The sequence below is a fragment of the Carassius carassius genome, chromosome 46, assembly GCF_963082965.1.
Source record: "Carassius carassius chromosome 46, fCarCar2.1, whole genome shotgun sequence".
In the NCBI taxonomy this organism is placed as follows: Eukaryota; Metazoa; Chordata; class Actinopteri; order Cypriniformes; family Cyprinidae; genus Carassius; species Carassius carassius.
Genome location: NC_081800.1, coordinates 5097812 through 5241990, shown reverse-complemented (window position 1 = coordinate 5241990; position 144179 = coordinate 5097812). Strand labels below are relative to the sequence as shown.

Sequence of the window (144179 nt, the reverse complement as noted above, 5' to 3'; positions counted from 1 at the left end):
CCCAAGCACTCTTTCTCATGTGTTGAGTACAGTCTTTCCGCTTTGTGCAACGTCCTGCTCGCGAAAGCTACCACCACATCTCGCCCCACGTCATCCTTCTGCATCAAGGCCGCACCAAGGCCCAAGTCACAAGCATCAGTGTGGATGAAGAATGGACGTGAAAAATCCGGGAGGCACAGAATGGGTTCAGACGTAAGGCAGTTTTTCAAGTAATCCATCGAAGCCTGACAACCGTCGTCCCAGTTGAACGGAATTTCCTTTCTGGTGAGTTTAAAAAGCGACTCAGCTTTTTATGCATAACTCGCAATGAATCGCCTGTAGTAGCTTGTGAGGCCAAGAAATCCTCTCACTTGTTTCACATCCGTCGGTGTCCTGAACTCTGTGACCGCTTCCACCTTTCCTGGATCAGGAGAAATACCATCCGGCGTGACCCTGTATCCCAGAAAGATGAGTTCACTCAAGCAGAACTGACACTTATCTAGCTTGAGAGTAAGACCAGCTGACTCAAGCCTAGAAAGGACTTCCCGGAGGTCTTCCAAGTGTTGCTCAAAGGTTGGGGATACAACGACAATATCATCCAAGTACACTGCACAGCACTTGTAAACCAATCCAGCAAGGACATTGTTCATTACTCTCTGAAACGTGGCCGGGGCGTTACTAAGCCCAAAAGGAAGGACTTTGAATTGGAAAAGGCCACAGTGTGATGCGAATGCTGTCTTTGGCCTTGACTTTTTCTCTACCGACACCTGCCAGTACCCCCGAGCCAAATCCAAAGTAGTAAGAAATTTTCCACAAGCCAGGAAATCCAATGATTCATCGACTCTGGGAAGTGGGTATGAATCCTTAAGTGTCAGGTGATTAAGGCCTCTGTAGTCAACACAAAACCTGTGGTCTCCACATGGCTTCTTGACAATTACCACGGGTGCAGCCCATGGACTGGAAGATGGTTCGATGATGTCTTCATCCAGCATCATCTGAATCTGATCTTCAATTTTTTTTTTCTTGGCTGGTGAGCTCCGGTATGGCGGAAGGTGAACTGGTTTTGCTTCACCAGTGTTGATTACGTGCTCCCCCAATGAAGTGTGCCCCAGGTGTCCATCAAACAGGCTCCAAAAGTATTTTAGAAGGTCCAACAATTTCCCTTTTTCTTCCCTTTTCAGACAAGCTCTCTCAACTTTCTCATCCAAGGCAGACTGGCGGACATTTAAAAACATTAAGCTTCCAAGTTCAGGTGCCTCCAACCACTCACTCAAAACCTCTTGGGGTGTAGATTCACCCAGGGTCACCGTCCTTGATGGGATGTGAATGCTGACTGAAGCTCGCAGCATAAAATCCATCCCTAAGATGAGCGGAGAGGAAAGATCAGGGATAATGACAAATCGATGGTAGAAATTTTTTCCCTGGAGGCCAATGTTTAACCAGACAACACCAGTCGGAGTGCAAGCAGCACTGTTGGCAAGCTGAATTGGGGGAAAAATCCAAGGTTGAACCTTCTGAGAATGTCGCAAGACATCCGAAATCATATTTGTACGAACTGCTGAAAGTGAGGCACCGGTGTCCAGCGCTGCGTTGATGGCCTTATGACAGAAATTGCAGAAAACGCTCTTGGTTATCCGCTGGAAGAAACACAGTCTTGAACAGGGTGCAGAACTGTGTCCAGGATGTGACATGTGAACTCAGTACCGTAAACCACTTCCTGGGCTCTTTAGCTAAGAAACGTGGTAATTCAAGCAAAATCTGAGCATCGCTGACACCCAAAGAAGTTCTATAGGCATCCACAAGAATAAGCCAGTCATCAGGTTGAATTTTTCCATCATTTCCAAACACTGGGGGTTCCAGTCTCGACTGATGCAAGACGGAGGCCAAAGTTTTGGTTGCATTATTCAAATCAAGTGAACTTTCAGCCAGTCCAAGCGCATTTTCGGTTCTGGCATTCATTTCCACTTTAAAGGACCGAGCCCCCTTTATTTGATTAGTTGGTGCTTGAGCATGTGGAGTGGACGAAGCAACAGGCCTGACCTGAGAAGGCAATTGGTATGAAGCAGGTACTTGAAAGTTTTCTGTGCAACGGTCAATAATACCTCTTTGTAGATCAAGAGACTCTCCCAGGCACCTCCGCAGCATTTCCACTTCCTCCTTCAACGACTCAACCTGTTTCTCCAGGCGCTCGCCCGACTCCGACACTCTCCGTCTGGGAGGACACTCAAAGCATGTAGATTGGTCAAATAAATCAGTCTCGTCATCAACACGTCTGGCCATAGTATCAAAATCAGTTTGTCAATATGAAATTCAAAACAATGAATTGGCACAATATAATTTAACAAACAATTCCACTTGCACTAATTTACTGTATAATCAAGCAAAACAAATGGAATAAACAATTGGATAACCTTTGAAAAGAAAAAAAAGTTAACCATATAACAATAAATTCGGTATTTGTACAATAATTTTTTTTTTTTTTTTTTTTTTTTTTTACAATACCAGTGACAAGTTCAATATCACCAAACCACAATCACAGAGTCCATTGTTTTCTTATGTCGGTCTTTTTTTTTTCTCGTGGCAACACAGTGCGAGCGTCGAGTAGTTATTACCTAGTAGAAGTTCAGGAAAAATCCTCAAGTTCAATTCAACCATTCAACATTCAGTTCCAGCAAATGAACACAAATGAACGTAGCAACCAGGCCAGAATCCCTGAAACCGTCAAAGTTCACTAACAGTTGATCAGATTCACGAAGATTGCATCTATGACGACTTAAATCCACCTGAATGTGAACAAATATCCTCTGCGTCAGCAACGCAAAATGGCCGCTACAGCGTCGTCAGGCGACTCGGGCCGTTCACCCTACACGCAGTGAAATTAGCCTCGTGTAAACTCTAGGGCTGCAACTAACGATTATTTTGATAATCGATTAATCTGCCGATTATTTTTATGATTAATCGGTTAATCGGTTTATGTACTTATATTTTATTTTTTTTTATTTTTTCCCCCAAGTAAATTATTAATAAAGGGTCTTTATCATTCAGCATAGATTTTTAAGATATTTTAACCATTTTGCATTGTCATATCCTCATCAAAAAATATACCTGGAGTTGTTTTATTATGTGTTAGTGACCCTTTGTCGAACTCTTCTGCAATCAAAACACTGACCCATACTCTAGCAAATTTCACAAGGAGATTTCAAATAATGTTTTCACCATGGCAGTCCTTAGAGCTCCTAAAGTAGTTTAACATCCCGGAAAAAGCTTATTAAGGAATCTTTCAGAACATATTTTCACAAAGAATAAGGATAAAACAGAATAAGATTGCAGTGCGTTGTATTTTATTATTTACTGGGAAACAGCTTTATAGCTTTTGCTGTGAAATTGTAAACAATCCTTCGAATAAAGTGCCAATGGCCTGAAACCTGAATGGAACTCACAATTTAAAGTAAAATCCATCAGAAGGTTGTCCAGAAAAAAAAATTGGACACACAAAAAAACCTGCTTTGTGAAAAAGAGCAGTGAAAAAAAAGTGCATTTTAAATATCTTTAAACATTTACCTCTCTCATTCAGTCATAATTAGGCTGCATGACTGAATTATGAACTGGTAAACGACAAACTGATCACAGAACATGTTTGTAAAGCTTTAAATGTTAACTGTTAAAAAGCAATGTTATCAGCTTTTAAGACTAAACATTTGCAAACAACATTGTACTGGAGAATCTGCACAAATAAAATTCTTCGGGGCCGTTCACATATCGCGCCTAAAAACGTGTGGAAAACGCTAGGTGCATCGCTTTCTCCTCCTTTCCAAAGCGCTCGTGCAGTTGCGCCCCTGAGGCGTCTGCCTTTGCTAAGCAACCATGACGTGCTCTCTCCTTGAAGACGCGGAAATTTCAGCAAAATGGATTTGCAGCTCTAAAAATCGCTTGTAGCTCTGCTACTAAATTTATTTCAAAATGGAAATCCATATACAGCTATGATCAGCTGTTCCTTCATCTTGGCTGAGCTTTTAACGTTGTTATGGGAAAGGATGAAGCTGATTATTTAGTTCTTGTCACATGACCTGCGGTGCGCTTGCCGCATTCTGAAAAGTTGAAATGTTTTTAACTCTTTTTTGAAGGCTCAAAGTAAAGTACTCCCACATCCCGCTGACTGCTGCAGAGACGCTGTTCGGGAAGCACGTGACATAAAACGAGGCCAGCTATTGGCTATTCGCTACTTCTCCTGTTGTACTGGCTGAGTAAAACCTCCGGTGGCTCATTACTGCCACACTTTGGTCACCGCAGATTTGAAATATGCACGAAATGAGCCGCTTACGGCAAATAAGTTATTTAGCAACGAATCGATGACTAAATTAGTTGACAACTATTTTAATAATCGATTTTAATCGATTAAATCGATTCGTTGTTTCAGCTCTAGTAAACTCCCACATGTCCGCCTGGAGGATCAAAACATTCCAGCGTCGTCCTTCACAAACCGCCTCATCATCCGTGTAAAACCTCGCTTTAGATCCAAGGGCAGAGATAAAATGTTCGGGCGCCACTTGTAACACGTTGTGTCAGGAGGAGGAAAAAAAATATGGATAGCTCACAAAGTTATTAGGCCAGACAGACTCACGGAGGCAATTGACATTTAACAAAGACTTGCGTTTTATTTCTCCAATCGAGCTCGGGCAACTGTCCGTCCCATGTTCCACCGTCCACAGCGTTACCAAAACAAACAAACAAGATTAAAACAAAATGATTTCCAAACAGAAATTACCCGCATACATGGGGGATTCGAGTCGTGGTTGTATATATTATCATACAGAGTGCAGACTGTTTTACAGGGAGCGCGCAGCTCTTAAAGGGGCCACACTTATTTCCACTCGTTACAGTGTCAATAGCAGGAAATATCTTTTTTAAAGCTTCACAGGATAGAAAAGATGAAGTAATTTGTAAGATACATCCTTAATCTTATTGGTTATTAAGTATTTAGATGACAAAGTCTACATAAATTAATTAATAATTATTTATTACCGTCGACTGTGAGTGGCGTCACTTCCCAATGCAAACACGCCCAATAAAATGGCCCCACCCCTGTCACTTGATTGACAGGTTTCCGTGTAGACGTTGGAAATTCAAATGCAAAAGGTATTGCGATTCCATTTGAGTTTTGGCAGTTTACATGCACAGTGCAGAGAGAGTGAAAAGGCAAATGTGGTAATTAATATTGCTATTTAAATATGACAGGCTCATAGCTCGTAAGATATGGTAAACACAATTGCAAACGGACTTTGCATTTCCATTTTAAATTTGGCAGACACTGTGCGTTCGCTTAATCGAAAATGAAAACGGTAATGTGCGATTTGCATTTGCGTTTGGATTGTCACATTTTATGCGTCCACAAATTGAAAACGCAATTGCAAATACAATTTGCAATTCCTTTTGAATAAAGTCCGCAATATCATTCCATATCACACACCTTTACAGTAACAATCCCATTCTCCCCAATTCATCCAGTCATTTATTCCCATGCCTCGTTTCTACTCATCCAAGTCGATCCCTGCTGCTGCTCTGTTCTCCATCTCCACAGGCTTAACTGTCTAAACTAAGTGTGTTGATGTGAGAGCTTCTGTTAGAAAGCATGTATTGATCTGAACAGCTGTGACGGATCATTCAGGGCTCGGGCAGGTGTCTCCTGAGGGTAGTGCAGCAGCGGTTTATAGGAGGGATCGAAATCAACTCAGTAGGGGATTTACCTGAGATCCACCCTTAAAAGAGTGTGTAATTTAGTGCTACAATACTTTCTCCTATCCCTGTTTAATTTAGAGTGTTCTGGAAACCTTGTTGACCCGCTTCACATCTAATACAAGCCATTTATTACATATGTAAACACAAATACACAATCTATTTACCCTTTTATAACAATAAACAAAATACAATATATAGCAGTCTGTCTACACTGAAATCAACCATTGTGAAAAAAAAATCTATACAATAGCAGGATCAGATTTGATTTGGTATTAAATGATTAACTGGTTTTTACATGGTATTCCCAGTATTCCCATATTGTATTTTCATACAATCATGATATTACCACATCCAAATAAGCATGTTTTTTTTTGTTAGCACAGGAAAACACACAGAGATTTCTGCCAACTGTGGCCAGATCTGCACTGAAATATGTCTGTGCACTATAAACACCAGCGTCCAATATTTGTAGCCACCCACAGTATAAGAGAGAGGTTAGGCTGAGGTAAAAGCAAAGCTGCTCTGTGGTATTGTGGCATGAAACCTCAGCTGATTTCACGCAGAGCTTAACTGCTTTGGTCATCTAATAGAGTGAAGAAAAGAACAAAATAATCCTTCTCCCCCTCTCCCCGTCCCTTTTGACCAACCATCACTCTTCCTCTCGGAGCAATCACATACTCTAAACAAGCAGGCTAAGACCATGTCTTGCTGGCTTTTGTGCAGTGCTTAATTTGTAAATTGCCGGAACAAAGCGGGGTAACGGATCCGGCATGGGATTACAGGAGGGAGAGGTAACGGAACATTCGCGCAATCACATTGCTGGACCAGTTTAAGTGATTTTAAGAGCGTGCATCAGTTGCATTTAGGGTCTGTAAGGTCATGAAAATGCCATGCGATTTTAAAACAACAATTTCCAGGCCTAAAAACGTTTTGAAAAAGTTGTGGAATTTTATTTTTCAAATCTCTGTGTAATAGTTATATTTAATCAGGTCCTACATTTCTGTGGTTTTAATAATTCTCGCAGCTTTCAAGTTTATAATGAGGTAAATCCCTGCATTTATTCAACATAGCTTGTAGGTTTGAATAATAATATAAATCCACACAAACAAGATTCAATCAGTCATTCGAAATCATAAACTCTCTCGGAGCGCTTCACATCAAGTGCATCAGTGACCTGCTGCAAGCTGCGACACAAGACTCAGTCGCATTTCGATCGGGACAGCTGACAGAACTGTCACTTGACTTGAATAATCGGGTAATTATTGCATTGTCACAAAAATGTATAATTTGCACACCTTTTAAGTATTTTAAGCCATTTGGTACTCACACGCTCCACATGCTGTATTAGGCTATGTGCCACTCTCAGTCACATCCAGCTCGTGCGTATAAAGCTGCCTCGTATAAATACACACAATATGATGTCTGATGGTTGTTGACAAATAAAACAATTTCATGGCACACTCTACTAAAATACATATTAATACATATTAAACAACACTGTGTCGTCAGTGTTTGTGTTGTATCAGACACGTGCAATGAACATCAGGCTATATGAAAAACAAGCTCAAATGGAGTTAACAAGGGCGAATGAGGAGATCTGTGTTTTGTCCGCATCTGAGGCAAGTCCCAGACAGCGAGCAGTTTCGGCCCATATCTGGCCCACATTTGGCCCGCATGGATTTCACGTGGGCCGGTTCCGGGCCGAAACTGCTCGCTGTCTGGGGTGCAGCGCAATATATGCTATCATCACCTTTTACAGGCTATATATAGTTTTTCTTGTTGTTTAGTAAACTTGGCCAATGTCTCATGATATAAACGATAAAGCGCTTATGCACAGGATATTCAAAACGTACAAAAGTATATTGGCTAGATGGCAAAAAACTTACTTCTCCAGTCTTCAAACACACAAAGACATTAGACTTTACAGACATAGTGTTTGAGTAAAGAAAATGCTTTACTATTCAAACAGTTATTTGTTTACCCTTGCTTTGCGAATAAGCAGAGATCTGTCTCCTCCAGGCTGTGCGCGCACGTCAATCTGAGTGGAGGCGGGGGAAGTGACGAGGTTTCGCTGAGAGCTAGAGGATCCAATTGCGTAATGAAGTTTTACTGACAAGTTCTTTTAAATACTTATCATTGGTTAAATATTTGTAAAACCCTCTGATTTAAAATAATAATAACGAATTATAATAGAGATATGAATTTTGGTTAATTTTTCACGGCACATGTCTGTCTGCCATACGGAAACGCCACCCCTGGACAAGGGGGATCCGGCAAAATGAGGCGCCAGATCCAATTTCGGAGGTGTCAGTTACGGATCCAGCTTGTTCCGGCACAAATTAAGCCCTAGTTTTGTGGTATCTTAATGCACCTCAAGGACAAAATGTTTCAGACATCACATATTAGGAATTTAAAGGCAGGGTAGGTAAAAAAATGTATAAAAAACTTTTTTTCCAAATTTGTTTAAACTTTATTTATATATCAATACATAATTAAAATGTAAGTACTCTGAAAAAGAAAGTATAAAAATCGAGTGACTGTAGACCTCTCACGGCTGTTTTAAAGACAGCTCATTATTTCCATTCACTCCACCCCCTCCCTTCTGGGCTCCTTCCAAAGCCTCTACTGTGGCTCGCTAAGTAATGTTATGTTAGCTATATTACGCAGCTACGTGTGCTAATGACACATGCTTCATGAAAAAATAAACAAAAAAATATGTATGATCAAAATACAAAAAGAAAGACTTACCTGTCCAGCAGAAATAAAGCCATCAAGGAGTCACTTTAAGCCCCTTGAGTTCCCTCAGTTCTCGCCATCGCTGGAAAGCCACGCCGATATTAACTCGCATTTTATTTCTTTGTTTATCCAAAGACTTTTTGTTCATTGCCTTTTCTTGTACTGTTACTGTCTTCCTTTTTTTGCCTGGTTTGCCTTCACTAACTGCATAGGCTGGTACTGTGAATTTTGCTTGCTGTTTCTCTGCCATTGTTTTGGTATTCATAGGATCCGTGCCTCTTGAATTCCTCAAATCAAACGTGCACGCGCAAGTGGGCGGGTCATGTGTGGCAAAAGGGTGTTTGCCATGGTTGCGAGAGAGTGACAGTCGCCTAAGCCAATCCTATGTTTCGTCCCGAAATGGAAATAATGAGCTGTGTTTAATACAGATTAAACGGTCTAGAGTCACTCGATTTTTATACTCTTTTTATCAGAGTACTTACATTTTAATTATGCATTGATATATATAGAAAGTTTAAACAAATTTGGAAGAAAGTTGTTTATACATTTATTACCTACCCTGCCTTTAAGTTTCTCTGACAATTAGGACATGATTTATAGCAGTAATTACAAAATGGCATGTAAGCCCTTATGCATTTCTACCTCATAAACTAACTGGTTTTGGATAATAATTGCTCAGTATTTATTATTTGTAAGCGTAATATACCATTCTTAATTATTTATTTTATTAATTTTATCTTTGATAGAGTACCATAATGAAAGAAAAAATATATTATTATTATAAATAAATTAGGCACTTGTCAGCAACTCGATCAGAGACACTAGCTGGCTGAAAAGCTAAACTAGCTAAACACCACCTTAATCCAGTCAGCCTACTAGCTTAAACAAGCCTAAAGTTATGTTCTGGACTCTGAACCTGACCAAACTAGATAAGCTCTGGTCTGTTTTAATGATTTGAAAGAGTTTCAAGGTACCAGACTGGCTATTGGCTCATTTCCAGTGAGCAGTATGGTACAGTACAGTAGGGAATGCAGTTATTTCCGTTTCCATTGTCAGAATGGTACCAAAATAGCAAACCATACCGTACCACTTTTTGGGACCCTTCCGTTGGGGTTCCTTACACAGTAGTTTGGTTTCTAAAGGGTGGAGCTAGATTCACTGCAGAATGCTGATTGGCTGACAGAGAATCCTCACTTGCACATGCTATGGGGTGAAGTGTCTCCATGTTTACATTAGAGTGCCCAAACAAACATATAACAGTGTATTTTTGAATTTGATATTTTCACACATGTGCACACAGATAATCTTGCACTTTCTTCTTCTTTGCACCAGAATGTCGTCGATCAGTAATTTCTGGCATACTCCACACATATCTAATAAGGGTACTGTCGGAGGTAGAAACGCAAGCCAGATTAGGGTGTACTGTTCCGAATCATATTATACACTACTGTACCACGCTTTAGAGACCACATAAACCAGCAAAACACCAGACTGGAAGACCTGCTAGACCAACTTAAGACTTGAACCAGGACCCCCTTGGCTGGTTTAAGCATTTCATTTAATTTAATTTTGACTATAATGTATATTTTGCATTTGAGCACTGGCTTAATTAATTAATGGCAGTTGTGGCCTAATGTTTAGAGAGTCTGACTTGTAATCAAAGGTCATGGGTTTGAGTCTCAGTACCTGCAGGGATTGTAGGCGAGGGGAGTGAATGACCAGCACTCTCTTCCACCTTCACATGACTCTGAACCCCCAACAGCTCCACAGGTGCTGCAGTACATGGCTGCCCGCTGTTCTGGGTGTGTGTGTTCACTACTCACTTTGTGTGTGTGCACTTAGGTGGGTGAAATGCAGGGCACTAATTGCGAGTATGGGACATCATACTTGGCTACACATCACGTCACTCACTTAAATTGCTACCTTCGTTAAAAGTGAAAATATTGCAATATTAATGGAATTCTGTTTATTCAAACCAACCGGCAGTAAGAACCCTGCTGTGTAACATATCCTTATCTCCAAGCATGTTTTCATCTCACATGTTCATCAACTACACACACATACAGTACACACTCTTGCTCCCTAGTTCTAGCCTTATTAAGATCAGCAATGAAGGGTAAAATTAGGTGAAGGAGGGGTGCAGGTTATGTTGTTTATCAGGACCTGAGCAGCATGAGAAGGTTATTTCTACTTGATAAAGTATCAAAACTCCTCTGTAAAATTATTCTGAAATCTTTGGAAACACGTCCATCTGTTATAATCAGTGAACTTGAGTTTATTATTGACCCAATGTTGTTTGTTCTCAGGAAGAAGCATATGGATGTCTAAGTGGGTATCTTATATATGTTATGTTATGTGTTATTTTCACTCATAAACCACCATGCTGTTAAGCTGCTTTATTGTACTAAGGGTTTATTGTTATTGGTTTAGCGTGCCCTCTACTGGCAACTTCTGATTGCCTGTTCAAGAAGCAGCATGGGTCATATTAGACATACAGGGGGCGCACAAGTATTGTTTTTGACTGTAATTTGATTTCAGTTCAAGCACCATGGTAAGAATGATCAAAGAGCCACCACAAAGTCAGTTATGTTATAACCTTAAGAGCTTATCTGAGTATCATTATAGAGTGGATAAGCATACAAATAAATGTATCCCAGTAAGAATATTGAATTCATACTTTGTCGCAGTACACTACATCATTTGAAAGTAGCTGTTGCTGCATAAGCTAATTAGACTACATGTTCCAAGCCAAATAGTGCAGCTGCCTCCCAATTTATGAACCCATCATGCACTAAAGCCTATGAATCACATACAAACAACGTGTAAAATTTTAGGGAAAAGACATTCCAGAGAGGTCAAAAACGTTTCCGGAGCACAACAAAATTAGATGTAAATTCTCAATAAACCCAGGCTAATTTACTGCTACCCAGGAGACCAGCAAAGCTTGTTTGACATAAACCGGCAGGAATGAGGGAGGCTCCCCTGGAATGGTGACCAAAGAAAATGAAGCCTGCTTTCCACACATCAGTCCAGAAAGAGAGAGAGAAACGGACAGCTGAGGAAATGGGGTTCACTTTCGCACAGCTGGGTGAGAAAGAGGAGAGAGACAAGGAGGGCAGTGGTGGTTTTCTAGGGGTTAGGAAGAACTTGGGAGAGAGTTTAGAAAGAGAGACTGCGGTAAGAGTGCTGACGCACAAGTGGAACATGAGTGATCTACGCAGTCAAAAACTCACTGAAGTACACACGCATATTTAACAGCAACTACCATGTCAAACACAGTGTGACTAACAATATTGCCAATGCCCAGTTCAAGCAAACTTACTGTACAAGAGCATTGATCCTGAAGGTATAGAGTGGAGTTAAAGCTTGGGTTCAAACAAGTTGTTGCACACACATCACATAACTATTTTTGTATGGATCTCACTTTGTTTCACAGGGACACTGTCATGCTGAGAATGACCCAGCAGTGCATGACTGCATGCTCTGGCATTATAACTCCCCATTGGAGTTATGGTATCTTGTCCAGCACTTAAAAAAACAACCCCAGACTGTTATTCCTGCTCCACTAAACTTCACATGTGGCACCATGCAATTCAGGGAGGTAATGGTCTCCTAGCAGGCATGGAAACCAGAAGGTTGCTGGTTCAAGGCCTTGAAAGACGTAAGCCTTGAGCTTTCACAATTGTGCCAAGACTTAACCATATCAAACTAAGAAAACTTTGAATAAAGCAACTGCTAAAAAGAATTCTTAAGCTACTTAACTAGAACACATTGGTAGGTGATGTTAACTGGGGACTGTTTACCTCTCACTTGTGTTTCTTTAGTATTTGCAAAGAAAAGGATGCTCTGACTTCATTAGAGGTGAGAAGGAGCTTATAGGTCTTATAGGAAAGCTCAACAAGAGAAGAAATGAAAGAACTGGTATATCATTGCTGACACTTTAAAATCTCTTTTGATTTACTGCTTTTCTGAATATTTGAATCTTTACCTAAAAGCAATGGATGTGGCTACATTAAGAATACTAAATGGTGGGGTACCATATATTTTTAGCCATGAAGTTGATATTTCAGATTTTTTTTTCACCTCAAAAATGACCCATAACTACAGTACTTCACTCATGGCTCGTGACATCATAACAGCCCCTGGCCAAAACATGAGTGAAATATCTGTGGTGTCTAAGACTTGATTATTGCGGTAAGAATCTTTGGGTTCTTCAAACTTTTATTGCACAATAATTCTGCCACCACAGACATGCATTTCATTTTATTAGCGCAATAAATACACTCTGTGGAACCCGCCTTTGTAAGGAAGACAGAACAAGCAAGACATTGAGAAAATACTCATCTTTTCTACTGTTTCCAACCATAGGAACCAGCAAGGCGTTGCTTGTATAGATAAGACACAAAAGAATATGTTGTTGTTGCAATGAGTCAGACGCTCTCCTCTGCATGTTAAAGGGAGTTTCCGTCATAAAAGTCAGATCGAATTAATTCCTACATATTATTCATTGGTGAAGTATTGTTTGAAATGTCCCAAGCTGAGTGCAAAAGCATTGTAGCCGAAATATGGTAGTGATTAATCTAGCCAGTTTGTGTTACTTTCGTGCTGTTATGGCACTCTATCAAACATCAGAAAGATTACAAACTCCATATGCACAGCCAAAGCAAGACTTAGCCCATGCTAATATTGCTGCACAGCACATTTAAATAATGGGTGTTTATAAGGATAGGTGCCATATTACACACAACTGAAATGCTCCAGTAACCCACCTCTACCCATAATTTTCTATGTCTCCAACATTAAAAAGACCACACTGTTATTGTAAAACAAATGTGTCACAAATTAAATTAGTCGACTCAATAAATGCTTCAAAGCCCTCTGTTATACCATATAAGTTTCCACACACCAAACTGCTTGTGTGTTTTTACACTCTTGCTGATTCACACCCTCATTTGTAGTACATCTAAAATTGGCCGCAAACCCCAAAAGCTCCTTGACACTGAGACTAATGTCTTGTCCAATAACAGGAACAAGGGAGCCATGTTGGGTTAAGCCCTGCGACCTGTGAAGGCTGAGAGCGAAAGAACTCACACACATGCACACAAACACACACAAAGACGGGGGCAGATGGCCAGCTTCCATTCTCATTGTTTCAGGAACGGAAAGAAAGGCAGTGAGAGCTTCCCCTGTTTTCCTCGGCCAGTCCGACGTGAGGATGGAAGTGTTTCTTAACAAAATGGTGTTGGCGAAAATAGTAGCTTTCTTCCAAAGCCCAGTAATCTCTCATGCTGCTTACTGTCTCTATAGGCAGCTGATTTCTAAAGCCAAAAGTATACTTGAGTTTTGACATGAATGATTAATTTTTATAGGTACAACTGAGCACATAGTCTTTCAAAGTATTCTCTATTGGCCCAGCTAACGTCAACGTTCTCACATCTTTCTCTAACATTTTTGAAAGTTATATAAATGTTAGGACAATGTTGTTACATTCTCATTAAATAGAGAGTACATATTCTGAGATCAAAATAGCTTAATAATCATGACAAGAAAACTGGACATTTAAATTTTTTAGAAACATTTTAAAACAACATTCCCACAATGTTTTTATAGCCTGATTTTTTTACCTGAGAGAGAGGAATGCATGCACTCGGCTCATGGATACTAGAAGGATTCATCCTTATCCAGTGCCGGCGCTATTTCTATCCAGAAGTTATAATCAAATAAGTTATGATCAAAAGTTCGAAGTTATGATCAAATGTCTCTGTACTCATTTAAACTGGAGTTGCAGATATATTTGAAGCCCTGCAATCGTTGTTCCATTTGTATTTCCACAGAATGAAGGTAAGGTCGTACGAATTTATGATTGAACTGCTCATTTTAAAATCTTCTCTTGTCTTACATTTGTTATGACATCTGTTTTGAACATTACAATGCTCATGGTAACTTGTGTTAACTCTACAATAAGCAAATCCACTTCACCAACTAATTACCCTTCAACCATGTTGCTATAGAGCTACTTCAAAATGAAAGTTCAAAGACAAAATTCTGAAGATTGCTGTTCAATTGTTTCTCTGATACATATGTTCTCTAGTATGTGCGGAATATACCGATGATGACTTTTACGTCACAAGCACTGTACGCATACATACCCATAAAAACCAAGTCATCTAGTATGATTTGACTTAAATTATACTGCTCACCTTCACCTTCTTCTGAAACAGCCTTCCCGTCAGGAGTTTGCCAATGATGCCTTAAAATGCAGCCTATGCAGACAGCACACTAGGTTTTGGAACAGAGCAAGTGTGTATTTTTGTGCATGCATGCATTTCATGCATTTAACCCTGGATGTATATGCTGCGAAAAGTATCCAAGCAGCTCCACATAGTTTCTCCAGATGTACTGTACATGGATATGTAATTGTGTGTCTATGTGCATGGATTGTGTATGTACTGTATGTGAGTTTTATACTGTGCACTCTGGGGCCACTCTATAGCTGGTATTTATAACCGTGCAGTCAGGCCCTGGCTGCAGTTGGACCGTGGGAATGTGGCAAAGTCTTTTTGTGGTATTTTTAATGTTTGTTATTAAATATTCCCACACGGGACCATGACCAAACCATCGCCCCCTCCCTCTCTTTCTCCTACACTTTGTCTCCCTCTGTCTCTCTCTCTCTCTCTCCTGCTTCTCACTGCATTCTTCTTTCCCGAGGAGGAAAGCCAAGTGGGATCCGATAACAGCCAGGCTCTGGTTTCTGTGGAGATCCGGGAAGAGCGGCAAACAACTGTTACTGCAGCTGGATTTCAACACCGTAAGCCACGGTCAACAGGAAGATGTGTGTGTGTGGGGTTGTGAGCGTGAGTGATCAAGCTTGGGTGTGGGTGTGTGTATGTGTTGTGCTTTGCTAATCTGTGTTTGTGTGGTCTTTGGGATTGTTTGGGTGTACACACATGCACAATAGTAGGTGAGTTAGTAAACCATTGTACACACAACAGCCACTCATAGTGTCAAAAAGAGGAAGTCTAATTCACAGCACACCCAAAAGTATTTGCACACAACCACAGGCACTTAGAGTGAAATGTAGGCAGAGATGTAGAGGAACAGGTGATCTGTGTGTATGTGTGTGAATGGGCGGAGAACCGCCAGATGAGATTTTACGGGTGTCAGCTCGGGGCGGCACATTGCAGTGAAAGTATTTCCTCTCCTTGGCTTTGTTTTTGTGGATCTTCGCTGCAGCCAGGCGGATAAAGCCTTCAGAGAAAGGAAAGGGTTATCGCGCACACACAGTGTTCACAGAGAGGCCGTCATGGAAACGCCCTGGTCACAAGTCTCCAGTTTCAGAGTCTGATTAATCTCTTCCAAGTAATTTGTCTCGCATAGACTGAATCTATGTGGGAGGAATCATTTTACCATTTTAGAGTCATGATTCACACATACACATAATTTCCAATTTCATGTTTGAGAAACAAGTCTTTGCAAAATTCCCAATAATAGTTTGCGGCAGCACCCGTTATTCCATATCTGTGAGTAAACTTGAGAGAGTTTCTTGTGGCATGAGCAATTCGTTTTAAGATGCCTGGGTTCAGTTCCATTGCTTTATGTTCTTTCTGGCTGTTTGAAAGGAAAAGTGACTCTGGTCAGAATCCACGTAGAGACTATTTGGATTTTCAAAGCCTAGGAAATGGTTCCTGTTCCTGGAGGGCCACTTCTCTGCGGAGTTTAGATCCAACACTGTGCAGACTGATCGTGTATGACATCAAAGTACCGCAAGAGCGATTCGAAAGCACAAGGAGCCTCATTTCAAGGTTAACACACGTCAGAATTACTAGAAACTTTCAGGCAGGTGTTTTGGAGCTGGTTGGAGCTACACTCTGCAGGACAGTGGCCCTCCAGTACCACAGTTTGACACATGTGGCCTAGGATATCGGCTCCTGCAACTACCTGAAACAACCATGTTACAGAGTTTACTGCACTAATTCCCCTTGAATACACTATCAATTATTACTCTGTTTTTATCCCACTGTATCAGTTTTACTCACCTGCTACGTGTGAGGTGCCTAGAAACAGTAATGGTAGGTCAAGACTTGAGCACTACGTTGATTGATTGGGTTCGGGTGGCCGTGAGGTCGTTGTATGTGTAGTAACCTTTGGCTAAATGACAAAAGCTCTGGTCCATGATATGTCACTAAACTAGCAAACTTGTGATCCTTGTATCACCCTGTTACCTTATGAGGATGATTTGTTTCCTTGTGGAAAGAAAAAAACCCTGTGTGCCCTTACTACAGGATGTTGCATAAAGCCAGCCAATCAGATTAGAGATTGCCAGATCAAGACAGTGATTTCCAGTTTAGTGTGTTGTCTGAGGCTGAGGCTGGCTGAGTTCTTAAGCACTTTTGAACCAAAGCCATATCTGCAAAATCCTAATCTTCCTATTCTTGCAGTATGTCATTATTGTGGTATCCAGCCAAATGCTAAAAACTGTTTATGACTGACTACATGGTTCAACTGAAACAATATTAGGGCCTAAAGTGTTTATCATACGTTTGCATATTGTTGGCACTAACATTTTTTACAGATCTCTTTCTTTTGTTGAGTGTTCCATCATTTTCCCTTACTGTTTCCAAAGTCTTGCATTTTTAGTATGCATGCAAGAGTGCAATCACACAGACATTTGGTGAAAGGCAAGAGGAGAAAAAAGAAACTGAAAAAAATGCTTTCCGCACAAAGAGCCAGATATATCCTTGTGGTTTTCCATGTGTTTATTTAGATTTTCTAGTGGGACGACATATCTTAAGACAAAACCATAAAGACTCAGTGCTGGTGCTTTCCCTCCGGGGAGCGCCTTTCTGATAAAAAATAGTGAGCTCTTTTTTTGGAAGGCTTCATGAAGCTTGGAGTGTGCGTCACCAGGGCTTCGCGTGGATTAGCATTGCTTTTGCATATGGAGGGCCTCTTTTCCATCCGGACGGAGCTGCTATGGATGTATGTTGACGCTGTAACTTCATCTCGGCTTGACTTTTGAAACAATAGAAGGGCCACTGCTGGGATTGGCACCGGCTTGTTGTTTTGTTTTGATTCACGTAAACATAATTGTCACATTGGCAAAGGATGTATTCTTTTTGCTTTTTTTTTTTTTTTTAGTTTCTCACGACCAGATTAATTTGCACTCTGTGATGTTGTATTTGTTTACCAAACTTGCTTCTATTGTAATGCAGTTCTTTCTTTTTTTCCCCTCCTGCTCTGTCATTCCTTTCGTTGATAGAGGACTCAAGAACTGGGGCTGAAGGAAGTTTGTGGGTGGGTAGGAATTGTGGAGCTGGAAAAAGCTCTTGAGTTTGACTTCTGGATTTAACCTTGCTCGGTTTAAAGGTCTGGCACTGTTACATGCTACACTCAGCTGAATGCTTCTCATTCTCTGGTCAACATGTTTCTCAAGTTGTGATTAAGTATCATAAACTCCCTAAACTCTGAGACATCAGAATCTTGTTCGTTATGTAGTTGATAAATGACTCTTGATTTAATTTAGGATGACTCATTAGGGGAAATTCACTAATATTCTCAAAGGGAAAGTTTAAATATGGTATAAATAACTTTAATCTTAATTTGGTATGTGCCATGAAGACGTGCAACCTTAGAAGAAATAATGCATACAAAAACTTTGTATTTACTCACAAAGGGGGCATATTGGTACCTTATGGTACATATTAGTCCCTTAAATGTACATATTAGAACCTAAACGACACGTTTTTGAAAGGGTACTGCCCTAGTGGCAGCTTTTGTATGCTTTCTTCTGAGAGTATGTTATAACTAGAGAAAGCTATCCATTAGCATTATCTGCCACAAACCCCCAGAGGTTAATAGTTTTAGATCTTCTTTGCTCATGGGACTACACAACCTTTGGAATTTTTTTTTTCCCAAAACCTTGACTATCCAGAGCTGAACGTCAAAGGCCCATGTGTAGATAGTCTGGATAAGAGTGCCAGTTGTGATAAAATACTAAGACCAAGTCAAAACTGAAATTTAAACAATTACGTTAAATTATTATTATTATTAAAAATGTCCAAAAATTATGTAACCAGCTATGACCCCTAACCCAATTTAACGGCTATGGGGATTTGGCATGTTTATGACAGTGGTTTAAATTAGAGAGATTACTCATGATAAATGATTGTTTGGGTCATGACTAATGAATGATCTGTTTCTTTATTTCTTATGTCAGCTACCAAATTTCGTTTTGGGTAACATAAATTAAATCAATGAGTACAAAAAAAAAAATTCAGCCAGTTAATATTAATGAAACATTTTGACTTTGCTTAGAAGGAAGACACAGTGCCAGTAGACAAAACAACGTCTGTCCATTTAATTGTTCCCACATTCCCTGCAAGGCTAATATTTAGTTCAGCTATAAGACATTCCAAATCCCAAGCCACATCCTCTTACTTTGATAGTGATGGTATGAGTTAAAGGGAAGCTGTCTGCTCTACAGCCAGATTTAGCCTTTTACACAAAACAACTTAATTGCAACTGTGCGGTTAAGTAGCTATATGTGTAAATTCTGTGTTGTCTATTTACAGCATTAAATCGTAGACATAAAAAAAAACTAAATGAACTAAAAACTAAACTTAAAAACTATAAATATATTTTAACATTTACTATACAAAGTCCAGAGCTCCAGTGAATATGAAACACACCTGTAATTTTCAAGTATTACTGAAGACTTTGGTTATTTTCAGTTGTGTGTATAGGCCTACACTTACAAAACATATGCATTTCGCAGTGTCCATTATTCTTTGAGTCTGCATGGACCTGATCAAGACTGGTTCTGTTTGTCCCTTCATTCTTAATTAACTCTCTCTCTCTCTCTCTCTCTCTCTCTCTCTCTCTATATATATATATATATATATATAAATATATTTCTCTCTCAGGGTGTGACAGATTGAAGCTGTAACTAATAAGAAACACCAAATGGAGGAGGCACAAACAATGGCTTGTCTGTGCCTGGTCAAAGATGGGGTTTGCCCCTGATGATTGCTAGCAGGAGGAAATCATTTCCCCTATTGGTACTGCATTGAGACGTTCATGTCATGAGTGCTGTGAGTGTGTGTGTTATCAAATAATCTCATACTGATTTTGAACTTTAAATGCATGTCCATATGCTTTTCTTAAGCTGGGGAAGCAGAACTCCTACCACTTGAAGTTGAATATCGTGGCATTCAAATGATCTGCTACAAGAAATTTTCTCTTACAGTACGATGGTAGTGATTTTATTAAACAGTAATATTATGATTCTTCAATGTAAACCATAGTATTATTGATTACAATATTTGTAAATACTGGTATTTACATCACAGAACTCCAAATTTGGACTAATGGAATGAAGGCCCATTCATGCCAAGGATGATTTCTATAATGATAAAGATATGATATTTTAAAATTGTTCTAAATGTAAAGGAATAACAGATTTCACACCACAACTATAATGCTAATGGCACATAGGAATAGATATCATTAAAATCACTTACATAATTATAATTTTTGTCCAACTGATGAAAGATAAATCAATTGACAATCAATCAGAATTTATAGCACTCAAGCATTGAAAGGGGTCATATGATGTGATTTCATGTTTTCCTTAGTCTTTGGATAGTTAAAAGCTGTTCGTGCATACAGAAGATCCATAAAATTGTAAAGATTAAAGTCTCAAACCCAAAGAGATATAATCAGAGATATAAGTCAAGTCAAGTCACCTTTATTTATATAGCACTTTAAACAAAATACATTGCGTCAAAGCAACTGAACAACATTCATTAGGAAAACAGTGTGTCAATAATGCAAAATGACAGTTAAAGGCAGTTCATCATTGAATTCAGTGATGTCATCTCTGTTCAGTTAAATAGTGTCTGTGCATTTATTTGCAATCAAGTCAATGATATCGCTGTAGATGAAGTGTCCCCAACTAAGCAAGCCAGAGGCGACAGCGGCAAGGAACCGAAACTCCATCGGTGACAGAATGGAGAAAAAAACCTTGGGAGAAACCAGGCTCAGTTGGGGGGCCAGTTCTCCTCTGACCAGACGAAACCAGCAGTTCAATTCCAGGCTGTAGCAAAGTCAGATTGTGCAGAAGAATCATCTGTTTCCTGTGGTCTTGTCCTGGTGCTCCTCTGAGACAAGGTCTTTACAGGGGATCTGTATCTGGGGCTCTAGTTGTCCTGGTCTCCGCTGTCTTTCAGGGCAGTAGAGGTCCTTTCTTGGTGCTGATCCACCATCTGGTCTGGATACGTACTGGATCCGGGTGACTGCAGTGACCCTCTGATCTGGATACAGACTGGATCTGGTGGCTACGGTGACCTCGGAACAAGAGAGAAACAGACTAATATTAGCGTAGATGCCATTCTTCTAATGATGTAGCAAGTACATAGGGTGTTATGGGAAGTGTTTCCGGTTCCGATTTACCTATTTAATGCTGCCTAAAAATCCTTTAACGGATTTGGATATTAAAAGCATATTAGTGTGTTATGTGTAAAGCAGGTTAAAGAGATGGGTCTTTAATCTAGATTTAAACTGCAAGAGTGTGTCTGCCTCCTGAATAATGTTATTATCACCGGAGCGTTATTTTTGCACAAGGCACTACATCGTTTTAATTATTTTGGTGTTAACAGAATACATAACACTTTAAAATTAAACTTACCAAAATAATTGAGTAAAAATTTAATAAAAGCCAATGTCATGTATGTATTTGTGGTGGTATGGAATACTATTTTATAAAGGTTTCGAGGAAATAAAAAAAGTTAAATTACTTAAATAGTTAATTTATAAATATTGTTATTTTTAAAGTTTAATGTTAACTTATTTCTAGTCAGTTTTATTTATTAATGTAATAGATGCAGTTACTCAGATTTACTACATTTTTTAGAGTGTATCCTCCATCTGTTTGCATCTGTAGATTTTTTCTAAATTCACCAATTTAGATTTCTAAATTTCAGGGGGAAAGACTCTTGATGTAAGTCAATAACTGGGGACGTTCTGTATGCAAATTAGGCGTCAACTAGTTAAAATGCGCACATTTGCATCTAATTGACAGGGAAATGCAGGTAAATAGGATAAACAAAATAACTAAAGCATATCACCTGGTGGTGATATATGCTTATTTTATTAACTTATTTTATTACATGGCTTGGTTGAATTCCAATGTAGAATGCGGTCTGTTATAACCAACAGAACGCTGTGCGGAGTATAACAGACCGTTGCCATGAAAAACAGAGCGTTGCTATGGACTCACAGGATTCTAACCGTAGATACGGAGCGGACTATTTTCTTTAGCGGAAGCAATACAATCGGGTTTAACAATCGGGGGAGAGGGAGAGGGAGCGCTTCAGAACTCCTGACCTGATATTTAGATATATTAATATAAATATATTTGTTTGACAGGGAAGCTGTGTGCAAACAGAAATATATATTATTTTTCAAAAATAAAAAAAGCATCCCAGAAAAAAGGGCACTTTCTCTCCAGGAATAAAAAGGGCAGGGCCCCCTTTCATGTCTATGTGTGCACGTGCCTGCTGCTGACTCCTTGCAGTATGCGATCTCGGATGCAGCGCTTGTTCCTTCCGCTTTGTGGGTGACGTAAACGCGTTGTTACATTTAAAAAAATCATTGCGAAAGAACCTGACGTGAGGCTTCGAGGCAGAGGAATTTGCCTCGATCATTTTTTGTAATCGAGTTACTTGAGGAATCGTTTCAGCCCTAAAGTCAGTGACTACGTTTACAAGCTGTTAAAATTCGGGTTATGGTCGGGTTAAGGTCAATATTCGGGTTTCTGAAACATTCGGGATAACCCGTTTACATGCGTGAGCAGAAAGAGTTACTCCTGTATACATGGAATGTGTAATCAGTCGCCAATATCCCGATGTAAACGGCGACGCACGGTTAGCGTCTGGACGTACGGACAACAAGACGCAATATGCGTCATTTCCTCGCTCGTCCTCGTATGGATCGGATCAGCAAAAAAAACCAAAAGGCCAAGACAAAAAAACATATGTTTTGTCTTTTTTTTTATTAACAATAAATTATTAAATTAAAATATATGAAATCAACTTAAAGTGCACATAATATCTTCTTTTTAACATAATAGCCGGACTTCTCATCTCCCAGTGTGCTGTGATGAAGTGAGCAGTTATCGTCACAGAGCTCTCCGTCCCCCTGGACGTCCACCCGTCTGTCGTGAGCGCAACAGAGGATGCTCGGGATAGTTCATCCACAACTTTTTTATTCACCTGTTCATAAAGATCTGGCACAATCTTTTCACTCTAAACTCTCTTTCCTTCATCATTATATCTGACAGGGAATCCAAAATGCGTGGGGCGTTCAAGCTCCTCCGTTCCTCCGTTCGCCATGACCACTGAGTGTGGACTGAACATGCGCAACTTTTTTTTTTTTTTCATAAATCAATCCGTGGGTCACGTGTGTGCCGAACCGAAGATATTGATCCGAACGGATCACGGATCAGTGATGATCCGTTGCACCACTACTATAGTGTGTCATTTGAAAACATTGCAGTTGCGTTTTAAAATACAACAACGAGCACCACGAAACCATTTAAAGAGGCGCGTTCAGCAGTCTCCTTGACGGGAAACAGTCAAGAAAGTAAAATGATCTCCAATTGTCCAAAGTAATTTAACGATACCATTCACAGCGTTATTCAAACGGACCTTTTCACTGACGTAATGACGCAATTACGTGCACTTGCTAGCCTGTTCCATTTACGTGTTCTCCGAATGCTAAAGAGGAGTCTCGCCTAGCCTCTGAAGGAAGTGACTTGGAAGGACCAGTCCTGCCAAGGAAGTATCCTTGACATTGAGAAATGCTTAAGGATATCGGCCGATGCCGATATATTAAAAAATGACAAATATCGGCCAACAAAGTGTTCAAGTCTATGCTAAAGAATGTTGTGGTCAATTGTGTCAAACGCAGCACTAAGATCCAATAGAACTAATAGAGAGATACAACCACGATCAGATGATAAGAGCAGGTCATTTGTAACTCTAAGGAGAGCAATCTCAGTACTATGATACGGTCTAAATCCTGACTGGAAATCTTCACATATACCATTTTTCTCTAAGAAGGAATATAATTATGAGGATACCACCTTTTCTAGTATCTTGGATAGAAAAGGGAGATTCGAGATTGGTCTACAATTAACAAGTTCTTTGGGGTCAAGTTGTGGTTTTTTGATGAGATGCTTAATAACAGCCAGTTTGAAATTTATGAAGGAATAATTGATATCTTAATAAAAGTTGTCCACTCCCTTCAAAAACGGCTTGTTCAAACACACTCCCAAATGTCTACGTCAATGTGCGGGAAGATTTGCATAACACCAACCAAATGTATAATGCACAAAATAATGTTTATTTATCAATGCCCTATGACACCTTTAAAGCGGCAGACGACAAATCTGCTGCATGTGCTTATAATAAACAATATTATTGTCCATAGGTGTGGACACTATAGTTATCATTCTTGGTGTGATCAGGCCTTAATGTGATCAGGCCTTAAAGCTCACTTAGAATATCACCCACAACACTTGAAACAATTGAAAATAAATAAATAAATATTTTCCATGGGCAAGTATATAAATCAAAATCCACAAGATTTAGTAGTTTACTGCCAATATTAGGTGTTGATCTTGGTTTTGATGGTTTGAGACCAACGTCTATCGCTGTTTCAAAATATCTAAAAAAAAAAAATTATTAAAAAATAAACTATTGCTTTAAGGGTCTGCTGGATGTGTGTACGTTTGTGTACTTTTGTTTTTATGCATGTTTGGCTCATGGTCTAAAGCTGTTGAAATAGGCAGAGGACTACACAATGTTTTGCTGTTCTTCCACTTCATTTTTTTCCCTTTCCCCTGCTGCTCTCTCTCTCTCTCTTTTCATAGTGCTGTATTTATTTTTGCCTGCCTGCGAGAGTTAAAAATGGTGTGTTTTGGCAACATAAATGGTTTCCTGTTTTGATGACTGTGTCCTCTTTACCAGTTCACACAGACACATGTACGCACACATGAACACAGTAAAAATACAGTCAAGGTTCAAGCCATTTTACTAGCATAGAAAAAAGCTTTACGTTGTCAAATTGTAGATTTTATCAACCTGTATGTTTTATATGCACATAATAAGAATAATAAAAAAACGGTTACTTATAGGCCTTGTATTTGATTTTCCAAGCTGTTATTCTGATCAACTACAACTGAAAGTTATTCTTTATTGGATGTATTATAAGTTAATTTGTTGTTCTGTTTCTTAATTATAAACAGTATATGCAGAGTATTGGGAATATCACCTTTAAGCCATTAATCATAACACTGGATGCCTCCAAGGTTCTGTGTTGGGACTATTTTTGTTCTCACTTTTTACCCATGACTGTATGGACACCTATGTAAACAATTCCATCATCATATTTGCTGATCAACCACCATCATAGTCCTCATTAGTGGTGACGATAAGACAAAGTACAGGAACGTGGTGGTCAGCCCAGTGAAATTTAAATTTATGTTGAACATATAAAAAGAACATCTAATTTCTTGAGGTTAAGGACTTGAGTATTTGGGTGGTATTAAATATACATGACGAGAAAGCACAGCAGTGATGCACATATGACAATAAATTTGGTAAACTAAATTTAACTAAACCAAACAGAGTGGGTGGTGAAGTGTGTCTGTGGGCTGGGGAAGTCCATGAATTTCCCCATAACAATGTTTTAGTTTTAATTTAGTAAAGTTAAAATGTAGTATATAGGTCCTGTGTCTGGTCCTTTATCACCCTGCACTTTTGCTAGGTCATTTTAAATTGTACTGTATTGTGACAAATCAAAAAGCACAAATATTTCGAATTTATGATGCCAGAAAACTGTATGCATAATTTTTATTGAGTTACAGAATTAGTAAAATGTTTAAGTTCATTTATAACAATAATAAATATCATAATGATAATAAATAAGAATTAAATACAATTATTTAACAATATGTTATTTTTATATAATATAAAATAAACATTCTTTTCTATAACATTACTTGTTTATTTATTTGAAAATGTTTCTAAGCATATTGTAATTCTATCTTATTTTCTGTTTGGTGATCCTGTGCCATTGCTTGCATATAGTCAATTGACATACAAACTTATCTTGTTTTGGTCTTTTCCCTTATCTCTCTCTGTCTTGTGTCAAAATATGCTTTTACTCTTGTTGTGTGTCTGTATGGGAAATCATTTATAGCCAGAGACATTTTTCAGTCCTTAACTCAACAAACCCCACAGCACTCATCAAAGACAGATACGAATCAATTGAAAATACATTTCCTGTGTGGATGCCGTGCTCTTGAATACATATCACAGGTTACCATGTGAGTTTCACAGAAAAAAAAGACAAGAAAAGAAAGTAAAACCTGTGTAGGAGTTTGTGAAGAACTTTCCCACAGACGGTGAAAGAGAAAGGAGAGAGAGAGGGAGGGGTGCTGTAATATTTGTTGTGAGGTGGTCTCAAAGACAGCTGTGGTTTCCGGCTGAGTGCAGGTGTGTGACAGCATCTACCTACACCCCACCCTGCCTCTGTCTCTCCTCTCATCTGCACTCGTTCACTCTACCACAAGATAGAAAGATTACCTTCACCACACTGCACGCTATAGGGAGACAGCAGGAGCGCACAAGTGTGTGTGTGTGTGTGTGTGTGTGAGTGTGAGTGTGTATCTAGCTGTTGCATGTATAAGTGGATCTTGTGTTGCAGGTGGTTCACTCACACTTTCACACTTTCAAGTTAGCGAACTACTTTTATCATTTGTAACACAACAGACACATTGAATCTCTGTTACACAACTTTGTTAATGTTACAGCGCATTTTTAAAGATGCTATCTGTGTGTGTGTGTGTGTGTGTGTGTGTGTGTAAGCGGTTTGTATATACAGGTGTGCTGCATTGCTTTCTGCTGTTTGCAGGCAACATGAAAGTGTATACGATCACTTTGACAAACAGCCAAAAAGAGTCTTTGTGCAAATCATACATTAAATATACACAGACAGCAGTTGTTTCAAAGGTTTTTTTTTTGTTTTTTTTTTTTTGTTTTTTTACTGCTGTTCAAGTTATTGATTTTTTTTTTCCATTGAAACAATATAAAAGTTATTTTTCATAGTGAAACACAAAGTAAGTTGATCCACATATGAGAGCCTCTTGGTCAATACTAATCTTATATACAGGCACTGGACTAAAAATACATCCATCAGTCATTGCTTCTAACATAAATTAAATGGTTCATTTTGTTAATGCTATAAATAAATTACAAAAATAAAAGAAAATTTCCTCATGAACAAGAACATGAACCACAATATCACATTAAACCAAAGAAATTTCAAAATGACATTTCCTTTACATTCAACTTCCAAAAGTGTATTCACCTTTCCCATGATGTTACATTCATTTAGTTGACTAGTGCTATATGCTGTATTAACAAAAGCATTAATGACATTAATAAAAAGACTTACACTGACAAGCTACACAATATCGCATTCATAATAGAATGCGACTCATCAGCAAATAATGAACGGGATATTACATAACTTGTCAGTGTTCTACGACCCTGTGTATTAAATGCCGCTCCATCTGAAAGCAGGTGATGGAGATTTATCACAGAACTAGCTTTAATGTTGAGTTGAGCATGGCAATAACATGTTGATTTATCGTGCAGCCCTAAATTTGTTTGTTGATCACAAAGTACAAAGTAGATTAGGAAAACTATGATGCCGGGCATATTCAAAGCACCGCCATTACTGTTTAGAGTGTGTGGAATGGTGTGCTGTGATTGGTTGTTACTGTCTAGAGTGGGTGGAATGGTGTGCTGTGATTGGTTGTTACTGTGTAGAGTGGGTGGAATGGTGTGTTGTGATTGGTTGTTACTGTTTAGAGTGTGTGGAATGGTGTGCTGTGATTGGTTGTTACTGTCTAGAGTGGGTGGAATGGTGTGCTGTGATTGGTTGTTACTGTGTAGAGTGAGTGGAATGGTGTGCTGTGATTGGTTGTTACTGTTTAGAGTGTGTGGAATGGTGTGCTGTGATTGGTTGTTACTGTCTAGAGTGGGTGGAATGGTGTGCTGTGATTGGTTGTTACTGTTTAGAGTGTGTGGAATGGTGTGCTGTGATTGGTTGTTACTGTCTAGAGTGGGTGCAATGGTGTGCTGTGATTGGTTGTTACTGTTTAGAGTGTGTGGAATGGTGTGCTGTGATTGGTTGTTACTGTGTAGAGTGGGTGGAATGGTGTGCTGTGATTGGTTTTTACTGTTTAGAGTGTGTGGAATGGTGTGCTGTGATTGGTTGTTACTGTCTAGAGTGGGTGGAATGGTGTGCTGTGATTGGTTGTTACTGTCTAGAGTGTGTGGAATGGTGTGCTGTGATTGGTTGTTACTGTCTAGAGTGTGTGGAATGGTGTGCTGTGATTGGTTGTTACTGTCTAGAGTGTGTGGAATGGTGTGCTGTGATTGGTTGTTACTGTCTAGAGTGTGTGGAATGGTGTGCTGTGATTGGTTGTTACTGTCTAGAGTGTGTGGAATGGTGTGCTGTGATTGGTTGTTACTGTTTAGAGTGGGTGGAAGGGTGTGCTGTGATTGGTTGTTACTGTCTAGAGTGGGTGGAATGGTGTGCTGTGATTGGTTGTTACTGTCTAGAGTGGGTGGTATGGTGTGCTGTGATTGGTTGTTACTGTCTAGAGTGGGTGGTATGGTGTACTGTGATTGGTTTAGATATATTGCATTCTGCAAAAAAGGAGACTGCCATTTGTCACAGTTTGGGAAAAAAGGGAGAAAACATGACCTAATAACTCAGCAGCTATTGTTTTTTGCATAGAATTAAAAATTAACTTTTCAATACCGACTAGATATTATACTGATTTTGACGGAAACTCAATAAAAAATAAACAAAAAAGGCGTTTATCACATTTTGGAACCAATCTCTTCATATATAGAATTGGTTTATGTCTATGTCGGATTGGGAACTTTTTGAAAAGTCTTTCTACCCAGTTGTCAGACAATAATAAATATTCTATAGTTTACAAACCTAAACATGTTTGCGTTTAGATGGTGTCAGTGTCTTAGTATTATATGTTTCACTGTATACATCTGTATGGGCCGCTAACCAGATGATTACACAATGTGCTAAATGTTTTACTTGTCCTTTTGGTTAAGAACAGGTGTGAGGCTTCGGGTTATTTTTAGACTAGAGTCTTCTGTCTTTATTTATAAGGATGGAGGGCAATTGTCAAAGTGCATATGTGCTTGTCTCTCATGTGTTTGGGACAGATGAGACTAAAAATAGAGAGGGATAAAAAAGTTGAACAAAACAAGTGCCCCAGAGAGGAAAGGGACAAATGTTGTGAGAGGGAGAAAGAAATCATGTGCGTGTTTGAAGGCGGGAATGTGTTACTGGACACAGCTGTTGTGTGTCCAGGTTCTGACACGAGAGGGAAAGTGGAGCTCTTATTATTGCATCGCAACTCTGATTCTACAGCTGGAGCACAAACAGTTTTACTGGATGCTGTGAGTGGTTGATTTTAACTCAATGCACTGGGCTCCAACAGCATGGGAACACTTGTGAAAATGCTTCTGTGCTGCATTTTATTTAATGTAATTTATTACAAATGTTATTATCAGCATAACATTCCTAAATTAAAAATAAAAATGTAACTGAATGTCTTAGTATTTGGTATGTCTTTTGTTTTAACACATACTCCACAAAATTATGTGTAAAATATGATGATCATGATTTGAAAGTGGAAGAAAAAACATTTAAACATCTGTACAGAGTCTCATGATCAGTCTCACAAACTGACTGCTTGTGACCTACAAATATAATGCATTTTAATTCTTCATGTTACATCATAATGCTTCTTTGTTTTCAATTCTTTAAAAATCCCTTTGTTTATTTCCAAGTTTAAATTCGATTTTGAATCCCAGATGTTCATTATGGTCTAATTGAAACGTTTAAACAATGTCATCAACAATTTAAATGTAAGCAACTTTCCATTAGTTTGCAGATCTTTGGGCCTCTTTGAGTTTCAGAAAAGTTTCTGGGTTGTGTTTCATCAAAGGAAGGGTGAGAAAAATGAACAAATTTGCAGAATGAATACTCACCTTCTGGTCATCCAGATATAGATGAGTTAGTTTTTTCCTGGAAACAGATTTGGAGAAATGTAGCTTTACTTGCTCTTCAATGGATGCTCTGCAGTGAATGGGTGCCGTCAGAATGAGAGTCCAGACAGGTGATTAAAACATCACAATAATCCACAACACTCCAGTCCATCAGTTAACATCTTGTGAAGTGAAAAGCTGCTTGTTTGTAGGACACAATCTATTATTAAGATGTTAAAAACTTCAAACTGTTGTTTCTGGCCAAAATATGAATCCATAATGCTTTTTTTTAATACAAGCTACATAAATAGTGTGTTTATAATAATAATTATAATAATAAAATATAGCTCCAAGCAGCAATTACAGGGCCAAGCACTATAGAAACAAGCCAACTGCAACTGAGTGCAAATTTGGACAAGTGGTGGCGCTAGAGAGTTTGAGTTAGAGACTCCAGATTTGCTATGGTGACTTATCTCATTGTCCTCTATCAGTGTGCCAAATTTCACAACTTTCCTGCAAGCGGTTCTATAGGCAGCCATAGACTTAAAGAAGGAGATGAAGAAGAAGAAAATCACGCTAACGGATACAATAGGTGCCTAAGCACCTTCAGAGCTTGGCCCCTAATGAATTCAATAAACTTGATGGAATTGTCAAAATTCAATATTTATAACACTAAAACAACAAACACGTATAAAGATTTTCACTGACATGAATGATAACATCAAAGTACAAAAGAGAGATACAGTAGTTGGCGGACAGTCAGTGTATAAAAATGTTTGGATTCTTTGTCAGTAATTATGAGGGTATCTCTCTCAAACACACACATGCTATCTTATTAACACTACACGCCCTCACAGATGAATAGAGGAGTAGAAAGAAAAGCAAACAAGTGGAGAGAGTGAGTGAAAAGAGGCACGGAAGAAAGAGCGAGAGAGACTTGAGATTTGAGAGGAATTTAAGAACATGAGTAAGAGAAACAGATGCAGCACTCTGACAGGAAGAGAGCGAGTGTGTGTGTGTGTGTGTGTGTGTGTGTGTGTGTGTTTGTGTGTGTTCATTTAAGTGAGGGAGAGTTTGAGTGTGTACTGAGGACCTTCCTCAAGAAGATGTGTGTGTGTGTGTGTCTAAAAGAGGACAGCATGTGGTGTAGTTTAGTTGTACTCAGAGGAGAATAAGTCAACATGACCTGTGTGCTGCTCTGCTCCTGCTGAGGTCAAAGTCAGTACTCGACCTCTGAGAGTGGCCTATAAAGATCCATTCATCAGAGACAGACAGAGTGACCCTGAGAGAGACAGAGAAAGAGACGAAAAAATCATTTACATGGCTTTTTATGGTTAAAAGTTCCCAAAACAGAACAAATACTATTTTAGATCTTGGAACAGTTCCATATAGCCTACTCGAAGTGTGATATGCTGTTTTTTTAAAAGAAATCACTTAAAAAATTAACATTCAAAGATAATCCAAAATGACTTTCTTTATTCAATGAAAGACAAGCAGAAGGTGAGTAAATGTGAAAATCTGCTGAAAATGTAAATTTTTGCGTGAACTATTCCTTTCATTAGATGTGTGGTAGTTTTCAGTCTCAGACTGAACCCATTGAGCTGAAAGAGTGAGAATCAGTACATCTCCAAAATGAGGTCTTCAGTGTCCTCCAGAGCTAAAATTATAGTCACAAAACAGCTCTTGAAAATATCATCAGAGGGCACCATTTCCATTCAGTCATCCATATTAACCAGGGAAATATTTAGTGAACTTACAGCTCTAGTAAACATCCTGAAGCAATAAGTACCTGGAGAGTAATGAGGAAATGAAGGTATGTGAGGTTTCCAGCTGAAACCTGTGACTCAGACTCATGTCTGAAGCCGAGCGTGTGAATTAGAAACACTCTCACCACTTCCTCTGCTAGTTAGCCTCTAATTAGTCCCCTTATTGCAAATGACTGAGCATGTTTACTTACCATAGTCAAATGAGCTCATTTGCATTGGTGAGGGTTAAACACTAGAGCAGCTCTGATTGGCTGCTCTTCTGCAGTTCTTCTGATTGAATGTGTTCAGAATGTAATTCTGTCATACTGCACAGTATGTGAAAAATCCTATACAATTTAGTGCAATAGTCAAGAAGTAAAAATCCCATTCATTTTCTCCATAGGGAAATCCATTATTTATCCATTAATTTGATTAAATCATATGCCATGCTTTATGGGATTGTAGTTCTTTCCCTCATTAAAGCCATTAAAGCCAAGTACATCTGTCTTTTTTCTGATTTTCAATTTTCACTTTTTTTTTCCTTCTCACAACATTGTAATTCAACGATTGGTGTCCACATTTCTCTGCAATAATTAAAAATGTTATTTTGCATTTTTAATCCAAGAGTAGTCCAGTTGTATCATTCATCACGTTGGAAATGGAAGGCAAAGTCAGGTGCATTGCATTCTGGGATACAGTATTCCCTATTATATCCTGCTATATTTTGAAAAATGTTGTACTTTAGGTCATCTGGGTATGCTATACTGCCCTACAAAGCAAAAAGGCAGTTACTGCATTTTTGGTCAAAAATTAGTTATTGTCATTTTCATGACATTCAAGGCATCCTTTGTTATGTGACAAAACATCTTATCTGAAATGTGTGTCGTTTTGAAGAAAAATTTCGTTGTTTGTACAGTAACTACTTAGGCTGGATGACAGGATAACTTTTAAGTCATTTTTCTCAGTTCTGCACTCTGCGTAGTTACTGCCTTTTTGCTTTGTAGGGCAGTATAGAATAAAAAAGTGCATACTCTTCATATTAAATAGTACACTATTGTATATATACAATATGAGGTTAAAAATCATTTGAAGGGGTCATAAAATGCAGTTTCAGATTTTTATATATGTTTCTCAAGGTTAGTTTATAAAGTTTGCCAAGAATTTTGTACCAAAAAATGAAGTAAACAACCACTGCTGTGATTGGCTAACTTCATGGCACCATATCCATTTTGATATTTATGATGACAAGAGTTGTATATAAACTCTCATATGTGTAAATATCAAGAACATTTTGATTCTCTATTTCAAGGACCGTATTTTAAGAAGCACCTTTTAGAAACAGCAATGCACAAAATAAAAATAACAAACACCCAGCTGTCGGAAAGCGATGGATTGGATGGGATGGACGCTGATAACCAGAGGCAGTAGTTCAGTCACATTGCACATTTTGCCGCTCATAAGTGACATCTGGGCTTCTGTGCACTCTTGTATCAATAGAGGGAAAGAAAAACAAAACCAGTGTTATCCCTGTAAGTGCGTATCACAGATTTACGCCATTTCTCTGGTGCTCTCTGCGAGAAAACACATCAGAATGCAACCAAAGGTGTGTCTCTATCTAAAATAGGTCACAATGAAGTGTTTCCGAGCATTTCTGTGAAGACCATGATGTAACGGTGACCTACAAAAAAAACGACTTGTGTAACTTGGGGCCCTCAATGAGCTGCATGTTCCCTTCAGACGCCCACTGGCCTGCAAACTCACACTGTCAAAGATTTGCTGCTTTTCTTCACTTTATTTATTTTTGCTCCATCGTCCTGCCAAAACTGGGTGGAGATGGGTTCACCATATACTCCCAATCTGCAAGACATTTAGAAGATGATATAAAAATGTGTGACCAATCCTAAAATTAAGTTAGCCGGACAAAGGTGCTGTTGAAGATACCCAAGATTTGTGTGGAGTTATTCAGATTATTTTGATCATCAACAGTTGTTTTAGCACTGGAAGGGAATGTGATTTAGACTAGTGGAGCTCTTTGTGGGACTCCGCAAGTTAACCGAACTGTGCAGCACAATAGAAGGAATTCACAAAGCATGAATTGAATTAATTTTATTATATGAGATTAACTGTGATTAAATAGTGATGGAACAAAAGTTTGTCGTACTGAACACCATTTATTTAGCTAATCAGAATATCATGTCCAGCACTAAATCCTTTAGGGAGGATGTTTCCCTGATGGTCAGTCATGTAGGAAAGCATCTGCACCAGCATCTCTGTCCTCCCCTGAGAGACAGCCGAGCATCTGTTTGCGTGTCTCTCATTGTGCCTGTGTGTTTGGTTGAAGCATTTTGTTACAGTTGTTTTAGATCTGCCATTCAGAGTCAGTTGCTTGTCAGAACTGCTCCAAAAACCAGACCACACAGACAGAGAGGTGTCTTAGGTCTTGGTATTTCACCCCTACTTCTAGACTTTTTGCTCTTTCTTGCTCCTATATGCATTTGCAGCTTTGCGTCCCCTACCAAATCATACCTTGGTAAACATTTTCACCACAATCTTACGGTTACTACACAAATTGTTACTGCTGGAAAAGTATGTTTTTTTTTTTTTTTTTTTTTACATATTCTGATGAAAATGTGAGTGTTGCGTGCCTGTGATAACCTGTAACCTGACTAGGTATTTTTCCAGACCCTGCGGTATATGGCAAATGTTTATAAGGGATGTGGTCTCACTCTCTGATGCTGTGTATGCATTGCATTGTTTTCTTCTATTCCTGACTGTCTGTCCATCTCTGTCCTCTCATTGTTTAAAGTGCTTGGATGAATTGTCGGAAAAGGAAGCATCTGATTATATACAAACAAAACAAAATGGGTATAAAATTGTTGGTCGTAGGATGTTCATCGACCAAGAAAAAGCCCCGGTATTGTTTGCACGCTAATGCACTATTTTAACCTCTTGGCCATGTGCCTAAAAAAGTTAAAGGGATAATTCACGAAAAAAGATGAATTAGGTATGATATATGCATTCATTACAGACATTACAGACACTTATGGTGATATATTTTTTTCCTTCATTTTTTCTAAATCACACAGATCTTTTCAATATGTGATGGTTTATATTGAACTTTACTCATTACAGTGAATGGGTGCCGTCAGAATGAGAGTCCAAAAAGCCTTAATAACACTTCCTCCACTGAAAAAGACCATTCTCTGTTGTTCTCACACATCAAAATCCACCAACATATTTTTTGCTGTATAAATGGTCTGCATAAATATGTGCATAATTGTCTCCTGATTCAAACGAGATGACTTTTGCATTGGAGGAAGCAATATTATGGATTTTAGCCAGAAGCAAGTGTTTAAAGTTAAGATGTCTTATTGATGGATTTGTTTCTTACAAACACACAGCTTTTCTCTTCACAGGACATTAGCTGATGGACTGGAATGGTGGATTACTTGTGGATTATTGTGATGTCTTTATCAGCTGTTTGGACTCTCATTCTGACGGCACCCATCCACTGCAGAGGATGCATTAGTGAACAAGTGATGCAATGCTACATTTCTCCAAATCTGTTCTGATGAAGAAACAAATTAATCTACATCTTTGCCCAATATACATTTTTGGCTATTTTTATGTTTTATTTTTGGGTGAACTGTTCCTTTAATTGCAGTTTCTTTGTAATTATTTGTGACATTTACAGCAATTTCGGAGTGAAAAATGATTCAAAGTAAATCCAACACCATTTTTTTTTCAATGTAGGCACCATATCTGATTTTTGAGGGTGTGTAAATGACAGAATTGCCTTTTGGGTGAACTCTTACATTAAATGGGTCATTATGGTTTTGGTTTGGCTTGAATGTTAAATATGTTTGTCAGCAGTGAGCTTAGGGAATGCAACCAAGATTTGAGTTGTTTAGGATAGTTAGAAACAATTAGCACAAATGTAAAACAGTCATAGTTTTTTTCCAGTTTGAAATATCAGAAGTTGTTTGAAATGTGGCCTAGCGGTTAGTACGCATGCTTCAGACACATTGAGCTACCTGTAAGTATGATGCTAATGCAGGAGATACAGGTTCAAATCCACACAGTCACATGTCTGATCTTATTCTAAACCTTCTCTTTTCCCTATTTTTCCATTATTTATTCCACTTTCGCTACCAATAAAACAGCAAACAACTCTCAAATGTAAAAGCAGGGGAAAGTTTTGCCTGCAATATGTTTTGCTTCAGAACATCAGATGCATTTAGAGGATAACCTAATTGCAAGCGTAATTAAATAGCACATGAAAATGTGTTATATAAAAGCATTGTAATGGGAAAAGGTTTTGTAGAAGTGATTTCAGACTGTGATAAGGATGTTTTTCATTGATCTAACTTCGTAACATTGTGATCAATGCAGTGTGTATGATATTAAGTCAAAGCAAGTCTCTCTAATACACTTAAAGGAAGCATCTAAAGAATTTTCCTCTCAAAGTGTGTGTCTGTGTGTGTGTGTGTGTGTGTGTGTGTGTGTGTGTGTGTGTGTGTCCGTTCTCTTTCCGTAGCTTCATGTGAGTGTATGTGTGTATCCTGGCCTCTGGACAACACTCATCTGTGTGTTTAGTCATTTTAATGATAACCACATTCTCTCTGCTCACCATGCCATTCATAATGACGCATGTTGTTGTTTTCAATGACTGAAATGAAACTCATATGCTTTCTGAGGCCCCCCTTGCATTTATGCAATATTTAACAGCTGTGGCTTCAGATAAACCCTCTTTTGAAACTCCTCATGGGCTTGTGTGTGTTGACATGACTATTAATCTTGTTATTACAATGTAATAAATGCACTTATAACAACACATAGAAGAATTGTGTCTATATAATAATGATTATAGAATAACTGTCATAAAACCTGCCAATCAGTGCTACAAGATAAATATGTCAATACATGTAGTTCATATTACAGTAAGATGATCAAAGGTTCACAGTTGTCTCTGTGATGGTCTGTGACTAATGGTTGGGTCAAATATCACAACATTTTTAGTAAAAGCAGAGGTATCTGTGTTATTAAAAGCTCAAAATTTACCTAATAATAAATATAAATTCTTGGTATTAAAAAAAACTTATTTATAAGCCTAGACTGTAAAGCAGAAGTTAGTACTGCAGATTATGGCAAGTTAACTAGGCTAGATAAGTTAAACAGATTGTATTAACTAGTAATGAAAATGAAACCTAAAGGATCATATGGCATTCATTAGCAAAGCCTTAATAAATGTGGCAGAACTTAAAAAAAAAACTTGCAAAATTAACTTTGCATTACAGTGACATTTTCTAATCATTTATGATTATTTTTTCAGCTCTGTGAAAGCATCAGTCCCAGTGTCTTTGCTCAGAAACTGAATTAAAAGTGGTGAAATTTGTCTCGATGTGTGTGCAAGTGACCCAAAAACCTTGTTACAGGGAAGTAAGGTTTTATTGTGTGTGTGTGTGTGTGTGTGTGTGTGTGTGTGTGTGTGTGCACAGAAACACACACAGATACAAAGAAGTGAACAGACAGACATGCAAATTCACTGTGGTTAAAATTTCTGTCATTTCTAGCTCACATCTCATTTTGTGAAGTAAATCCAACCAACATAACCTGAGCTAAGCTTGTGCTCTACAATAACTTTTTGCTGGACTAATGACCTACAGACACCAGAGCCAAAGGGATTACATTGTACAAGTACGTTTTCAGTTTTTGCACACACAAAAACTTAGTTTGACAAAAAATATTAAGTTTGATGTCAAAATGACATCTCTATAAAAAAAAATACAAATAAAAAAAGAAGAAGACAAAGGAATTGTTTGCCATGTAAAGCAAACTGAATATCATCACAAAACACAAATTACTGGTTTGGATTTTTTTTTTTGGGTTGATTAACATGATCACCATAAAATATACAAGCTTTCTCCTTTTATGTTCCAAAAAATACATACAGTCACAGGTTTGGAAGGAGATAAGGTTGAAAAAATTTGACCGATTTTTTATTTTAATGTGACTTTTCTTAATGTCTAAATCTTCCAAAAGAAGTGCAAAAACAACATTTGTTCTGTTGTTATTTCATTCCTTGTTGTTGTTATTAGCACTTTCTAATAACTGGACTGTTGTTTTTTAGCGTCTGATGTTCGTTTTCCTGCTATTGTCTGGCATAGATGGCCCCGGCCTCCTTAGAGCGCGTCCCTCCCACCTCCCTGAATCCCCCAGCCCTCCCTTCAGCACCAAACACACACACACTCTCTCTTTCCTCTCCTTTTCTTCCTCCGCTTGCAGCTTCAGACATTTGGGGAATCCTGAAACAAGTTGTTCCCACAAAGAGCCATTGCCGACTTAGTGTAAGTAGACTCTGAATGAACAGAGGACACATAAACTTTTCACTAAGAGCCTTGATATTCCTGCCCTTCTGTGTGCGCTCCTTCATGTCTTTCGCTGTGGACACTGACTGCGCTTGCTGAACACCGTGAGACTCAAGATTATGGACATAGAGATGCTGTAGAGTCCGATACGCTGCATGTACCCTTGACTTGCTGGTGAGTGTCTTGATATAAGATCCCTCTCAACAGCTATCATTTGATTTGACAGGAAGCATCATCAAGAGCTCGCTTCAACTTTTCCTTCAAGTTTCGTCTAGTTTCCACTGAGTTTTGTGACATCTCGGTCCTGTCCAAGTCATTCCTGTCAGGCTTTCTCAGGCTGTCTTTCCTCCCCCGCTGCCTGGGATCATTCGGAGCGCCTCGACTCAGATTACTGGCTTCCTCCTGTTGTTTGCGGCTGCAGGTTTTCTCCTCCGTGCTCTGGCTCCACGCTCCCACGCTCTAGCGCAGAGGGGAAGGAAAGCGCTGATAAGAGTTTAGGAGTCCCAGGCAGAGTGGCTTTCGTTAGCTGCCTCGATGTGCGTGTGTGCGTCTTAAAAGGAGGGGAACTTTTAGCAGCATGTTTTCTTCACTTGTTGTGTTGTTTTTGGAGGTAACGTTTCTTTTTGTGGGTGGAGGGGTGCGGAAATTGGAAACAGACCCAGCCTGAGTTGAAATGAGTCAGTCTGCATATGTGCATCGTTGTCAGTCTGGGACAAATAACAGTCCCATGACCTAGAAAAGGGAAAATGAGAGATGTCTCGAGATGATAGACACTGATAGATGAGATGATGGAACTCTCAGGAGGTTTTAAATGGCTTGGATGTAATTTGTAATATTTTGGGTTTGAACAGCGGAAAGGGAGGATAAAGAGATGGTGAGGGATGGTGCATGTGTGTTCTTGGTTGGTGGAATAAGATTTAATATCGCTGTACGCTCTAAAAATAAAGGTTCTTGAACAAAGGTCCATTATCAAGTGTTCTTGAATTGGCTATAATGTTTATTATAGGTTCTTCAGATGGGTGTGTTGGTTTTGGGGTTCTTTAATGCAGGAGTAGATGTTTTCTAAAGAATTAGATCTAAAAAACTGTCATAAGGCTGTAAAGGGACCGGAACTGGAATGAGTAATAATTTACCGTAGTTTTGTCTCGTCATGGACATACATAACAAGAAGTTTCTTTATTGAAACTGAAAGATGCATTCATTGAGAGTTTTCTCAAGGATTTGATCATTTTGTGGACATGGCAAAGCTAATGGTGGAGATTTGAGAGGAAATGCCCTCTTCTCACATCCATGAGGAAGTGGCCTTGTGGCCAGCCTTGTGATGCATTCATCCCTCAGACTGATGTAGACGCCTGTTTCCCCAAAATCTCATGGCTGCTTGCTTTTGTCTATGTGATATGCCCATTTTAACATCGAAATTGGGAAGTAAACATGTAATCTGTTGAAGTCTTTAGTTTTGAACTTTAAAGAGAGAAGCTCTGGTTATGTGTGCTGCCAGTTTCTGCTGAAGTAGTCAATGGATAGCATGTCTTAATCCAACGTGATCTGATGATAATTCATATGTATTCGTAAAATGTGGTTCTATAAAATGTACATTTACTTAAGTTTTTTAAAAGGCACTAAGACATATTTTCAGCATTTAAACATACAAAACTAATGTATTGGCGACACCTAAAAATGAATCCTTATGAAATTGCTGCATTAATTTTATTGTTATTGTTTTTTTAGTTGTCATATCAATGCCCTTGTTATTAATTTCATTATTAACTTTTTTACTTCTTTACTTAATATGAAAGGATAAAAGTTTGTTCGGTTCTGTGTGATTTCTTCTGCTAGCTCATTTCCAAGAATAGGCCTACATAATATTAAACAAGACTTCACTTTAAACCCTTAAAAAAAATGTAAAAAAATTAATCCGCAATCAAAATTTCTCCGACATGCTGTGACTGACAATAGAATTCACCAAAAACGCAACATAGCTACGAAATGAAACCAGTATTATTTGTGCACTGTAATCCAAATCTTACGAATCCATATGACTGTGAGGAGCAGACCCAAATCCAAGCCTTTACTGTGCGATCTTCATCCCGAGCAGCAAGTCCAGTGACTGTAAACAGCAAAGCTTACGCGGACTGACGCACACTTTTATACTGTTGCCACTTCAAACGACATAAGGATAATCAAACGCTCATTGGCTCTCGCCTGCATTCATCACAGATTGCAAAATGCTGTGTTTCTGGTGGGGTGTGTTTGATTGATGCAGGCGCGTAAATGATAAATAATAAGTAAATTGTATACGTTTTTTTAGCTAAAAAATACGTAGCAATTTGTATGTTTTAAACTTTGAAATACGCGTAAATTGTACGTTTTAGCATCAATAAAAACTTACAGAAATGTACGTTCCATGCTTGTAAATGAAACCAAGCTGCATAATCCCTGAAGACCATACCCTGAAAATTGTAAATGATTGCAAGACATCCGGTAGCTTCTGAACTAATATGAAGTTCAAGTCAGATTTGCTCTTTGTACGGTCAGTGTTTTCAGAGCGATTAAGCTTCTTTCAAGTGGCCTGACATTCCCAATTTTCAAAGGGTGTTCATTTACACACATTTTTAAAGCATCTTCCTCTCATTATCTGCTCTCTGATGTACCCTTGTCTCTCAGGAGCGCCTGTGTTATTAGTGATAAGATTAAGTAGTGGTAGCTTTTCCTGTCCTGAGCAGGAAGAGTTACTCTCTGTTCAGCTGCTGGCTTGTCCTGTATCCATCCTCTCATCCACCGGGAATATCACTGTAGTGTTGAGGGCAGCCCTCATCCAGCTGTTGGCAACCGTACTGATCTGCCAGTCCATCTGGATGGCCACATGCTGCAAACTGATATCGCTCTCATTATTTAGGTAGCAAAGATAAAATCAGCTTAGACGTTTACAGCCCATTACTTTAAAAAACTTGAAAGTGTAATATAAAATATGTGTCTTGAGAAAAAACTCTTTAAACAGCAGTATAGAATCTGACACGTTAGCCAATTAGAAAGCTTGGAGGCCATGGAATAAGTCTGTGGCAGGACTACCTTTGTGTGCAAACAATGCTAAACAAATATGCTGATAATGCATTCTGGGTGAGTATTAATGTGTTGCTGAATGGTGGTTAAGGTGTTCATGTTGTTAACTTGTTGATTGACTGTTCTAGATGCTTGCTAGGTGTTCTGGGTGGTTGTCAGGGTGTTGCTAGGTGTTCTGGGTGGATGTGAGGGTTTTGTTCAGCGGTTGCTAAGTGTTCTGGATGGTTGCTAGGAGTTGTATGTGGAAGTTAGTAAGTTGTAAGCTGGTTGCTTGACTCTGCTAGATGCTGGTATTCTGGGTGTTTGTTTTAGGTGTTGTTAAATAGATACAAGGTGTTCTGGGTGGATGTTAAGATGTTGCTGGGCATTTTGCGTGGGTGTTAGGATGTTTCTGGGCCATCTGAGTGAATGTTAGGATGTTGCTGGGCCTTCTGAGTGAGTGTTAGGATGTTGCTGGGCGTTCTGAGTGAGTGTTAGGATGTTGCTGGGTGTTCTGAGTGAGTGTTAGGATGTGGCTGGGCGTTCTGAGTGAGTGTTAAGATGTTGCTGGGCATTCTGAGTGAGTGTTAGGATGTGGCTGGGTGTTCTGAGTGAGTGTTAGGATGTTGCTGGGCGTTCTGAGTGAGTGTTAGGATGTTGCTGGGCGTTCTGAGTGAGTGTTAGGATGTTGCTGGGCGTTCTGAGTGAGTGTTAGAATGTGGCTGGGCGTTCTGAGTGAGTGTTAGGACGTTGCTGGGCATTCTGAGTAAATTTTTGGATGTTGCTGGGTGTTCTGAGTGAGTGTTAAGATGTTACTGGGCGTTCTGAGTGAGTGTTAGGATGTTGCTGGGCATTCTGAGTGAGTGTTAGAATGGTGCTGGGTCTTCTGAGTGAGTGTTAAGATGTTGCTGGGCGTTCTGAGTGAGTGTTAGGATGTTGCTGGGCGTTCTGAGTGAGTGTTAGGATGTGGCTGGGCGTTCTGAGTGAGTGTTAGGACGTTGCTGGGCATTCTAAGTGAATGTTAAGATGTTGCTGGGCATTCTGAGTGAATGTTAGGACATTGCTGGGCGTTCTTAGTGAGTGTTAGGACGTTGCTGGGCGTTCTGAGTGATTTTTAGGACGTTGCTGGGCGTTCTGAGTGATTTTTAGGACGTTGCTGGGCATTCTGAGTAAGTGAGTGTTAGGATATTGTTGGGTGTTCTGAGTTAATGTTAGGACGTTGCTGGGCTTTCTGAGTGAATGTTAGGACGTTGCTGGGTGTTCTGAGTGAGTGTTAAGATGTTGCTGGGAGTTCTGAGTGAGTGTTAGGATGTTGCTGGCCATTATGAGTGAATGTTAGGATGTTGCTGGGCGTTCTGAGTGAATGTTAGGACGTTGCTGGGCGTTCTGAGTGAGTGTTAAGAGGTTGCTGGGCGTTCTGAGTGAGTGTTAGGATGTTACTGAGCGTCCTGAGTGAGTGTTAGGATGTTGCTGGCCGTTATGAGTGAATGTTAGGATGTTGCTGGACGTTCTGAGTGAATGTTAGGATGTTGCTTGGCATTCTGAGTGAATGTTAGGACGTTGCTGGGCGTACTGAGTGAGTGTTAAGAGGTTGCTGGGCGTTCTGAGTGAGTGTTAGGATGTTGCTGGGCGTTCTGAGTGAGTGTTAGGATGTTGCCGGGCGTTCTGGGTGAATGTTAGGACGTTGCTGGGCATTCTGAGTGAATGTTAGGATGTTGCTTGGCATTCTGAGTGAATGTTAGGACGTTGCTGGGCGTTCTGAGTGAGTGTTAAGAGGTTGCTGGGCGTTCTGAGTGAGTGTTAGGATGTTGCTGGGCGTTCTGAGTGAGTGTTAGGATGTTGCTGGGCGTTCTGGGTGAATGTTAGGACATTGTTGGGCGTTCTGAGTGAGTTTTAGGATGTGGCTGGGCGTTCTGAGTGAGTGTTAGGATGTTGCTGGGCATTCTGAGTGAATGTTAGGATGTGGCTGGGCGTTCTGAGTGAGTGTTAGGATGTGGCTGGGCGTTCTGAGTGAGTGTTAGGATGTTGCTGGGCGTTCTGAGTGGATGTTAGGATGTTGCTGGTGTTCTGACTGAGTGTTAGGTTGTTGCTAGGCGTTCTGAGTGAGTGTTAGTATGTTGCTAGGTGTTCTTAGGATGTTGCTGGGTGTTCTGAGTGCATGTTAGGATGTTGCTGGTGTTCTGACTGAGTGTTAGGTTGTTGCTAGGCGTTCTGAGTGAGTGTTAGTATGTTGCTAGGTGTTCTTAGGATGTTGCTGGGTGTTCTGAGTGCATGTTAGGATGTTGCTGGTGTTCTGACTGAGTGTTAGGTTGTTGCTGGGCGTTCTGATTGAGTGTTAGGATGTTGCTGGGCATTCTGAGTGAGTGTTAGGATGTTGCTAGGCATTCTTAGGATGTTGCTGGACGTTCTGGGTGAATGTTAGGATGCTGGGTGTTCTGAGTGGATGTTAGGATGTTGCTGGGCGTTCTGAGTAAGTTTTAGGATGTTGCTGGGGGTTCTGAGTGAGTATCAGGACGTTGCTGGGGGTTCTGAGTAAGTTTTAGGATGTTGCTGGGGGTTCTGAGTGAGTATCAGGACGTTGCTGGGGGTTCTGAGTGAGTGTTAGGATGTTGCTGGGGGTTCTGAGTGAGTATCAGGACGTTGCTGGGGGTTCTGAGTGAGTGTTAGGATGTTGCTGGGTGTTATGAGTGAATGTTAGGATGTTGCTGGGCGTTCTGAGTAAGTTTTAGGATGTTGCTGGGGGTTCTGAGTGAGTATCAGGACGTTGCTGGGCGTTCTGAGTGAGTGTTAGGATGTTGCTGGGTGTTCTGAGTGAATGTTAGGACATTGCTGGGCGTTCTGAGTGGGTGTTAGGACATTGCTGGGCGTTCTGAGTGGGTGTTAGGATGTTGCTGGGCGTTCTGAGTGAGCTTTAGGACATTGCTGGGTGTTCTGAGTGAATGTTAGGAGATTGCTGGGCGTTCTGAGTGAATGTTAGGAGATTGCTGGGCGTTCTGAGTGGGTGTTAGGATGTTGCTAGGTGTTCTGAGTGGGTGTTAGGATGTTGCTAGGTGTTCTGAGTGGGTGTTAGGATGTTGCTAGGTGTTCTGAGTGAGTGTTAGGATGTTGCTAGGTGTTCTGAGTGGGTGTTAGGATGTTGCTAGGTGTTCTGGGTGGATGTTAAGGTGTTCTTAAGTGCTTACTAGGGTGATTTGGGTAATTGCTTACTGGCCTGTTCTAAAATATTATCTTTATGACACACTTTCACCCATTTTTTCAACATTCATGACAAAATTAAGTCTGAAATGTAAAAGAAACTCTATAATCAATAGTTTTAGTGATGATTACCTTAGCAGCACCACAAAATAATATGGTCAGCCCTGGAAATGGGTGACAGGATATCTGATATCCAGCCAGCACTCATCAACATCCAGCTTACATGAAGACCAAGGGTCAAGGGGGGGGGGGGAGGTGACCTGACTGCACATCCTTTTAGACAAAGATCGATGCTTAAAGCCCTCCATTTCCAGACACGTGTCCACATCAATAGCCTAAAAGAGCCCATCTGCACAATTTTATAAGTAATAAACAAATCTTTGAAGTGATATGAAGTGGAGTGATACTGTTTTCCTGTTATTTCAGATGAAACTTTATTTCACCATTTTGACAAAATGGAATGGAAAGGCATCAGTAGGTGGCACAAACACTTTCTAACCTTTCAGAGAACTTGGAATCCATCAGCTGTAATCACTCACACAAGCTGCCTGGACATATTTGCTGGAGACGCAGAGAAATATTTTCTTTGCATGGCATGATAGTGTAGCTCCATACTGGGCAGGATATGAGAAAACTATATTTGTCCTTAACAATTTTGGGATTGTCCAGTGTGGTTTGTTTGTAAAGTCGTAGGGAAGGTTCCTCTCAGATCTGGTCATGTGTTTGATGCCCTCCTCTGGTGACTTCAGTGAACTGAATAAATAGGAAATGTCTATAAATAAGAGCATGGAAAAGCCTCTAGCCTCTGTTATGCTTTCAAACCACAAAATGAGACACTGAGTTTACGTGAAATACTTGACAAACATGTGGTGGTTTGCCTCCGATCAATTTCCTGTTGAGCATTAGGTGATTGTTTCCGCCTTTCAGCATAGGTTGAGTTACACAGGAAGTAAATGCTGAGTAATTTTGTGCATTATGATTGTCATTTTATCCAGTGACCTGGTGACCTTTTGTGATGCAGCAGTGCTGGTTTATTCTTTATTTTGTGTGCACCAAATATCACTGTATGTGTTATATTGTATGTATTTCTCATCTAGTGTCCAAGATACCAAAATCTCAATATGAATATACTGTATGAATATGAATAATTTCTAATCAGATTCTTAGAAAACCAAAGTCAAATCAGCCCAAATAATTTCGAAGCACTGTAATTAATCTACGTTAAAACTATTATTTAATCTCACTTGATATTTTGGTCACACATTAGTTTGCTGCTTTAATATTAGTAAGGTAGTTGTTAAGTTTAGATATGGGGTCAGATTAAGGATCTACAATATGGTTATGCAGAATAAGACATTAATATGTGCTTTATAAGCACTAATATACAGACAATATGCTAGTAATATATATGCTAATAAGCAGCAAGTTAATAGTGAGAATTTATCCCGAAACTAAAGTATTACCAATATTTTCCTTATCAGTTTTGGAGGAACAACTTTACATTAGGCAATTTCCTCTGAGATGTATACTGGACGTAATTACATTTCTCATAGGTTAAATTTGTCATAAGTGCAAACTTGTTTGCCCAGTAACCATCTCAATGTCAACACCATCTCAAGCTTTTTCTCTAAATTAGAGGATATTATTATGTTTTGCGCTTCCTTATCAGACACTAAACAAATGTTAAGTACAGTAGGGAAAAACCTGCTGATGGCAGGCCAAACCTTTCCTGGAAAAACACACATGAAAGGCCAATTATTAATAAATTATTTCCAGGGAAATTATTACTATAGCACTCTGATTCATGATGAAAATGCTGTGAAATCATAACAAATAATGTTTTTATTGTACGGATAGACTTGCAACTTTAATATTAATCTTTCAGACCAGACATGGGTTAGTTTATCACGCATAACCCCAGGTCTGTTTTGTATGGATGTCCATTTCCTCTACAGAAATAAAAAATACAATTAGTAACTGCACCTTTTTATCTCACTGTTTTTTCTTGCAATTCTGAGTTTATATCTCACAAATCAACCTTTTTTCTTGCAATTCCAAAAAAAAAAAAAAAAAATCTAATTGTGAAATTGGTTGACACAAACATTTAGTTCTTAGAAGCGAATTCTGTTTTTTTTTGAGAAATAAACGTGCAAGTGCAAAAAATAAATAAATAAAATATTCTAAGAACAGATTGCAAAAAGTTGCAATTGTATTTTTATTTTTACCTTTTAAGTAAAAAAAAAAAAAAAAATTTTTTGGAGTATCTTCCACTTTAAAAAAGTAGTTTTCAAAACAGAAATTATAAGTCAATTTTTTTTTCTTAGAATTTTGAGAAAAGTCCAACTTTTAAAAGTAATGTGTGTGTGTGTGTATTCATTTTTTTGGGTTAATAAAAATGACATTATAATTATAAATATTTGACATATATTTTTATATATTTCAACATTAGGGGCAGACACTGGATGAGGGAATAAAAAGGAAGTGAATGATCTGGATTTGGTATTAATGGACCTCTATCTCCTGCCTCTGTCTCTTTCTTCTCTTTCGGTCTACAGGTGGCATTTTTTTCTGACCTGTCTACACTTTTACCACTTTTTCTTTTTCTTTTCCCCACTTTGCGCCTGTGCTGGAGGGCTGACTGTTTCCTGGACGTGACTCAGAGCATGACAGGAACTCGCATGCGTTACTCATGCTCTTGAGGCTCTCCATGTATCATCACCGCACCGCTGTCTTGCGTGACATGACTACTGAAACTGACGCGTAAAGCCATCCAGGATTCCATTGTGTCACTCTCTTGACCATGTCTTCCACTCTGGTCATCCACGTCTCGATTTCATGTGCAAAGACATAGAAAACTATTTCAAGTTGGACGAATGTTCAGTACTGGACTGAAAGTGCCTGACTTATTTTTGTAAACATTTTTGAAGCATGAAGAGGTTTCATATGCCTACTGTTAAACTGTGGAGCGCTACACACGTCAAGGGATAACTTGCAGTCGATATTTTCTTTCTGAATACATGATTTTTTTCTGGCACAGTTCATCAGTACACATGATACTTTTTGTATGACGTCACCTGACCAATAGACAAATAATTGCTATACTTCTGTGGGAGATCCAACATTTATAAAACTTTGCCAGTAGTTAAAATTAGAAAAATTTGCAATTAGGATGTGTCGAGATGTGCTCAGTTCTTTTTCACTTGAATAAATGTCACATTTTAGAAGTAAAATAAGTTACATATATATATTAAAACAATGAAGGCTGTAGTTACAACAACACAAAAGGTTTTTACAAGTTGCAGTAGATACTGTTATTCTCTAATTAAAAACCATCTCTACAAGCCAAAAACGGTTTACATGTATACATGAATTTATCTAAAGTGACATTTTCAGAGAGAAGTAATTATTACAAGAAACAAATAAAATAAAATAAAAATAATAATATTGACTAAAAAAAAATATATACATATATATATATATATAATATTAATATTAATATTAAAGGCAACATTTTACAGTATCTCATTAAATAAAATACAATGAAATAAACTAAAACCAAAACTTTATAAAATGAAGAAATATAATAAATACATAAATAATAATAAAACAGAAAATATAGAAAATTAAATGTAAATAATAATGATAATATTTCAGTGATATATTATCAGTGATATAAAAGTGCTTCAGAAGATGTTAAGTTTATAGCTGTAATGTAAGTGTGACCTTTCACTGATCTGTTGTTTGGCTTGACCAACGATTTCAAGCTCAGTCTTTCAATACGGCAGCTTTTAGGTGTTTTTCCTGTCTGTGACAGATCTCAGAACTAAAATACGGTAAGGACGACTTCAGTTTAACCACTGAAAGGAGCTGATGAGCGTTAGCAAGAGAGGACGAGAAAGAGCGAAGACGAGTAGAGACACAGCCCGGGGTTATTTTTAGCCTTTCTTTCCACCTCTTCCACCCACCTTTTCAGGATTGTTGTTGTTGAAAAAGGTGGGCCCGCTGTGGAATGATGTCAAATGTTGTCAGTGGAGGTACAGCACGTCCACCTCAGAGCTTCCTGGGAATTACCCTGCGTCGTCTCGAGCTCTTTCGCCATCCATATCGCTCCGCAAACTGAAATCTCACAACAGTTTCCACTCGGGAAAGTCTGCATCTCATAAAGCCATATGAATGCATTTATGGTGGCTTTTTCCATCATACTTGCTTCTATTTGACCGGTTTTATTAGTGCAAAAAAGTGACTAATATCTGTGTCTTCTTTCACTGTGTTTTCTAATTCTAATGATTAATGGCCTCTTTTTTGCTGTTAATCCATTTACCACACTTTCAAAACAAAACAGTTGTTTCCCTGAATTTAGTCTTTTTGTGGAGTTCCTCATTCTAACCTAGAGGTTCCCATATTTATATCTGTCTTGAAGCATCCTGTAAATCTGTCTAGAGATGATTTTTGGGAATTTAAGAAAGAAAAGCACAATACTTCTTACTTCCTAAAAAAACCCATCTGACATTTAAAGGAAAATGAACATTTGCTGAATATTTATTCACCCTCAGGTCATCCAGATGTAGATGAGTGTTTCTTCATGGAACCAGATTTATAGAAATGTAGCATTACATCACTTGTTCACCAATGGATGCTCTGCAGTGAATCCAAAGTCCAAAGTACACACACACACACACACACACACATATATATATAAATATATACACTACCAGTCAAAATGTTTTTTTTTCAAACCACAATTATTTATTTATTTATTTTTTAGAGCAGCAAATAAGAATGATTTCTGAAGATCATGTGACACTGAAGACTGGAGGAATGATACTGAAAATACAGCTTTGATCACAGGAATAAATTACATTTTAACAATATGTATTCAAATAGAAAACAGTTATTTTACACTGTAAAAATATTTCACAATATTACTGCTTTTGCTGTATTTTGATATCAAATAAATGCAGGCTTTGGTGAGCAGAAGAGAATTAGGTTAGGGATTCTTTAAACAACATAAAAAATCTTACTGTTAAATTGTTTTTGACTGGTTACATATATATATATATATATATATATATATATATATATATATGTATGTATGTATATATATATATATATATATATATATATATATATATATATATGTATATGTATGTATGTATGTATTTATGGACTGTTTGAGTGTTTTTCTTGAAAAGCCCCTCAGTTCGCCCGGTCTATGTTTCCTCCGTGCTGTAATGCAGCACAGACTGGTCTAATGATGTGCTGGTGGTCTCTGATGTAGGTGAACTTCAGAAGTGAAACAGTTTCCAGCAGCAGTAACTGAACTCTGAGCACCGCAGTGATACGCTTTGAGCTGCCCACACTTACCCACACACCCCAAAACACTGGAAGGAGAGCGTGGAAACACTTCAGATATGTCTCTCCTCACACCTCTTTTTTTTCTATATGCATTGTGCTTTATTGACTATTAAAAAAGAGAGCAAGAGATTGTTGGCCACCGTTTCCAGTAGCAGAAACCCAGTGCAGTGACCTGTGTGTCACTGAAAATGAGTGCATGTGCGTGGTTAAGTGTACACTGTGTTGTGCAACTGTACTCATTAGCTTCAGTATTTGAGTTAAAGGCTCATAATGTGATAATGGCTTGTTTGAGGATCATTAGAGTAATAGCAGCCACAGAATGACCTCTGACCTTCATACAGTGTTAGCACTTTAATAATAATGATTAACCTAGCAAAAATGTTCATTGTTGTACTAAATCACTAAAAGTAATTACACACTGTGTGATATATAGAGAACGAGACGGGTAGGCTGTAAAACAGTAACATTGTGAAATATTATTACAATATAAAATAACTGCTTTCTGTTTAAAGATACTCTTAAAATGTAATTTAATCCTGTGATTAAAGCTGTATGTTCAGCATCATTCCTCGATCATTCTTCAGTGTCACATGATCTTCAGACATTTTTCTCATAGGACGATTCACTGCCCAAGAAACATTTCTCTGAATAAAATTAAGTTGTTTTATTAAAATAAAAACAAATGCTAAAACAAATGTTTTTATCAAATCTTTAATTAGCATTTCATTACAATAATATTCATATTTTATATAAATAAATGCATCATTTATATGCATATCAATAATAATAACAATTTAGAAAACAAACAGGATTTGTGACTTATGAGAGAAAAAAAAATCAATCTGAGCCAAAAACTGAGCCAAATCAAACCATTATGAAGCTTTTAAAGAGTCGGTTCACCAAAATTGACAGCTTAATGCAATGATGCAGTTTTTATTATTATTATTATTCTTTCTTTCTTTCTTTTTTGTTCGCTGAACATCTTATTCATGCTTCCGCTGTGATCTCTAAGTGTCACTGTATGGAAAAGAGCGGTGTGAAGATATGCCTCCTTTTGTGTAAAAGGAGAAAGACAGTCATACGGGTTTGAAATGACACTAGAGTGAGTAAATGATGGCAGATGTTTCATGTTACTGTCGTGTGCATTTTCTGTTCGAAAAAAGACTCTGAATTAGGTATAAATCTATTGACAGAACCACAAAGATTTTCATTTGTGTAAAATGCACACGACAGCGGTAAAACCGCGTCACGTGGCATTCATGTGAGTCACCGCTGCAGTCATTATGAATGAAAAGATTCCCCAACACTGTGCTTAACCTTTACCACTTCTCCCATGCATGCTTTTTTCCTTTTCTTTTTCTTTTTCAGGGCTTGCAAAGAAAAGAAAAAAAGAAGAAGAAAAAAAGGTTTCAGGTTTCACATTTTCACATGAAAAAAACCAACAAAGCAGAAATAACTGAACTGAAATCAGTTCCAAATCCCAAAATTCCAAGATCTTGAATCCCTTCCAAGATTCTTGGAATTCTGCACCTCCCACGAGGCTTTTGTACATTTTTAAACTCCTGACATGGGATTTTTAATTAGCGACTGGAGGCCAGTCTCAGCCTGAAGCCAAAGTAAACTGTCAGACACAGTGGTGCTGTAGTTTGTGTTTGCTTTGCCTTGCTTTAGTCATGTTTGAGTCACGTTATCTGAAGTGTAACGCCGCTCCGCACCCCACCCTCAAATACTCCTCCCTAATAATCCCCATTCCCATCACACACACACACACACAATCCTTCTTCTTCACACTCTTTTCTCTCCACACCCTCTCTTTTCTCTTTTGCTTGCACTCCATCTCTTTTCCTTAAGTTCCATCTGTTTTTTTCTCTGTGTTTTTCGTGCCTCTCCCACTTGTAGCTCTCTGGCCCCGTTGCCCTCTCTCTCTCTCTCTCTCTCTCTCTCTCTCTGTCATTCTTCAGATTCCTGCAGGGTTCTTAAGGGACAGACGCTACAGCATTTATTAGTCTTAGTTAATGTTAATTTCAACATTTATTAAAAGTTGTATTAATGCACTGTGACCTTACATGAACAAACATATCTTTATTAACTAACATTTACAATGAAAATTCAATGTTATAAACATCATATTTAATATTAACATATGAGAAGTTATTGTAAAGTGTTAACGTAAACGACCACAACGGTTTCTCTAAATAAATAAATTAATAAATAAGAAAGCATTTTTGCAACTGCAAGTTCAGGTTCGATTCCCAGGGAATACACAGACTAAAAAAATGCAACCATAGTTGAATGTAGCTTGTTACTATGGAAGCTTCATTCCACCACAGGATTAATAAAATAATAATACAAATAAAATATAAAAAGTTGTTGCAACTGTCAGGTTCATGTTATGTTCAGTGGTGTCATCATCGTCTCCTGGTTCCTGAGTGGTTTGTTAAAGTATTCTGTGTTTGAATCACACTCATATTCTTGTTTATTTGTCAGAATTCTGACTTTTTTCTTTCAAGTGAAAATTGCAAGATATAAACTCAGAATTGATATATAATAGTTGACTGCCAAGGGATTTGTTTCACATGGAGAGATGGGGTAATTATTACCAGAGCTTCTCAGTGATTTTAACCTGTACTGAAAGTATGAATCCAATCAGAATGTTATTGATTGAATTAATAAATCGTTTGACCAGACCTAACTAAACTTATAAGCAAGTATTATTATAAACATATAAGCAACGTAGTACACACGTAACAACAGGGAAGTGACCAGTGCATGAATGAAGTTATGCCACCCACTTCTGGAAGTTTTACTGGGATTTCTTATCCTGTGCGGATTGGCCATTAATATTACAGACTGAACGGTGAAGTGGTCCAAGAAAAAAAGTCCAAATGTGAGGTGTAAAATCTAAATCAAGAACAAAAAAGGTCAAAACTGTGGGATGTAAACTTTTGGGAGATAAATAGCTGCAATTACCTTTTTAAGCTTCCATACATTATGGATAAAAGTGTCAGCCAAATGCACAGATGTAAATCTACATTGATGTCATCAGTAAAGGGTGAAGCGAGGCTGAGAGCTGAACTGCTGGGGTCTGTGCATGACTCTCTGTTACTGTCTGAGAATCCGATTAAAGCTTATCAATGGCTGCTATTATAACAGCAGAAATCCCAATCAAACCTGCCACATTAGCAGAGAAACACAGCCATGCTTTCACTGCATCTGTGTGTGTTCGTGTGTTGTTTTAGAGGAAGGTAGTGTAGCTGAAATTGAAAGAGCACATTGAGGCACAGAGAGATGTAATCAAATCCAGCATTCCCAGCCTTCAGTTTCCCAATGTGTGTGTGTGTGTGTGTGAGAGAGAGAGAGAGAGAGACATTCATCTTACTATATGAAATATTCTTGATTTAAAAACATCCTATCGAGACTCTCGCAATGCTAGGATGTGTTTAGTTGTTGCTATGCAGTCATTAAGGTGTTCTGAAGAGTTGTTCACCCCTTCAGTGTATTTCTGCAGGGATTTGGGCTGTTTTATCTCCAAATTGTTAGTCCAGTCATACCTGAGCATTAGTAATAGTGATGCTTGGCTTAACAAACACCACAGAGACTAATCACAGAAAAGATGACTGATCACTTTACTGATCAGTGCTGGATGAAAAGCATCACTCATTGCTCAGAAGTGTTGAAATGAATCTGTGTTAGACTCTTAAACTGCTCTAAATCAAATCTGTTTTAGCCCCACAAAATGTGAACCACGAGTGCTGCATCCTGTGTGAATTTGGACTGACATATGGCTGTTGGAGAGAATCTCAATAGCATGAAACTTAACCTAGCTTCAGTTTGTGCTTGCCGGCTGGATTAAGAAAAGTGAATAAAGGTTAACAGCCTGTCTTTGAAACTCTGTTAAACCAGTGGTTGAAGAGAAAATATCAGTGTTTGCAGAGCATATATGCATGCTGTATGTCAGTACAATAATAATACTGATAAAAAATACTTTTATTCAACAAGGATGCATTAAATTGATCAAAAGTGACAGTAAAAACATTTTTGGTGAAACTTTCTATTTCAAACAAATGCTGTTCTTTTGAACTTTTTATAAAAAAAAAAAAACATGTTACTCAGAGTACTTTTTATATAACTAACATTTCAATTTTAAATTAAATTAAATTAAATTAAATAATATTTATGCATTTAGCAGACGCTTTTGTCTAAAACAACTTACAGTACATTCAGGCTAACATTTTTTACCTAACGTGTTCCCTACGAATCAAACCCACAACCTTGCGCTGTTAACGCAATGCTCTACCACTTGAGCAACAGGAACACTAACTCTTTACCTGTGTATTAAAGGAATAGTTCACCTAAAAACTTAATTCTGTCATAATTTACTCCCCTATAATTTACTTTATTTAATTTATTTATTTTTACATTCAGCACAAATAAAAAAATCTCTCACAAAGCAAGTTTGAATCATTGTTTTGCTCATAAACATGGGTAAATAATCTGATTTGTCATTTCTGTATGGTAGTGTGACTGAGAGAGGATGAGCTCTTCCTGTGATCAATGAACAAAACATTTACACTCAGTGTTTTTTATAATGCACTTCAGAAACTTTAAAGCACTACTGCACGCAACAATATTCAAGATATTTGCATGTCAGTAATGTCTGATATGTAGAAGTTCTATATATATATGAAATTCAAAGACTTATAGGTTTAAAATACATTTTGCATTGTTTTTATTTCTAATGCAATTATTCATAACAATTTATGTTATCACCACATGAGTGAAATGTTGGATATAAAAATGAAATTTCACTATATAGTATGAGATTTCCTCCTTTCTGCTGTAGCACTCGAGCTGAAATGAACTCAAATTTATGCATAAACATGTGATTCATGTTATCCAACATCCATGATTTGAGAATCTTGTCCTTTCAGCACAAAGGAATATCACATGGTCACAAATTTATTTACAATTGATTAGTGACCAAGAAGTTTTGATGAATAAACGTCTGGTTTATTTTATGTAAAAAAAAAAACCTGGATCTCACTAGATGCTCTGCGTTTATGTAGTCTTTGCATTCAATACAATACAATAAATGTTAAAAGGCTAAACGTGCTGAAAGTCAAGGTTTTGCTGGCAGTGTAGGAGAGTTTGCTTTGACGTGTGTGTGTGTGTGTGTGTGTGTCGCCTGTTCCCCTGCTGTGGTGCTTCACTGTCAGATCATGGTCTTGTTATTTTCAGCTTCTGCTGGATATGATTCAGACTGAAGGACTGTGTGATTATAACACACACACACACACACACACACACACATAAATGAGGGTTTCTGGTAAGACTGTTGGGATCCCCCAGTTAGAAGAGTATTTTAGTGCAGCACAACACTGCTTAAGTTTCATTATATGTATGCAGTGTGTGTATGTGCGCGTGTGTGCGCACGTGTGTGTGTGTGTGTGTGTGTGTGTGTGAGCGTGTGTGTTTGAGGGTCTTTGTTTGTTTTCTCTGCTCTGGAAATGATTTAAGTATTTAAATAGCATTGTGATTTTATGTGCTGGAACCTGCTTCACTGTCATGTTTGGCTACACGTACAGCAAAGGAATGGAAAAGTGCTGTATTAGCTTCTTTATAACAATCTTAATGTTCAAAACAAAGTATAAATTGTTTTGTTTTTTTTCATAGCAGCATGCTCATAAAAATGCTGGATGGGTGTATGATGGCCAGAACAGCAGTCTAGCTGCACGTATGTAGATTTTGAGACACAGCCAGTGTAAGGTGGTGACGAGAACTGAGCGATCGGGCCTCACAGAGGAAACCAGAACCCCACTGGAGACCGACACTGTGTGTCCTGGTTTCTGAGAAACGGGTCATGTAGTGGTTTCAAAGCGTGTGCGCGGCGCGTGAATGCTGACCAGTTCTGTTTTACTGAGAAAGTCTTAAAGAAAAGAAAAAAGACATGCACTGAAAGTGCATATGCACATAATATACATTTAAATGATCTTGCATCATGCATGATTGCCTTGCCATATATGCTATCTTTGGTGGAGATCTCAAGGTTTCCTTGCTACTGCTACTGAAAGATTAGATAAAATTCTTAGTGACTTGAAAATGAGATATAATGTCAAACAATTTTAGTGAATGTGTTAAAACTTTTATTTGAACATTCAGTCACATATTTGCAAATTGCATGAATAAATTGCATTACATATCTACATATCAAATCAAGTAAACTACAATCTTATATTATATAAAGCTAAATAAACTAAATTTTCAAGCAAAATATTTAATACAAAAAAAAACATTTTGTTTTAAAAAGCAATGCATAAACAGTTTAGAATATTTTAACACTACTGCTTTTCAATTTTCAAAACATTGCAAACAATAGCAATGTTCTTACAATTTAAAGTAACTGTTTTCTAGTTTAATCAATGTATTCCTGTGATGGTAAAGCTGAATGTTCCGCATCATTAGTACTCCAGTCTTCATTGTCAAATGATCCTCCCGAAATCATTCTAAGTTACTGCTCAAGCTGACAGTGCATTGTTATTATGAATCTTTTATTTGAATATCTGGTGCTGTTCATTTCTCTGGACTCCAGCACCTGCTACCGGAGCACGGCGTGGTTTAGATCGGATGCTGTAGTTACAGAACTCTGAAGTACACTAGAGTGCAGTGTGGATGTGACTGCAGCCTCGGCCAATGAAATAACAGAGAAGGAAACAATGCGACAGTGCAGGCGTGAGACGTCGCACGCTATTTTTGGAGAACCCCGCCCACATTTCTATTTTCGTCCGCCTCAGGGGCGGGGCTTAGCGAGAGACTTGTAATAACTCACTTTCTCCCTCTCGCACCACTGCCGAACATCGCTGCTGGGCTTTTTAATGGATGTCACACAAGCTTTAACAGAAGAATCATTTGGACCTTAAAAACAAGACGCAAAGTCTTCTGCAAAAAGAAGAAGGAGTTTAACACAACGAGCTGTTGCATGAGTTTATCTTTCATCACGTAAGGTACAGGCTTGTCTTTCACACTATAACGTGTCCTGTTGCTTCAGTCTTTATAAGGAAGTCAGTTTGCATGGCTTTTTCAGTATGCATTCTGTAAGCTCGGCATGATTTTACTGTCGCTTATTTTGATAGCGATGCGTCAGTCTATTTTGAAGGATTGCTGTAAATGAACTATTTACATATTTATGTAAACCTCTCTGACTTTAGATTTAATAATGATGTGCACTGTCTCGGTGAAACTGATGCATCTAAAAAATAAGTTTAGAAACAAAGTGGAAATGAAACCCAAACAGACCAAGAAACAAAACAAAACAAAAAAAGTCGTCTGTCTCAAATAGCTCACGAGAAGCTTTGTAGTTCTCAATACTGACTCGAACTCAAAACCTTTCAGTTTGCGTGCAGTTTGACTTAAAACAGTGTGACTTGCCTAACTAGAACGCATTTATAGGCGTTTAGTGATGGCCAAAACTGTCTAGGTAAGTTCAGTCAAGTTTACAGCGCATTTTATTGCTTGAGAGGTTCATATCAGACCCAGAACTTATCATGAGAAAAACCTGTGCCAAAATACCATAGTTAGATCACTGTGCTCACCGTTACCGCTAATTTTTCATTTAAGGAGTTTTGAGAATCTTCCATTTTATTATTTTTCGAATTAATTCAACTCATTCGGTTTCTGGTGAGAGCAGTGACTGATAATAGTACTGTGCCATTTGTTTTCTACACAAGTGCCATTGTGTAGAAGTCAACTATTGTGCGTTCGCAATGCATAACTAAACTTTTTTTAAAACAGAAACTGTGCCGTAAATGTGTGTGAGCGTGTGAGAGGCAGGAAACGAGCGCTTTCTCCTCAAACATCTGCACTTGTTGTGCTTCCGCAGACTGAAGGCGCGCAGCGGACTGATCGCCGAGCCGGGACCGGGACCGGGTCCGAGAGACACTCACTGCTGGGGAGCGCCAGGTATGTTCAGAGGAGCTTCACCTGTATGAGAGAAGATGACACCTGGATCACAGGCTTTTAACTTCACGAACACTCAGGACATTATATAGGTCATGCAGCCTCATAAGGGGTCCAGAAAAGTATTAAGGAACACTTAAAAATGGCTGAAAGTAGTGATTAAATAACTAAATGTCAAAGCAAGTGGCACCTGCAAGGAAATGCTGCAGGCTTTCTCAGAAGAACATTTTGTTTTTTAATTCTAACCAAACAAGGTGATTTTGCTGGATGTATGACGTCAGCTCGCGCAGGTGTTCTGGCAGAATAACCGCAGGTGTAGAGAATTACATTAACTAGCAGGGTGTTTCATATTTGACAACCACAAAGTGCATAACCATTATGTCTCTCGGTTTTCAGCGGTTCTTTTTTGGAGCCAGTGTACACAATAATTTGAAATGATTGTTTTTAATGTTTTTGAAAGACGTTTCTTGTGTTGATGTGAAATATTTTTTTACGATTTGAAATATCAGTTGTTTTTTAAATGTAATTTATTGCTTAGAATTTTTTGCTGAATTTGCAGCATCATTACTCCAGTCCCATGTCACATGATCCTTCAGAAATCATTCTCATATGCTGATTTACTGCTCAAGAAACATTTCTGATTATCATTATAAATACTGAAAACAGTTGTGTTGTGTTAATTTCAGTGACTACTTGTTTTTCAGTATTCTTTGATGGATAGAAAGTTCAAAAGAATAACATTTATTTAAAAAAGAAATGTCTTTATAACTATTTAGAAGTCTTGATCGATTTACTTTCATTTCTTTCTTACTCGTGGAGCTTACTTACCGATGGCAAACATTTGAACGGTACTTAATTTCTTGTTTTGTACTTTTAATGTTGAGTAGAGTGATTCTGGGTGATATTTGTAGTCTCTGTGCTTCTACAGCAGTCCGTACGTCCTCTGAGTAAAGCCTGAATAGGAGTTTCTAATCAACTCGGTTATCACTGGGAGAAGAGCTCATCTGAATGTAGGATGCACAGAATCAAAACATACAGCAAATCTCATATTTCAGATGTGTTGGATTTTGATTGGCAGTGAAGAATGGATGTTGTTTATGCTGCATTACTCCTGATTGCATCAGTTGTAACAGACCCTTCTGAGGCATCTAGAGAGCCTGAACTCTCCAGGACATGGAGATTAGGTGACTTGCTTGACTATTCATTGTTCCACATTAGTGCATTGACGACATGCAAGGCAAAGACTGTATGGGTCATATTTACAGTATTAACCCTCATGTTCTGCTTGGCCAGGGGCATTTAATGCAAATATAAGTAATCATAATACATAGACTGATGTTGACAATATGTTGATGCTTCTTCTAAAAGAAAATAATACTTTTATTCAGCAAAGATTCAATTAGTGGCAGTACAAATATTCCTATTTCAAATAAGTGTTTCACTTTTGAACTTCTTCAAAAATGGTGCATATTAGAAGGGTTTCCGAAAGACCATGTGATTTACATCACAGGAATAAATGACTTTTTAGAATATATTAAAATAGAAAAAAGTTGAAATTGCAATTCAATTTCACACATTTGTTACGGTTTTACTGTATTTTGATCAAATAAATGCAGCCTCAATGAGACTCCTTTAAAAAGCATTTAAAAACGTACTCTTCATAGGCAGTTCATACTTGATCGTAAGATTATAGTCAGATATTTATGTCTTTTCATAATCTTTCTGATGAGAAACAAAACTTTAATTGCTTTTAGCCTTATAATTCAGCCCATACATCAGTGGGGTCGATTGGAGCCCATAAAGACAGTAAAGTCAATCTCAAAAGAACATGAGATGTAATGATTAATTAACTATGCAAATGACTGAGACATTTAACCTAACAGACTGATTTTATCAACTGATAAATAATTCAACATTTTGATTACATCCACAGAACAGATTTACCATCATGTTGTTTTGTCGTAAGCTACTGACACAGTTTCACTCACTATTTCAAGTCTATTACTCAGCGGATGGTAGTGTAAACAAACATAAACGTATTTTTGTTTGACATTGCTTGGCATTAGATATTGCTTGAAGCAGCAGAGTCATGTAGCTTGCGCCCGGCTCGAGTTGCGTGTGCCACAGTGGGCCGAGCGTTTGCGGGAAAAACAACACGATGAGGTCATGGCCAGTGGCGTGGGGATAACGTTTCAGCCGAGCCTGTGAGGGGGATCTGACACCGCTCCCGCTCTTTTGTTCGGCTGTAACCAGGCCCCACGGACCGCTCGTGAAGCCCGCTGAACGGTCTGTTGTAGAAGTGCCGGCCTTTTGTCCTTCTCACAATTTATGTAGTGGATGAGACCTGATACAGTTTCGTCATAGTTTATAATACAGATCATATTGGGCAATGTGATGGAACTAGCAAGCCTAATCGTATTGCATTTAGTAACTAAACCACAGCTTGTGTAAACTACCTCAGAGTGAATTCCTCTAAAGACATCGGTGGTTTTGACATGTACATACAACTCTCCCTGAAGCTTTACTGCATCTTAATGCCTTAGAAATGTTCTGGCTGTCATCTAATAATCATACAACCTAGCATATGATGTGTAAAGCTCTAAACCAGTGTCATATGTAATGGTTATTTAAGTTTATTTTAATTGCTGGTTTTTAGGGGCTAAAAGTTTTAGGAACAAAACTCTTTGGTTTCTGTCCCATGTCAAAAATTTTGTTTAATATGACTAAAAAGACTCTGTTACAGTAGGTTACACGGCTGCTGGAAGAAATATCAATTTCCTTTTTATTAGGGGCTGCACTAGTTAACTAGTTGGTTAGTTCTACCACTGATTAGATGTTTTGGGACTGATTCAACTGGTTGAGGATCATGGGGAAATATGTGACAATAGGTGGAATATTCTAATTCTTGGTTAGTTGTTATCCAACTGATTTGCACTTACGGTTTAGTTAAGTTTATTCAATTTTAGCTTCTAGTTTTCATATCCAGAAGTATTGTGTAATATGACTGCATCAATCTACATTAGGTTTCACAGCAGCTGGAAGAAATATCAGTTGTTTGCTTGGTAAACTGTTGCACCGCTTAGTAAACTAATCAACTAGTTCAGTGGCTATTTGATTTTTGAGCCTGTGTTGACTAGTTGTGGACCCTGTGATTTAAGTTGTGCTTGTTCTGTATTGTGGCAGTTGGGAGAAGATTCAGTTTCCTGGGTAGTTGGAGTTATGCCAACTATAGTTAACTAATGGTTAGTTCTAGCACTAGTTAGATGTCTTCGACCTGTGTTGACTTGCTATAATTCACCTGTCTCAAGTTATGTTTGTTCTATATGAAGGCAACTGGAAGAATTTTCTGATTTTTGGTTATTAAATAGTTGAACAGACTAGTTAACCACTGTTAGATGTTTGGAGCCTGTGTTGACTAGTTGTGGACCCTGTGATTTAAGTTGCTCTTGTTCTGTATTGTTGCAGATGGCAGAAGATTCAGTTTCCTTGTTAGTAGGGTTTGTGCTGACTAGTTAACTAGTTTATGTGTAAACTAGCTGTGGATCATGTGACTTAAATTGCACTCAATATATTGGTACAAATGGAGGACACTTTTTGGTTAGTAGTTAATTGTCATGATTAATTATTGATTACCACTAAACCAGTGTAATATGTGTTGTTTTTTATGTTTGTTGAAGTACTGGTTTTCAAGACTCAAAGTTGGGTCTGTTTGGTTTCTGTCCCATGTCAAAAATATTGTTTAAAATGACTAAATCAACCCGAGTATGTTGTCATTGTCAGATAGAACTAACTCCTTAAACTGCATTTTTTAGTGCACTGGTGGGATTTTTTGCGTGTTCTTTGGAATTGATTTACCTGCAGGGCAACATAAATGGACAGGGTTACGTGTTAGCTGACAAGAATGATGGCAAGATGTTCATTGTGAGGTATTTTTTGCATCCCCCACCCTGTGAGGGGCAGAGGGACAGGAGAGTCAAGCTGACAATAGCGAGATTGTTTTTCAGGGAGCTGCTGTAAAGATCACATTTCCTGTTACTGGCTGAAAGTGGGGTCAGCTGACACCAGCCTCCTTCACCGCTGCGGCTGTCATCACTGCTCAGACGAGGGGGGAAAAAAATGACACTAACAGCTTCAGGGCACAAGTCAACTCTTAACATGTACAAATATCAATCCAGACCAAAGCTGTGTCAGAATCCATGTGTTGCTGGCATTGCTGACATTGAAGCGATGTGATGCGTCGGTGAGGAAGGTTCTGTTTGCTTTCGCAAATCTGAGCCCTTTGTGATTCATCCAGGATGTGACAGTGCTGTCTTCTGAAGCATCTTTGGTTTGGAGTGTGATTTCTCAGTTCTTCTTTGTGAGGTATCTCTTACTGTGGAATATCTATCGACCATCAGCATCATCGTCTCCCATATTCTGTCTACCATCAAATATTTGAAGGTGATCATACTGCTGCCCAACTGCTGGTGTTCATTTCTGCTTAAAACCATTTGGAGACGAGTAAAGGTTTTACAAACTAGTGAATTAGCCGATTAGTCCCGTGCTTTGAGTCTGTGTTGATTAGTCATGGATCACGTGATTAGTTGTGTTTTGAGCCAGTGCCGGCTTGTTGTGGACAGTGTGGCGCAACTTTTGTTTGTTCTATATTGTGACAGCTAGAGGAAAAATTCGTTTTCTGGTTACTAGTGCTGACTGATAAACTAATTGATACCACAATTTGATGTTTTAGACTTTTTTGACTAGTCATGCACCACATGATGTTTTGGGCCTGTGTTAACCAGCTGTAATCCACTTGACTCCTGCTGCATTTGTTCTTGTATGGCAGTATCTGGAAGAAATGTCTTTTTTTATATGATTTCAGTTGTGCTTTTTCTATATTTCAATAGTTAAAATTAAAATCAGTAATCTGAGTAGTAACAGCAGGAATTCAAAATCTTGGTTAGTAGCTAACTAGCTAATCGATTTGCTCTTCCACTATTTGATGTTTGAGCATGTGTTGACTAATTATGAACCATGTGACCTAAGCTGAGCTAATCTATACTGCTACAGCTGGGGGGAAATTGAGTTTGCTGGTTAGTGTGGCACTGACTAGCTAACTGATTAATTGCTTTAATATTTTAGACCTGTTTTGACTAGTCATGCACCACATTATTTAATTTATGCTTGTTCTGTATGGTGACAGCCGGAAGAAAATTTGTTGTTTTAGTTAGTAAATAGTTTCACCAACTTGTTTTAATAATTCCTGACTTTTACCACTTTTAGATGCGTTGGACCTGTGTCAACTCACTGTGGATCACTTGACTCCCTTTGCATTTACTCTGTTTGACAGCTAATGGACGAAATGTCAGTTTTTGGATTTGAAAATTGCACTGACTAGTTAACTAATCAGTTAGTTGTAGAGCTATTTAAGGTTTGCGCCTGTGTTAACTAGCTGTGGAACATATGACTTCAACTGCACTATACACTGACAACAACAACAAAAATCTGTTTCTTGGTTGGTTAGTAAACAGTTGCACTAACTAGTCGATTAACTATACCACTATTGAATGCTTTGTTGACCAGTTGTATACAACACGAGAATCTGAAAATAAAAGTGAAACTGGGACAAAGAATGGGACACGTTCTCCATTTACATAAAGTAACTAGTTAACCACTTTTCTGGACTTCTTAATAAGTAGCCATACAAGCATTTTTGGTTATTTAGTACAATATAAACCGTACTGGCTCAAGCCAGCGTTCTGGAATCGCTGGGAATGAACTAATCCTGTTTTCCCAGAGCAGCCAACACTGGCCTGCTGTTTTTAGAAGCAAGTTCAACCAGGGTCTGTGAGGATCTGGACGTTGTGTTTGACCCCCTGTATGTTTGGAGACAAGGAAGTGTTCGGACACAAAGGTGCTCATTTGTTGGAGCGCACAGAACAAAAAGAGCTCATTGAGCCAGTGTGAGTCGGTTTGTGTGTGTGTTTGTATTTGAGGTTACAGGGAATGTTAATGTCCTCCTTCATTGTTGGAGGCTCAGACAGAAGTTCGTGAGGCTGCATATTTATGAGATGTGTTCCTGGCGAATGCTTTCCCAGAACAGTTGTTAAATAAAAAGAATCCATGGAAAGGGGAACAGATAGCGGAGAAAGTACAAGAGGGAATGAAGGGCTAAGAGGAAAGATGGAAATCTGCATGGAGAGGTGTCATTATGTACATTTTTGTGTCCACTTGAGAGTTGTGGGAGTTCAAACACCGAATTACACTGTTGAGTTGCTCCGTTTTGAGTGTGCACTAAATTGTGAGTAGACATAACCTCCTTTATGTCTGTATCTCTCAAAAATGATTTACACTGTGACCTTACCCAGAGCAGAAATACATTCCAGTTATGTTGTAATGCATTGAACACACTTAACACAGGTCAGAAAAGTACTTGATTGATGCCTCGCGAGTGTTGCTGTTACTGTGGCAGTAACAAACCTCCATCCTCTAGGGGGCGATACAGTTTCCTTTAACTTTCTCTAACATTTAAGTGGGTGTTTACATGGCCCTGTTTTAAACCAAAAACTGAAAACTTTTCTATGCATTTTGGCCTTCCATTTACATGACAACAGCGTTTTGAGGGCCTGAAAACACATATTTTTGAAAACCGGGATTCAAAGTGGAGGTTTTTTAAAAAACGCCACCGTTAGCATCTCTGTGTAAACTACAACAATGCAAATTTGTGAAAACGGTGATGTCATACAGATGCATATTATGTGTTCAGTCTGAAGGTATGTGTGCAGGTGCGCAGAGTTTCTTTTCAAAGTGACATTGCCAACTACTGACTTGGCATGAATTATACAGCATTTTTACGCACAGAAAAAATAAAAAATTTTAGTATATTGTTGTCATGTTAAAGACAAAAGAAAAAGAAAAAAGACAAAAGTATGAAAATGCAAAACAAACTTTCTTTTTTGGGGGGAAAAATGTGCAACGCTAAAGTCTAAAAAGACCTTGTAAATTGTATTAAGGAAATAATAATATTGTAGTTTTACGGTATGTATTGCAGCGCCCCTTGTGGCAACTCAGAGAATGCATCATGCACTTGTACTGCATTTTTGTCATCTTTGAATCAAAATTTAAATATCATGCAATACCTTTGAAGCGTGTATTTGTTTTGAGGATAAAGTAAACTGCATCGCCTGCTAGAGTATGGAGGCTTGTTACTAACACCTGCAATGCATCAATCAATCAATCACGTTTATGTAGTTGCGATTTGCTCGGGGGGATGCGTGGGATTTTCCCCTTTCTGGTCAATGTATCCCTGCCTCTGCTTAATTTTTTTTATCCCTGCTGGGGATAAATTTATCCCTCCCTCAAAGTGATCAGTGCTACTACACTAGTGGCGAGATGGCTCACAAAAATTATGACGAATTCCGTGGTTTGATTAAAGTCAATTTTATTTTAAAATGCGCTACTTTGGCTGGCTCTGATATAGCTGCCGCGCACGTATTCACGTATTCACGTATTCACGTATTCACTCTCTCTGTATTCACCACTATGCAGACTTGCTCAATGTCCCGCCCACGGCGCTATCTGATTGGTTACACCTCAGGAGTAGCCTATCAACACTTGCGAGACGGTTGAAACCAGTCCGCTGGGCAGTGGAGTAGAGTTGCTAACTTGGCGTCTCCGTCGCTAGATTTAACGACTTTTTTTTTTTCAAAAAAGCGACTAGCGACAAATCTAGCGACTTTTTGGGCAATCATTATTTAGTCTCTGAGACTCTCTGGTGCTGCCGCACGAGCGCGAGCTCTCTCTCTTTCCCAGCGCGAGCCTCTCTCTCCGAATCTGCTGTGTTCAGCGAGTGCAGAGAGGAGCAGTATTTCAGTTTTTAAAAAAAGATATTCTGTTGCTTCTAACTCTATTTTACAAGCAAATCTAGCCGACATCAGTCACAGCACAACCACTGACTTTATCGTATGTGTATTTGATTTCATTAGTGCAGATTAATGTTTGAGTGGACCACGTTTCAGTCATTATAATATTCATTCAGTTGTCTGACAACAGAAACATTAAAATATAGTAATAAAAACAGTTTTATTGAGAATTTAATTAAATGGCTAAATTAAATTGCAGTATGTGAGCATAGGGAGGCAATACAATACGACGCACTTACGTCATAAATATGCTAATTATCGCATGACGTCATCTAGTTAATGTTCTCATGATATATTTTTATGAATTAAAATGTTTCAAAACATCCCCCCCCCTCTGTTTTTTTCACAAATCGCACCCTGCCTACATACATGTAAGTGTGTTCAGACTCATTGTGAGATGCGACAAATTTGAAATCGAGCGTAACTGGAAGTGTTATTCGTGTAGACAGCTATAAACATGTTGACAGGTAATCAAGCTTGTTTTATGTTCACACACTTGCGTAGAGAATGTTTCACGCTGTAGTATTGTCTTCATTAGCGGGACATACAACTCACACACTCACAGACATGACCTCTCCCCGAGGCAGAGCTCCTTTCCTCCTGCCCTTTCTCCTCCATCATGCTAACATCAGACACATTCCTCTCACTGGACTGGTAAGGCAGTTACATTTTGCTGATAAAATGCAGTAGCTAGCAGTAATACACGCACGCACAGACTCCTGATGATTTGTACTTGCATCAGCTGACCTCATGACTCCACAATCTGCTTGTAGCTCCTCAGTCATGTTGTAACACTCTTTACGTTAGAAGCCACAGTGTTACAACAAGAACAAGTCAGCAGTCTTACTCTTGCTTACAGTTTTGTAAGAACTGAAAAATAATAAATATCTTCATGATTTTAAATGAATTTCAGCTTTGAATGAGGCCTTTGTGATATATATATATATATATATATATATATATAACTGTAGTATTTTTATTATTATTTATTTGTAGCTTTTAGCTTTAAATTTTATATTTTCAGTTTTCATTGTAATTTAAGTTTTTGTAGTTTTGTAACTTGCTTTTGCCGGTTTTCTATAACTGAACTTGCTGCACGCCAACAATTATATAATTGATAAAATCCGAGACAAATTTGATAACTCCTTTTGAATTGTCGATTGTCATAACCTTAAAATTGCTTCTCAGATCTAAACCTTCTAAGCACAAACCCTTACACCTTCAGCAAACTAACAACAGACAGCTTTTAATATTACAGTTATACTGTTTTGTTGTTTCACAGTTGTTTGTGATAATCTGAGTTAAATTACGCGTGGACTTGCCATTCTACCAGAATAACACACTGGCATTATTAAATGTTGTCTGGGACTGAGTGGAAACCCACAAATTTTGACACTCTTCCACCCGTACAAGAAGCACACACCCACCTCATCATGTTGTTGACAGGAACACACACGGCTTGTGTATCTGCAGATGCTCAAGTATTTGCGACCAGCTATAAATATAAGAACAGCACACACACACACACACACACACGTGTACACAAAGGCGCGCACTGGCTGGACGCACATCTTGAGCAGCTGCCGCGGAAGCAAAGGGTCTGAATAGCTCAGACAGCTGTGGGCTCTGCAGGAACACTCAGGACGAAAACACACCGAATGAATCTCTGTACTAGAGATTCTGAGACTGAGCTGATACATAAACATTAACCATTACTTCTCCTGAGTTATGAAAGAGCAAAACGGGGTTCTCTGGCATCAAATATATTCAGTTCACCATTTAATACTTCAGTCAATGACTTACAGAGTCATTGAATGGAGGAAACTAACTCTGTTCCAAAATTTAGTGAGCTTTGTCTGTACATAGACAGCATTTTCAGGCAACATACAGTATGTGCATCATAAAGGCTATCCCAAAGGACATACACCTAAATTAAGCAAGAGAAATAATAAAAATGTACTTCCAAAGAATTTTCTTAAGTGTGAACTTAACTTTCAGACACTTAAATGCATGGTATTTACAGTTAAATGAAACTGTATTATAGTTTATTATTGTTATTATTCATATTAATGCAATTAGTTCAACTTAAGTGTGTTTTTTTTACACAAATTCTGTTGCTTTTGAAATATTGTTCAAGTGAAGTGCTGAATATACTGACAAGCATTTATAATAAACTATGGTAAACTAAAAACTAGAAGTACATTTAAAATATATTTACAGTAAATGTAATATTGCATAACACTACAGTTACAATTAATAATTACTTAACATGCTTTAGTATGTTAGTCCATACATCAAAATACTATACAAAATAGTATAGTATAGTATTACAAAATATTACTAAAACATGACAAATTTAAATTGTAAATTTATGTAAAGATTTGAAATACACTACAAGTGCTCATTCAATATGATTAAGCACACTGTTTCCACAAGGGTATGTTGTATACATTACTTGCTAACACATAAGTTAACTACTTTATTAACAAGAATGAACAATTCTTCTACAGCATTTATTAATCTTAGTTCATGTTAAGTGCAACATTTACTAATGCATTATTTAAATCAACTTGTGCCTTAGTTGTGCATTAGTTAATGCACCGTGAATTAACATGAACTATCAATGAACAGCAGTATTTTCATTAACTAACATTAATAAAGATTAATAAATACTGTAATAAATGTATTGTTCCATATCTGTTCATGTTAGTTAATACTTTAACTAACATTAACTAATGTAACCTTATTGTAAAGTGTTACCCATTACTTTAATATTGAAAATGAATGTTTTCCTGTTAGAGTGTCAAATTGTTGTCTTAGCTTGTTAATGTTAAACTGTTGGAATCAATAGTAAGTGCTGTTTGAGTTGCTGATTTTAAAAGAAAGCCTCTGCAACAACAACAACAACAAAAAAATGGATATACTGTATGGATTTGGACTGTGAAGGATTAAATCATGTCACAGTAGATTTCTGTGAGCAGGAGGAATGGGAAATATCAGGACAGGAGTGATAGATAGCAAGATAAAGAAAGGGAAAACAGATGGGGAGATTAGAAGCGAGCGAAGAACAGAGCGAGAGGGTGTATGTGAATGCGGTCAAATGTATCTAAAATTGGAGATCCTGTCTTGCACAAGGTCGATTTAGCAACAGTAAAATAGAGAGCGAGAATGGGAGGCCTATTTAAACGTGTCAACTTATCTCAATGCCGCTTTGAAAAGTATATATGCTTTTCCTTCAAATGCGGTGCAAGGAATGAGAAACATTGTACGTTTGGCTTGAGTAGCATGAATAGAATGACACACACCTATGCGCTAACAAAGCAGAAATGACAAAAGGCTGAGACCACAATGAAAATCTGGTATTTTGGATCTCATTTTTATAAGAAATCGTGAAAAACAGAAACATTGTTTTTATTAGTGGTCTCAGACTTTTGGACCCCTGCATGTGTTATCTGATTTTTTAAAGCTCGGCACTATAAACAGAAAAAGGTTTCATGCTTAACTAGTTTTTCCATCTATACTACCTGATTTGGATCTAAACCCTCAGGGCTAATCAGATGCTAGGCTAAGTTAGCCATTAAGTGTCTGTGAACTCTTCGCACCATGGGGTTTTTGTTTTCTGAATGACCATGTGAGACGGACAGAAATAGCCCGGCCATTTGTCTTCTTATGCTTTGTTGAAAAGCCCACGCAGCCAAGTTATAAGCTTAGCTTAATAAGTATGTTTAGTCATACAAGTACCTAGCTATAGCTAACTTGTGTTTCCAAGCTAGCTATGCTTGCCCACCCAGCTAACAGGGAACATTTGCACTTTCACACACGTTTTTTTTTTTTTTTTAAAGGTTCATTAAATATTAAGACAAAACATTTATAAAGTATTGTTTATGGAATGCTCTTATAAATGTATTAATATTTGATATATGTTCTCATAATATTAGGTGAAAATATTCATAGAACAACATTATCAGAACGTCCTTATGGTGTTATTTCTACTTGATGAAACATTTTTTTTGTAACCTTTAAATAACATTCTAATCACAACATGTTTTTAGAATATACATTTAAATAACGTTCTATTATTGGTGAAAATAAAGTTGATAGAATGTTGTTGGAAAAGTTTTTGTAAGATTTAAAGTTCCCGTTTTTCATGCTTTTTGAAGCTTTGATTGTGTTTACAGTGTGCAATATAACATGTGTTCATGTTTCGCGTGTAAAACAAACAGTATTTTTCACACAATTCACCTATCTGTATACCGCTGTTTTCACTGTCATAAAAACGGGCTGATGACTTCCTTGTTCTATAAAGTCCCTCCTTCAGAAATACGTAACGAGTTCTGATTGTGCCAGCGGTTCCTGTGTTGTGATTCGACAGCAGCTGAGCGCCAGTGACCTCCTGGTAACGTGATTGGGCTAGTTTTGAGAAGCAAATGGGCATGATTTGTTTTGAAAACCTGGCAATCCTGATCTGAACGCACTTGATGGAGATGTACTTCTAATCACAAAACGCCTTTACTGACGAGATGCGCATGAAAATCGCATTCGATTTTTTGCACAGCCCTACCATCTAGTTAACAAAGCTAAACAGCGTTGCCCTTTGTGTAATAAGTTACAGAAACTGTTAAACGCACCAACTTAAATAATAAAATACACTTACCGGTTGTGGTCCATAAACAACGCCTTCTCCAGACAAAGAGGGAACTGCTCCATCTTTCAAGAATAATCTTTGTGCGAATCCGGCATTAAACTGATTGAGATTAGCGCAACAAGACCACACCCCCTTTTTGTGTATTCCTGTGGGCGGAGGTTAGTCAAAAAACTGATCTAGTGACGTCATTACTGCAGGAACTAGAGGGATGTAGTCCAAACTGGTCGTTCGATGTAGGCAAATTCTGTTAAATAAAATATCTCGCTTGGCATTGAAGTTTGAGCTTTAGAATTTTACAGATATTATCTATACTCTAACAACAACATTACACACTAACTAAAGTTTGAAACATGGGATCACGAAGAACGGGACCTTTAAATAACTACCCTGCTGAGAAAACCAGCATATGCTGGTTAGGTATGTTTTGATGCTGGGATGCTGGTTTATGCCAGTCCTTAGCTGGTTCATTCTGGTCCTTTACTGGTTTATGTTGGTCCTTTGGTGGTTTATGTTGGTCCTTTGGTGGTTTGAGCTGGTCCTTTACTGGTTTATGTTGGTCCTTTGCTGGTTTGAGCTGGTCCTTTACTGGTTCATGCTGGTCCTTTACTGGTTCATGCTGGTCCTTTGCTGGTTTATGTTGGTCCTTTGCTGGTTTGAGCTGGTCCTTTACTGGTTTAAGATAGCCTTTTGCTGGTTTATGCTGGTCCTTTGCTGGTTTGAGCTGGTCCTTTGCTGGTTTGAGCTGGTCCTTTGCTTGATTATGCTGGTCCTTTGCTGGTTAATGCTGGTCCTTTGCTGGTTTATGCTGGTCCTTTGTTGGATTATGCTGGTCCTTTGCTGGTTCATGTTGGTCCTTTGCTGGTTTGAGCTGGTCCTTTGCTGGTTTATACTGGTTCTTTGCTGGTTTGAGCTGGTCCTTTGCTGGTTTATGCTAGTCGTTTACCTGCACATGACCAGCGTAAACCAGCGTAAACCAGCAAAGGACCAGCTCAAACCAGCATCCCAGTGTCAAAACAAATCCTAACCAGCATATACAGGGTATGACAACAAAACTGGACATTTCAACATTTCAAAACAACGTTTTTATGACCTAAATTTGTTAGTTTGTGAGCCAAATCCCCAAAATTTGAAATGCATTTTAGTGTGTCAAAAATAACTAGCTGAACTATCTAGAGGAAATTGCAAGATTTAGTTTTAGATATGCTAAAGTGTAGCTATGCTAATGTCTGTGAGCATTTGGGCCCAGAAACATGAACTGCTCTCTTCTACCTCAATAGAAACTGGCACTAACCAAAATAGCCACATACAAGAAGTCACTAACAGGAAACAAAGACTAAGTCTGCAAACAGGAAGAGTCTCTCTCACTCTTTTAGTCTCTTTTCTCTTGTACATTCTGCACTTGTAACCCGCACCTCACTCATTGTCGCACTTTTACATGGCTTCCATGTACACAGAAAGGTCTCTATGGTAACTTGCTGCACCAACTCCCTGTTTCAGTGTTTATGGGATGGCTTCGAGCACCCATGACTCCCAAACCAACACATTGTTAAACGTGTGAGAAGAAAAGCGCCGGAATGAAAGAGCGAGACACATACAAAGGTAATATGCGAAAGAGGATGTTGTTGCTGACCAAAGGCAACCACTGGGGAGCAACACTATTGACTAATTATAGTTCAGAGAAAGAAAGAGAGCGAAAAAAGATAGAGAAGTGTTGCTTAAGAGTGCAAAAACGGACTCCATCCTCTGGCTATTTATATAAAACTGCAGATTGTTTTTTGAGGTAGCCATGGCTGGAGCTGTAATCACTAGTGTTTCCTCAGTCGAACAGGAAACCAAACAATCCAGGCCCTATCGCCAGTGTGCCCAGGGGAGTCGCTCTGAGTGTGTGTGTGTGGCTAATTAAAATGGCTAAATAAACCTCCCCTTGTTCTGTATGTCGGCCTCTGGGGCCTCCGACACTTATTTGTGGCACTTGCAGTGTGGGTAGTTATTAGACAGCCAGACAGAAAGCTCAAAAAAAGGAGAGAGAGAGATGCAGTTCCCAGATAATCCTGAGCACTGAAAAAGAAAAACAAATGCATTTTTAAGAATGAGTGTTCTGCATTCCATGAGTTGCTTCTTTACAGTTGTGTAATTTTTTTAAACTTGTTTTAAAACAATGCGCTTGCCTTTTAGTCATCACGGTTGGTGCATCTGGTACATATAGCATCTTGTCACAGCCGCCCATGAGGTCACATAAATAAGCAGCGATGACTCAAGCATCTTTTTTTTTTTTTTGCTGCATGATGACAAGACGGTGAAAGAGATTTTGTTAGCTTGCATTGGACTTTTACAAACCTTGTCTGGATTTACACCAGTTAACTTATTTGAATTTTTTACACTTTTGTATTTTTGTTCATTATAAGTCTCTATGAACAGTGTAACTCTATTCCAAAGCACCGTGACTTTGCCTACAGCCTGCATTTTAGCCACATACTGTACGTGACATGATTTTTGTAATTAAGCCATCTTCTGATATATCTTGTTTTTTGTTTTTTTTTTGTTTTTTTTTTGTTATATTATATTTTAAAAGTTGATTATGTTTTTTTAAATACATTTTTGACTTCAATTGACAAGAAAGTACAGTACACACATAGGAAGTGACAAGATAATTTTATTTTTATATTCTTAGTAATTGTATTGTGTTTTATTATTTTAATTTGTTTTTAAACATCTATATATTTTTTTATCATATTATTTCATTTTGTGTTGTAGTTACTGTAAATGAAATGTTGCCTTGGAAACCGGAAATAAAATAATTTCAGTTTATATATACAGTACAGACCAAAAGTTTGTACACACCTTCTCATTCAAAGAGTTTTCTTTATTTTCATGACTATGAAAATTGTAGAGTCACACTGAAAGCATCAAGGGCTATTTGAGCAAGAAGGAGAGTGATGGGGTGCTGCGCCAGATGACCTGGCCTCCACAGTCACCAGACCTGAACCCAATCGAGATGGTTTAGGGGTGAGCTGGACCGCAGACAGAAGGCAAAAGTGCCAACAAGTGCTAAGCATCTCTCGGGGAACTCCTTCAAGATTGTTGGAAGACCATTTCAGGTGACTACCTCTTGAAGCTCATCAAGAGAATGCCAAGAGTGTGCAAAGCAGTAATCAAAGCAAAAGGTGGCTACTTTGAATAACCTACAATATGACATATTTTCAGTTGTTTCACACTTTTTTGTTTTGTATATAATTCCATATATAATTCCACATGTGTTAATTCATAGTTTTGATGCCTTCAGTGTGAATCTACAATTTTCATAGTCATGAAAATAAAAAAAACTCTTTGAATGAGAAGGTGTGTCCAAACTTTTGGTCTGTACTGTATATATAATTTTTTTTTTTTTTTCAGTTAACACTTTTGTTTCAAGTACCATTTTTTAATGGTTTTAGTCTTAGTTAACTATAATAACCCTGGAATGCAAGTGTGTAACTTAAGCCAAGATAGCAGGACTAAGGACAAATTATGGTTATAAGTAGGCCTATACTTAAAGTTTAACTCAGAAGTCTATGCAAAATATATAAAGCATCTATTTTATCTAATATTTGTGCTTTATATTCTTTATTACAGTATCACATTAGTAGCTTGGCAAAATTCTAACGCCAAGTTCTATTGGAATCAGTTGTGATTTGCATCTCTCATGTGAGTAACGGTATTGAATGTGGTTTAGAGAGTTCCAGATCAGTCGATAAGCAGTAAATGTGGTTCAGTCAGTAAATGAGCATCGATTAACAGGAATCAGGATACTGCCTTTGGGCTGGCTCACACAGAACACATTTTTGCATTTAAAAATATGACAAAAAAATGTAAACATATCTTGTCACTAGCTCTCATTATAGAGGGATGCAGTGTTTTTAATATGGCTTCCCAAAAACCTATCTGATAGCAGCTCAAGCATGAGTGATTGAGTAAATATTAATGACTTGCATTGATTAATTGTTCAGTGTTGATTGTTAATCGGTCTGGTTATGGCCGAGTGCAGCAGCGGAGAGGCAGATATTTGCGCGGAGGGGTTTTGAAGCTTGTGTTGCTGTTGAATGTTTAAGTGGGGGTGATCAGGGGCCATCTGACAGAGAACATGAGCGGTTTTGGAAACTTGGGTCAGGACAATGCGGGAATATTATACTCAGGATGCATTATACATCAGCCTGTGTTCCACACTCATTCATTTTCACCTGACTCACACACACACAGGCTTCAATGCAATGGTTTTCATACTCCTGTTAAAAGTCATGCTTTCATGTTAAAAGTAACAAAGCACAAAGTTTAGTTGCAGGAGCACTACAAATAATGCTTAGTGAAGATCTTGGTTCATCAAAATGAAGATTGATTAAAACCAATGAGCTGATATTGTCAACCAGCCTTATCAGTCTTTGTGTTCATGAAATAGACAGTGACACAGTCAATGCAATACAAGTATGCACTGCATTTTGAGAGTTGCTCTGTAGTGAACATTAGCATAAACTTTTAACGCTTACCATATATATGTATACATAGATGGCAGTTTCTATGGGTCGCTGATTCGCTTTATGTAAGCTGATCCATGGACACTTGAGAGAAATGGACAGTGGACTATATTTGCAAAAGGCTACAATTAACTATTTTGCTAAATTAACACAATACAACTGGACAAAGCTGTTAGCTAACATAAAGTTACCATATTTTAAAAACCTGTTATAAACAACAACACATTCTCACCTGTGAAAGGTTATCCCAAAGGTTATCTTTAGGAATTTAAATCTCTGCATTTTTTTGGCATCTTGGGAAAGCCATTGGTTTTTGCGGTGAGCGGCGAAATGTTGACTGTTCCAAGATGGCCGACATGACGATGTGTCTGGAGCGACTGAATGTGGCATGTATCGATACAAATCTTTGACTTTTACTGGGAGTTTTCTCTTTTAGGGTGACTGCTGTCAGGACAGAGCTAAAATACAGTAAATAATGCAGGAGCACACATTGTGTTTAATCACAAACACAATTAGAAGGTAACTCTGTCGCCCCCTTGAGTGTGGAGGTCTGTAACTGCAGCAGTAACACAAACATTATGTATGGCAGGAACACACACTTGCAATGCATACTGTTGTTTGTTGCCTAAATCTTGCTCTGTCTGAGGTTTGATGTTAAACAATAATTTATTGTCGGACGAGGTCATGTGAGAGTCTGGATTCCCAACACTTATTTCCATAGCAATCCAAACATTTCAAATGCATCTTACTATGTGTTACTATAAACAGACAGTCGATCCTCCCTTAAGCAAATCAGTTTCAAGGATAACTTCCAGTTACCAAACATGTGCATGTAAATTAAAGGATATCAAATGAACTTATTTGTGTACTGTATGTCAGAAGAAAACTAAAATGGCATCTCAATTCATTAAACAATGAACACAACAAATGAGCCACCGGGAGAAACAAAGTCTTGCTCTGCAAACTATTAAATGAACTTCATTATGCCTAAACTACCATTGAATCCCTTATTGGGTTGAATTAACATTTCAAATCCTTGCCAAGTTTTAGTACAGCTAAAAACAAGTAAAATGCCACATATTGTGCGAGCACACACACGTTTGCCCTCTCGGACGAGAGCTTTCTGAGGTTCTTGCTCCATCAGCGGCTGACCGGGGGCCTCTTGAGTTACTTTCCCAGGAGTGTCAGGTTTTCAGACCAGCTCCCCACTCCCATACCCCCCAGCTCTTTCTGAACCTCCCAACACACACACACGCATGGAGAAAGCTTTCATCTCCAGGATCTGAGGAGATATAGACCATATCACGGAGGTCAGGGCCGTGACATGAGAATAGACACTGGGAAGATGTTTTCTCAGGCAGATTATTAAAGGAATATTCTGTGTTAAATACCCGAGCTGTCATCTGTGACCAATGACAATTTCCACAGACAATAATGTCACTGCGTGTTTGGTAAAAATGAAAGTGCGCACTAGTTTGGTTTTAATGGAAACTTTAAGCATCATGTCTAACAATGATGAATATAGTTACGTTGTTTCCATGGCATAGAGATGCATGTGCATGCAACTCAAACATCACAATATATCTTTTGAAGGCCACTTTAACACATCCTGTCCGTACTTTAATGCATAATAACCAGAAGTTCATCCATGTAGAAAATTATTCCCATTTCAGACAACTTCACATTTCATAATAATAAGACACAAAATATAATCTTATTTCTGCTGTTAAATCGTCTTGAATGCATTTAAAAAGTGAGGAAAAGGTCAACATGAATAAAACAAAAAATAGATGAAAAAACTAAATAAAAACTGGTTACTGGTTACTGCACATTTTAAAACCAAATGAAAATCAAGAGTCATAATTACTACCATGTCAATTTATTTACTGGCTACTGGTTAACTTGCATTTTCATATAGCTAAATAAGTATTGAGTAATCTGTAACTCATAATACTCCTTTTAATGAGATTTATGTTAGCTGCAAGTGCAATATAGTAAAGTGGGGACACTCATTGTTTAATCTCCACAGATAATGAACACACAATCTGAAGGTTTTGCAGATATCTGTAGAGGCCCATTACGCAGTTGTGCATGTGTATGAGTAGTTTTGCTAGTCAACACACAGCAGTCAGGGCTTGTTTTCAATCTCTTTGGAGTGCCAGATGCTCTGACAGCTCTTATCTACAGGTTGTAGTCAGGTTTTAGACACACAGCGCAACCCGTTCACACACAAAACTGCTGCCATGGATGAAGCAGCCATCGCTTACACATCAAACGATGACCGCTTTCACTTTTATGAACCATATCAAATCAAACCCTTCAAGAATCCAACTTTTCAAGAGAAAATCCCTCTCTTTTTGAACTCGTCCCAGCCCTGAGGAAGTTTTATAGCACATTTCACCCTTCGTCTACTGTCAGATGAGCATAACAAACAAAAGTGGGCATTGAAATGATCAGAGCTAAAAGAGAAATGTCACTCCCTCACACTCCAGAATAGCTGTGGAGCTACATGCCAATTACGCAGCCTAACATCAACATCTCCCTGCAGGGGGGCGAGGAGTTTGACCCCGGACAAGCAGATGTCACTCGTTCCTCACTTCCTGTTTTGCTGGCTGGCGTTATTTTCAGAACAGCACACTCACTAGCGAATACACAAACCGGCTCTTTTTCTAGGCTCCCAGATTTACATCGACAGCTTGCCTTCTATTGTTCTCCATTTCCCATTCTACAGGCCACATCTCTGGCCAACTGAAAGTGTGTGTGTTAGTGTGTGTGTGTGTGTGCTGTGTAGCTCACACTCGGCCGTAGCACAGCCTGTGCAGCTGGTGTTCTTGGACTGGACTTGTGATGAAGGTCAAGTGGTGTAGGACTGACTGACAATCCAACATAATGCACCTTTACTAAAACCAGTGAAGGCCTGTGCACACCAGTGCTCTTACAGATAAACATCCCAGAAGGGGGTTTTGCAGTGATGCCATAGAAAGCCATCCTAAAGAAACTTTCTTTAGTATGGAGAAATTTTTAGAATGTAAAGAACATACACTTTTGTGGAATGGAAAGTTTCCATGGATGTTAAAGGTTCTTCATGCCACTACAGATTTCTAATCATTTTAACAATTTTTTATTAATTTCACTGACAGTAGCAAAGAAACACATTTTACTTAATTAGACAGAACACATCTTATATACATAATTATTGATTCCTTCAAACAAACTTGGTCTCCTTTTTTCAATACATGAATAGGAGAACCGATTCCTCTTTGTCATAAATCATGAGAAAATTGTGAGGGACATTTTGTGTCCTTTTATATAACTTTTGTAGTTTATGTCCTGTTAGCTTACTGTTGTTTTTTCTCTTTCTTCCCTCTTTCATTGTGTATGTGTGTAACTCTTGGAATGCTATCAGTTAAGCTTTTATTTTCTCTATCCTTATTTACATTTAATTCACATTAAGTTTTCATATGTTCTGTTTTCTTCTCTACACTTTCATTGTCACCATTACTGTTATCATAGCTATTCTGTTTTTTATTTTTATTTCCTTTTTCCAAATCTTTTACTATTAATTTTCATTCATTAATTTATTATTTTCCCCCTTTCTCTTTCTCATCTCCTCTCTCTGTCTCCCTTTCTTCTCCTACTATCTTTTGGCTCGGGAAAGATCTGTACAAGGAATGGCCAGTGTTTGTGAACTAAGCAGAGTCTGTGAGGTCTAGGTCATGCACCAGTGGATCAAGGACCTACGATTCAAAGGAAATGGGTTCTTGTCTTATCTTGCTGTTTTCTCCCATCATCAGTCTGAAATAACAGTCAACAGTCAACGAAAAACTGAAAACATTTTATGCGTTTCGACTGGACATGTACATGGACAATGGTGTTTTGGGGTCCTGAAAACACAAACTTTTGAAAATGGGTTTTAAAGTGCAAGTTTTTGAAAAAATATCCTGACATTCTGCCACTTTATAAGTCCAGGGTCACTTGTAGTAATCTCCCTCATTGTACGCCCCATTCAAATTGCTCGACACTTGCGCGATCTTGATTGATTGTATTCACTGCTCTGTAGAAGAATGCTTGTCTAGTGTTTCTATCGCCAACTACTGGCCTGGCGTGAATAATACAGTGTCGTTAGTCATTTTTGCAGATCCATGTGAACGAGGATTGTTTTGACAGCATTGTCATCTGTTTGCAAAACTATTTAAAAATGCAAAGAAAAAACATACATTGTTGTTGTGTAAATGCATTGTTAGTCTACATAAACCACACCCTCTTATTATAATCGACTGGCTCCGTCCCATCAACAACCAATGGATAGAACCAAATAACACTCTACATTGTTTCGATTCAGCTTTTCCACTTGTGTTACAATTCGAAAGAAATTGTAGAAATTCTTTCACTACTTCCATTTCATTGCAACTTAACTCGTTAACTTCAAATACCTTGCAGAAACAACACATTGATGGTGGATCAGTAAGATATTTAGTTCATGTAGAGCAAAGTAAACTATATTCTCTTGTGAAATTAAATGTAATAAACATTCCTAATTCTAACTACATGTGTCAGAATTGTTTAATGCATGATTTTCTATTGGTGTTTGTTTCTATGTGTGCATTTGCCATCAGTTCATGTATCCTCTCAGAAATCAAACCTGCAGTCCGAGCTTCAGGAACTCCTTAATGTGAAAATACTGTGCAATGTGACAGAACCACGACCAATCAGAACAGATTTGATGTTGTTTTGTATTGGAATTTTGGACCATTGAGATCCTACTGTGGGCGGAGCTACCCAGCATGACTCATCAGAAATCAAAAATATAGAAGATATACATAGAAATGATCCTGTCACTCATCACTTCCTCTGGTTGTGATTTCTAAAGAAACTAAGATTTATGTAGAAGGAAACGAACTTTTCCCGCTTTGTGCTTGATGACTTCTACTGAAAAACGTAATTCAAAATGATTGTATAACAGTGTTAATATAATTTTACTGCTGCAATATAGTATTGCAATAACTGTATTCTTTGATCATGTGTGATTACATCTCTATCATGAGATCACCTTTGATGGCACCTGTAAGCATTATTTTTATCCACACAGTTTTTGAAGTTAGTCAGCATCTGACTATAACAACAGGCAGTTGCTATGGGTGGTTACTAACCACTTGTCCTTAAAAATAAATAATTTCCGGATGCATAAAAGCTAAATGAGACACTATTTTTAAACTTGGGGGAGGTGCATGGTCACAAAAGGGACTATGAGACATTTATTTCCATTACTGTCACCAGTCAGACAGAAAAAAAAACACAAGTTCCAGTGTATAACACACTCCCACTTCCAGCCCTCTCACACCCCGACCTGTCTGACCAGCACAACCAGTTTAAAATGCCTCTCTCAACACACGCTGACTGTAAGTCAAGCCGTGTGTGTGTGTGTGTGTGTGTGTGTGTGTTTAGTAGGGCTGTGTATTGCCAACAAAGTCAAGATACGATGCATATCACGATACAGGACTGCACTGAATTTCACCTCAGCAGAATTTAGTAAAACAGCTGTTTATTAAACGCTGCATACTGTAGGGCTATTTGTAACTATAGGCAGAGCAGATAGTTGAGCGCTGCAGTCGGGCTCCATAACTGCACCACAGTATAACAATACAGGTATGCCAAAGGTTTAATGTTAACATCAGGCACTCTCCACCAGGTACAATATTCGGATTGTTTGCATCTTGTTTTTAAGCCCATAAATAATAATGTACTAATTTTATTTTGTATTATAATGTACTCATTCTGTTATATTAGTGTTCCTGTGGCTCAGTGGTAGAGCGATGCGTTATCATCGTGAAAGGTTGTGGGTTCAATTCTATTAGTGTAAACTCATTCTGTTATATTAGTGTTCCTGTGGCTCAGTGGTAGAGCGATGCGTTATCATCGTGAAAGGTTGTGGGTTCAATTCTATTAGTATAAACTCATTCTTTTATATTAGTGTTCCTGTGGCTCAGTGGTAGAGCGATGCGTTATCATTGTGAAAGGTTGTGGGTTCAATTCTATTAATGTAAACTCATTCTGTTATATTAGTGTTCCTGTGGCTCAGTGGTAGAGCGATGCGTTATCATCGTGAAAGGTTGTGGGTCAATTCTATTAGTGTAAACTCATTCTTTTATATTAGTGTTCCTGTGGCTCAGTGGTAGAGCGATGCATTATCATCGTGAAAGGTTGTGGGTTCAATTCTAGTAATGTAAACTCATTCTTTTATATTAGTATTCCTGTGGCTCAGTGGTAGAGCGATGCATTATCATCGTGAAAGGTTGTGGGTTCAATTCTATTAGTGTAAACTCATTCTTTTATATTAGTGTTCCTGTGGCTCAGTGGTAGAGCGATGCATTATCATCGTGAAAGGTTGTGGGTTCAATTCTATTAGTGTAAACTCATTCTTTTATATTGGTGTTCCTGTGGCTCAGTGGTAGAGCGATGCATTATCATCGTGAAAGGTTGTGGGTTCAATTCTATTAGTGTAAACTCATTCTTTTATATTAGTATTCCTGTGGCTCAGTGGTAGAGCGATGCATTATCATCGTGAAAGGTTGTGGGTTCAATTCTATTAGTGTAAACTCATTCTTTTATATTAGTGTTCCTGTGGCTCAGTGGTAGAGCGATGCATTATCATCGTGAAAGGTTGTGGGTTCAATTCTATTAATGTAAACTCAGTCTGTTATATTAGTGTTCCTGTGGCTCAGTGGTAGAGCGATGCGTTATCATCGTGAAAGGATGTGGGTTCAATTCTATTAGTGTAAACTCATTCTGTTATATTAGTGTTCCTGTGGCTCAGTGGTAGAGCGATGCGTTATCATCGTGAAAGGTTGTGGGTTCAATTCTATTAGTGTAAACTCATTCTTTTATATTAGTGTTCCTGTGGCTCAGTGGTAGAGCGATGCATTATCATCGTGAAAGGTTGTGGGTTCAATTCTATTAATGTAAACTCATTCTTTTATATTAGTGTTCCTGTGGCTCAGTGGTAGAGCGATGCGTTATCATCGTGAAAGGTTGTGGGTTCAATTCTATTAATGTAAACTCATTCTTTTATATTAGTGTTCCTGTGGCTCAGTGGTAGAGCGATGCATTATCATCGTGAAAGGTTGTGGGTTCAATTCTATTAGTGTAAACTCATTCTTTTATATTAGTGTTCCTGTGGCTCAGTGGTAGAGCGATGCGTTATCATCGTGAAAGGTTGTGGGTTCAATTCTATTAATGTAAACTCATTCTTTTATATTAGTGTTCCTGTGGCTCAGGTAGAGCGATGCGTTATCATCGTGAAAGGTTGTGGGTTCAATTCTATTAATGTAAACTCATTCTTTTATATTAGTGTTCCTGTGGCTCAGTGGTAGAGCGATGCATTATCATCGTGAAAGGTTGTGGGTTCAATTATATTAGTGTAAACTCATTCTTTTATATTAGTGTTCCTGTGGCTCAGTGGTAGAGCGATGCATTATCATCGTGAAAGGTTGTGGGTTCAATTCTATTAGTGTAAACTCATTCTTTTATATTAGTGTTCCTGTGGCTCAGTGGTAGAGCGATGCGTTATCATCGTGAAAGGTTGTGGGTTCAATTCTATTAATGTAAACTCATTCTTTTATATTAGTGTTCCTGTGGCTCAGTGGTAGAGCAATGCATTATCATCGTGAAAGGTTGTGGGTTCAATTCTATTAATGTAAACTCATTCTTTTATATTAGTGTTCCTGTGGCTCAGTGGTAGAGCGATGCATTATCATCGTGAAAGGTTGTGGGTTCAATTCTATTAGTGTAAACTCATTCTTTTATATTAGTGTTCCTGTGGCTCAGCGGTAGAGCGATGTATTATCATCGTGAAAGGTTGTGGGTTCAAATCTATTAGTGTAAACTCATTCTTTTATATTAGTGTTCCTGTGGCTCAGTGGTAGAGCGATGCATTATCATCGTGAAAGGTTGTGGGTTCAATTCTATTAGTGTAAACTCATTCTTTTATATTAGTGTTCCTGTGGCTCAGTGGTAGAGCGATGCGTTATCATCGTGAAAGGTTGTGGGTTCAATTCTATTCATGTAAACTCATTCTTTTATATTAGTGTTCCTGTGGCTCAGTGGTAGAGCGATGCATTATCATCGTGAAAGGTTGTGGGTTCAATTATATTAGTGTAAACTCATTCTTTTATATTAGTGTTCCTGTGGCTCAGTGGTAGAGCGATTCATTATCATCGTGAAAGGTTGTGGGTTCAATTCTATTAATGTAAACTCATTCTTTTATATTAGTGTTCCTGTGGCTCAGTGGTAGAGCGATGCGTTATCATCGTGAAAGGTTGTGGGTTCAATTCTATTAGTGTAAACTCATTCTTTTATATTAGTGTTCCTGTGGCTCAGTGGTAGAGCGATGCATTATCATCGTGAAAGGTTGTGGGTTCAATTCTATTAGTGTAAACTCATTCTTTTATATTGGTGTTCCTGTGGCTCAGTGGTAGAGCGATGTATTATCATCGTGAAAGGTTGTGGGTTCAAATCTATTAGTGTAAACTCATTCTTTTATATTAGTGTTCCTGTGGCTCAGTGGTAGAGCGATGCATTATCATCGTGAAAGGTTGTGGGTTCAATTCTATTAGTGTAAACTCATTCTTTTATATTGGTGTTCCTGTGGCTCAGTGGTAGAGCGATGCATTATCATCGTGAAAGGTTGTGGGTTCAATTCTATTAGTGTAAACTCATTCTTTTATATTGGTGTTCCTGTGGCTCAGTGGTAGAGCGATGTATTATCATCGTGAAAGGTTGTGGGTTCAAATCTATTAGTGTAAACTCATTCTGTTATATTGGTGTTCGTGTGGCTCAGTGGTAGAGCGTTGCATTGTGGGTTCAATTCCTAGGGAACACACATACTGGTAAAAATAAATGTATGGCTTGAATGCACTGTAAGTTGCTTTGGATAAGAGCGTCTGATAACTGTTAATGTAAATATAAGTAAAATCACCTCATTGCTGGTAGGTTATCATTAAATAAAAAATAAAAGCTAAAATTAGAAGCGTTCATAATTAATGCGCTGCCTTCACTGTAGCTCACGCGCACACATTCAGTCACTCACACTGCGTGCACATACAGACATTCAGCAGTATAGAAACTTCTCAGTGCTGTCTTGCAATTTGATCATTAAAAGAGCTTCACCGCTGAAGAACTGCATTATCTTCCTCAGCAAAGAGCTGGTAACATCGTTTCTGAAGCAATTAAAGCCACTGCTTCAATTTTATTAGAGAAACGGGGCAAAAATGGAGGCAAATCTTAAATACACCGTCTCCCTGAACACTTGATGAATTACACTCTTCTGAGAATAGAATATCGAAGTGGAGATCGCTAAACAGCAAGCTGACCGGTGTTTTCAGAAAGCCAGTGCTTTTATCCACAGCAGAGAGAGAGCAAGATCACATGTTTGGCAACCCCCGGTTGTGTTCCTCTGCGGCCAGATTAAACCTAGTTGTAGCTTATATAATATACTCTATTCATAATTTTTTTAGAAACATTGCACTTTTCAAATCCATTTTAAATGCTGTTCTTGCATTCAAATAAAGCGCGGTCAAACTGCTGTGCACGTGCCACGATATTGATACTGAAAAATGCTGTCGATACTCATTTTGTCAAACATCTGTCGTCGTATTGATGTATCGAACACAGCCCTACTGCCTAGCATATGTTTGAAGCACTTTAAACACATTAGAAACTGCATAACAGCAACCCGGCATCACAGTGGCATGTTTTGCAAAGGCAAACTCATATTTTAAGTTCTACAGAGAGCTTTAAGCAAGGAAGTTTATGAAATCTTGGTATAAAGCAACATCAAAGCAATAAACTGAACTGAAGAACTTATAATGTAACATCAAGAAGGTCTTTAATCTTCAAGGTTCAACTCAAGAACCCTGTACAGCAAAATAATGGCTCTTGGCAAGCAGAGGGATTTTTTTGATCTGAACTAAACCACTGAAGAGCCTTTTAAGAGTGTGTCAACAACTCCTTCACACTTTCTGTTCTGCATACATTACATGGACGAGAGATATTGTAAACCAAAAACCTAAAATTATCTCTGACATGCCAGCATTTCTTCCTCACTGCTTAATGAATAGGCAGCTACAGGAAGTAATGAACTGCAGTCAAATAGTGAGCTAGAGTCTTATATCATTCAAGGAAAACATGCACCTAGTTGAAATGGTGTCTTGTCCTAAAAATACAGTTAGGTTAGTGTATCACAGTTACTAATAATTACTATTAGTATTGCTGTTGCTCATAGTCCGTGATTTGTTCCTTTATAAATTATGAGACCTATAGAATATCATTGAGACCTGCTTTTTACTGTGAGAACAATATCAGTATTAGATAGAATTTGATACCTTTTAATTTAAATTAAGCAATTACTCCTTAAAATCTACTGTGCTGGCAGCTCTGGCATCAGATTGAAATGCCATAGTTTTTTAATATTCCAAAAATACTATGATATTCTTGTGATAGACTACTGTTCAAAGGTTTGGGGTCTGTAAGAGTTTTTATTGCTTATTTATGTATCTTCTGCTCATCAAGGCTGCATTTATTTGATTAAAAATACAGTAAGAACAGCAAAATTGTGAAATATTATTTCAATTTAAAATAACTAAGTTTATATACATTAAAATGTAATTTTAGTCCTGATTTAAAGCTGAATTTTCAGCATCATTCCTCCAGTCTTTAGTGTCACAAGATCCTTCAGAAATCAGTATAATATACTGGTTTATTTTATTTATTATAATTTTTTTTAAGTGTTGAAAACAGCTGTACTGCTTAATCTTTTGTGGAAACTGTGATTAAATATTTTCAGACTTCTTTGATGAAAAAACAAACAAACCTCATACTTTTGAATGATGAAGATTATCGTATATGAAGATTTTCTTCATGAAGATTAAAAAAAATTCAACAACCAGTTTAGTTCGCAGTCGGTCTCACACGCTTATCTTCACCAACTCACAATTTCCTAAGAAGCAGATTCATACTTTCATATTTTCCTGCAGACACTCAGTCTCACAGCTTTGAAGGAAGATGCCCTGTCACACACACACACACACACACACACATTCCACTGCACATCTGCTTGTCTGTCACTTTTATTAGTGTATTTGTTGGCCTGTTTCTATTGAGTTGAGTTCTATTGTTTCCTTCTCTGAGTAGGAGTACAACAAAAATGCATGCATACAAACACACACATGCTTGCCTCAGTACACAGACATTTATTCATGAATTATTTATGTTACATTTATTTATTGTACTATGAACTACCATAACAGGTATTATAGATGTATTTGGTACTGAATTATTACCATGCTTTATATTTACAAAGTGCTTCAAAAAGTTCCACGATAGTAGTATAGGACTTTTTTCAAGAATATTCATATCCGTAGCTCTCCATAGGTCGGAAAACACCATATTGGTCAATTCTGTCTCATTTTTTTCTGGGAGCTTGAGTCCCTTTCCTGAAGCTGGCAAGCCTGGACCAACAGGTCATTTCTGGAAAAACCATGCAATGCTGAAAGCTGGAATAATCTAGAGAGGAATATAGTACATGTTGTGTTATCAGGAAGGGAATGCCGAGGAAAAAGAGATGTGGGAGTCGTGTTATTTCCTGGAATACAGTGGAGCGATGTGGAGCGTGTATATGTTCGATGTTGAGAGCTCAGGGAAGCAAGAACCCAAAACACGTTTGGCATCCAGCGCTGCGGTGCCAGGATGTTCCTCCTCTCCATTTCAAGATCCTAAAATGGGGCTGAGGAGATCCTGGACTGTGTCAGAACGTGCCAGGACATCCTTTGATGTGTAAACAACTCCAGCGGGTCACTTCTGGCCGCTCTCCTGCCATTTTTCATCTTAACCTTCAACCAACATCATGCACCTGATTATATTTCTTATGCTCGTATGCTCACCAAGGCTGCATTTTTTGATAGAAAAAATTAAGTAAAAACAGAAAAATTACAATATTATTATATTAGAAATATATTTAAAAGAAATGTTATATATGTAATGTTTAAAATATATGTAAAATGAAGAAGTCTAATAAGAAGTCTCTCATGCTCACCAATGCTGCATTATTGTAATTAATAATACAGTAAAAAAATGAATATTGTGAACTATTATTACAATTTAAACAGTTTTCTATTGAAAATAACCCTTAAATATCTTGAAATGTCATTTATTCATGTTATGGCAAAAGCTGAATTTTCAGCAGCCAGTAGAAAAGCTGAAAATAAACATGTAAAACAATCCACAATGGCTTAAATATAATAGATTTAACAAATCTTCAACTCAGCAGCCACGGTGCATGAATTATAAACAGAAAAAATATATATTAACTTTACTTTTATCATATTTTTCTGACATTGGATTAAAAATAACTATAAAAATGTAAGTGATACAAAGCATCATGAGTCCAGTCTTCAGTGTCTCATGATTCTTCAGAAATCTTTCTAATGCACTGATTGGCTGCTCTAGAAACATTCTCTTTTGATCTCATTTCTTATTCTGTTTCTCTGTTTCTTCCTCTTGCATAACACACCAGCTCAGAGGTACATATTGTTCCTCACCGGTTGAAGTCATTCATGAGTCATTTTCGCCGCTGCTGATTGGTCTTCTGTAGAAAGCCTTTGTGTTCGGTGACTTTTGTGTCAGAATAACGGTGACAAAACCGTCACAGTTCACAGAAAGACAATAGTATGTGTGCTTTGGGCAGTCAAAAGGGCATGAGTCACCGTTTCTGAAGCACTAGATCTTGTGAGTGTGGGAAACACAGCTATTTTTGGGAGTCTTTGTTGGAAATAAGTGGGGAAAAGTCTGGAAATACTGAAAACTCTTTATGGCTGAAGTGCTCTTTTAACTCCTCGGATGAGAAATCTGTCAAGCGCTCTGGGCAGTGAGCCAGCATACGCACATACATGCACACGGCGGCTTTGTGATTTTCCTGTCTGCTCTGTGTGAGGGTGATGCAGTCCGTCCCATTGAGTCACTGGTACCATGCAAATATTCTTAAAGCAGCATGCAAAAGTTATGGAAATCAGGCCGACTTTTTATATCACTGTGGAATGTGCTGTAAGGGAAACACTGGAACATGTGCTGGCGCTTACATCTCTCAGACTCTGTATATTCACCCGCTTTCTTCTTCTTTCTCCACCAAGGGAAATGACTTGCCCTTTAAGCAGCATTAATTATTCAGTCAAAATAACGTAGGGTGACCGGGGCTAGTTGTCACATGGGAAAGATATCACAATCTCAGTAACTATAATGATACTTTGATGAATTTCATTATTGATTTATTTTTGCATTGTGTGACATTATTTTACATTTACATTTCCAAATTTCTATTCTATTATTTATTCTATTATATGTGTATCTGCATCACATCTTAATAAAATATCTCATTATGCTAATGAGAATTTTGTGTGAAAATGAAAAAGAGTGCCACAATACGAATAATGACAAGAAAGTGAGAGTAAAGACATTTATACTATTAAAAAATATTCAATTTCAGATAAATGCTGTGTTTTCGAACGTCCTATTGAGCGAATCACGAAAATATGTACCAGCTCAACTGTTTTCAACTGTGATAACAATAATAAATGTTTCTTGAGCATCAAATCAATAAATCAGAATGATTTCTGAAGATCATGTGACACTGAAGACTGGAGGAATGATGCTGAAAATACAGCTGCGCATCACTGGATTAAATTACATTTGAACATATATTTAAACAGAAAACAGTTATTTGAAAATGTAATAATGTTTCACTTTTTTTTTCGAATATAATTTTTTTATTTCTGAAGGTCATAATGATCACTTTAAATGTCCTTGTGTCTCTGTCCCTCCAGAAGCGTTGGTGTGGCCCCCATGGACCTGCGTGTAGGTGAGCGTCTGGTGCGCCCAGGTTCGGACACGGCCTTCCTGTCCCCTCTGCACCCCCCTCTGCTGATCAACCCCTTTAATCCTCAGCACTGTTCCCAGTACAGCCAGCAGCAGCTGCAGCGCATACAGGTGAACTATCACACTGATCTCACTGCAGTCACACAGATTTCCTCATCACAGAGTCATACCACTGCTATACACAGGAACTGAACATTATTTACAACATTAATACCTGTAATCCAGAGCAAACGGGGAAGTGCAATTCTTTTCTGCTAACAGACAAGACACATTTTAATGTTAGGCTTTGTTTATTTGACGGATGCTTATCCAAAAGCACTTGGTTTTACACCTGTATACAGTGGTGCACTATATGTATCAAAAGCGACAGTAAAGACATTTCTAATGTTTCAAAAAGATGCAGTTTCATATAAATGCATGCCAAAATAAAATCTTACAGACCCCAGACTTTTAAGACAGTAGTGTATGCAAGTCCTGTCAAAGATGCTTGTATTTTTTTTTATATGCATATGACAGTTGCTTTGTTAATTGTGTGATCTTGTACAGAAGTCTCGCACCTTTTTTTAGAAAGCAGAAAATGACTAATGTCTATATAAATCATACATGATGCTCTTTGACAAATCATGAACAACTTTGAGCCAGTAATGACTGACGACTCCTCTTTTTGTAGCCATATAACATGGATCAGCATCTACGAGACCAGGACATAGCGAAACAACAGCTACAGCAACTTAAAAACAAGGACAAGAGTCAACAGAGTGAGTGACACAATAACCCTTACATAACCGCTGTTCAGAGACTTACTATCCACTTACTCAACAAATATGGAATGAATGTCTAAAAGCATGTCAACGCCTACTCACCAAACACATTATGCTAGATTAATGTTACTTTGATTAGCATGACAGAAATGAGTTTCATGACTGAGATGCCTTTCGAATGAAGCGCTTGGATGATTGATCACTCAAATTGGTCACTAATATGCAACTTTAGCCCCAAGAAAGAGATTTGTCATTTAAGTTTGTCACACCATTTCAACTGAGAATACCACCGGTGTAGTGCACAAGTAGGCTGTGTCGTTGAGGTTGAACAAGCACGTACATTGAAGAAATGTGCTAAAGCGACTGAGATAAAGGCTTCTAAATTGTGCCAGTGCCCTCAGCTGAAACAGGGCCACGGCTGCCTCAGGAAATAGCTCTGAGAGTAAAAACAAAACTTTGTGGTTGAAAACACATGGGAGGAGTCTGTACCGAACATGGGAACCCTGTTGTTCTATAAATGGTATTTACTGTCTCTCAGACACTGGTGACCTGCCAGTTACTGCAATTACAGATCGTGCCATGCCTTTTGTAGACATATGCGAATGGATGGATGGTAATACAGTTAAACACCATCTGGAGTCTGAAACCAACTACCACCAGCTTCGCTATTAGACAAACTGTGCATTACACAGATAATGATTTGGTGTAACACTCAGTGCTCTTCTAGTAAAATAAATAATAATCAAAATATTGTTCTGCATATACTGCAGTCAATCTTAATCAGAAGTGTGTAGGCGTTCCTCAAGTGATAATTCACCGCAGCTGAAGTCTTTTATTCCAGCTGATGCAATGATTGTTGTGAGAGAAAGCACCTGCAGAGAGGTAAAATTAATCGCTCAGCGTAAACAGTAACCGATTCAATATTGACCGTGTTGGTGAGAGCCACCGTGATGTAGCCGGCTCATAATGTTAGGACAGGGAGTCAACATGCAGCTTCCTTCCCTCGAGCTCCACTACAGAGCTCAACCACACTCCAGAGAAACATCTGTGGGAGAACACTGACATTTGACACCCTTTCTGGGTCAGTGACTAGAAATATCAGTCTCACCTCGAAAAAAATGAACTTAAATAAAATACGAAATAAACTAAAAATGACCTAACATTATTCAAGTAACATGAAATAAAGATTTGTCTTTATTAATAATAATAAAGAAATCATTAAAATGTAATTTTAAAGATCTCTAAATTCACCTTATTTTAGATACTTAAAATGGCCTAATTGAGGCCAGCTAAACTAAATAAAATAGATACATAGATATATAAAATAATATGAAATTAAATAAAATATGAAATAATCTATACAAATATAAAATAAATAAATAAATAAAATGCATGTAATTAAGTAATAATACAAATTAAATGAATGAATTAAAAATCATTAGTATACCGGAGACTCCATTGGCTTGATGTATTGATTGAGGTCTATACTGTCCAAAAATGTCAAATTAAATTACATTTGAATAGTAACATTTCAAATAGCTGTAAATGTGTGAGACTATTTTTGCTTTGCTTTTGTATTTTGGTTCTGTCCTCTGATTGGCTGGCTGTATTGATTGACAGGTGCTGTGGCCAGTGCGCTGGTGAAGCAGAAGCTGGCGCAGGTGATTCTGAAGAAGCAGAAGGCGGTGCTAGAGAGGACCAGCTCCAACCCTCTGAGCAGCCCGTCCGTCGCCTACCGGTTAGAAACCGCTCTCGTCACCGCACACAGCTGTGTTTTCCTCCGATTTTAAAAGAAAGGTCTTCTGTGTTCCCCCAGGGAGCTGGTTCCTGATCCCAGCTCTTGTGTGCAGCCGCTCCTGTCCTCCACCACACCAGCTCTCAGCGAAGGGCCCGACGATCCACCCCTGAGACGAGCAAGTATGTCAGCGTCACACATGCATATAAAAACATCACAGGGCCTGTCCTGCAGCAGGTGTGCTGCCCTGTTCAGACAGACTCCCAGCGCCTCGCTCTTCCTCCAGGCAGCAGTCTGTTAACGACTTCTGATTTACCTCTGAAAGACACTCCTCTGTCAGCCCACGGGCAGAACACCGCGGCTCATTGTGTCATCACAACAGTGACTGGACGTCCAGTTATTCACATGAAGCCGCAGAGTTTAAACGTATTTGTTCTGCTTTTGTAGCACTAATTGTCACTATAACTATTGCTCATATTTTCATGGGTTAAGGAGCTGCTTTAAAACTGAAAGTCTTTTCACTCCAAATCAAATGTGCAACACAAAAACTTGATTTTCACATTCGATTTGTTCGGATTTGTTCAGACCAAAGCAGACAGACGAATGTGAAAATGCAAATTCACTCTCGGACACTAGGCGAAATAAAGAAATAAGGAAAGGAAATTAATAAAAGAATAAATTATTAATAAAAGAAACTGCAGACAGACTAAATGCAAATGGACTTTAGGGGAAAAAAATAAAATAAAATACTATTATAATATTAATAAAAAATTGCAGACAGACTGAATGAAAATTATAAATAAATAAATAAATAAATAGTATTAAAATAAATGGTAGACAGACTGAATGAAAATGCTAGTGTACTCTGAGAGAAGGTGAAAAAGAAAAGAATAAAATTAATATTGTCAAAATGAAAATGCAGATTCACTCTCTGACAGAAGGTGGCACCTACAGAAAAAGCAGCAAAAAGAACACAAAAGGGAGTCAAACAGTTTTTCAAACAGCGATTCAGATTTAGTTTTTGTTTTTTTAAGATACAACACTTAAATATGATTCTGACAATGGCAGCAAGCAAACTCTATCAGTCAGTTTTCAGCTCAGAATGTGTTGCAGAAGAACTAGTTTTCAAGTAGTCCTTGAGAGAGTTTCCAAATACTTGACCTGTCCACTTCACTTCAGTTCAGGATCACTCTGTGCTCGATGGTCAAACGAGGAAACCTTTAACACGAGTCATTTACTGGTAACGATGAGTAAGTACAGCTGCGGAAACAGTTTTCAGCTCGTCCTCGGCCAGAACTAGCGTTTTTACAGTGACAAATACAATAACTAAGAAGAGATTTCAGAGCTGAAACTGTGTGATCAAACTGAGAGGATGCAAAACTACATCTAAATCAACTATATGAAGTCGACTAGTTGGGCTTAAAGGGATAGTTCACTCAAAAATACTAATTTCTGTCACATTATGTTATACATTGATCAAAACATGCATAGAGCACAATAAACTTAATTGTTTGACCCGTGAGAATTGACTTCGACCACGTTGAAAGTCCTGATCCGTTTAAATATAAACTGTGCTGTTGTTGGTGTTTTGTTGTTGTTGCAGCCTCAGAGCCCAACCTGAAGGTGAAGCATAAATTAAAGAAGCACCTGAACACCCGTAAGAGCCCGCTGACCCGCAAAGAGAGCGCGCCGCCGGCCGTCAAACACCGCGTCCCTGACACACTGGGTAACTACAGCACCCTACCTCTGCTTCTGAAGATCTGCTGCTATTAGACATACAGTAGTCATACTGTAGAAATGCCTGGATACTAATTTAGCTAGTTGTGTGTGTGTGTGTGTGTGAAAATTAAATGTTGTCTAGATGCATTTCCTTGCTTTTTATAAGTACATATTTGATAAGAATGAACAAACTAAATGTTCTCATGTAGACGTCCTGTCAGCTAAAGTAACATTGTTACTGTACATATGTATATTCATCTAGCGCAAGCATGTGATTTTAAGGCATAGTCGTCTTGAGGCGTCCCTCGTGTCGTTCCAGACCTGTTCGACTTTCATTCATCTTCAGAACTCAAATGAAGATATTTGAATGAAATCTGAAAGATTTCCGTCCCTTTATTGATCGTCTTACGCAACTACCACTTTGACGATTCGTAAAGTTCACAAAGAGATCGTAAAACGAATCCATATGAACAGAGCTGATTTCTGAAGAGACTATCGCTTTAAATGATGAGCAGATTTAATAAACATTAATCGACACGCATCAGTTATGACGCGGAGCAGGTTTGCGCTTCTGTCAACGAGATTTGTTCTCGTGCGTCTAGCAAGTCCGGTTGAGCTTCTGTTTATGTCTGAATACATGAATAAAAGCTTAGATTAAATCTGTTCATCGTATAAAGCGATTGAGTCTCTTCAGAAAATGTGGACTAAACGGCTCGACTCATGTGGATTTGTTTACCATCTTTTTATTAAAGTATTAGTTGTGCAGACTGCCAAAAGCGGGACAGAAATCTCTCAGATTTCATTCTAATATTTTCATTTGTTCTTTAAAGATGCACAATGACATGAGGGAGAGAAAACATTTTTGTGGTGAACTGTCCCTTTAATGCATGCATTGATGTGCCGGCCGTGTCAGAGCTGACAGATGTGTGTGTTGCTCTCAGATTCGTCCCCCAGCAGCAGCAGCACTCCAGTGTCCGGCTGCAGCTCTCCGAACGACAGTCTGCCCCATGAGAACGGAGCGCTGCCCGCCTCCAGCCTGGCCCATGAGGTAACCGTCCTCTCTGTCCGTCTCTGAGGGGGATCTCGGCTTCCTTATAACGGGACGTTCTGCTAATGCAATTATAAATCCTAACATTAATGGGAAATGCTTCATTATGTGTTGTAATGAAGTAATCAGTGCAGTTTAAATGAGTTTAGCTTCTCCCTATTTTAAATGATAAATGTTTTGTGTAGAGAGGAGAAACTGAACACACACACAGAGAGAGAGGCATGATGGGACAGCTCTTTAATATTCCTCTGGTGGGTGTTGTTTGTAGAGAAAGCGGAGCTCGACAGGGCTTGTTTCAGGAGGTTCCCGCCCTTTGGCATAATGACATGTTTTAAACAAAGACACCGGAGAAGGACAGCTGCAGGCAGCTGCCGGGACACCAGATCTCCTGTTTCCATCCCGAGCCTCCTCATCACTTTATTACTCCACACTCCTTCATTTTTTGGGCTTGCATAAATGCACAGCTCTCTGACGGGTCGCACACAGGAGCCTCGTCCGCTCGCACGCAACAGTTAATCACACAGGTTTCTTAAAACTGTGTAAGGGTCAATATTTTCCCCACTTTTATGACGCCGTTTTTTTTTTCTTTCAAAATCCATAGTCAACAAAATATCACTAATACTTTAGCTGCATCAATTAATAGGATTAAAATCTCGGTAACACTTTAGCTTCGGGACCAGTTCTCACTAATAACTAGCTGCTTATTAGCATACATATTATTACTTACAAAGCACATATTAATGCGTTGTTCTGCACGATCATCTTCTTCATCCATTAATCCGACCCAATACTTTAACTTTACAACTACCTCATAAACTATTAATTAGCAGCAAATTAGGAGTTTATTGGGGCGAACTGGTCCCCAAACTAAAGTGTGAACGAATTCAATTGCTGATTATTATACAAACAAATCAACATCAAATATAAAGGTTATATGCAAGACAAATGCTTTGCTGAAATAAAAGAATGCATGTTATAAAGATATAATTAAAAAAAGACTAGACACATCTCTACGGTCTACTTTCATGACAGATAGTGTAATCACCGGTCCAAGGCTTCGAGCTCACATTCAGTGTTCAGAGCTGATTTTAGTTGCTTTTGCCCAAAACTATGTCTACTGGGAATAATAGTAATCAAATATATTTCAATTTATAGTCAACAGATATGAAACAAATTTTAAACGTTGACTATCTAGGGTTATTTTTTGTTACTTTTAGCTGCATTTCCCTCCCTATTTCCTGTGTATTCCTGATGCATGTGTGTGTGTGTGTGTGCTTCAGGCTCAGAGGCTGCTGTTGCAGGACGGCTCTTTAGCTCACTTCACAGTGCAGAATCCCTCCAGTCTCCCCACCATCACACTGGGCCTCCCCGCCAACACCAAGGTACCACAGCCACCCTGTGCTCAGTCCTTACAAGCACTGCACAATATTGCAATCTGAAAGGTTTTTGGAAGTAATGTCATTCTTGTGAAAAAGTACACACTTTAGCAGACTTTTTAAAAGGGTATTTATTACAGAAATGATATAGTGCATGAAGGGTCATGTTAATTGCATTTAAATAAAAATGTATTGTAGTGTATTATAGTTTAAATAAATGTTTAGATACATTTCATTCAAATTAAACATTTAGTTTATGAAATGTAATTAGCTGAAGGTTTTGACCCTCTTAAATAGGACTCAAGTACATCTTTATGTATAATTTCATAATTACTTCTGTTTTTGAAATGCGGTTAAGTTGAACTGCATTTATGTTAAACTATGTCATTTCTATTAAAACTTGTGTCTGGGGTATTTAAATATATTTGCAATTACACAGTTGTGGTTATGAAGTTAGGATTTAGTACATTTAAAAGATAATTAAATGCGTGTTAAAATTATAATCAAGTGTACTTTACATATGCTTTAGTATGTTAGTCAACACATCAAAATAAGTGTACTTCTTTAAAGTGTGAAAAACGTACATGATGATTTAAAATGAGCTTTAATAATAAATAAAAAATTTTTTTTGAGATTGCAGTGTAGTATATTTTTTAAGATACTTATAAGATTTGAAGTTCACTACAAGTGCACAGTTATGTTTTTATTCTATTTGTAAAAATAATTATAATATCGGTCAATATAGCATTCCAGCCTTGTTGAATAGACAGTACTTTAATGGATTTAAAATTGTAATGAACTGACAAAACTACATTGTTCCCATTAAAACCATCAGAGCAGCACTGCAAGCAGCCCGAGGGCTGAGGGCTGGCCGTTTTATGATAACTATACCAGGGAAATACCACTATGAATTTTAGATTCACCCACATGTGAGTGAGAGCCTCAACTAACAGGAGGAACAAGTCAAATAAAAGTAACAAATGTGTTACTTCCCATATAAAGTGATGAATTAACGCACTGCTTCTCTTCTCATTTAGTTCAACATCAAGTAGTGACACAACACAGTGCCAGAACTGAATTTTGATGGTTTCATGCTTTTGGAATCCAATAATTCTCCACGTAAAACACTGTAGTTTGCACAATCCATGTGCACTTATATGTAATGTTTTCGCAGTTGCTTTAATTATTTGCGTTTAGTATTCATCAGATCTGACCTGAGACCCATTTAGAATCACTGTAATGTACTTCTTTTGAAGGGTAGTGCATCCTAAAATAATGTTCCTCTTTAGCTATTTTGAGGCTGTAGCATGAGGTGAGGCAGCCCGTAGTGAGCTGTGGTGTCTGTGCAGGCGGAGGGGGAGCGGGGCTCGCTGAAGCTGGGTCGTGGGCTGGTCCCGGGCGCGTCTCCGATGCTGGTTCCTCTGGGTGTGGAAGAGCAGAGCGGGCCGCTCATACAGCCCATCCTCATCCTGGAGCCCTCTGGACTCATACACACCCCTCTCCTGGCCGGTAAGAGATCTGAACACTGTCTGAATCACAATGCTGCTGAAGGACTGTATGCTTGATGTGTGCGCCAGCTAGTGGTCGCTGATCAAACAACAGTCTACAATTATTTTCAGAATATAAACTGCATTCATTCATTTATAACTACTATGTGTGTATTTGGTAATTTGTTATATTTGTTTTACACAGCAAACAATTATGGGACATCAGAAAAAAATATACACTACCATTCAAAAGTTTGGGGTCAGTATGTTTCATTTTTTACAATAAACGAATGCTTTTATTCGGCAAGGAGAAATTAAATTGATTAGTAGTGACAGTGAGAGTAAAGACTTTTACATTGTTACAAAAGATTTTAGTTTCAAAGAAATGCGGTTCTTTTAATGATGCTGAAAATGCAGCTTTACATAACAGGAATACATTATATATATATATATATATATATATAATTTAACTTTTTTAATTAATTATATTTTAATATAATATAATAAAATAAAATATTTTTTAAACATTATTTCACAATATAAGATAGTGTATAATATTAATTTACTGTATTTTTCATCAAATAAACAAAGCCTTTGTGAGCATAAGAGTCTTTTAAAAAACACTGAAAAATCTTACAGTCCACTAAACAGCAGTGTAAATTATAATAATATTTATTTTATTAATTATGTTTACCAGTTTTTTAAAAAGATTAGTTATATTACTTATTATTCTTAATCAAACAAAAACAAAAAAATTGTTAACAGTAGTTTAACAGTCTAATAATTAAATACAAAATCAATGTAAAAAAATTAATTATATTACTTATTATTATTTAAAATAAAACTAAACAAACAAAAAAAAAGCTGGACAGTCTGATATTTAAATACCAAATTGATGTCAAAAAATTAATTTTATTACTTATTATAAAAAAACAACAACAACTGGGCAGTCTAATATTTAAATACAAAATAAATTGCATGAAGACATGTATTAAAAGTATTTTTATTTTTCAGTTTATACTTAATGTAGCGTGCTCACTGAGTTCATGATGATACATGTTCGAATGTATTGTTACATTTAACTCAAAGTGGATCATTTTACATTATGATTATTTTCTACTTTGTGTGATCCAAACCATGTGGCGTGATGTTTTGATATCTAGCTTGACTAGTAAGCTTTCATCTCCTTCTGTTTCTCTGAAAGTGTAATCAGATTGGTTTGTGATCAGTTCCAGGTCTGGGTCCGGTTCCCCTTCAGTTCAGTGCGTCTGGTCCTCACAAGCCTCTGAGCCGGACCCGCTCCGAGCCGCTGCCCCAGAGTCCCCGTGCGCTCCACCCTCACCTGCTCCAGCAGCAGACGCACAGCGCTCAGATCCTGGAGAGACTCAAGCAGCAGACGCACCTGGGCAAGGTGCACATCACACTTTACTCTACCACAGGGAGGATACAATCACTCTTTGTGCATCTCGGAATCAAATCTGATTAGTTGTTTGTAGCAAGGATCGAAAAATGCATGAAATCTGATTTATTTTGTCAAATCACATTCATATTTGATTTTGGAAATGCACGTCATTTAAGTTTGTGGCAGGAGAATGTGGGATTGATCCGGATCTCTGTCTGTGTGCCGCAGCTCATGTCGAAGTCCAGCGAGAAGCCTCGTCTCCGGCAGATCCCGTCAGAGGACATGGACTCAGAGGAGGTGGGGCCATCAGCGGGCGACGCCCACCAGGGCAGGGTGAGGGCGGAGTCTCAGAGAGAGCTGGAGAGTCAAGAGGAGCAGCTCAACCTGCAACACACCCTCATTCTCAACCAGGTTAGACACAAACCACCGATCCTGAAGCTATAACGTGCATGAGAGAAACAAGCCACACATGTTTTACTGTGCAAAAAGGTCTGCCTAAACATCATTACACAACATTTAGAAGTAATTTAATAATAAATTATGTTTACATTTGTAAGCAAATTATTGATCTGCAAACATTATAAACCGCTTGTCATGCTTGCTGGCAAATAACCATGGTATAAGCAGGATAATGCACTGTTAGGTGTGCATTGGATGATTTTAATGCACTCCACGTCGTGCGTTAAAATTTTTTAATGCACAGCTAGCCATGCATTATCCCATGCTTAATTAAAATTGTATACTGCAGTATTTTAACCAACTACTATTAGGTGTAAATGCCATTACTGTATCATAATCTGTCCATATACAGTAAATGAGAATGATAGCTTTTTCCATGTAGTAATACTTCCCAAAAGTATAATATGATGTTTTATTACAGACATGTAGTTTTCACAGAACATGCTGAAATGCTTTCTTTGCAGTCACGTCTGTGGGAGACACAGAAGCAACTGCAGCAGCTGCGCAGACAGACGGCTCACATGGAGACACTGGCGGTACCCATGATCCTCGGCGCCGCGCACCGGCCGCTCTCTCGTACGCAGTCGTCTCCAGCCTCCACCTCGCTAACGCTGCCGGACAAAGCCTTGTCTCTCACCACGGCACCGGAGCCGCCCCAGAGCCAGCCGCGCTTCACCACGGGTACAGAGCCTCCACCAATCACACGCCGCTCTGCAGCAGAGGAGACGCTCTCAATAACTGTGTGTGTGTGTGCAGGTCTGGTGTATGACTCCCAAATGCTGAAGCACCAGTGTACGTGTGGAGACAACAGCAGCCACCCAGAGCATGCTGGGAGAATCCAGAGCATCTGGTCACGCTTGCAGGAGAGGGGCCTCAGGGGCCAGTGCGAGGTATTTAAAAAAGTGACATGCACTTCCTCTCCTTTCCTAAAGGGGGCGTTGAATAATCTGTCCGACCATTATTTTGAACATTTCTTGAACACATCCACATTAACAGAACGGTTCAGCCCAAAATCAACATTCTGTCATCATTTATTCACCCTCATGTTGTTACAAACCTGGTTGACTTGATTTTCTTCAGCGGAAGGCAAGAAAAGCCTTTTCAGTATAATGAATGTTAATAAGCCTCTGTAAAGCTTCAAAATGACAATAACACCATAAAAGTATTATAAAAATAGTTTATATCACGCATCAACTATAATCTAGAAAGATGGAGTGCAAATGAATGCAACAGACCGCTTCATCTTAAAAAAGGCTCTTTAAACATTACTATTTAAAATAGAGGGCAGAACGAAAAGTGTTTTTCATTGTTGATGAACAAGTCTTCACCTCACTTTATTTTAAGGTGTCCTTGTTACACACGTTACATGACCACATTCTTCATACTACTTTTCATCCTTTTCAAAGCTTTATTCTCTTCCTTTTCATTTCTCAGTCCTCATTCACTTTTTATTATATTGAAAAAATATATCCAAGAACCTCCCTGATTTTAATAACTCCGATGCTGACGGCATGTTTGCACCATGAACATCCTCTCTCATGGTCTTTGATGTTTTTACTTCCTCTGCAGAGTATTCGGGGAAGGAAGGCCACTCTGGAGGAGTTACAGTCTGTCCACACCGAGCGTCACGTTCTGCTGTATGGCACCAATCCACTCAACCGCCTCAAACTGGACAATCGCAAGCTGGCCGGTAACTCATCTTCACACACACACACACACACACACACGGTTCACATCTGATAGACATGAGTCAACTGCAACTTGGCCAGCACAACACCTCATTTTTCAAAGCACAGGGACACGGGAACACCATCACATGAATAAAAGCGACTTTCACAATGACTAAAAGGTTGGATATGTCAAGCGGCGAATGCGAGAATGACAATTAATCTGCTTGACGTCACTCTGTGTCCAACAGGCATACTGTCACAGCGGATGTTCGTCATGCTGCCCTGTGGGGGAGTCGGGGTAAGTAAAAACACACACACACACACACACACACACACATTTGTTTTTGTGAAAAGTGGGTTCATCCCATAGGCGTAATGGTTTTTCAGATTTTCAGAAAGTTGAATTACATAAATTTTAGCAGCAAATATTACAGTTTTTCATTTAAGGGCATGTGCAGTAAGACTTAAAGGGATACTCCACCCCAAAATGAATATTTTGTCATTAATCACTTAACCCCATGTCGTTCCAAACCCGTAAAAGAATTGTTCATCCTCGGAAAACAAGTTAAGATGTTTGGATGAAAACAGGGAGGCTTGTGAGTGTCCCATAGACTGCCAAGTAAAATAGTCAAGGCAAGTTTTGTGCTCAGTGTTAATTCAATAAATGCACAGCTAAACAGATGAGTTTTGAGTCTGCATTTAAAAGTGGCTAATGTTTTAGCACATCTGATCTCTTCTGGAAGCTGATTCCAACTGCGGGTGGCATAGTAACTAAAGGAGGACTCCCCTTGTTTTGTGTGAACCCTTGGTATTTCTAACTGACTCTGTCCTAATGATCTAAGTGGTCTGTTAGGTTTATATTCAGTGAACATATCTGCAGTGTATTTAGGTCTTAGGCCATTGAGTGATTTATAAACGAGTAAAAGTACTTTAAAATCACCTAAATGTAACTGGAAGCCAGTGTAAGGACCCGAGGACTGGTGTGATATGCTCAGATTTTCTGGTTCTAGTCAGAATCCTGGCAGCAGCGTTCTGGATGAGCTGCAGCTGTCTAATGGTCTTTTTGGGAAGGCCGATGAGGAGCCCATTACAATAGTCCACCCTGCTGCTGATAAAGTCTTGACTGGAAACAAAACATAATTCTTGCTATGTTTTTGAGATGATAGTATGCTGATGTAGTTACTGCCTTGACATGACTACTGAAACTAAGGTCTGTCTCCAGAATCACACCAAGATTCCTGACTTGATTTTTTGTTGTTTGACCCCTAGAGTCAAGGTATGCATTCACCTTGAACACTTCATCTTTGTTTCCAAATGCAATGAATTCGGTTTTTTTCTTTGTTTAACTGAAGAAACTTCTGGCACATCCAACTATTAATTTCATCAATACATTGAAAGAGGGAGTCAATGGAGTTGTAGTCATTTGGCTATCATAGCTGTGATAGGCAATTTGGTTCTTTCTCATTATTTGACTTAGAGCAAGCATATACAAGCTAAACAAGAGCGGTGCAAGTATTGAGCCTTGTGGGACCCTGCATTTCATCCACTTAGACTTATGCTCTCCTTTACACACATAATAGCCTCTCCCTTCTAAGTATGACCTGAACCATTGGATTACCATCCCAGAAAGCCAGACCCAGTTTTCCAACCAAAACTTAAGTGCATTAAAAAGTGCGTAAAGACATTGCAGAGGTAATCCTTGTGTTTGTAAGACTGTAAGACTTTTATTCACATACATTGATCAATATTCATGAGTAAAGCTCATTAAATATGGTAAATATGATTCGTGAGACATTGGTTCTCGCACATCAAACAAGCATGTTTGAGCTTCTGTCTTAATGTGCTTTATGTAAGTGTATTGATCAGTTTATATAAGAATAGAAGCCTAAATGAAATCTGTTCTTCATATAAAGCAATCGTGTTTCATCAAAATACATGCTGTATTCATATTGATTAATTTTACGCTGTCTTTATGAAGTTTATGAAGCATCAAAGTTGTGCTTGAATGGACTTTCAGTGGAGGAACAAAAATCTCTCAGGTTTCTTTAAAAATAATTTGTGTTTCGAAGCTGAACGATAGTCTTTATGGGTTTGGAACGACTTGAGGGTGAGTAAATGATGACCGAATTCTCTTTTTTGGGTGAACTATCCTTTTAAATAAACGGTGAGAAAGTTGGGCAAAACAACCTCAAAATGGTGAGCCAGGATCATTCTTGATGTGCATGTACATGTGGCTGAAGTACATGCTCCTGTAGAGTATCCCATTTGTAATTTTAGTTTTAAATACAGTGCTCATGACATCTGTGGCCACTCTGTTCCCTCAAAGCATACTTATGCCAAGCCCACATTGACACCTGCTCTAAAATAAACCACTGGCCGACAGTCTAAACGGACCCACAGCCCCATTCTGGGACAAATCAAAGGTCAGAGAGCACTGATCCCAGCGCTGTCATATGGGCAGCACCCTGGCTGAAAATTGGGAGAAAATGTTGAAAACTTCACTCTGACGATCAAGCTCAGAGCAGGTCCATGTGGAATGATTGGAACAATATGTGCCATGAAGGATAAAAGAAATTCCAGCCCTCTCATTGTTCACGCTGCCAAACCACAAGCAATGCAAGTTAGGCAAAAAAAAGGATGAGGGAAAATGAAAGAGAAAAGAGAGAAGGAAGATGTGGGGAGCAGGGCAACAAACAAAAGGGAGAGAGGGGAATGTATAACCTCATTCTTTCTTCTCATGGCCACTTATGAATGCAGTTTTATAGAGTAATGATGGTCTGTTTTTCTCTTACTTGTGCTGTTTGCTAAATCAAGTGTCAAGTGTTACTGCCCCTCATACTTAATGTTAGGGGTTTGTTCAAATCACTAGCCCCAAGTATTCAATTCACCCTACACCGTTTGTGCTGGAGACGTGAATTAAAGCTCAAATCGATCAGAATTTATGATTTTCGCTTGGCGGATGATAAAACCGATGATGAAATCCCATTGACTTACATGGAAGGAGTGACCTAAGCCATATGTAGAGACCAAAATTTTACATGCTGCATTAACTACAAGTCTTAATCCATAGATCCGAAGACTGACTGTTTACATAATAATTTCACAATGTGCAAATGACTTTTAAGTTGTTGGGGTTTTCTGCTTCCCGGTTAACTCCTAAACAGGCTGTGTGACAATGAGGAAGGGTTAAAATTAGTGGTTGACTGATAAATCAACAAGACCCATATAATCACACAATATTGGTGATTCCATTGACCATTATGTTCTGTTAGTTTGTATGAACAGGACTTTTATTTTGATGTGCATGTGGAATTGGTGTTAGCTGGTTTGTTTGAGTGTTTAATTTATTTTGTTGTGTGTGTTTTTCATCAGTTTAATCAGAAAAATCAGAAAAAAATATTGTGATAGGGTCACAGAATCGAAGTTGCTGTCTAAAATTAAAAATCTATTTTACAGGTGTATTTGTTTTCATCAAGATCTTAATTAAAAATCTAATTATTTTTGTGCATATTATGTAGAATAAATATTAATATAATCCTCATTTTTGTTTTATTTACTATCTTTAAAAAAGAATAGTGCAATATCATATAGATATATATCGTCATTATATCAGCCATCTTTAATAAATATTGGCACTGGCCATAAAAAAAAATATATATATTTTTTTTTAACTAGATTTAAAAGTAGCACAGAAAAAAAATATATATTGCTCCAAGATCAAGTATGTGCAAAAAGATCTGTTTTGTGCCAGTGTGAAAAAAAGCATGCAAAAGAAGCTATAGACTATGCAAGATCAATTTTATAAATTGATAATAATCAGAAATGTTTCTTAAGCAGCAAATCAGTATATTATACTGATTTCTGAAGATCATGTGACACTGACGACTGGAATAATGATGCTGAAAATTCATCTCTGATCACAGGAATAAATTACATTATAAAATATATTCAAAAGTGAATCTTTGATCAAATAAATACATACATTTTAGGCGTTTTTCATTTTACACTATGTTAAATATGCATAATCAGCAAGCCGGTGTAGTGTTGAGAGGCAATATGGAGACCACACACAAAGAATATTTAAACATGCCATTACTATGACACATAACAGGAAATCTATTTATAGTCTCGTCACTCCAGCCTCTTTCTTTTAGTGTGTATTCTTGAAATCTAGTTTATGTTCTGTAATTTGTAACACACACTTCGTCTTGTGGATGCTTACAACAAAAAATAAGCATCTAAATACTTTTACATGCATGAGTGATCTTTATACAAATATGGTTGGATAAACATGTTTCGTCATAATTCTCCAACGTTACCATCTGTTTGAAAGCATACAGCTGGTTATTCCTTCATTTGAATAGGATTACGCTCAGTTTATTGATTGGTTTGAGTAGTAGATTAAAAATGAGATTCCCCCTGGTCTTGTTATGGCCGAGCACATCTCTGTTGCATCAGTTTGCTGTAAGTGTCTGTCGTGCAGCATGTAACGCTGGCATCGTGCAACCCTGCCCTTCAGTTGAACCGCTGTTTGCGGCTTTGCAGATTTATGAACGTTGATCACAGCTGTCATAATGATAAATGTGCTAGTGTACGCCAATACAATTGAGCTAGATCATTTTATTCTGGCAGAATGGGTGACTGACAGAGATTGTTTGTCATGTACGCGGCGCTGAGGGATTCTGTGAGCCAGGGCTTGGGTGGAGGCGCATACTCGCAGTAAAAACTGTGAAACATTCGCAAAATCAAGTGTTAACTTGGGTTTAACTGCGCATAAATCACTCAGCATAGCAGTTTTGTTTATGATCAGAGTAGTTACACCTACATGCAAGTGAAGTAAATAGCGCAAAATCTGCAAAGGGGTACTTAAAGGAGCTATGTGGAGGTTTTTACTTAAAAAAAATCTTTAAGATAGAGTTTTCATTTGTACATGTATGAGCCAACCATGATGTAAAAAAAATAATGACACCTCGACTGTCCACCAAGGTTGCCTCTATCAGCCTGTAGGCTCAATTGTGTCGAGGAGTCGGGCCCGAATCGGCGCGAAAACTCACAAAATGTGACGTCATGCTCGTTCTCGTCTACTTGGGCTTACAACCGTACGGCATGCCAGCCATTATAGTAAGCAGCAGCAATAGTGTTTTCAAATGGACTCTGCGGATGGAAAGAAGCAACCAGCCTCCAGCACAATTTGTCTACGAACACTCCTCTAAGTAAAAAAAAAAAAAAGAGAGCGTGCACACTGAGAATGAGCATGAGACTGGCTGCAGTTCCTCTAACGGCCACTGGTGTCAGTAACGGTTAGAAATTTCAAAACCTACGCAATGCTCCTTTAATGTAAAAAATTGACAATCTTTTTACATATTTATACTCGAGTGAATTATGTATTAGGTACGTTATCGTCTGACAGAGGAAGCTTTTTCCTCCGTTTTTATTGTCTTTTATAACACAAATGTTGGCAGTACTTTTTTTTTACAGTCCTGTCCCGTTATGTACTTAGTACAACAATTACAATAACTAGGTACTAACCCTAAACCTAACCTTAACCAGTGTAGTTACCGGTAACACTTTACTTGAAGGACCAGTTCTCACTATGAACTAGCTGCTTATTAGCATGCATATTACTAGCATATTAGCTGTTTTTTAGTACTTATAAAGCGCATCTGCCTGATCATATTTTAGATCCCTTAGCCTAAACTTACCTAAAATAACCGCCTTTCTTACTATTAATAACAAAAAATTAGGGGTTTATTGAGGCAGAAGACACAGTTATTTAATAGTGAGAGTAGGTCCTTAAAATAAAGTGTGTCCTACGCAGTGCTTTCTTTGGGTAAGTGCACTGTTAGTACGCATACTGTAAAACAAAGTGTAACCAAGATCTTTTATTTAAATCCATGAAAAAGCAGGTTGTGCTGTTTTTAAAACTGTTCTTCCATTATTACCCCTTAGCAGATGTGGACTCTTTAAATAAATCATCCGAGTTGCTGTTTGCTAAGCATGCTTGTATTTCGACAGGTGGACAACGACACCATCTGGAACGAGATGCACACGTCTACAGCGTCCCGCTTGGCGGCCGGGAGCGTGACGGAGCTGGTCTACAGAGTGGCTAAAGGAGAGCTCAAGGTCGGTACAAAACAATATCCAACACCAATTCTCTTTTTTAGGTCGACTGCTGCTTCCTAGATAAAATGAGCACAGAATAACTGACAATGAACATTGTATTAATGGTACTGCCACAGTGACAAGCTGCTGCCCTAAGATACATCTAATATATACCCTTAAGATACTATTATGAACTTTTTAGGGGTAAATAAGGTACAAAAATGTGTCTTTGACTACTCTAATATGTATATGTTATGGGGTAGATACGGTACAAAGCTGTTTTTGTAAGTGTCCTGCTCAGTGTTGTTCAGGTGTGTAACAACTTCCTCACACCGCTGGTTAAGTGTCTTTCTTAGAAACAGCCCATTTTGATGATACTAAGATTGAAACGCAACCTAGAACTGAAACAAACAAACCTGGCAGTGTGCAGCTGTGCACAGTGCTAGCTCGCCAAGCTACAAATATCCTATAATTTAGAAGAGTTCAACTAGACCTTTTTTAACAGAAGTAGTTAGCTTTGAAGTTACATCACCACTCAAAATATCAGAATAATCAGAATATTTCTGATATTTATGTGACCAATGAAAACATGTAAGCAAACCGATTCACTGAAACTATTCAGATTTAGTAAGTATGAGGACAGAGAGTCTTTGATTTGTAAAGCTGCGTGAGAAACGCAGAGCAATAAATACAATGATTTGGTGTTTTGTCACGCTAAAAACTTTGTTTTTATTTGTTTGTATTTTGATTCACTGTTTTAAATAAAACTGATCTACTGTCTTATTACTGAAAAATGCAGTCAGTAGCATCATCAGCTACGCACCAATACTGACTGTGCAGTTATCGAGCATTCAATATTATGTGTGTTCACATTGCATTAAAAATACCACAAATACAAAATGACAGCTATGAGATAATCACTTCCTTGGACACAGAACTTTAAACACCACGTTGAAATGCTTTGCATTAATTTACATCTCACAAAGCATCGAAGAAAAAAATCACACTAAGTACCACTGGCTATAATAAAATACCATATCAAACAGAAATATGTCTAGCATTTTGGTAAAAGAGCATGTGAAATGAGTCTACTTACTGTAATTCTGACTTAATCTGAATGCATCTTCAGTCAAAACTCTTAGATCATGTGTCAGCCAATCAGAATCAAGCACTCATTTCCATCAGAGGGTTTTTGTAATTACCGTTGCATCAAATAAAAATGAACCAAGTAGCAAACCGACCAGATCAAGCTGATTAAAAAACTGTAACGACCATAAAAGACTAGTTCAATCGCTCGGGTCCCCTGCTGGTATTTAAACTTAATGAAGGCTATAGGGGATGTTTCAGGGAAACGGCTTTATTGCTTTAACTGAAAGCGGAGGCCCGCTTGTTGAAGCAGTTTGGTGAAAACATGGTTTCTGTGTGAGAGGCAACTGGTGAATGCAGAGTTAATGATATGTTGGTTTGACTGTTTCAGAACGGCTTTGCTGTGGTCAGGCCACCAGGACATCACGCAGACCCGTCAAACCCCATGTAAGTCTGCCTGGTACATACAGAAGCACCTCTGTACGTCGCTTGAGTTTCCTTAAGAATGTGTGTCTGGTGGGGGATGCAGGTTCGAGCCCGGCCTGCGACACGCTTCTCTCTCTCTCTTGATCTCTCTTGCCGCATATCTGCTTTCCACGGTCGTACTATCAAAGTTCTTCAAATTAAAGAAATGCATACAGATAAATTCAAATTAATAGAATAAAATAAATTATGTTAAAATAAAATTATTTAGAGATAGAGATAGAATATTTTATTTAATCATGAGATCTTATAGTTTTTGTTAATCTTTTGAATTTGATTTTATTTGTATATTTTCTGCCTTAAATTTAGTTCGTTTTAGTTTTTTTCGTTTTTTTTTTTTACAATAAGGTTCCATTAGTTAACATTTGCTACTACATTAGTTAGCATAAACTAACAATGAATAATACTTCTAAAGCATTTATTAATCCTATTGAATGTTTATTCCAACCTTTACTAATACATTATTAAAATCAAAAGTTGTATCTATTAATATTATTTAATGGAGCTGAGCTTACATGGACTAACAGTGAACAGTTATTAACTTTAACAAACGGTTCGCTCATTGTTAATGTTAGGTGATGCATTAAATATAGTTAACAAATGGAACCTTATTGTAAAGTATTACCGTGTTTGTTGTTTTTTAATATGGCTATATATTTTTGACATTTTATTACAAATCAAACTATTTTTTAACTAAGTTTTTTATATTTTATTTTAGTTAACATTCTATTTTAAGTAAAAAAAGAAAAAGGTTTAATTAGTTTTTGTTATAATTGTTTTAGGCATGATGAGCCTGTATAGAGTATGTTGTCCATGTGAGCTTGGCTCGGTTTATTGTGGTCGTGAAGTGAGATTCTTCTTCCTGTGCATGTGAGTTGATGGCATGTTTTGGGCGGTGTGTTTGTGTGACGTGGGTGTTGTGTTTGCACATGTGCACTCTGTCACCTCGCGTTCGGCGTGTGTGTGTGTGTGTGTGCAGCATCAGCACGCCTGTCTGTGTGTGTGGATATTTATGGCTTGATAATGAAGGTTTGGAGGGAGCGGGAGGAAGGACGCTGATTTATTTCAGCAGTTATTAGTCTGCTGAGTTCGCTCTTCCCAAATTTCTCAGCGTTTCTTCTTGCTCCCTAACTTCCCAGTGCACATCTGCTGGAAGTTTCCACATGTTTATTATTTGTGTATACAGACAATATTTAAATGCTTTTAGATTACCTTAACACATTATAGTTAAAAATCATGTTTCAGTAACAACAGATCTGCTCATCCACAGAGTTCAGTTGCGTGAGAAAATTTGTTTGCTTACAACATAGTTTTGTCATCCTGTTTCCAAATCCTTTGGCATTTCATGTGGTTGGAGGCCTCACTTTATCTCTTTCTCACTCTCAGGGGTTTTTGTTTCTTCAACTCGGTGGCGATCGCTGCTAAGCAGCTCCAGCAGAAGCTCAGCGTCAGTAAAATCCTCATCGTTGATTGGGTGAGAGCTCTTGATTCAGCCAATGTTAGTTCTAGGGACGCGAATTCTGGCTGATACCAATAAGCGCATAATTAGTTTCATGTTATGGCCAATAAATGATATGATGGCTGATACTAGAAATCCATTCTATTATGTCTGTTCCCTGTTAGGCAAATTAAAACAATAAAACTGCTATCAAGAGTTTATTAGTAAATTCAGGCATCACAACAGCATAATATACAGTAGGACAAAAGAGAACAGTTTATTTTAATTAAATATCCAGTAGTTGAGGATTACTTACAGTATATCTGTTAAAAAGAACTACTATATTGATATATTATCTATATACGTGTGTGTGTAATTGGCTATCAGTGCTACACTGTAAAAAAATAATAAAAAAATTCTGTAGTTTTTACTAAATAATCTTGGCAGCTGTGGTTGACAGAATAATTTTGTAAAACATACCGAAAAACCGTAAAAACGTTTACCGAGCAAACTGTAAATTTTAGTGTAAAAGTAATTTACAAAAAATAAAATAAAAAAAACTAGTAAATTCAACAATGCACACTGCTACTAAAATCTGTTTCGTATCTTTATCATGAGCTGACAACCACCATAATAAACAGTTTACATTTTATTTTACTGTAAATTATACATTGATTAGTTCTTTTTTACTTCTAAAATTGTATAATGAACAGAATTTTACTGTAAAATTACATGAAATGTCTGGTTAGATATTTTACAATTTCCCTGTTTATATTATGGGAAATTACTGTTAACCTATTAAATTTATTATTTATTATTTTTTCTTACCCATACTGTCTTTACAAGATTTCTGCAAAACTTCTAGATATTCTATTTGTGTGAAGCTTTTTTCAGCTGATTTGAATCTGAGTTAGCAAACTGGATAACAAGCTAAATTGATTGAGTTTATCAGTCATTGAATCAAATCACCTCCAGATTTTTGTCTTTTTTGTCCTACTACACCAGAAAGGTAATGCTAATGTTGACTGAGCGGCAACCAAAACACTACGATTAAACATCTCAGTGTTAATAACTTAGTGATCCTTCATGCACTGAATGCAAATGATTATGTAACCTGTGTTTCATCAATCACGCAGGATGTTCATCATGGCAACGGCACCCAGGAAATCTTCTACAATGATCCCAGCGTCCTCTACATCTCTCTCCATCGCTATGATGATGGAAACTTCTTCCCCGGAAGCGGTGGACCAGCAGAGGTTAGTCCGCAGAGATAATTGGTTATACCATAGCAAACACAGTGATCTTTGGTTTATTTAGTGCTATGAAACACTATAAGCTCAGAGAAGCCTCTTCGACTCAAGGGTTTTCAGTGTTTAACAGCAGTACTGTGTTTGATTTGTCCCAGGTGGGTTCTGGTGTCGGTGAGGGTTTCAACGTTAATGTGGCATGGACCGGTGGTCTGGATCCTCCCATGGGCGACGCTGAGTACCTGGCTGCCTTCAGGTATTAGTTTCACCTGGTTCATGTGCTGATTTAAACTAACTCTAACACTTGAATAAGGACAGTATTGCCTGGAAACAAGGGGTGTTCAATCCTGCTCCAACCAGCTCCAGCACAACTGTCTAAAGGTTTCTGAAGACCTTGAGTAGTGTGTTTAATTAGGGCTAGAGCTAAACTCTGCAGGACATATATGGATCCATTTTCACATAAATCAATGTATTTGGTTTCATAGTAAGTGAAGACATTGGAAGATGCTATGATAATTTAATGTGTGAATTGGCTGACTGAAGGGTTTGGGTTAGGTCCAGTAATAACATACAAGTCTGTGATGCACCAAAATTTCAGCAAGCAAAAATATTCAGCCAAACACCCCAAAAATAAAAAAAAAACTAATTGGTTTTAAGTAGAAATAGCTTTTGGAGGGCCGAAACCATTGACCAAAACTGTACCGTTTAATGAGCATGTTTTGACTGTGTCAGCATCTGTTTTATGCACAAAATATGGATAAGCTACAACAAGTAAACATGTTAGCATTGTGTGCACACTTCACCATGACCAAAACTGGTGTTAGAGTAGCAATATGTAAAAATTTCTTTGCTTTACTTTACTACAACGGAAGTCAGTTGCATAAACATAGCCACTATGTTAAGACTTTGCTTTTAAAGGAATAGTTCACCCAAAAATGAAAATTACCCCATGATTTACTCACCCTAAAGTCATCCTAGGTCTTTATTCTTTTTAGACGAATACAATCAGAGTTATTTAAAAATTGTCCTGGCTCTTCCAAGCTTTATAATGGCAGTGAATGGGTGTTTAGATTTTGAAGTGCAAAAAAGTGCATCTGGCACCAGGGGGTTAATAAAGGCCTTCGGAAGCAAATGGATGCATTTTTGTAAGAAAAATAAATAAAATACTGTTGTATGTGCGTTCACGAGCGTTCAGGCAGATTGTGTAGGACAAAGCTACAGCGCATGCTTAAATTGCTTGCTGGGACTGGACGATATCATAATGTTAGTTTTCTTTTTATAGTTATCTTGATATGAACATGCCTTAACTTTGACTATTCTAAGCAGTTCATGCATCCGGTTTGATTTATCATATGAGGAAACAACGCCCTGAACATCAAGCCAAGATTAATTACCCAGTTACTCAAATTTTACTACCCAAACTTACAATATCAGCTTCCGTTTTGGTTTTTGGCTAAATGAAAACTTTAATTTTGGTTTCAGTGTTTCTAATAAAAAATTCTGCATATCCATTATGGTCTTCTTAGTTTCCACACCTCATTTCGCAAACTAATAATCTAGCATTAATTCTTATGGTCTGTGGTGTGCTAGTATTTCATGTAACGATAACTGAAAACACTGTCTTTTGAGTAAGCTGTTAAGTGTTAAGCATCAAGAGCACAATGATGTTGGCGAACCCAGCGTCCAGATGTTTAACCACAACCCCACCACCGTCCACTTTATATGTCTTGTAAAGTCTTTACATTGGATGATCATCATCAGGTCAGCGTTCAGGAAGACGCGTTTGACCTTCCGTCATCAGTTTCGCCAAAGAACCAGGTCTTCTTCATGTGGGCGTTCTTCATGATTGCATTAGTTTCTCTCCTTTGTTCTTGTGCACTAGTATTTGCACTGAGACCTTTGGGATTTTGTCAGGAATTGGACACCTGATCACATTGTCGGACTTCCCCCTCTGCCGTCTGCCAACCTGCATCACTCAAGGTGTTTATTGTAGTCTGAAACGCTTGCAGGGCTTCAAATGATTCCCAGCTTTTTCATTGTGTTGGGCTCAAACTCAAGCTTGGCCACTTCCACATGCCACTTAATTGCCGCCGGTGGGTGGTTTTATTAAAAGTTTTTAACATTTTTGAAGGCAGCCTGCTTCGGGTTTTTGGTTTTCAGTCCAGGGAGGCATTACTAACCAGGATCCCTGGGTGAAAGTGGGTGGGCGTCTAAAAGACGTTTAAGATCTTTCAGGACTGAAGGTTTTGCCTCTAACCAGCCTGTCTCTCTTGACTTCCTGTGTCTCGTACACTCTTTCTCATCCTTTTATTGGTCTTTAATGAATGCTGCTCTCTCTCTCTCTCTCCCTCTCTCTTTACCTCCACCCAAACTAAAACCGTTCCTCTCCACACAGGGGAGCGTGGGTAGTTTTATTGGTCTAGAGGGGAGGCGGAGTTGGTTACAACGGTGAGGGTAGGCGGAGAGGTGGGGGGAGAAGTGGAGGATCCTGGGTAATTAAGGCAAATGGCTCCCAGATGGCGGGCTGTCAGTGACGTGAGGAGAACGACAAGCTCCAAATGGGAACCAGATGCAGCGGCGGTCGCTTTGAACTCGCCGGTGATGCGCTCAAGAGGCGAAATCGCTGGCAGGGCTGGCGTCCGAGCACAAGAAAGAGGGAGACAAGGAAAAAGAGGAAGGAAGAGAGAGCGAGAGGCGGTTATCAACAGAACCTCATTCAAACACTTTAGTCACTGTGATTGTCCCGCTGTGCTTCGGCCAGATCCATTTTTGTAGAATTTGTTAACTAAAGCGGGAATGACATTTTTTTTATTTTTTCTACTTAATATTTTCTTTTTCTTTTGACTCTTCTGGGCAAGTTTCTGACATTTCTGTAAAGGCTTTGATCTGAACTGATGTTAAACTGACAAATACATCCCTAAAAATAATCTGAAACTATTTAACAGCAGTTTTACAAAATCTTAATGAGTGTTATTAATAGTAAATGTAACTGTTTGTTAACTGTTGATTAAAAGAATGTTTATATTGCAAGCATTCATTAGAAATAAATAAATGTGTCATAAAAATATTTGTGTCGTGTCTCAGAAGACCCCTTAAATGAATAGTTCATGGAAAAAATTTAAATGAAAATTAATGTACTGTGCCCCATGAATTTAATTGGTGGAACAGAAAAAGAGATGTTTTAGAGATTCTAGTTGGTTGCTTTTTCATGTAATTACACTGAATTTTCAAGCTTCAAAAAAGACCCAAAAGCATCATAAAAGTATCATAAATGTGATTCATGCACTATATTGCAACTCTTCTGAAGCCAGAAATGGACTGAAATGAAATTTGCTATTCACTGACTATCTTGACATCTGCTCCGGGTTTGGTTGGAGAGTTCAAGAGAGAAGTAAGAACGAATCATTCCTTTGAGTTGGATCTTTTCGATGAATTGGTCGATCCAGATTCATAACAGCAGTCTGAATGATATGATTCATTTTCAAGTTCAACTCACTAGCGATCCAGGTTCGGTAGTTAACATGTGAAGATTGTCAATGAATAATAATCTAAATCCCCTTATTTCAGGAAGGAAAGTCAAGGTTTGGAATGACATGAGTATGAGTAAATCATAACTATTAACTATGCCTCTATATATAAGTGCAGCTATGACAGATATAATATTAACCGAATGTTGTCTATTTATTGTTCTGATGTTTAGGACGGTGGTGATGCCCATTGCTCAGGAGTTTTCCCCGGACGTCGTGTTGGTTTCTTCAGGGTTTGACGCCGTGGAAGGACACCCTGCTCCTTTGGGAGGATATAAAGTCACTGCTAAATGTAGGATATTTGTGTTGATAATGTCCTTGGAGTACTGAAATGTGAATACTTTAAGTGGAATTCATGCAGTCTCAAAAAATGCTTGTATTTCTGCACTGTGACAGTATTGTTGTCATTGGTCTCTCCACAGGTTTCGGCTTTTTGACTCGGCAGTTGATGACGTTAGCAGGAGGACGCGTGGTTCTAGCATTAGAGGGGGGTCACGACCTCACAGCCATATGTGATGCTTCTGAGGCCTGTGTCAGCGCTCTGCTGGGACTCGAGGTCAGATCTCATGCATAAGCAAACACCATCACAAGTATTCATTTATTATACCTTTATAAGCCTGTTATACCACTGCTGGTAACAAAAAAACAGCACTCTTGTTATGTAAGGGTGTTTACATGACTTGTCTTGCATGGCGTGCTCTTAGTTTTAAAGGAAAAACAAAAACACCCTTTTTCATCTCGTTTTCTCTTAGGAGCCTCTTCCTGAGTCGACTCTCCTGCAGACGCCCAATGCCAACGCAGTGCTTTCACTGCAGAGAGTGCTGCAAATACAGAGTGAGTGTCTCGCGCTCCTCTCGTCCCAGTCTGCCTCTAATTATCCTGAAATGCACGGGCTTCCTGGTAGCACACATTTGTTTAATTCTTTGTAATTATATTGATTATAATCATGATCATCGGTGTTGCACCACATGGTTCCTGCTCTGCCAAAATATTCCTATAAAAACAACGGTATGGGATGCACTACGTGGCGAAGACTACCTCTCTCACGCGTTTGCTGTGCTATTGCCATTATTTGTAGTTTTCAACAATCTGTCATCAAGACTCGTCACTCACATTATTAAACCTGTATGACTTTCTGTCTTCGGTTGAACCCAAAAAGAGTGTCCCAGCTGCTTTTTTCAATGCACTAAAGTGTACAATGATTCACAAAATCAATGTATTATAATTATTATTATTTGAAATGTAGAATATTTGTGGACATACAATATCTGTGTTTGAGAAACCAACCAAAAAGTCTCCATTATCTTTCCCTCTGCTGTAGTTCTTCAGATTCATGGAAACCTCGTCTGTTCATGACCTTGTGTTTACCAGATTAGATGTGCCCTATGTATGCGTGTTGAGCAATGTTTATATGTGAATAAAAGCCTTAATTAAATTTGGTCATCTTATAAAGTGATCCAGAAGACTTGGCTTAAATGGCTCGGTTCATATGGGTTACATTTACAATGTCTTTATGAACTTTTTTAAAGTGTAAATGTTCTGGTACTGTGGATTTCAATGGAGGGACAGAAATCTCTCAGGTTTCATCAAAGAATTCTTATTTTTTGCTTCAAACATGAAAAAAACATGTTATAGGTTTGGAATGACATAAATATGAGAAATGAATGTCATTAAATATCAGCCTCTTTTTTTCTCAAAAAGGCTTCAGAATAAAGCACACAAATTGTGTGCAGTATTTTGCAAATTCTTTTTAGTATTTTCATTTAATGGAAATGAGAAGCTTTGACATTCTGCAAAAGATCTTTTTTGTGAATCACTTCAGAAAGAAAGTGAGGTTTGGAATGACATAGGGAACTATAAATTATGGGCAAAATGAGTCCTGTCTGTTAATTCTGAAATCTTGGTCTGTCTCAGGTCAGTATTGGTCGTCACTGAAGCCTCTGATGGACAAAGTGGGGATGTCGTTTCTGAGTGCCCAGAGGAAAGACTGTGAGGAAACGGACACAGTGAATGCGATGGCATCCCTCTCCGTAGGGGTCCTGGCCAACAAAATGTGAGTTCTGATGAAGAAATTAATACAATTAGTCACTCTTCTATAGTGCTTGGTCCTGTTTTGTACACAATGTGTTATTTTATTTTGTGTATTTATTTCCCTTCTAATCTATACAGAGCTGGAGGAAATTATGAAACATTCTTGAGCATAAAAAAACATATGGTGATTGTTTGATGCTAAACATAAACCTCATTTTTTACAGCCCTGTTGATGAACCCATGGAGCATGACTAAGACTGCCTTTAAACCAGGTCTTTACACGTCTGAAAGCTGTCCAGTACCAAATGGCGCTCCACACCATGTGAACAAGCCGTGCCTCAAGACCAGCAGTGCCTCAGGGGCGTGGCTTCCTCATCACGGCCCCTCCCCCAAGACACCACCTCAACACTGACCACCAGCGAGACGCGGCTAAGCTAACAACCCGCAGCCACAGTTCTGCCGGGGCTCTGGGATCCATGGCATCTTTTCCATTCACGTACCGCACAAACACACTAGGACACATAAAACCGCTTTGTGCATTAGTGTGTTTTTAACATTCACTAAAAGAATGCACTCCAGCCATGGAATATTCACCTCCAGTGCCTCAAAAGAGACTATTTACTTTTGGACTAAGCTGGAGATGCGAAAGCAGATTTGCAGGTGCGGTTGAGGATTATTTCACCTTTTTAAAAGGCAGCCCACTTTACTACCCCTGACAAGCAAACTGTGCTGGGAGAAAATGAGGGGTTTCCTTGCACCTGGCAACTCTACTCTATAGCCCCTTTCACACTGCACGTTGGACCTGTAAAATTGCTGGAACATTGCCGGGTCGCATTCTGTGTGAAAGCAAACACGTCCCGGGATTGATTCTGGCATTGAACCCGGGTCGGGGACCTAGTAACATTGCCGGGTTCAACCCGGGACGAGCGCTGTGTGAACAAAAGCCAGAACTAATGACGTAAAGGGTGTTTTGTAGTGATGATGCACGTTATCGCGCAACTCTTTTTTGAAGAATTTGAAGGCAGATCAATGTTCGCGACTAAAAAAATATGTGCAAACTGTAATGAAGCAGAGATCAGTTAGCTCCTCACTTTCCGCGCTGACGCCGAGATCGTTCGCCAGCTTCAGTGAAAGTTAATGTGCCTAGCGTTTTCGACTCGTACATTACACTTCACGCCTTGATGTCACGTGTTTTCACGGGACCTTTACGGGCTGTGTGTGAACGCACGCACATATTCGGGGAAATCACTGGCAGTGTGAAAGGGGCAAAATCTAGCAACATGGGAACAATTGCTGGGACACATTACCCGTATATCTTCCGGAATCGCAGTGTGAAAGGGGCATATGATGTCATTACTATTAACCAATTTAACCACTAAAGAAGAAGAAGAAGAAAATGATCATGACAACTGTGGGTTTTTTTAATTGTATTTTTTATTTTTTTGCACTGTGCATTCCATAATGTGAACCATGAAATTTTCCAAACCTCTGGGAATAGAAAGATGTAATTCTGTATTTAGTTTTACTCTAAACATTCGTTTATTTTTTTTTAAAAAGTGAAGCAAAAAACAATTGCATTCTTGTCAAGTTCAGTTACATTCTACCTGCATTCCCAGCATGAAGGCTGTAAACTTGAACACCTTCGAGATACTTATTTGTACTGTTTTTGTGTATTTGATTTAATGCCTCATGTTTCTGAAGGCCAGGGGGACAGACCAGCTATTAGCAAGTTTATTGCACACACCCACACCCAAAAAACGCATATACGCCCATCTTTCTGAGCACATGTTGCATCAATATGACCACTGTACATTTAATATTGTGGACACAGGAACTGCTTAGGCTTTCCCTAGACTAATTCTAACACAAAGTTGCTCAGTCTCTTTTTAGACCAAACTAATTTGAATATGATCTTTATATGTGTGTGCATGTGTATCTATCAATCATATCCATTGTCTGTTCTGTACTCACAATTATTTGACCACAAGCAAATACGACATTTGAATGGGCTCTCAAAGCCACTTTAAAGACAGTGTGTAAAATTATTTTGTAACACAATGTTCTGTATTTTTCACTGATCTTTGTTGTTTTGGACGAGGGAAATGACCAGCCTGTTAACCTGTGGAGAAGACACGTCTAAAGTTGGTGCACATTTAATGATTTCTTTCACTGCTGTGCACTTACTGAAGGTTTTTATTATTATTATTATTATTTTTACGAGGGATGCATTGTTTTTGGATGGCGTTCTGTTTTCCACAGCCTGCACATAGATGTCTAATTCACACCAGTTGTGTGGATGAAGTTTATAGTGATATTAAATATGTCTCTCAGCCGCTGGGATTCACAATTACGCCATCTTCAATGAACCCTAATGAATGTCACACCAACCTTAAACCAAAACAGACTGACCTCTTTAAATACTGTGCCACTCCACCAGCACATTCGGTTTCAAAACCCATATCACTTCTTTCACGTTTCGAAACAAAAATGTAGTTGCGTAATCCTGATGGGCCAAACCTCTGAAAATAATGCGCTGGAAATTGTCATCCACATGCTGTATCAGTATCTCAAAGTTAACGCGTGCTGTCTTCGTGGTTCGGGATGTTACATTCCACTAGCAGCACAGTTCATGGTGCTTGTTTGACTTTTGCGTTGTGCTTTTGGGTTCATGAATGCCCCGACGGCTCGCTTTCAAGTTTTGGATTTTTAAAACAATGACCGAATCCCATCTTTTTGAGTCGGTCTTTTACCACTGTGTTAACAATCAAATACAGTGTTAACGTGTTTTCCTGCGTCCACTACAAGAAACAGTCGTGACATAACAAATTGCTGTTATAACGAACATGTAGAATTAAAAACAAGGCATTCCTTGTGAGATTTCTGTAATGCTGCGCAAACAAGTTCCCAGCACCTGCCCGAGTCTTTAATTCATCCATTTCTTGCCTTTTACCAAACCACTGTGGCTAGTTTAATGTTTGTATGATTCCATGTAAATAGCGACCATCCATTTATTGATGTTTTGAGAGGTTTTCATGAAGACCCTGGGTAGCCTTTACCCATCAGACCCCCTTGAAGACTGTTGTAAAATAGAGCAGATGCAGACGTTCACTAATTAATGAAGTCATAGCTAATCGCTCAGAACTAGCGGCGATCTTGCTGGATATTTATAGTACTTCAAACAGTGCACTTCCATTTTTCCATCAACAAAACAGGCCTGTGCATCTTTGAAATCGACTTAGTGACAAATCGACAGCATTTAGAGACAGTTTCATTGGGACCGTGACCACAAACAGATCTTGACATTCCGTTGCAGTTTGGACACTGATATACGTCTTACATACAGTTCTATTTTAGTGGTGTATTTTTACAATAGCTTTGTGCATTTGTACTGTTTTGATATACCTCTTGTATTCTCTCATCTCTCCGAACCCTTTATGAAGTAATACGGAGAGCGTGTGGTGTCGTCACCGCTCATGTAAAAGCAAACCAGCACCGTCTTAATTCCTCTGTCATTTATTCCCTTTCACCTTCTTGTATGGACATTGTAAATAGTTTCCTACAGCCAAAAGACTTCACCCATGTGCCTTGAAGTACCCCCACTAACTGGATCTATTTAACACAGAATAACAGAAATGATGTTTCCGAATCTTCATGTACTTAATGATTCCCTTGTTTATTCCCCATTTCTTTATTTCTCTGTGTATAGAAAAGAATGTCTATTTTGTACTGTTTCTATCTTCCTAATTAAAAAGAAAAGCATTTTTTGTTTGCCTAAATATTGTTTGGATTTGTCTTTTTTTCTTTCTTGTTTTTTTGTGAACTCTCTTTTCTGTCTGAACATCAAATACCAGGGGACTGAAAGAAATGAATCAAATGTGTCACATCCACACATCCATTTGTTTTCCATTTTTGAAAAACATTCACAGAGATCTACAGAAAGTTATTTTTATTTTAGCATAGCAATACCGTTATAAAAAATATACTGAGAAACTATAGTTTTCAGGTGTGTCATGCATCTATTGAAGCTTCTAAGGATGAACCATTGCAATAATGTTGTGCACATGCACACAACCAAATAAATCTGAAATACTTGATTAATAGCTGGCCTGAAGCCAATAGATGGTCCGCACTGGTCACTGGTTTCTTCTATCGTAACAGGTTTAGGCTTCTGCTTTAGTTTGGGCCACTGTGGCCGTGTGTTTTGCACTTTGCTTCAAACATACATCTTGTAATTGCCTTACCTAATTACAAGTACTAAACAACAGAATGTGGCACTTTTGTGGTGAGGCTGTCTGTCTTATTTCTTGCCAAGCAGACTTATTTATTGAAGCCTCAAACTAAAAAGGATAATGCTAAGTTTATGTGCAGACCAAGTTTAGCCGACATTTTATTCTAATTACGTAATTAGCGGTGCCTGTCTGGATCCTAAAGAACTTGTACAAGGAGAACAAGAACACCTTGATCTATCGCTTCACACTTTTAAGATAAATTTGTTTTTTTGTTGATTTTTTTGTACATTTCTCATTTGTTAAATGCTTTATTTTTCTTCTAAAGTTTTTGCACTAAAAGCCATAAACATGCTCATTATAAATTAACTCTCATAACTCGAACTTAATGCATTTGCTATTCACCAAGTCGTCATATTGCAGAAATAATCTTACGGCTTTATTTAAAAAAAAATGCATTTAGACTGATGTGGTAAATACCATGACACAATTGTTACACTGTCACAGAAGCAATAATGTTGGTTAATATACAGCATAAATGACAAGCACAGCGACTCTGAAATGATCAGATCTGTATATCAGGAATACAGTGAGTGTACGTAACATTTCTTCCATCATTTTTAAGGTTAGCTATACATGTGGAGTCCTTAAGACAGTCAATGTCTGCCTCTGTGTGTCCATACAAAGTCAAAGTCAATGAACGCTGATCTCAAATCAGCACTCTGCCACTGATTTCCAGAGTTTGATATAGAGTCATGTGGAATGGTCTGAGCAATCTTAGTTTAGACACTGCTGGTGTCCATTCCTTAAGATGGTGGAGGATTTGATTTTGTTTTTTTTTGTTTGTTTGTTTGTTTTCTTTTGCATTTTGTTGTATTGCTCCATTAGGAGAAGGAAAAGGTTGATGGCTTGTAGTTGAAGCATGATGTCCTCTGGGATAGTGGGATACTGTTGAGAAAGACAGAAGGGAAGAATGTCAGAACTTATCAAAATGACTAGGTAATGCATTTATATGGACAGTATTTACAAGTATATTGTAATGTGTATGGGTTGTTCAACGTTCTGCAGTACAGTATTCTCCATTTAAAATTATTTAAATAACATATTTCGCGTTATGCATGCATGCATTTTGTGACCTAAAAATAAGAAATAAAAAAATGCATGGATTATTTTACACTTAAAAAAAATATTAATTTGTCACGCCATAATACCATTTGAAGATGGACAAGTGAAGGTTTGGATTAAAGGCAAACATTGGAGAAAACATGGAGGAGAGGAGGCATTTCATGTTTGCATCTGGATTACTTAATAAACAGCTTTATTTAAATTGTCCAATCGATTTGCTGGAATCTGCATGTCATCACAGCCTAAAGCAAAGCAATCATTCCCATGAGCACCAGCAAACTTGTTGACTCATGTTGTATAAATGAGGGACATTGCTAAAGCAACACAGTATGTGGTGGATATGACTAGTCCAAGGAAACCACAGCTCGAAATAAATCCTGACATAGAGTCGTATTTACTCTGTTTCCATTAACAGCACACTTTTCCCCCCACAAATCAGCCAATCAAGACTGGGTGACTAAAAAAAAAAATTCACATGTAGATGCAATTTTAATTGATTAATATTATGATAATTGCCAGGACTGGTTCATAAAAATAGTTCAAAGTTCCAGGATCTTTTTATGATTTTGGTTGTGGCTAAAAGCTTTGTAATATGTTGATTTTCCAATATATATATTTAAGCTTGTACAATTTATTGCTAATATTGTTGCATTTAAATGCAGAATGTAAGAAATCGCTACATAGAAAAACTGCAAAATTGTCAATTCTATTGGTGCCAGGGTAAATTCCTCACATCCCTAGCCCGTTTCCTTTGTTAAGTATTTAAGTTTATTTGATTACAATGACGGCTAGAGATTCTATCACTGAGATTCTGCACATTGTCTCTCTATCTAAGTGCAGAGATGTGAAAAATGTGTACAGATTTAGTCTGGACCTGGGCACAGCTAACTGCTGGCACACTGTTGCAGAACATATTTGTTTCTGTTGGGTTTACAGGGGAATTTCACCATCTTAAAACTACACAAAACCAGCTAAATAATTCTCAACTCTCATAGTGGCCAAGCATCGGTAAGTCACATGTTCACTAACATCGAACTGATATTATATATATATCATCACACTGAATTAGCATGTATTTGTTTGCGTTGTATGCCGTGTAACTATCATACACACACACACACACACACACACACACAGACAGACACACACACCTCTGTAACACCCCACAACTGTTTCCAATCATTAGGTTCCTGCATGTCTAGGGCCGGTCGCCTCTGATTGCACGACACTGGATACGAGATCCCGTGAAGGGCAGAGGGAGGGCGATTTACACCCGTGGGCTAAAGGAGAGTCCTCTCCACCTTTCCCTGCTTCCTGTTCATTCACTTTTCTTTTCCTTTAATGATTTTTCTTTGTTCCCTGTAATCTTTAATAGCAACACATTGCCTCTTTGTAAGCTCTGAGAGCTTAGTTTGAAATAATTTGGAATATTTAGTAATTTATATTAAAGACATATTAATTACATAGTTATTACACATGCACTAACATATAATTAGTTTAGTTATAAATTTAGTAATAAATCTAGAAATATATGCTTGACCAGTGCAATGCCATGCAGACAATAACTTAATTTTTATATACTTACATGCAGTATTTAAATGTACTTGTGGGTAAGGCAATGCATACGATGAAATCAACAGAAGAGGATACAACTGTAGGCCTGTGTATGATAACCTCAACAGCGGATTACCACAAGCTGAAAGTTGCCCTGAGTAATATTTAGGTAAACCTGACATGTAAACATTTACGATAAACATGGATCACATGACATGAATACATTTGTCCATGCGAGTAAGAATAAAATCCGTTTTTCTGCAAAGACACGACACAATTCATGCTACATTCTCAAAATGGCTAATATTTCACAGATTATTGTTTTTTTGGTTACACTTTATTTTGATAATCCACTTTAGATTTACTACTAACTTTAAGAAACTTTGCAACTGCATATTAACTAACTCTCATTAGAGCATTTGTAGACTGTTAGGCTAGGGTTAGTAGAATAAGTTGCTATACTTGCAAAGTTACTGATAGTCAGCAGAACATCCATTGAGCGACCATCAATATTAAGTGTTAGTAATATTAGTAGATATTAGTCTACTAATACGCTAATGACTGCTAGTTGACATGCAGCTGCAAAGTTATTTATAGGTAGTTGAATGTCTAAAGTAGACTATCAAAATAAAGTGTTACCCTTAATTTTCATACTATTAGCCTGGGGTTGAAATCATCATCATTATTATTATTAGTATTATTATCATCAATTTAAACCAATTGACAGATGTTTGAAGTCATGAATTGCTATTGCTGAATACCTATTCTTATTTGAAAAAAATCTGAAATTGTTAGCATTTAGTTCATTTTAAATGAGCACAATATTTAGAAAAGTTTTCTGGTGCAAAGAATTGTTATACGGTCATTAATCTCCGGCACATTGTAAAATGTCCTCCCTCAGACATTTATCATAAAAGTAGTCTGTGTCTTGTCCATGTAGTATTTTTAAAACCAAATTCCAAGAGCAAACAAGCTATATATATATATATACACACACCAAGCCAGTTACAACAAACCCCGAAGAAAGCCTTAAGTGACAATACCCTCCTAATTATAATTTATTACAAGTAACGTTATTCAATAATTAAAACTTGGGATGTTTGTTGTAACTGGGTGCAGAGCTTCCCAGTAATATATAAAATATACAGTAATATTTATGCACTCAGCACTGATCATTATGATGTATATAATAAACCCAAAGATTCCAAGTCCATAATCAATGAGCCAATCATTTTCTTATTTATGATAGAGAACCACGAGCTTGCAGATCAACAAATCAGGCTAAACCAAATCCAAGTGCTGATTTCAGTTATTTCTGACTCAAGGTCTGACATACCTGTAGAGGTTTGCTCTGAGAAAAAGTGAAAAGATCGTAGTTAAGAGGTCAGAGGTTAGCTTTAGGCAGGGTCAGGTCATGGCATCAGGAGTCAAAAGTCAGTTGCTGGTGAAGCTGAAGCTGTAGCTAATATACAGACAGCGATAGATTTAATAGTCAGAGTCACTTTCTCTCAGGCACAATGTAGGTTCAGAGTTCAGAGGTTGGTTGGAGTTTCGTAGGGCTGTAGGGTTGGCAGGTAGGATCAGGAACGGGTGAACGTTTAGTGAGTGGCGGACATGGACCAAGCGCCCTCCATCCTCCAAACGGAGAAGGCGTAGCTCAGTCTTTCGTGGGCCAGGTAGTTACAGCTGGCCAGCTTGGCATCCATCTCATCGCTCTGGAGAACCTGGTAGAGAAAGTCGATGTATCTTGAAGCCAGTTTGAGGATCTGAATCTTGCTCAGTTTGTCTGAAGGCAACGTGGGGATGATCTTCCGCAGCGAGGCAAAAGCATCATTAAGGGACTGCGTGCGCTGCCTTTCCCGGACGTTAGCGATCACTCGTTGCGTGTGGAGGTCCTCGAACGGTTGCCCGGGCACAGGTGACACCGAGCTCACGGTGGGCACTAGGGAGGCTGCAGAGGTCGATGAGGAAGGAGGAGAACTTCTCTTGGGCCTCTTGGGGCAAGAGGGAGTGAGCGTAGAGGGACCCTGCAGTGACGTTTTGTTGTCCTGTGTTAGGGGTCCACCAGGCTCTTTCTTGGGACCTGTCAGCCGCTTTCGAGCACCCGCTGGTGGTGCAACCACGACGGGGCACTTGTTGGGACGACGTTCTTGCTCCTCTTCACTGGGTAGGACCCCACCCTCGGGAAAGTTGCCACAAGACTGTTCTTCTCGCATGACGGTCAGTCGTCCTTGTCAGTTCCGTGCTTCTATCCTATTTCGCTTTTTTTGTGGCACGGTTCTTTGCCTTGGACTGAGAATGATTTTAATGGAAAGCCAGATGAATCAAAGCAAAAATGTGCCTTTTCCGAACTCAAGATATACGGCCATTCATCTGGGTTCGTAAAAATCTCCTCAGTCTCCTCAGTACGTCATGTAGCTATGGGCCAGTTCTTGAAACCTTAAAATCACTATCTGTTTGTCAGGTCTTTTATAAAGGCCAGTGGCTAAGTCTTCCAAAGCCCTACCTACTTTGATCAGCGATTGGTTAAGAGGTGGATAGGTTGAGGGGTGGAGCCGGCTCAAAGGAAACAGGAAGGCAAAGTACGTCGTGATTGGAGGACAGAGCCAGAGGGAGGGGGTACAATCCAAGGTAGCAGCAAAGACTCTGCTGTAGAGTTTTCTTGAAATTGTCTGAAGCATATTGGTTCCAGATTTCTCCCAAAACAAGCCTTCAGTCCATACACACCCCCTCCACCACTCCAAATCCCCACACCTCCTCTTTTTTCCCCCAGCACAGACCAAGACAGACAATAGGAAGCAGCTGAGAAGCAGGCTTATAAGCAGGCTTGCTGTTTTGCATGCTGTTTCATGCTCTCTCTGTTGGCTTTATGGCATGGCGAGGTGTTCAAGGGTACACTGAACTTTATTTCGAACACCACAAACTGAACATCATTGAGTGTCTATGTATGTCTGTGTGTCTATGTCAACAAGGACATTTCTCTGTCCTGTACTTGCATTTATGTGCATTTAAAAGTGGGTCTGTGAGTGGGTTTTTATATATTGTTGATTGTGTCAAATTCATCTGTGCATGAATATTCATGTGTGTGTGTGTGTGTGTGTGTTGGTTTATATGAAAAGTTGCCATCTCACATGCACATGTAGCTTAAAACAACCATGAACATAAACACTTAATAATATTCAATGCATAGCATTTTGTTTCACTTAAACATTTAATACATGTTATTAAACCATAACAAAAAGAAATGCTATCAATGTTTACATGCAATGTAGCATCATATCAGCACATTATAAGCTTGTGTTTTGTTAGAGTCTGGGGAAAATCAAGGTCTGGAGTCAGGACTGTCCGAGACCTCAAAGCGATTTTGGTCTTGAATTAAATCATTACATCAGTATTTTTTAGCCTTATTTTTACCTTTATAATAAAGTACAAAGTGTCAGTTTAAATGAAACCAAACCTGCTTTGATTGTATCCTGTCATACTGATTGCTAATGTCCTGCTGATCTTAAAATTGTTTTCAGAAACAAAGCATTTGCAAGAATGAAATTTAAAAACACAATGAATTCATTTCTGAAAAGAATTGCACTCTAATCAACAGTTATAAATACAAACAAGGGGCCTCATTTTTCAGTCTCTCTTCTGTCTCAGTGTCTTCTAGCAGATTAAGAAAACTGACAGACCTATCATGCAGCCGTAGGGTGCAGCACTGATTTCAAAAGAGAGAGGGACAGAATGTTCAGTGGAAGACCAAGACATTTCCGACTGATGACTAAGTGACCTAGTCATGTAATTATATCCTATTTGTGTTGTCTTGGTATTTTTATTTTTTTTGTAATAAAGAGCAGAACAGAAGAACATCATACATTTTCAGGAGTAATCAGAGGCCAGGCTTTGGCCGATGCGTGAGTGTTTCAGATCAGTGTTTCTCAGTCCTGGTCCTACAGTTTTCCAGCTCCCATATCTAACACACCTGATTCAACATTATCAGCTGCTCATTAGCAGGGCCCCACAAGCTTAAATCGGTGCCAGATAAGGGGGAAATACAAAATGTGATATGTTGGAGGGCTATTCACAGCTACATTTATATACCTTCAACTTGTATATCTCAGATATGCCATGGTGGACACAATTTTCAGTCAAAAATAATCATCCCTTCTGTGATGAAACTTCTTTACCTAATTTGGAGTTCCTGGTCAAAAATGAGCAGGCTTTTAAAAATGGCTTGTAAATCTCTTATCATGCTGTATTTTTACCCAGTAGGTTTGTTTTATTTTAATTAGCACACGTTTTGCATTTCTTTTTGGAACTGGTTGATTGTAGGTCTCATTGATCTGTGCTTAAACACCTCTGTTTTTGAGTGGGGAAAAAAAGCAGGGATGCACGATATTGGATCTTTGCCGATATCCAATATGCCAATATTTTTCATCTCATTTTGCCCTGATAGAAACAACTCCAAGTCTCTCCTGTGCAGAGATTATAAACAAATTATGATGATGATGATTATTATTTTAATTCAGATTTTAATGATGGTTTATTTTTACATTTTATTTTTATTTTTTTGCTTTTTTGCCAGTTAATTTTATATTACAAAATGAAGAGGACAAGATATAATGAAAAAAGAGGTAGAAGAAATAAGCAATGGCACAAGTCGATTATCGGCGTTGCTATTTGAGCACCATGTCTTAGGCCAGGACTTTAATATCCCTTTATTTGTGAAAGATGTTCACATTTATAGAGGGTTTTTTTGTTTTGTTTTCATGTGCATGTACAGTGACTTATTTCACACTGCTCCATGGTGTCACAAAGAGTTGGAGGCACTTTCACTGGCACTTTAGCTTGTTTAGATTTGCACCATGGTGGTCCCTGTCAAAATCAGCCTCCGGAGCAAATCCGATCACATGTCCTTCCCACACCACGCACCTGCGTCTGATCAAGACATTTATACACCACAACATCACCGAAACGCTCTGACAGGAAATAAACAGCTTAGGGGTACCAGAGTTATGGAGAAACTATACGACGGCTGATATAAACAATGGCGCGCTGCGAGAGTTTTGGACAGGGGTGGATTAGAATTGGGTCAGTGATAGTAACACAGGATCCCCTGGTGGAAGTGGTACTGGGGTCCACAAGACTCTGGAGTCTGAGCAAATCTCTGGCCTGAATATGAAGACCAGGGCAGACTGAGGAATGACAGCCCCATATCTAAAACCTTACCCAATGTTACAGCTAGTGGTTACTGTTACTCTTTATTTCTGTTTCTGCGGTGTTATTTCTCAGACTCTGTGCAGTCATCTTTGGTTGTTTTTAAATGTGCTATATAAATCAACTTTGTATTGTATGGGGCAAAATATTTGTAATGTTATACACTGACACAATATAAACTCATCATTTATCCAAAAGGATTGTATTTTAAAAATGTTTGTATGTATGTATGTATGTCCATCCAAAACTTCATTAAAAATTAATTTTGGTACTTTTTTGGGGAGACATAAAGTTACAGATGTCAGGGTGATACAACTGTCCAAATATTAAACAGAAGAATCATTAAAAAAAAGGCATTCTAAAGTAGAAAATGTATTTCTTAATTACAAAACATAATTTTTCTTTAGTATAAATGTAATACATTCAAAAATGATTTCTTCAGTAGATGTGGCATGATATTTTATCATTATTTTAAAAAAATCAGGCAATTTTTTAATGTGGTGTAATCAAGACGCAGGGGAGATGCAGAATATCTATCAATAATGAATGATATTTGTTTAAAGAAAATAAAAACTATATATATTTATAAATAATAATAATAGCTAATAATCAAGATGTGTGCACATGTATTCAAGGTGTAAAGAAAGCATTACTTTTTACTTGGTTACATCACATTTTCCTCTTGAAAATTACATAAAAGCTTTTAAAAACTATAAAAAACCTACAAAACATCCAAAGAGTATATTTTCAATATTTGGTGGATATTTTAAACTAAACTTTTCCTTTGTTTTTACATGGACACTCTCACTGACTCATATACAAGCTATGTGCCTTCATGCATTTCTCTGTGCAGTCTTTCACATGCGCAAATGCATGCCAACCCTGAATTATGAGCACACACATATAAGACATCAACCAGTGAATATGCTACAATAGGATATACTGTATGAGGCTACACACAGGACCAGGAGGAAAGAGAAACATGAAAGAGAGCGCAGGAAAAAGGAGGAAATGTTGGCAAGATGAGCGTGAACCAGAGAATCTGTGGCAGGTTTGGTTTTCTTAGACCTCTCACCTTGCGTGCTACCACGTTGTTGCCCCAGTAACGTGGAGGAATTTCTGACGGGGAAAAAAAACAAAAGGCCCGCTCTCAGAAAAGAAGAAAAAACGACTTGAGATGCCAAAAAAAAAGCAAAGAGGGAAAAGCAAAGCACTGGTCAAACAGAACCATATGGGAGAGTGTGGGGCTGGCTTTGATCTTGGCCCACCGCCTGATTGATGCTGCGCTTTTCATTTCCTCGTCAAGGCCGTGACATAATGTTTCACTAACACTCGAGACCCCTCGCTCTTCTCTTTCCTCGACTCGATCCCCTCGTCCTCTAATTCCCCCTGTTGCCACCTCAGCACCGAACGTTCGTGCCTTGCTAAACAACATGTGTGTCAACACGGGAAAAAATTCTGGGCTTTGAAACGACCATCAGGCAATCTCTAACGCGACAAGAGACGATCTCAGTACGTGAACTGGGATGGGTCTTTCCATATCTGAAGGTGGACATCTGCGAGGCTTGTTTGATTGGGCTGCGATGACCTCACTGTTGCTAGCGTGTGGAAAAAGCCATGTCACAGATGAAAGACCACTGCAATCTGTGTTTGTGAGTTTGTTGCTACTACAATGACAATGCAGACATAACAAAATATCCTTGTTAAGCCTCTATAAATTAACGCTGGTATTAGAGCATAATGGGATCAGATGAAGGTACCAAATACTTGCAACAAAAATATCATTGTAGAGCCGTTGGCTTCATCATCAATATGCTAGATATATGCATGCTAATAATCAACTTGTTCATGTGAGAATTGGTGCATATGAGTGATACCGAAACATCATATCGCTGTGTCACATTAACTACAATTGAAGTTTTAATTAAAAGTAAAAAAATGGGTGTGGAACAGCACCGTCAGAAATGCATAAAAGTGCATCTGATTTCTGTTTCCATAAGCGAGGTATGAACAGATGTATTGGAGCTTTATGTTACGTTTTTCTTGCGCAATCCCGTGATGAAGGTGGGTTGTGACACACTGCTGTCCGTTTTTCTTGTCCTCCTTCAGGACTGACCTTCGCTCACCTCTCTCTCCAGAGCTCTGGGTCACATCCACACATCTGGGAGCCATTTCCTCCCCAAAGGACTCACTTCCTGTGGACAGCAGCTTAACATGGAGGTGTTTCTGCAAGAGGTCATGGTGGGATCGTAGGTAAAGGTGAGACTGATCCAGTTCCAGGTCATGAGATATCTACATCTGACCTCTAAGGCAAGACAAAAGACAAAAGTCCAAAAATGAAAACCCCATCGTAATTTACTCGCCCTCATGTCATTCCAAAGATGTTTGTTGTTATTTTGTCTATGGAAAGTTTGAAGAATCTTCAAAAACCTTTTTTTTTTTTTTTGTCAAACTCAAAAAAAAAAAAAAAAAAAAATTTCACCTAAGACCATCATTTACGAATAAATTCAAAAACAAGTTTGCATAAGTGTCCACTTTCAAATCAGTGGTTGATAGAACATTTATTAGCTATAAATCTTAAACTATTTCTTTCAAACATAAATACTGACTTTTATGAAATGAAATATCTGAACACAAACCCTGATTCTGTCCTCATATTTTCTAAAAACAGCTTAAATATTAGTCGAAATGCCAAAGTCATCATTAACTTGATCTTCATGAGCTGACCAAACATCAAAATAAAGTCACAGGGCACAGGCAAAGTTTTAAGGATCTAAACAGAACTGTAAATTCTGATGGTTATTGCATAAATAGCTTTGGGCTTTTGTTCCGCACACGCGGCATTTCCTTAAATTCGTTTTGAAGCTGTGTCTCCAGAGGACCTTTTAATGTCAGCATGGGCATCTGGTTTCTACCCGATTCAAGATGGGTTCTTTTCATTCATGTCTTATGTAAATGCTATTGAACAAAAATAACTGCCAGGCCGGAGGATTCTTCCAGTGACCCCATCACACCATATGCCTGCCCTCATCTTTACTGCACTTTATTCACATCACTAACGCATCGCTTGAACCTTGCAGCAAGAAGCATGACTGTGAACATAAACAGATTCATCAGCTAGCATAAGGAAAACTTTTTTTCCATAGATAAACAGAGGATTCATTCTCATTTTTATCAAAAAAAAAAAAACTGTTCTCCTGAATGTTAATTTACAGTGACTTATTATGTTTAACACATACACAAACATTAAAATGAGTGTAATTACTCAAATTTCATGAGGAATCCCACTATCAGAGGAATTATTCTTGCAAAAAAAAAAAAAAAAACATGAGATCTGATGCAACAGACATCAGTTTGAGAATATATATATATATATATATATATATATATATATATATATATATATATATATATATATATAAATACATGTATGTTGAATTGTTCCTAACCTATATTGCTTTAATTCTTCTGTGGAACATGAAAGAAGATCATTTGAGAAATGTCTCAGTGGTTTTGTCCATACAATAGAAGTCAACAGAAACCAAAATTGTTTTAAAATATCTTATTTGGTGGGTAAGTCATCAAGTCAGTGTGAGTAAAAAAGTACAGAATCTAATTTTTGGGTGAACTATCCCCTTACAAACCTCTGGCAGTCCAAGTCTGACGAACAAGACACCATCAAACAGGCTACACTACAAAGAATGAACGCAGCATTGTTTCCCGAGATGTATTCTGTCTAGTGCACCTTTGTTTCAATATTTTTTATAACATCCTAATTAAATTTAAGAGGCAGAACTGTGTGGTAGGTTGTGGGGAAAGGCCTCATGTTTGTTCCTGTGGGAGGAGGGGAGCCAGAAGTGGATTTAATAGCGTTTCCACTTCAAAGTGGCTGTTATTGCTGGGTTAGGGTCCCCTATTACCTGCAGAACCCACGGATGCTTTAACAAGCACTGAGGAAAGGAAAAGGCCTCTTTGAATACTGAACCCTTTTCAGCTGGGTCTAAATGGAAATTACAGTTACATCCTTATCATAATTGTGGTTTATACACACAAAACAGATGCACATTTGCTTTTTAAATCATAGTAAAGACCTCCCATTGACTTGAGTCAATGGTATTTCTTATTGACTAACTCAGTCCCAAAGCCCTTTCCCTGAACATTTGGCAAATGCCATATTTAGTTCAATAGTTTTCCTTATTTGGTCCGCAAAATACCTACAATGTAGGTTTTCTGTTTTTGCTCTGTGGTAACTAGTGTTGCTTTCGTCAATGAAAATTATGACTAAACATCGTCATCAACGAACCTTCATCACTTGACGAAAACGAGACGAGATGTTAATGCTGGTCATGTGACGATGACTGTAATTAAATGTATAATGCAATACTGTTGACGAATAACAACAAGACTAAATGTGGTTTACAAAATAAAAACTATGCTAAAATGTCTCTTTATTTCGTTGACCAAAACGAGACGAAACAAAATGTTATAACGTTATTTTATGTCGTTTAGTCGCATTATTATTATTTTCCTGTAAAATAAATGTTGTAAATTTAAATCAAAGCTTCTTCCGCGTCTGGAATGGATGTATCCTTGAGTCTAAAAGGTAACAATAATAAAATAATATATAACCTTGTAAAATAAAGTTTATGTTTCGTCTATACTACTAGGTACTTATACTACATTGACTTGGTTAAATAGAACTGCATTACTAAAAAAGAGACTAAAAACAATTTTTATTGACTATAACTAGATGAAAATAGTCATGGACAATTTTGACTAAAATAAGACTCAAATGCTCAGACTTTTAGTTGACTGAAACTTGACTAGACTAAAAAAAAAAAAAAGAGTATGAAACTAAAATGACAGCTTCACACAAAGACCGTACTAAAACTAAAATTAAAACAAGCCGCCAAAAACAACACTTGTGGTAACATTTGGACACACAGAATGAAATCCACAATGAAAAACTGCAATTCTGTTTTACTTAAAACCCAAAAATAAACCAAACATGAAGAAATGTTTAGAAATCCTATGTGGATTTCTTCGTACAGACGAGCAGATGTTTGTTGGATCATTATCAAATCATGATCGTTTTGTTCAAGTCAATGTAAATGCAGCAAAGGAGGCACAAACCATACTGATGTATTCTGAAATTCTCAACACAACTTTACGTTTTGTGTTTTAAAGATTTGAATTATTTTTGTTTAGCTAAAAATGAGTGCAAGGCATTTTCACTAGTGATCAGACTTTTGGACCCCACGTACACAATTTCTTTCAGCCTTTATGTCATCCACTTAAACAAGTCTAATCATCCAGAAAACAGCAGATTAAAGAGATATCCTAACAGAAATGGTTATGATCACTCAGTGTGTGTTGTAATGCATCAGATATATATTAGACCACGAGATGGCAGACATGCATGACACTGAGAGCCGTGTTCGTCCTGGTGCCTTCACTCCCAGCTGTTCCTTAACTCCCAATTCTGTGAAGAATATGAACTAAGAATATACACCAGTTTCAAGCAGCTGGTTGTTAATATGAAACAGGTTTTATTTACACATTCTAAAAAAAAATCCAAAATCAAATAACAAAACTATACCTGTCTTTTTGGTAACTTGAATTTCACACCAATAAAAGTCATTTAAGTTTTGATTGACATGAATGTGAGTTGATGATAAAATAATAATAATAATAATAATTTCAGTCTTCAATTCAAACTGAGAACGCATGTCAAATGGGAATTAGCCTGATGCTTACATTTAAACCTGATGCACAGGTTTGCATTGATAAATTTGCATTGTTATACTGCTACAATAGTTCTGCTTTTGTTAAGTCGGCTTTGGTTAAGGATTTCCTGCTGCAACTTCACATTCTATTGCATCTGACAAGATGACAACAGTGAGACGTTTTTTCTCTTTGATCACAACACCTGGACGTCTCCCACAAATCAAACGACAGAAGCTTACAATAAAGACTTCTGGTGGATTTGATATATCCTACAGATGGGAGCTTCTCCCGAGAGAGCTTCAGCTGTCTGACTCATCTTCAAGAGACTCTTGAACACTTTTCAGAGTCTGATAAGTGTCTCGAGGATTTCTCTAGACATGTCATGCACTTACAGTTGACACTTGCAAACTTTAGCTGTTTCTATGCATTTTTCTAACAGGACCGAATGTGGTATAAATTTCCTGTACATATATACGTTCTGATCAGACAATCTGACAGTCTGATTACATACAAGATACAACAGTCTTTCATTTAGGATTATTGTGCTTTGAAAGGGAAGTATTACGTTCCTCTGAATCTAATTTCTTCACCAAAGCTCTTTCTAAAAATTTCAACACAATCCAAAGCATTTGATTTCGATCCCCTCTCAAAGGGATCATAGCATGACTGTGTTTGACCACGTCATTTTCAGACAGTCATATCCTTTCCTTGACAAAAGTGCCAAAGTTTTCTGGTTAGCGCAACAGGATGAAACGCTCTTAAGGTTTTCAGATGTGGCACAAATAGAGCCCCCACACGGAGGAATTAGTGCTTACTATAAACATTGAGAAGCATAGCACATGTTCTTTGTGAAAAGTTGCTTTCATTACTATTGATTTCCTCTGGTTTCATTTTTCTTTAAATGATCGTCTTAAATGTCCACCTTTGAGTTGTGACCGCAGAAACATGATGTGTTTTTAAAAAAGTCTAATCAGCATGCTTAGATACCCGCAGTGTTTCATTTATCCCATTTTCCATTAGAGATTGTTGTTTTGTCCATAAACATCATGTCATTTACCATAAATAATTCACACGATGACGGTAGAACCAACTGCATTTCTCCATAATGTCGTCTGTACCTGGAATGTTGCAGCACAGGCTCAGAACAAGCTTAACCAGTAACCGCTTCTCAAAGACGACACGCAGAAGCGCTTTCACTCAGTACCTGTAGACATGTCTCAAAGCAAACCTGAGGAACGTCTAGCTTTGGAGTTGAGCTGTGCGATCTGTTTGCAGCTGTACCGTGATCCCGTGGCCCTTCCTTGTGGACACAATTACTGCCTGGGTTGTATTCAAAATGCTGCCGGCGCAGAAGATCCCAAGTCCCCGAGACGCTGCCCGGAGTGCAGGGAAGAGTATGGCAGCCCGGAGGCGCTTCCCAAGAACTTCAAGCTCAGCAGTATCGTGGACGGGTTCCTGGTGGCCACGACAGGCGGCGGACTGAAAGGAGCCTCTACGACGCCATGTGACCTGTGCCTGGACGACCCAAATGCTGCGGTGAAATTCTGTACACGCTGTGAAATGTCCTTGTGCTCCAGCCACCTCAAAAAACACGAGGAACGGCACCGCTCGCTGCACGTCTTAGTGGAGCTGCCCACAGAACGGGATGGGAAGAGGTGCCCGGTGCACTTGAAGGTCACGGAGTACCTGTGTGCGCAGGAGCGCCTGTTCCTCTGCTCCGAGTGCCTGATGGAGGGCACTCACCAGCACCACGAGGTGCAGACGTTCGAGGTGGCGAAGGAGGAAATGAAGAGAGTTCTCGAGGAACTGGGGAAGTCTGTGTCTGACAAGCTACAGATGACAGAAGCTCTGCTGAAAAGAGCCAGTGAAGGTCCTACAGACAAGGCAGAAGATAAACTGGTGGCCAGAGCAAACATACTGCTGGACAACATGACTTCACTTATAAGTACATACAGGGTAAGTATGGTGTAAAATTATGCTACTCATTCAAATTGATGTGTTCAGACAATATATACATGATGTGGAAGTCTTTTTTGGTTTTAGTCAACCAATGCTCATTGGAAATATGCGTTTGAGATGACATTGTCATTGTCAACATCTTATTGCACATTTTCTGAAGGTTTCCGAGTAACACAGGCACGTATTGCTGCATTGCTTCAGGTACATATTGCAGTGGTTCTGAATACAAATATCCGTTGAGCGTCGTCAAAAGTTAATGCTCTATTGTGTTGGAAAACAACATACCGCCTACACCAAGCCTAACCCTAAACGTACCCGATAAGAAAAGCGAAAGTTATATAAAACGTATTCATTGATGCAACCATGATGTTTTAACTTTCTATGAGTGTTTGAGCTGTTTTCTCAAACTGTAGTTTCACAGGATTCGTACCGGAGCGCTTCACCTCACAATCCTCACAAACGTACTGTGTTAGAAAACCCACACATATGTGGCGGTTACATTCAAAAGTATCACTTTTCTAATCTCACAGCAGATAAAACTGTTTTGAACTCATAGCACAATATTCTGCAATGAACTGTGTGGGTTTCCCTAGCCCTGTAAATCATACTCTGTGTGTAAAGGAATAAAAGATGTCAGAATTGTATTGCCTGTAGTGTCCACTTCTACTGGAAATTGCAGCAATTCACATATATAGGTATGTTTTGGAGTTTTGCAGAAATGTAGATAGAGGTACATATTTCCAATGAGCCTGGGTAGGTTTCAGTAGTCATGCCAAAGAAGTGTCAGTATCACTTAATGTAGAGCGCAACAGATCTACACCAGTGCTGACGACATACAGTCATGTTCCGGTAAAGCACAATAACGCTGTTTATATGTGATGTTTTAAGAGTCGTATGAGCACTGAGATGGACGACGAACTTCATTCTCGCGACAAAAGCTGGCAGGCCAATCTATGCGACTTGGAGGGTTGTCTACACCAGCTGCAGGAAGCCCAAAAGTGCACTGGTGAGGTTCTCTCTCAGTCCTCAGAGTTTCTTTTCATCCAGAACTACCTCAACGTCGAAGCAAGGATCCGCCAGGCTGCTAACGTCACCATCCCTGCTCTACCTTCACAAGAGTTTTCCAATGCCAAGCAGCTGCGCTCAAACCTACGTACAGACGCCTTCCATGCTGAGATGAGTCTTCTGTTGGAGTACCTCCATGGCTTGATGAACCCTCTAGACCTGACCTTCAACCCAGCCACGGCCCATCCTAGCCTTCTGCTGTCCAGCGATCTCAAAACAGTCAAGCAGTGTGCCGGAGTTAAGAGCAGCACCAATGGAGATCAGAGCGAACGCTTCTCCACGGCCACTCAGGTCATGTGCACCCAGAGTTTCTCCACAGGAGTTCACATGTGGGCAGTGGAGGTAGGTCCTGGATGTATGTGGTCTCTGGGCCTGTGCTATAAAAGCATCCCACGCAAAGGTGACCACAGCAGGCTGGGGCATAACACCAGCTCTTGGAGGCTGCAGTGGAAAAACAAGAAGCTGACGGCGTGCTATGACTTAGCTAATGTGGCAGTAGGTGAAGGGCTGGTCATGCCGCCAAAGAAGGTCGAAGTGACCCTGGATTACGAAGGAGGAACTATTGCATTCCACAGCTCAGGTCAAGGAGGGCGAAGACAGCACCTCCATACATTTAGTGCCGTGTTCAAGGACATGGTGTATCCTGCATTCGGGATCCACTCTACTTCAGACGAGTCATGGATAACTCTTTTGAGTGGAGCTTGATTGATATGAACATGCTTTCATTTTCACTTTATGCAACACTTTTCATCAACGTTGTTTTTTTTCCTTTATGCATTTATGACATAAACATCTGCACATAGAAAGAAATGCCTTGGTACAGTCTAGGAAAGTCAAGCTTAAAATCAATTAGTAGCTTATTAGCATGCATATTAATAGCATATTGGCTGTTTATTAGTACTAAAAGCACATATTAATGCCTTATTCTGCATGACCGTATTTTAGATCCGTTAATCCTACACATACCTAAACTTAACAACTACCTTACTAACTATTAATAAGCAGCAAATTAAGAGTTTGTTCAGGGAAAACTCTTAGTAAATAGTGAATATTTGTTCCTTATTCTAAAGAGTAACCTTAAATTATTCATTTATCAGGCTAAATAAATAAATACCAACAATTTATACAATAATCAAGAAATGCAGTTAGCAATACAATGGGAAATGGCTTGAAGATTCGAGAGGGCACATTAGTGTCGTTTGAATGAGCATGATGCTTCTGGAACAGTCATATATATCAGAGAAAAGAAACCTCAATTGCAAGTTGACTTCTTTTAAACTGTGAATGAAATGTTTGTGCAACACCTATAAGTAGCTACTGGAATAAACTTGAAATAGGAGAAACTGAATGGGTTTTGTTTAAAAGTTACTTAAAACTCTAGTTTCTTTGGCCCTAAACTAGATGAATCTTTGAAGATAGATAGGTAGATTGTTCATGAAGCAACAGCATAGACAGTGTAGCTTTTTCTGTGTCTGGGAAACAATCAAATTCAGACGCTGTTAAAGAAACAGAGCGTGAACATTATCAGTGCTTTTCAGGTATTTCATAAGAGTTTTGCCTGTGGTTTCGCTTGAATGAATGGCAATGCCAGTAAAAGTGACAGTAAAATAATGTAAATTATGCATGTAGATGATGAGTACATGAACACATATGCTAACCAACAGCATTCTTCAGGGGCATATGTGCTGTTTTGCAGATTAGATGAAGTTTTAAATATCCAAAAACGCCTGCAGCAAAGTTTTTTTATGTGTACAGTGGCTGAACAGATATAAGATTGAATGTTCATCAGATTGTCTGTAATACCAGTAATACTTGTTCACACTTCCTTCTAACATAATTTAAATAATTTTGAATCAAACCAAATGTTTGTTTGTTTTTTCTAATGAACTTTTCTCATAAACGCTGTGTTATGAATGAGCTTATTACTTATGGTTCTTGAATTTTTTAGATTCATTTCTTGGATGATTGCACCTTTGTTAGATGTTTTGGATTGTTTAAACTCATTTGGTCTGCCAAACCTACATAACTTGAGTGGCTATGACATGTAAATTAGTTCCGTACGGTTTGTTTATTTATTAATTTGGTCACGTCAATACATTATGGCATTATTTTATTTACAACAGCACCATCTACTGATTACAGCCAACTTGTTCTTGATCTTCAATGCAGAATTCATTTCAGTTCAGTTATCCACACTTGCACATATAAACTGGTTATAGTCTAAATTTCAAATATTACATTGAAATAATAATATCAATATTATATTATAGCAGGTGAATAGGGTAAAAAAATAAAAATAAAAAAATAGTTACTTACTAAGTTGATTGATTACATTGATTATTGCAAACATTTTTTTTGTATTACAAGTTTTCAAAAATGTTATGTTTAAATATGCAAATGAGGCATTATTTAATTAAATAATTTGCATAAACGTCTAGTACTAAAATCTGAACACTAGATGAAGTCAGTTTCAACATTTTTGTTACATTTTTTTGACATATTAAAGGAATTCTGGGTATCTTTTTTTGTCACTCCATAATTCAGAAAATACTTTGAACAGCCAGAAAACAATATATGTTCACAATTTTGGGGGGAATAAAATGTTGTTTATAATCAAGGAAAATATATAAGAACGAATCCCTCTGTAAAAACCTTCAGAATATAGACAGGAATAAATATGTAAAGTTTGGTGTAAGACGCGGAAGAGAACATCATCTCAGCGAGACAAAGTCCTCATCCAAACGTAAGTGCACATACAGTTTATTATGTGTGTGATCCACATGTAAAGTTATTTTGGACATGTAGTGGGTTTTGTGCTTTCTGGTTTGTGTTATATACTGATAAATGGGAAATTAGTTCTGAGAAAAATGTGTGTAGCATGTATTTGCAAATCCAACTTGGTTTGTTACTTTGTTTTTCAATGTTAAAGGGGTCATATGATGCTTTTTAAAAAATCATTATTTTGTGTATTTGGAGTAACAGAATATGTTGATATGCTTTAATTAAAAAAATTATTATTAAAATACCGTACGATATTGTAGGTCCTCTATGTCCCGCCTCTCTCAAATGCTTTGTTTTCTACAAAGTCCCTCCTTCTGACAAGCACAGTCTGCTCTGATTGGCCAACTGACCCAGTGCATTGTGATTGGCCGAACACCGCAAGCACTCATAGGAAATGTAACACCCCTTTCCATAATTGTAAGCTTCATCTTTCAAAATAAATGTAAGACAGTTAATAATGTCCTTAGTTTAACCATCAGTTCAAGTCTGAAAGAGGAACAGAGTCACGTGACAGACACAGTGATGAAGCTCGTATGTGTTTGTAGTACACAAGACACGGACGGTTAAGACAGCTGACTCCACTGTGTGACCATCTCTCTCTCTCTCTAACACACACACACACACACACACACACATACACACAATGCGCAAAACTCAGCATTTGGACAGTCAATAGCAAATACTAAACTAATAACAAAACATACTTCCAGTAGCTGATTCAGAAGCGTCAGATTGTCGTAGCAAAGTCAGAAGTACCTCCTCTCCTTCATGAAACGGTCGTCCATAAAATGTGTTGCTGCTCTGTTGAAAGTAATCTTAAAGATTCCTAAATGCATCTTTCAGAAGGCCAAATAAAGTGCTTTAGCTTTCTCCTAGATACACACAACATCTCCCTGACATGGCTAGTTCAACACTAACTGTGGTACTGAAACCATACCTTCTTTCTTTGCGTGAACATTTGGGAGGCATTACGCTAATATTTCATCATAGTGACGTAGACATGTGGGGGGCGTGTCTGAATGAGCCGTTTTAGGGGGACGTGGCAAAGTCTTAACTTTGATAAAGAATATCTCTTTGGATTTGAGACTTTAGTCTTTGCAACTTCACAGATCTTCTTCATGCACCAAGAGCTTGTAACACTCCAAAGAGAAAGGACAATTGAAGATGCATCATATGACCCCTTTAAGACATTTTAAAGTGTGCCAGAAGAGTTCAAATACTTTCAGGCCACAGTGTGTCAGTGCTTTAATAAAATATTTGAAACTTCATCTTGACTTGTTTACTACACTGTGTATTTTGTAATTTTAAACAGGGTGAAAATGAGTGACATAGAGGACAATAGCGAAATATACTTCTCAGTTAAAGTGAGTATCAATTAAAGAACATTATTTATGGTCTAAATGCAAATAATGTTGTTTCATTTATGTACTAAATAATACTCTTAATGTGATAAATGTTTTGACAATGTTGCAAAAACTGCTGTTAATGGGGTTTGTGGATTATGTGTATAGTTCTTGTGTCGTATCCTGGTGGTCCGCTCAAGTGGGATGCAGATTCAAGATGATGCAATCACATTACTTCAAAGACTCTGCATAGCCCTAGAGACAGAGTCCTGATATAGTGCCTTCAACTTTTATTTGTACTATGGCACATTAAAAAACAACTAGATTGGACCAAAATGGTATTCTTTCCATTAAAATGACATTGCAATAGTTCTTGTTCTGTTTCAAACAAATGCTGTTCTTTTGAACTTTGTGTTCATCAAAATTTCCACAAAAATATGAAGCAGAACAGTTTTGAGCATTGAAAATAATAAACAAACAACTAAACAGCAAATCCGCATCTTAGAATGATTTCCGAAGGGTCACGTGACACTGATGATGCTGGAAATTCAGCTTTGAATGGAATAAATGACATTTTAACATATTCAAGTAGAAAATTGTTCTTTTAATTATAATAATTCCCCGGGCGCCGCAGCATAAATGGCTGCCCACTGCTCTGAGTGTGTGTTCACAGTGTGTGTGTGTGTGTTCACTGCTCCGGGTGTGTGTTCACAGTGTGTGTGTGTGTTCACTGCTCCGGGTGTGTGTTCACAGTGTGTGTGTGTGTTCACTGCTCCGGGTGTGTGTTCACAGTGTGTGTGTGTGTTCACTGCTCCGGGTGTGTGTTCACAGTGTGTGTGTGTGTGTTCACTGCTCCGGGTGTGTGTTCACAGTGTGTGTGTGTGTTCACTGCTCCGGGTGTGTGTTCACAGTGTGTGTGTGTGTTCACTGCTCCGGGTGTGTGTTCACAGTGTGTGTGTGTGTTCACTGCTCCGGGTGTGTGTTCACAGTGTGTGTGTGTGTTCACTGCTCCGGGTGTGTGTTCACAGTGTGTGTGTGTGTTCACTGCTCCGGGTGTGTGTTCACAGTGTGTGTGTGTGTTCACTGCTCCGGGTGTGTGTTCACAGTGTGTGTGTGTGTTCACTGCTCCGGGTGTGTGTTCACAGTGTGTGTGTGTGTTCACTGCTCCGGGTGTGTGTTCACAGTGTGTGTGTGTGTGTGTTCACTGCTCCGGGTGTGTGTTCACAGTGTGTGTGTGTGTTCACTGCTCCGGGTGTGTGTTCACAGTGTGTGTGTGTGTTCACTGCTCCGGGTGTGTGTTCACAGTGTGTGTGTGTGTTCACTGCTCCGGGTGTGTGTTCACAGTGTGTGTGTGTGTTCACTGCTCCGGGTGTGTGTTCACAGTGTGTGTGTGTGTTCACTGCTCCGGGTGTGTGTTCACAGTGTGTGTGTGTGTGTGTGTGTGTGTTCACTGCTCCGGGTGTGTGTTCACTGCTCCGGGTGTGTGTTCACAGTGTGTGTGTGTGTTCACTGCTCCGGGTGTGTGTTCACAGTGTGTGTGTGTGTTCACTGCTCCGGGTGTGTGTTCACAGTGTGTGTGTGTGTTCACTGCTCCGGGTGTGTGTTCACAGTGTGTGTGTGTGTTCACTGCTCCGGGTGTGTGTTCACAGTGTGTGTGTGTGTGTGTGTGTGTGTGTTCACTGCTCCGGGTGTGTGTTCACTGCTCCAGGTGTGTGTTCACAGTGTGTGTGTGTGTTCACTGCTCCGGGTGTGTGTTCACAGTGTGTGTGTGTGTTCACTGCTCCGGGTGTGTGTTCACAGTGTGTGTGTGTGTTCACTGCTCCGGGTGTGTGTTCACAGTGTGTGTGTGTGTTCACTGCTCCGGGTGTGTGTTCACAGTGTGTGTGTGTGTTCACTGCTCCGGGTGTGTGTTCACAGTGTGTGTGTGTGTTCACTGCTCCGGGTGTGTGTTCACAGTGTGTGTGTGTGTTCACTGCTCTGGGTGTGTGTTCACAGTGTGTGTGTGTGTTCACTGCTCCGGGTGTGTGTTCACAGTGTGTGTGTGTGTTCACTGCTCCGGGTGTGTGTTCACAGTGTGTGTGTGTGTTCACTGCTCCGGGTGTGTGTTCACAGTGTGTGTGTGTGTTCACTGCTCCGGGTGTGTGTTCACAGTGTGTGTGTGTGTTCACTGCTCCGGGTGTGTGTTCACAGTGTGTGTGTGTGTTCACTGCTCTGTGTGTGTGTTCACAGTGTGTGTGTGTGTTCACTGCTCCGGGTGTGTGTTCACAGTGTGTGTGTGTGTTCACTGCTCCGGGTGTGTGTTCACAGTGTGTGTGTGTGTTCACTGCTCTGGGTGTGTGTTCACAGTGTGTGTGTGTGTTCACTGCTCTGGGTGTGTGTTCACAGTGTGTGTGTGTGTTCACTGCTCCGGGTGTGTGTTCACAGTGTGTGTGTGTGTTCACTGCTCCGGGTGTGTGTTCACAGTGTGCGTGTGTGTTCACTGCTCCGGGTGTGTGTTCACAGTGTGTGTGTGTGTTCACTGCTCCGGGTGTGTGTTCACAGTGTGTGTGTGTGTTCACTGCTCCGGGTGTGTGTTCACAGTGTGTGTGTGTGTTCACTGCTCCGGGTGTGTGTTCACAGTGTGTGTGTGTGTTCACTGCTCTGTGTGTGTGCACTTCGGATGGGTTAAATGCAGAGCACGAATTCTGAGTATGGGTCACCATACTTGGCTGAATGTCACTTCACTTTCACTTTTAACAATATTTCACGAGAAAACCACATCCATTTAATCTTTGTTTTAATATCATCCTTACAGTGGCTACACAATGTATTTGTTTTAAAAACTTCAGTAAATAGTACATTTTAATAAGAATTGTTTCCTTAATTTATGCTTTAATAAATGTGTAAAGTTAGAAAAACTATCATTAACTTACACTTATGCAAGTGTTCAATTTTACAGTTGCACTTTATATTTAGTGGGCTTAACTATTCTTACATTTAAATGAATCATTTGGTACAATGCATTTATTGTGTACAAACATGTTTTACCTGCATGTAATTACATCTGTAATTCATTTCTGTAATTGCATTTATAATGACACTGTTGACCCACCCTTAAACCTGTCTCTAACCACACCTGTGTCCCGCCTCAATAGCAGCAAATGTGTTTCGCAATACAGTAAGAACATATAGTAGTAAGTACATAGTAGTTAAAGCACTGAATATAAAGTGGGACCGATCTTACCTTAAACAACCTACTTTTTGAAAATGCTCTTCGTTGTTTATTTTAATTTTCTCTGTCAGTCCCATCTGCTGGTTTCCCTCATCGGCGACACCTTTGGGTTTATAAGCAGGATGGACATCTGCGAGGTGATCGTGACCCTGAGACACAAGGTGACCCGTCAGCATA

At 38.4% G+C, this 144179-nt stretch overlaps 3 protein-coding genes across 6 annotated transcripts; 2 read left to right on the top strand and 1 right to left on the bottom strand.

Moving 5' to 3' along the window:
- The first annotated feature begins 37624 nt into the window (after window positions 1-37624).
- On the top strand, window positions 37625-119582 carry LOC132129452 (histone deacetylase 7-like). 4 transcript variants are annotated; one of them, XM_059541067.1, is made up of 27 exons: window positions 37625-37890; window positions 57182-57261; window positions 88184-88346; window positions 88906-88993; window positions 90617-90734; window positions 90813-90913; window positions 92335-92457; window positions 93392-93498; window positions 94779-94880; window positions 96224-96383; window positions 96567-96620; window positions 97591-97772; window positions 97992-98174; window positions 98687-98903; window positions 98979-99112; window positions 99792-99912; window positions 100141-100190; window positions 105908-106015; window positions 107472-107527; window positions 108950-109037; window positions 110138-110257; window positions 110407-110504; window positions 113949-114067; window positions 114198-114331; window positions 114528-114609; window positions 115690-115828; window positions 116031-119582. In XM_059541067.1, exons 3-27 carry the CDS (start codon window positions 88203-88205, stop codon window positions 116059-116061), a joined length of 2859 nt encoding a protein of 952 aa, XP_059397050.1. In that variant the 5' UTR covers window positions 37625-37890; window positions 57182-57261; window positions 88184-88202; the 3' UTR covers window positions 116062-119582. The 4 variants fall into 4 exon arrangements, with proteins under 4 accessions (XP_059397050.1, XP_059397051.1, XP_059397049.1 ...); XM_059541066.1 differs by lacking the exon at window positions 37625-37890 and adding an exon at window positions 56135-56306; XM_059541068.1 differs by lacking the exon at window positions 57182-57261.
- A 1304-nt stretch (window positions 119583-120886) lies between these two features.
- Window positions 120887-125169, bottom strand: twist3. Its single transcript, XM_059541065.1, has 2 exons — window positions 124048-125169; window positions 120887-120980 (listed from the first exon to the last, which is right to left on the bottom strand). Exon 1 carries the CDS (start codon window positions 124925-124927, stop codon window positions 124310-124312), a length of 618 nt encoding a protein of 205 aa, XP_059397048.1. The 5' UTR covers window positions 124928-125169; the 3' UTR covers window positions 120887-120980; window positions 124048-124309.
- Window positions 125170-134852: 9683 nt separating this feature from the next.
- LOC132129396 (E3 ubiquitin-protein ligase TRIM11-like) lies at window positions 134853-137746 on the top strand. The gene is made up of 2 exons (XM_059540974.1): window positions 134853-135599; window positions 136491-137746. The coding sequence occupies exons 1-2, from the start codon at window positions 134856-134858 to the stop codon at window positions 137370-137372; spliced, it is 1626 nt and encodes a 541-aa protein (XP_059396957.1). The 5' UTR covers window positions 134853-134855; the 3' UTR covers window positions 137373-137746.
- The last annotated feature ends 6433 nt before the right edge of the window (window positions 137747-144179 follow it).

Coding starts and splice junctions, on each gene's coding strand:
- LOC132129452 (XM_059541068.1), top strand. CDS start 88,203: ATGGACCTGCGTGTAGGTGAGCGTCTGGTGCGCCCAGGTTCGGACACG. Junction 96,621..97,590: donor CTACCATTCAAAAGTTTGGG/GTCAGTATGTTT, acceptor GTTTGTGATCAG/TTCCAGGTCTGGGTCCGGTT. Junction 115,829..116,030: donor GGGGTCCTGGCCAACAAAAT/GTGAGTTCTGAT, acceptor CATTTTTTACAG/CCCTGTTGATGAACCCATGG.
- twist3 (XM_059541065.1), bottom strand. CDS start 124,927: ATGCGAGAAGAACAGTCTTGTGGCAACTTTCCCGAGGGTGGGGTCCTA.
- LOC132129396 (XM_059540974.1), top strand. CDS start 134,856: ATGTCTCAAAGCAAACCTGAGGAACGTCTAGCTTTGGAGTTGAGCTGT. Junction 135,600..136,490: donor CACTTATAAGTACATACAGG/GTAAGTATGGTG, acceptor TGATGTTTTAAG/AGTCGTATGAGCACTGAGAT.